This window comes from Opisthocomus hoazin, chromosome 1 (genome assembly GCF_030867145.1).
Source record: "Opisthocomus hoazin isolate bOpiHoa1 chromosome 1, bOpiHoa1.hap1, whole genome shotgun sequence".
Lineage (NCBI taxonomy): Eukaryota > Metazoa > Chordata > Aves > Opisthocomiformes > Opisthocomidae > Opisthocomus > Opisthocomus hoazin.
In genome coordinates, this window is record NC_134414.1 from 46,391,952 (window position 1) to 46,536,130 (window position 144,179).

Sequence of the window (144,179 nt, forward strand, 5' to 3'; positions counted from 1 at the left end):
AGCTGTTCAATGCTATTATTCCACCATGTTACATATCTCCTCATACTTTCTTAGTGTGTTTAACTATACTAATAGCTGGTAGATATCCCTTCAGTTTTTTCTGTTATAAAAACCTGTTGAAACTTATTTTTTATTACTTGCAATGTTCTAAATCATCTTAATTTCTCCTTTTGTTCCCAGTTTGTTCAATGATCTACTAACCTTCTCATATATTTCTTAGTTGTGACAGGGTTAAAAATGTTTTCTTATTTGTTTCATTTTCCCCCTTCCATTTTCGAACATTTCAAATGCTTGAAGATTAATCAGGAGATTTTAACAAGCAAGAGCATCTAAAGAAGTTCAGAATATAAATAGTAACTCAAACCTAGCATTTACAACGTAGGGTAGAGTTTGGCACTGATTATTTCTTCTAATGGCAGAATATAGCTTTCAATCTTCAGGAAATTATCCATAACCCAATCTCAGCATGAATTCACTTTGACCAGTAAATTGGGAAGTAAACAGAATGGAACCAGTTGTTGATGTAAGCCAGCTTACTTCTAAGAGTTAGCTCTTAAAATGTTTTTTATAATGAAAAGTGATCTATCATAATTTATAATGCATTTATATTATCTTGTATGTCATATGTTAAGTAAAGATCTTGGTAAGAATTTGGGCCTTACTGGACAAATAGAGCTTAATTTTAATATAACTGAGACAAATTTTCCTTGCACTTAAACTGGAGTAAATCCATACCAAGATATTCTTCCAATGTTATGCTAGTAACTCGTCAGGTGGACTGAAAGCAGTTTTCCCTGTTAATCCAGTAGCTCATAATAAGCAAAATATACAGCATAATATTGAACAAGATAAAAAGCAAAATTAGGGTTTTTTTTATTATTAAGATGAAAAAATATTACAATTAAACTGCCCTAGAAGATAAACTTGTATTTCTTTAGACTTAAATTGTAGTAATTAATATATATTCTGTAACCATAATACTGTGTCCAGAGGTGAAAGACACACTGGACTAAAACCTTACTTTTTAGAAAACAGTTTTCTTAAGGGTGAAAAAAAAGCAAATAATTTCTTAAAATAGTAGAATACTTAATGTTATCTGAAACAAAGAATTTGGATGTAAAATCATCAGTACTTTCACAGTATTTACTGTTATGCAAAGAGCTTATTTTAATTCAGGACTATCACTTGTTTCGGGGTTCAAAAGGTTTAAACAGTAGTACCTTTAGTCATGAAATTGTTGTATTGTGGTTTTGGTTTTTTTTTCATTAAGTAAAATTTTTTCACTTAAGGGACTTAATTAAAGTTCATTTATTTATTTAAAATTTTAATTGAAAAGTTACCTACATGATAAAGTTGAAATAGCCTGCAGATTGTATTCTAAAATAGTCCAAAAAATTATTGTTTTGTATAATTCAGTAAAAATTGGTGGGATTTTTTCACTCCAGTCAATGTATTCAGACAATTTTTATCATCCTGAATATTTGCTTTAGACTGAATAATTTGTTTCCACTGAGAATGGCACATCCTGGCTATTGTATGTCCTTTCCAGGATTTGATCTTCCTTTCTTAATTATAAGGCATAGATTTTCAAAGTGAAGTTTTCCAGAAAACTGTTTTGTTACCCACTGGTTGGATGTCTTCCAAATTGTTTTATTTGATATCAATTCAAGTATTCAGGATGTTGAAATAATCTCAGCCTTAGAATTTGTTCAAGTAATTACCTGCAGTGTTCCTATATGAATCACAGAAATAGGCTTAAACTTTTAAAGACTGGAGGTTAACTTTATTACATGAAATATTCGTATTTTTTCAAATTATAGTTCTATACCTGCATTTTACTTATAACTTGGAATGCTAGTTTAGTCCTTTTTTCCCCTCCATCTAAACATTTTAGGCAAAAATAACTAACCAAAATAAAACCATTCCAATTTATCATGTTATGATGTTCAAGATTGTGACTGAATGTAGACTGTCTTCTATAAGTGTGATGCTTCTTGCCAGCAGAAGGAGGGGTCGGACAGAAGAGAAACTGGGGAAAGTGAAAAGTGAGGGAGAGGGAAGGAGAACTAGGAGTGAAAGTGGCAGAATGAGCAGATGTTGGACTAGAACCAAATCAGCTGAAGTCAAAAGAAAGACACTGTCCTAGTTTTGGCTGGGATAGAGCTATTTTTCCTCTCAGTAACTGCTGTGTTTTGGATTTTGAATGTTGATAACACTGATGTTTTCAGTGGTAGTTAAGAAAGTCAAGGACTTTTTCCTGTTTCTCATATTCAGCTAACGAGCAGGTGTGCAGGAGCTGGGAGGGAGCAGAGCCAGACAGATAGCCCAAGCTGACCAATGTAAATAATCCATTAATGTCATGCTCAGTTTATGAATGGGTCTGGCCAGTAGGCAGGAGGCTATCAGTTTTTTGTTTTCTGGGAGTTTGAATACTCTTGTCTGGGAGTTTGAATTATTGGGGGAAATACAGGATTTGGGGGTTCTGTGATCGCTGCTGTAGGACTGGTCATGAATCAGCCATTGAGCGTTGAGAAAAATTATATTGTATATAGTTTGTATTACATATTCATTATCATCATTATTATCATTATTATTAGTAGCAGTGTTAGTAGTATTAGTATTTCCTTTGGTGTCTTATTAAACTCTTTATCTCAACCCTCGAATCTCCCTTTTTGTCCATTTCTCCTCTCTATCCCACTCGGGGAAAAGGGGTGAGTGAGTAGCTGTCTATTGTTTAGTTGCCAGCTGCTGAGTTAAACTATGGCAGACACTCATTAATTTCCAAGGAAATTGGATGGGACAAATTGTCTGATGCTCCTTCATTTTTTATGTTTATAAAGTGGGAGTCGCAGATAGATTTTCAAGCGGCTAAATGTGATACTAAAAATTCCACTTTCTCATTTTCTGAAATTCCTTGGGTTTGCCCCAAAGTATAATTCAGCCCCTGTGACTGACTGTGCTCCTAGCATACAGCAAGTTTTGTTTTCATAGGCAGCCTCACTGAAGGCCGATTGAGAGGAAAGCAACTATGTGCTTCCAATAAAATAGTCCTTTTCTGGGTGGCTAAGTCTAGCACCTATAGGTCACTATTGCCTTGAAGGTGTTTGCTTGCTGACTTAGCTGGTACTGAAGGAAGGCCTATAGCTCTCACTTTCGGCTCTTCCATGTCAGGCTTTCCCGGGATTGAAGGTAGCAGGGATCACTTAGAATACAGAAGTGCTGTGTTGGACCACTTCGATTCTGTAGTCTACGGTGTGAAAAATGCGATATCTGGTTCAGTGAAGATGTGGCATAATAATATTAGTAATTCAAACTTTCTGTTTCTACAAAACATTGTCAATTCAGCTTTTTGCCATCATTTGTCAATGTTTACATTTGTTACTTTCATTTCCCCCTTTTTTGCACCTTACCCTGCCTGAAACGCCTCTGTTCAAGCCTCACACTCTCCCACTCTCCCAATATCTGTAGTACTGCCCCTCTCCTTTGAAGCAACAGCAGACTACATTTGATACATTTTGGGTTGGAGAGAGAGCAGCTATTATATTCTTCTGTTCTTTCACTTGCAAAGATTTGCTGAGATTTTTTAACTCAAATTTATGATGATTTTTTTTTCCCTAAAGAAATTTTAAAAAAAGTTTATCAGCATTTATTGATTATATGAAATGTTAATAAGCCTGGTTATGACTTTGTATTATTAGTTCCATTGACTTGAGCAGCACTTCTTATCTGAATAAGGACTATTGAATTTTAAGCCTATATTACGAAGGTTATCTTGCAAACAGAAGGGCAAGAAATACTATAGCTTTGTTTCTGTATAAAATGTAATAGCTCTAAGAAGCTTTTTATGGGATCTCAGATGCTGAGAATGACAATGTAGAATATTAACTATGCAATGGAAAGATGTTTCCACACTGCAGGCTGAGAGAGACCTAGTTGAAATCTGTTGACCTAGATGAAATCTGTTGTGGATAGAGTAATTTTTATAATTATTTACCAAGCTTCATTTGTGCTGAAATATACTCTATGGTACGTGACAGGAGGCACAAAACCATGACTGTTAAAGCTGTATAAAACTCTTCATTTTTTGACACATTTCAAAATAAGACAAATTCTGCACATGTCTGGGTTCAGATGATAAATTGGACATGAAAGCAAAACCATGAACTCAGTGAGCTGTGAAGATGTGTGTCTGTCTTTAAATTTATTATGTATATCCTTAAGCACATGACAGTTTGAGGAAATGAATAATGTACTTCTAAATTAGATAACTGGATTATCTGTGCTCTCAGTTGAAATTTTAGATCTTATCTAAAGAAACATGTTTTTTCACCCAGTCTATGTCCTATTTCATTCAAACAGTTTTACTCTGAGAATAAAGACTCTAGGGTGCATACACAGGAGTGTTTTCGTATGCTGTTTGTATTTGCATTTCTTTTTCACAGCAAGAAAAATGTGGGGTTTTTATGACTAGTAATTTGCTTTCACTCAGACAGACATTTCTGTAAACAGGAGCTGAAATTCTGCCCCAGTCAGGAAGTTTCTCAGTATCTGTTCTCATCTGCTGAATATTTGGAACTGTGACTGATGTGGCATCTCAGCAGCATGCGAGAGCATCTCATAAAATAAGGCTTTAATCAGAGGAAATATGGCAACACATTAGTTTAGTAGTTAAAGCTGTCTCTAGGCCAGTGAAAGGTGCAGACTTTAATTGTCTCAGGAAATGGAGTAACTTTACTGTGGACATGCTTTGACTTCTTGACCTTTTTGAAAGAAGCCACTGTCCTGATACTAGCCGCTACCATCGTACCTTCTGTGGAAATTGGGTGTGCTTGGGTGTGTGAGGACAATGTCTATTCTACAAGCAGACAAACATGTAGGTTTTGGTTCCCAAGGACATCTAGTTACGCTGATTACCACAGCCTGAGACAAAGACAGAACACAGAATCGTAGAAGCACAGGAGATTTTCAGGTAAAAAATAAATATGCCATATGAATCAAAGCAGCTCAAGGGATTGATCTCTAGCATTTGTCGGCAGCGGAATTCTTAGTGATAATATTGGATTGTTTGTCAAGCTTTGATAAATCTGATTTTTATTAAAAAATCTAGATGTGTGCAGAAACACAAATTTATGGATCTTGAAAACTCTGAAGCGGAATAGCAAGTTCTTGTGAAGAAACAGCTCCTGTAGGGTGCAGAGGAGGAGGGATTTTTAGCATTTCAGTTGATATATATGACAGTTTAGAGCTAAATCTCAGTTTAGCAGCTTAGATTCCTTACAGGACCTTAGACGGTTGAGTTTTTCATAGTCTTGATTGACTGATAACCTAGCTAACTAAATAAATCTATTTTACCATAGTTCTCTTCTGATGCTTAGTCAACTGTATGTTTTGAATACCTGTAACCGTAACATGGCTTGTCATGGATACCCTCATTTAGGCAAGATGAGGCTACAGCCTATTTATTTTAACAGTTGTAGAAAATGTACAAATGTAATGAAGTTTAATTTCTTTGATTGAACTTCTTTGGGTGTCAAATTGGTAGAATTGTTACTTTAAATACAAAAGGATAATTTTTCTCTTAATTAGCTGGAAATGATACTGTAACACGCAGCCTGTTTTTAATATCATCTTCTTTTGCAGTAGTCTGCATTTACCAGTATGTTTATACCAATTGTCTATAAATAATTTCAGTTAGAGTTGTTGTTCATCTTGTACAACTTATATGATTTATCAATAATTTCCCTTTTACTTATATTCAGACAAGCACTCTAGTATGCCTTCAGCACATGCCTTCAGCTGATTGCAAGAAATCCTTCCCTAGAAGTGAGACTGTACAATGTGTGTACAATGCTTTCCACAATAACATTTTGTGTTAGGCTTTCCCTCGAAGTCCTGGTGTTAATCCTTATGATAGACAAGATCAAGCTCAGACGCATGTGTACTTTGTATTTCAGTGTATATGAAGAATTGTTTTCCCAGGAGGCCAATATATGAAGTCAAGATTTATCCCATTGGATAATAAATTGTGTTATTCACCTCAACAAAGAGCAATATTTACTCAGTGGATTGATAAGATAAGAATTAGCTGGTCTAACTTTAGCCTATGCTGTATCAAATGTGGATATTCTTACATCTACTAATGTTTCAGAGAAGTTAACTGCAATATTCTTGGATAACTTGACAATTATGATACAAGGAAATAATGATAAAATGTAACCTTTCTATGTAACATTTTGTATATATTACGGTGCAGTGCAAAGTTAGTATAAGTTAGCATAACTTAATTTTAGTGGAGCTGAATTAATAACACTTCAAGTTAAAATTTATATCAACATTCTTAATTAAACTATACATCTCATTTTGCCTATGCACACATGCAAAGAAACATTCATACATGAAATATCTCTAGTTTTTATTAATCGGAAAGACTGAGAGTACTGCAGCGTACTGAAGCTGGGGTGTAAGAAACCTAAGAAAAAGGAAATAAACAGAGTTGCAGAATTTTGTTAGAACTGATCATGAGTTGTATATATTGTCACTCCATTACCTTAGCTAATGATGGATGCTATCATGTACTCAAAAAGAGAAGACTTCTATAAACACATTTAAATAAGAGAAGTTTAGACTTTTGCTAATTCTCAAAGAATAAAAAAATACGGATGCAAATACTGCGGTTATCCAAAGAATCCTTATACAGAAATGAGAAATAATGCAAATTTCCTGTACTCTAGAAATCCATCTTCTATACCGACCCTGTGCACTCTGGAAAATTCTATTTCCAGTATGTCTGTTGCAATCAGAAGGCACCAGAAATCATTCGTGTCATTCATCTGTATGAAAGTAAGAAGAAACAGTATTTACATGTAACCATAGCTTCCCAAATTTCTTGCCTGTAAGCTAACTTATCTAGAACTTTTTTTTTAACTTTTGATTTGTTTTTCGTGTTATTAGACAGGAAAACAACAAAGCAGAATCACCCCACTGTAAAATATCAAATTGCTTTTTAGGAAAAAAAAATTAAAAATGCAGTGTTCTTTGATGGTGTCAGGTGATCTACTGTAAGTCCTCATCCCGTTATGCATCTCTTTTTTAATTAAATAGGTTCCCTGAATGACTTTAAAATTATTAAATGAGTATTTCACTAGTTGTTTGCACCTACAGCCTTTGCAGCCACAGCTTGTTTCAAAAAGAGAAACACTCACTTCCTAAAAAGTACTATAGCTTAACAGTGGAATATGGCTGATATTGCATCACATATTGTGCAGCAATTTCAGTAGTGAAAGAATAGGGCTGGGAACCCAGGTAGCAAATTAGATTGATGTGTTGTCCTCGACGCACTGGCATTTTCATTTCTGAGGCCTACCAAGTCCAAAACAAAACCATTTTTTATACTTGTTCAAAATCTCAAGAGAAATGAGTTCAGGTGGTCTCAGCTCAGTTTTTCATGTACAAGAGGACACATCAAAAAGCTGTCTTGTGCTGATAGCAATTCATCACTCTCGTCTGTGAAAGCCATGGGATTACAAGCACAGGGAAGAAAAAAGTACTGCTACCCACATTTTTTTCCACCAACTGTATCTCTCTGGCCCATTTTGTATGAATATATGAGCAGTCATGTCAAGGGACAGAATGAAGATCGCATCTCTGTGATTATCAAGGATTGTTTTTAAATTCACCTTTCCTATTCCTTGTTTCTGTCTGAATCTTAATGTAATGAAACAAAATCTCAAAGTATGGAAAGTAATACAATTGAAGTTATAACTTAAAGAAGAATAGATAGAGAAAAATGCAACTCACTAAAAAACACTGATGAGGTGTTAAAAATGTAATTGAGCAGCGTGTCACTGTGTACGTTTAATTCTTTCAATCTCCAAATGACCTTGGGAAAATTAGAACACTGAAAATGTTGCATCTTCAATAAGTCTTTTCCCTCAGGTTTAATGAAGGAGACAGAAGACAGATTACTGATATGATTATGTTGAAGTTAAAAGATATCTCTGATGAATATCTATATTAAGAACAATGTTCAGTTTTCAGTGGTGTCAGAGACATACATTTGGACATGCCGCAATGCCATACCACTATGTGCAAAATTGTTTTCAGTGGATGTTTTTAGCCTTTCTGTTCTTCCAGTCCTCCAGAATTCATTCCATATAACTCTAGTGTGGGGAGGGAGTTTGTCCTGGGTTTGGCCAGGACAGGGTTAATTTTCACCGGACTCCAGGAAAGGGCACAGCCGGGGGGTGGGGGCTGACCCCACCTGGCCAAACAGAGCCCAGTATTCCATACCATGTGACGTCACGCTGGGCTCCGGTGGGGGGGGTGGCGCGGCGGGAGCTCACTCGTGGCTCGGCAGCGTGCGGTGCCGGTCCTGTCTGGGAGAGCGGGTCTGTAGGGTCGTGGGGTCTGTTCTGTGTATTCCCCTTATCTGTATCGTTGTTGTTGCTGTTCCCTCTGTTTGCTGTTCTGTTAAACTGCCCTTATCCCGACCCACCAGTTTCTGCCTGTTTCTTTCCATTCTCCTCCGCACCCCGGCAGTGGGAGGGGTGGCTGCGTGGGGCTTTTGTTGCTGGCGGCAGCCGAAACTAAAACATTAAATTGGCGCCCAACGTGGGGCAGGGATAACAGCAGGGCTGAGCAGCCCGTGTTAAAACTGCTTTCTTACATTCTGTTAAATTTTGTTATACGCATTTTTTCTGTGTTAAACAGTCGACGGTAAAAATGTTTCTGTCTTTGATCAGATGGTTGTGGTTTTTGAATCCGTACTTGCTGTACTTGTTCCCTGTGGTGCTGTTCATCGTCACGGGGAAAAGGATCAGGATTATGATTTTACTGTTCTGTACGATATCGACTTATGACAAGATAACATCACTGTGCATGAAATTAGGCTTGTATTTGCATGAGGCACTGTGGTCATTTCCGTACCTCGGATCCTATGTCTTAGAATTTGTTAATAATCAAACCCAATCTGTGAGGAAAACCGAAGGGGATACCTTCCCCCACTCTTTCGCCCCCCCTCTCTCCTTCAGGCCAGTCCTAACTGCTTTTGAGAATTTCAAGTACCCGTGGGCTGCTCAGGCCAGCGGGTTTCTATTGTTATGCCTACTGAATGGGTTTCAGGTTTTGTTTAGAGTTAAGCAAGCACTTAAGAACATGGTGCAGAGACCTGTCCCGGGGCCGGATAGCTGTAAGTAGCTGGGTGTGTGGGACAGCATGGGCAAGTACCTAGGGCAGTGGACACCTCCGATGTTTTTTAAACTCACCCCTGAGCAAGTACAGAATCTGGACAAACTAGTAAAATATCTGCAAAAAGTGTGCTGCCACCCTGGGAACTCCAGAGAGACACAAATCACAGAAACATGGTGGGGTCTGGCCCATGCCTACTGAGCTGCCCTGTTTAACACTGTTCAGTGCCCTAAAGGGGAAGGGGGGGGAAGCAAAGCAGCAGGTGCTGTGGGTGGCGCTGCCCCCCCAGCCGGCCCTGCAGCCCCTCCAGCTCAGCAGGCAGTCACAGCCCCCCCGACCGGCACCGCCGCTGCCACAGCTACAGGGTCTGCCTCGGTTTCCCTGGCAGGCACAGCAGCTGCTTCAGCCCCAGCTCCAGCTGCAGGCATCACAGCTGAGCCCAATGACCAACCTGTGCCGGTAGCAGTCGCCCCCGTAAAACTAAAGAAAATTTTACTTTCTTTAAAGAAAGATGCAAAGAGAGCAGATCGCTCCGGGAGGGATGATGATGATCCAGGGTCATCACGGGAGATAGAGACAGAGATCATCACCCGGTCCCTGTCCCTGGGCGAGCTGCGAGACATGCGCAAAGATTTCAGCCGCCACCCAGGCGAGCACATTGTCACCTGGCTCCTGCGGTGCTGGGATAATGGGGCCAGCAACTTGGAATTAGAGGGCAAGGAAGCCAAGCAGCTGGGATCCCTGGCCAGGGATGGGGGCATTGACAAGGCCACTGGGAAAAAGGAACAAGTCCTCAGACTCCGGAGGAGACTTCTGTCAGGCGTGAGGGAGAGGTATCCCTTCAGTGACGATTTTGTATGCTGTCCTGGCAAGTGGACCAATATGGAAAGGGGTATTCAGTACTTGAGTGAATTAGCTGTGCGGGAGCTGGTTTACTGTGACACAGACGATGAGCAGGTACACACAGACCCAGATGAACTCCAGTGCTCACAATCCATGTGGAGGAAGTTTATGCGGAGCGCACCCTCCTCATATGCCAACTCACTGGCAATAGTAGACTGGAAAGGTAAGGAGGCACCTTAGTAGACTGGAAAGGTAAGGTGGCTGTCAGACTCCGGCAATATGAGGAAAGTCTCTCTTTCTCCCTTGTCTCAGCCGTGGAGAAACTGGTCAAACGACTAGAAAAGAATATGTCCTACTCCCCACCTGTACGGGCCAGAATCTCAGCTATTAGGAGCAAGCGTTTCTTTGCTCAGGAGAGGGAATACAGAGGCTATACACCCCGGGGCACCCTGTGGTTCTACCTGCGTGACCACGGAGAGGACATGAGGAAGTGGGATGGAAAACCCACCTCAAGTCTAGAGGCACGAGTGCGTGAGTTGCGAGGTAAAACAATCACCAAAGGGGATTCTGTTAGGAAAAATGCTGCTCCAGTTTCCAGCAGCCAGCTCTCCAGACCAGGTAGACAGTTTGATCTTGATTCCGATCCTCTGGAGGGGACCTCCAAGTCATTTTTACAGCAGGTGAGCAGCAATTTCTCTGACCAGGATTAGAGGGGCCCTGCCTCCAGCCAGGTGGAGGAAAGGGACAACCGTGTTTATTGGACGGCGTGGATTCGGTGGCCTGGCACATCAGACCCACAAGAGTATAAAGCTGTAGTGGAAACTGGTGCACAGTGTACTTTAATGCCATTAGATTTCAAAGGTCAGAGTTCATTTGTATTTCTGGAGTGACAGGGGGGTCCCAAGAGCTGAGTGTATTGGAGGCTGAAGTGAGCCTCACTGGGCAGGAGTGGCAGAAGCACCCCATTGTAACTGGCCCCGAGGCTCCTTGCATCCTTGGGATAGACTATCTTAGGAGAGGCTATTTCAAGGACCCAAAGGCGTATCGGTGGGCTTTTGGCATAGCTGCTGTGGAGACGGAAGAAATTAAACAGCTGTCCATTTTGCCTGGTCTCTCGGAGGATCCTTCTGTTGTGGGGTTGCTGAGGGTTGAAGAACAACAGGTACCCATCGCAACCACAACGGTGCACCGGCGACAGTATCGTACCAACCGAGACTCCCTTCTCCCCATTCATCAGCTGATCCGCCAGCTGGAGAGTCAAGGAGTGATCAGCAAAACTCGCTCACCCTTTAATAGTCCCATATGGCCAGTGAGAAAATCTACTGGAGAGTGGAGACTGACAATAGACTGCCATGGCCTGAATGAAGTCACACCACTGCTGAGTGCTGTCGTGCCAGACATGCTAGAACTTCAATATCAGCTGGAGTCAAAGGCAGCCAAGTGGTACGCTACAATTGACATTGCTAATGCATTCTTCTCCATCCCTTTGGCAGCAGCGTGCAGGCCACAGTTTGCTTTCACCTGGAGGGGCATCCAGTGTACCTGGAATTGACTGCCCCAGGGGTGGAAACACAGTCCCACCATTTGCCATGGACTAATCCAGACTGCACTGGAAAAGGGTGAAGCTCCAGAACATCTGTAGTACATCGATGACAACATTGTATGGGGTGACACAGCAGAGAAAGTTTTTGAGAAAGGGGAGAAAATAGTTCAGATCCTTCTGAAAGCTGGTTTCGCCATTAAGCGAAGTAAAGTCAAGGGACCTGCGCAAGAGATGCATTTTTTGGGGATAAAATTGCAGGATGGGCGCCGTCAAATCCCAATGGATGTCATCAACAAAATAGCAGCTCTGTCTCCACCAACCAGCAAAAAGGAAGCACAGGCCTTCCTGGGTGTTGTGGGTTTTTGGAGGATGCACATCCCAAATTACAGCCAGATTGTAAGTCCTCTGTACCATGTGACCCGGAAGAAGAATGATTTTGAATGGGGCCCTGAGCAACGACAGGCATTTGAACAAATTAAACGGGAGATAGTTCATGCCGTAGCCCTTGGTCCAGTCCGGTCAGGGCAAGATGTTAAAAACGTGCTCTACACCGCAGCCTGGGAGAATGGCCCAACCTGGAGTCTCTGGCAGAAAGCACCAGGGGAGACTCGAGGTCGACCCCTGGGGTTTTGGAGCCGGGGATACAAAGGATCCGAGGCCCGCTATAATCCCACTGAAAAAGAGATTCTTGCAGCATATGAAGGCGTTCGAGCTGCTTCAGGAGTGGTCGGCACTGAAGCACAGCTCCTCCTAGCACCACAATTGCCGGTCCTGGGCTGGATGTTCAAAGAGAGGGTCCCCTCTACGCATCATGCCACCAATGCTACGTGGAGTAAGTGGGTTGCACTGATCACCCAGCGCGCCCAAATGGGAAACCCCAGTTGCCCAGGGATTCTGGAGGTCATCATGGACTGGCCAGAAGGCAAAGATTTTGGAGCATCACCAGAGGAGAAGGTGACCCGTGCTGAAGAGGCCCCACTGTATAACCAGCTGCCAGAAGATAAGAAACAGTATGCCCTGTTCACGGATGGGTCCTGTCATATTGTGGGGAAGCAGCGGAGGTGGAAGGCTGCTGTATGGAGCCCTACACGACAAGTCGCGGAAACTGCCAAGGGAGAAGGTGAGTCCAGCCAGTTTGCAGAGGTGAAAGCCATCCAGCTGGCTTTAAACATTGCCAGTCGAGAGAAGTGGCCAGTGCTCTATCTTTACACTGACTCCTGGATGATGGCCAATGCCTTGTGGGGGTGGCTGCAGCAATGGAAGAAGAACAACTGGCAGCGCAGAGGCAAAACTATCTGGGCTGCCCCATTATGGTAAGATATTGCTGCCCGTCTGGAGCAGTTGGTTGTAAAAGTCCGTCACATGAACGCCCATGTCCCTAAGAGTCAGGCCACTGAAGATCATCAAAACAACCACCAGGTAGATCAGGCTGCTAAGATTGAAATGGTTCAGGTGGATCTGGACTGGCAACATAAGGGTGAACTGTTTATAGCTCGGTGGGCCCATGACACCTCGGGCCACCAAGGAAGAGACACGACATACAGATGGGCTCATGACCGAGGGGTGGACTTGACCATGGACACCATCACACAGATTATCCATGAATGTGAAACATGTGCTGCAATCAAGCAAGCCAAGCGGGTAAAGCCTCAGTGGTATGGAGGACGATGGCTAAAATACAAATATGGGGAGGCTTGGCAGATTTACTACATCACACTGCCAAAAACCCGCCAAGGCAAGTGCTATGTGCTCACAATGGTGGAGGCCACCACCGGATGGCTGGAAACCTACCCTGTGCCCCATGCCACCGCCCGGAATACCATCCTGGGCCTGGAAAAACAAGTCCTGTGGCGACATGGCACTCCCAAAAGAATTGAGTCGGACAACGGGACTCACTTTCATAACAGCCTCATAGACACCTGGGCCAAAGAACACGGTATTGAGTGGGTGTATCACATCCCCTACCATGCACCAGCCTCGGGAAAGATCGAACGTTACAATGGGCTGCTAAAAACCACTTTGAGGGCAATGGGGGGTGGGACTTTCAAAAATTGGGATACTCATTTAGCAAAGGCCACCTAGTTGGTTAACACCAGAGGGTCCACCAACCGGGCTGGTCCTGCCCAGTCAAAACCTCAGCGCCCCGTAGAAGGGGATAAAGTCCCTCTAGTGCACATGCGGAACATGTTAGGGAAGACGGTTTGGGTTAATCCTGCCTCGGGCAAAGGCAAGCCTGTCTGTGGGATTGCTTTTGCTTGAGGACCTGGGTGTACCTGGTGGGTAATGCAGGAGGATGGGGAAGTCCGATGTGTACCTCATGGGGATTTGATTTTGGGCGAGAATAGTCCATAAATAAATTGTATAAAGTTAATTGTTAAATAACCCTGTCACTGTCTGCTATCACTGTTATAATTGTTATATGTTATACCAGTAGTAGCATAGTAAGAATTCTCCAGATTAAAGAAGGATGGACTTTTTGATGAAAACCTAGCAGAGCACAGCGATGATGGAACTGGACCTGGTTTTCAACAACTGTCACCCAGCAAATTCATCAAGATCAACATCTCCTGCAGACTGTGGGCACGGACCGCACCAGATACATCAGCCGTGAGCTCCGGATGCAGCAAGTGACCGCCCATCACCACACATCACCTCTCCTGCCACGGAAGACCATTACGACAGATGGAGCCTGAAGTCATGGATTAAATGAACTCAATGGACACTTTAGAGTGATGATCCATAGACTAAGGGAATGATATCTGGAGACAGGAGAAGTGGTGGTGATCAACTGGACAACAGGGGACCTGGACATGACGTAGGTGGTATGGAATAAGGGGTGGATAATGTCCTGGGTTTGGCCAGGACAGGGTTAATTTTCACCGGACTCCAGGAAGGGGCACAGCCGGAGGGTGGGGGCTGACCCCACCTGGCCAAACAGAGCCCAGTATTCCATACCATGTGACGTCACGCTGGGCTCCGGTGGGGGGGGCGGCATGGCGGGAACTCACTCGTGGCTCGGCAGTGTGCGGCGCCGGTCCTGTCTGGGAGAGAGGGTCTGTAGGGTCGTGCAGTCTGTTCTGTGTATTCCCCTTATCTGTATCGTTGTTGTTGCTGTTCCCTCTGTTTGCTGTTCTGTTAAACTGCCCTTATCCCGACCCACCAGTTTCTGCCTGTTTCTTTCCATTCTCCTTCGCACCCTGGTGGTGGGAGGGGCAGCCGCGTGGCGCTTTTGTTGCTGGTGGCAGCCGAAACCAAAACAGAGTTTCACCATCATGATGACAGGAAAAAGAAAGACAGGCATTGTTATTTGTTCCCTAAAGCTCTGGTAGAGGAGGACAGAACAAAACCCTGCTTACTAAAATTGTTCATCTAGATGACCACAGCAGTTTATCGAAAAGAAATTTCACGGGGGGGAGGGGTGTCAATGTTTGTCAACAGTATCTTCCTAACACTACTAAAGCTTGAGGAGTGTGAATTTCTGCCACTTTGTATTCTTTCTTTGAGACGTAGAGGAGACTAGCAAAGACACAAGTGAGACAGAGCGGAGGTAAGAGTATGAGGAAGTATAAGGCAACGAAGAAAAGGAGCTGTTTTATTCAAGAACGTGTTCTGTTCCACTGACAATGTCATAATCAGTGTAGATGGTACAATAATTTATCCCCATTAACTAATACTGAAATAGATGGTTTCAATAACAATTCATTATAGTATCTCTTGGAGAAAATGGGCTCAACTGATAGTAATACAACAATTAGAACAAAGAAGAGAACTATATAGCAGTCTCTTGAGATCGTTTATCCTGACAGAGTCTATGATATTTAGAAACAGTGCATTATCATCTTCTGAACTATTTGAATATTTGAGTACATGTAAAATGAAGTAATTAATATCCTATTCACTAAATATTGTTTCCAATAAACATGACACAGACAGACATTCTAAATCATATATTTAAATGGCAAAATTTGAGTTTACTCAAAAGATTATTAGGAGATATGAAATTTTCATATTAGATATGAAAGAAATTCACAAGTTCAGTCTGCAAGTAGCACTGGCATAAAAAGTAGCTGCTGTTCACACAGCTGTAATTTGAAGGGTCTGTACCATGTGACTGTCATTATATTATTTTTATGTATAAGTTGGATGTATATCAAGTAAGAATATAGATGCTCTAGTTCCTCAGTGCACTGGGTATACTGTGGCAGTAAGAACCAGTCAAAGGATCCATTTGTTGCTATAATTCTGTAACTTAATATTATTTTTCATTTCCTACAGAGACCATTAATAGAAATATATGTAAATGTATTATATGTAGACTATTCTAGCAGAGACAATTTCAGTAAATCCAGTGGTATTATACTCTTCTCATTTGGCCTGCTTAGATGCAGTCATGAACCTTACAGACCCAACGGTTATGTTTACAGTTGGCTTTTATTGAATGAATTCTTCAGGCAGTCACAATTTCTGAGCAATTTTGTTGTATTTGATTTTCAGAAGTTATGAGATCAATTTTTAATTTGGGCTAAAACATTAATATTAGAGGTGCATGCAAACCACAAAATCCTGATATTACTGATGTGGCTTTTGAAAACCCATGATAGTCAAGCCTACATCAGTCTATAACTTCAGTTCATGACAGCATAGGGATACCGGGTGGTTAAATTTTAGCTTGCCCTCTTAATTATTGTTAACATTATTATTAAAATTAAGATAATTAAGCATAAGTAGTATTAATCAATATGGTCTGTGCTAAAAATGACCTCCCATCTTCTCTCTCTCCACTTACAGTACTTCTACTAATCTTTTCTGTGGTCTGGTTTACTTTGCAACCACACACAGCACACTATAGCATTGTAACTGAATCAGTAGAGAACTGCACCACTTTGGGTAAGAAATAACAGACAGAAGTAAGAGGGCAAAGAATGGGATCTAGATCAAGTTGGCTTTGTTTCTGAAACTTGGGTGTTTGTATAACTCACCCAAGAATGTCTAAGAAAGCAGGTAGAAACTTGCATACATTAAAAAGGGCATCTGGACTCTTCCTAGGTTCCTTTGTTGTTCTAGTTTCCAATTAGCATGTGCAATTTCTCAAAGAAAAAAATTTGTGGTTATTCTATTCACATAAAGAATATAAAAGCAAAAACTTGCCAGAGAAAAAAAGAATTCTGCATGAAGTTAGTAACACAGCAATCATGGGACTGGACCTGCTGTATAAAAATGTAATGTTCTCGGATAGACAATGTGTTCCCATATGTGGCTCAACGGCCTTGCTGGACTTGTCAATGCAGGATGAAAGACGTGCTTGGACTCAGGCAGCAAAAGCCAAAGAGTTAACAAAGGGTGCAATTAACTTGCGCTTATCTTATCAGACAGAAGTAAGGGGGAATAGCCCTTCACCGCAAATCAAGTGATCTGTGGGGCGTGGCGGAGGCTGCGCAGCCAGAGATTTCTTCGGACAAAGAACAGATGGCCCCTAGAAGCGCATACCAAGATGCCCGCTCTGAAGGAGTGTCAAACTGCTGAGTCCCACTTCTGAAGACACGGCATTCTATGCCAAGAGCCAATCGATACACAATAATTGACTTAGTCTCACCTCTCCAAAATATTTTCAAGCTTATAAAAATTAGCACTTGAAAACTCTCTTTGGGAGGAGAAGCCAAGCAAGAACTTCACCTGATGGACGAGTCGATGGGCCTGAACCTCTCTTCCCCCCCCAAGAAGGGATACCTTTTTGATAAGAGTCATGCCTCTGACTTTGTCAGATGTATCCTCAGGAACTCATGGTTAACTAAACCACTAAACCTTTACCTTGAGGTAAACTTTAGTAGACAGTGCATTTTATCAACGGCAATCCCAAATCTATGATACCTGTCGTTTGAATATATTACCTATTGTTTCAACTTTGCAAAACCGTTTCAGTGAAAGTCCTTGGAGGGGCTCTGACAGGCAAGTTGAATCTGAGAAGTGGCTACACACTTCACCCTTTAGACATAAACCATTGACCAAGTCTGGGACTAGGAGCAGATCCAGCTGCACCTAGACTCTTGTCTGAGAGAGAGTTTAGAACGCAAGGGGGTCTGCTCTGAACCGTGTGACCCAACGAGAGAGTTTTCCTTTTACCACTTGTTAGACTCCTTTATCCCTTTTAACACGACACCATAAAATTGACATCATCTCATCTGTGACAGTAAATAATGGCTAGCACTAGTTAAATTAAGCAATATAGCTTATTTTGTTCATTATCTGTATTTCAGCACCGCTGGGCTGTAAGCAAGGATTTTCAAGAAGAAAAGAAAAAAAAACAGGCCTAGTATTTTCTTTTTTTCTACGTCCATCAAAATACATTTGATCTTACAAGGGTAACATGTCATCCACAACAATAAACATCATATGCTGCTGTTGTATGACTATGCATACTGTCGCAGCAAAAAATTCGGGATATCAAGAAGGTATTTTAAACTGAAAATCTCTATAGAAGCATCAGAGACAAAGGCTAAGAGGCTAGGAAGAGTGGGAGGGGAGAGACCATTTTTTTAAGGAAAGAAACTCATTCTATAATCTGACTTCTAATTAAAACATATGGTCCCCTTCAGCTTCTGTACAACAAGAAGTCTTCATAACAAGGACATCTGTCCTGAAGCTGTAATGCTATTTTAATTTTTTTCAAGCATTTTTAGCTTAGTTTCCAGCAGAAAAAATAAAATGAAATGTTTGAATTTGAATCAAGATATTGTTCAACAGGCTCAGTTCAGTGTAGTGAAGTTTTTTCCAGGACTCATTCAGATTAATTTGTACTCCTGCAACATTCTCCAAGGACAGAACTTAGAGAGGAAGCGACTATTTGCTTGAACAGGAATAGTTAAAAGTATGCATCATAACTATCAAAGAGAATTTATATGAATTGTCCAGCTACAAAATCTGGCCCATAGAGAACAGGTTTATGCATCATTTGAGTAATAACTCTCTTGAGGCCGGTGGCCACAGACAGGACACAATTAATGTCCAAGTGACCTGAATCAAAATATTTCAATGTGTCCTTTGATTTTATTCTTATAGAAGATTAAATCCATGCTGATGTATACTCATTGCACATAGGATGGAAAACCAGAATTTCCATCTTATAAAATATAAACCTGAAAAAAAGAAATGAAAGGAATGATGAAATGATGATTCTACAACATACCACAGTGTTTAAAGTTCTACAATATCACAAAAATAAATAACTTCAAGTGCAGTCCATCCCAACAAGCACGAAATTGGGCAAAAATACCAGGAGCCCTGCACGGATGAACAAGGAGCTTGTAACAAAGGTCAGACATAAAAAGGGAGTATACAGAAGGTGGAAACAGGGAAAGGTAAATAGAGAGGAATCTATCACACAGGGATGAGATTAGGAAAGCCAAAATCCACCTGGAAAAGAACCCTGTGAAAAGTCACGTTGCTGAAAATACCTCTCGAAAGTTAGTCTGACTTGCTATTTGAATTGCATGCCTTTTGAAGAACAGAGCATACAGAAGAACAGGGAGCCTCCCTATAATGCTGATTTTTTTGTGTTCCTGTAAAGTTACTTGTACGTTCAGTATAAGGTATGTATGAAGAAGACTTCTGAACTACTGATGCATACCTTGCAGTAGTATTAGCCTAGGAACCTTTCTGTGCAGAGATCAAGTCACCAGGTGTCGCAGTGGAAAAAAAAAAAGAAGTATGAAATATTGGCATAAAACCCCACCATAATTTTTCAGATCAAAAACATTTTCTAGGAAGTGATACCGAACTTGAAGCCAAATAGATTAAATGATCTAATAAGTCATATTTTTCCTTTTCAAATTCTGTGATCTTATCAATAGGTCAATTAAATCAGAAATAGCTTTTCAGCTTAAAAGAGCAGATCACTTTCAAAAATCACACTGCTGGCAAGATATCTGATTGGCAGTTTTATTAAAGGGACAGCCACAGTTAAAGTAACTGACCATGTTTGTTCATTTGAATCTCTTTTCATCTGGGTGCAATTTTCACACTAGAACAGTAGAAAACAGAAGAAGCAAACAACTGTTTTTAACTATGTGAGACTGTCCTAAATTTCAGTTGATGCTATTTCAAGTGAACACAAATATTGGTGTTAATACTATAACATATTTGAACTCTTTCTAATTCTAGATGTGTAATTGCATTTTGAAGTGTATTTCATCACTACGTGAAAGAAAATCTTGGTTTTCCTTACAGCACATTAATTTTCCTCTCTCATCAAATGCATTTATTAACAAATACTTCTTGCATATTAGAAAAAAATGCTAGCTAGAACAGTTCTTCTATATATAAACATTCTTTGCTGCAAAGCATTTAGTTCTGATGGCCTTTCGTCTCATATATCAGACCTTAAGGTATATACCTTAACGCTTCTTAGTTTACACCTTTCCAAGAGTTTGTGGTAAGTTTACTCCTGTGTCTTTACCTGTTTTTTCTCAGTGTCCAGTGATTAAAATAATGACTTGGCAATAGTTTCATTAATTTTGTACACTGATGAAAAATTCACACTCTAATTTTTTTTTGCATCAATTGTGTGAATTCAATAAAAATATTTTTTTATTCAAAGAGAAACCTTAAAAAAATATATTGCAAGGTTAAAGGCAATTATAAAGAAAAGATCAGTCAGCTAGTAGCTACTTAGCATACAGCTTTTGGTGATCTGCAGCTCCTGAGATATCCACTTCACAGACTTATCCTCTTTAAGATAAGTAATTATCTGAAGATAAGTAATTATCTTAAAGATAAGTAATTAATTGCTGAAAGACTGCAAGATCTCTGAAATTCTTTCCTGTGGTAGCACATATTAAATGGCTTATTTTTATTTACGTGGTTCTCATGTTGGTGCAATTAATATGTATGATTTATATCAGAGATGTCATTTGTGATTACGCTTTCTACACTAATTGGATTCCAGGGGCCTCTATTGGTCAATCACTTCTTCCTTATGTCATCTTCTAAATGGTCTTAAATATGATTCCCCATTTGTTCAGGAAAATCCAAATGTTTTCTCTAAACTGCCAGAGTAGTGAAAAAGAAATTTAAATCTGAAACAGGAGGTTACTTTGTTCTGTCTTACAAAATATTATTGCAGAGCATTTTTTTTTTTATTATTTCTTCTTTATTCTCCCTGAGGATACAGAAAAAAGAAAGAAACAGATTATCCAATTTATGATTTTAGATTCATCTTAGATATAGCCAGCAACGTTAGTCACAAACTCTGTGTGCTGCTTTGGATATACAGTGAACATAACTGGTATTATGTATGGTATTATACAAAGTTTTTTTCTAACTGAAACTAGTAAAATTACTAGCCTTACATTGCTGAGTAACTAAAGTTCCTCAATGATTCAGAAGCTATATAAGATATGTTTTATCATTCTGCAGTTAAATAAAATAACAAAATTAATATTTTGTGTGACTTCGTCTTTTGAAACTCTTAGCAGAAAGTCAATGACTATTAGCATTTGTACAAATTAGGCAACTGCTGCTGCAAAGAATAAGCCATTATGAATTTGGCTTCCGGGGTATTACTGTTCTTGTTTCCATCACTCTGAGATGTCTGCTTTATGCTCACAGCAAGTCAAATTGTGAAATCTTTACTCTGGCATGGAATGTATTGCAGACACCGGGAGATTTTCCAGAATGCCAAGTTCATGATTTATACAACAGTATTGCTAGTTCAAAAGACTTAAATTTCTACTCAGACACAGGTATACAGATCATATCTATCTAGGATGTGGATACAGCTTATCTGACATTAGAATTTGATTCTGATATTCTGTCTGCTTCTGAAATCCAGACAATTTCCTCCTACAAAGTTTACAGATACTTAAATTACAATCTGATTAGATAGCTCTTAGTGAAGCTCACGAAGTTCATGTAAGTAAGCAGACCATTGTCACTAGCTTGGATCTTTTCAATTCAGTAGATAAAAATTTTCTCCATTTAGAAAGTGAACACAGTCTAATACTTTTTCTCTGTTCTGATAAAACAGAGGGCAATAAGTAGGATAAAAGCCTTGGACTTCAGGAGAGCTAACTTTGGCCTCTTCAAGGAGCTACTTGGAGGAATCCTGTGAGTCAGGACTCTAGAAGGAAGGGGAGTCCAAGAGAGCAGACTGCTGTTGAAGTATCACTTCCTCCATGCTCAGGATCCGTGCATCCCGCTGAGAAAGAAATCTAAAAGAGGAGGCAGGAGACCCGCATGGATGAGGAAGGAGCTTCTAGCGGAGCTCAGGTGGAAGAGAAAGGTCCATGGCATCTGGAAAGAAGGACAGGCTACTTGGGAAGAGTACAGGAATATTGTCAGAGCATGCATGGATGCAATGAGGAAGGCTAAGGTCCACCTGAAATTGAATCTGGCAAGGGATGTCAAGGACAACAAGAAGGCCTTCTTCAACTACATCAGTAGCAAATGAAAGACTAGGGACAATGTGGGGCCGCTGCTCATCGAGCTGGGTGTCTTGGTCACGGAGGATGCAGAGAAGGCAGATCTACTGAATGCCTTCTTTGCTTCAGTCTTCAGTGCTAAAGGTGGGCTCACAGGAATCCCAGGCCCCGGAGTTAAGAGAAGAAACCCACAGAGAAGATGACTTTCCCTTGGTCAAGGAGGACTGTGTGAGGGATCACTTAAGCAACCTGGATGCCCACAAATCCATGGGCCCCGATGGAATGCACCCACGAGTGCTGAGGGAGCTGGCGGATGTCATTGCTGAGCCACTCTCCATCATCTTTGAGAGGTCCTGGAGGACAGGAGAGGTGCCCAAGGACTGGAGGAAAGCCAAAGTCACTCCAATCTTCAAAAAGGGCAAGTAGGAGGACCCAGGGAACTACAGGCCAGTCAGTCTCATCTCCATCCTGGGAAAAATGATGGAGCAACTCTTTCTGAACGTCATCTGTAGGCAAGTGGAGGAAAAGAAGGTTATCAGGAGTAGTCAGCATGGATTCACCAAGGGGAAATCATGCTTGACCAAGCTGATAACTTTCTACGAGGGCATGACTGGCTAGGTAGATGAGGCGAGAGCAGTGGATGTTGTCTACCTAGACTTCAGCAAGACTTTCGACACTGTCTGCCAGAATATCCTCCTAGGGAAGCTCAGGAAGTGTGAGCTGGATGAGTGGTCAGTGAGGTGGATTGAGAACTGGCTGAATGGCAGAACTCAGAGGGATGTCATCAGCGGCGCTGAGTCTAGTTGGAGACCTGTAACTAGAAGTGTTCCTCCAGGGGTCAGTACTCGTCCCAGTTTTGTTTATCTTCTTCATCAGTGACCTGGATGAAGAGTTAGAATGTGCGCTGGAAACCCAGAGGGCCAACTGTGTCCTGGGCTGCATTAAGAGAAGCGTGGCCAGCAGGTCGAGAGAGGTGATTCTGCCCCTCTACTCTGCTCTGGTGAGACCTCACCTGGAGTACTGCATTCAGCTCTGGAGCCCTCAGCACAAGAAGGACATGGAACTGTTGGAGCGGGTCCAAAGGAGGGCTACAAAAATGATCCGAGGGCTGGAGCACCTCTCCTATGAGGACAGGCTGAGAGAGTTGGGCTTGTTCAGCCTGGTGAAGAGAAGGCTGTGGGGAGACCTGATTGCAGCCTTTCAGGACTTAAAGGGAGCCTATAGGAAAGATGGGGACAATCTTTTTAGCAGAACCAGCAGTGACAGGACGAGGGGTAATGGTTTTAAACTAAAACAGGGTAGGTTTAGGCTGGATATAAGGAAGAAATTCTTTACAATGAGGGTGGTGAAACACGGGAACGGGTTGCCCAGAGAGGCAGTGGAAGCCCCATCCCTGGAAACATTCAAGACCAGGTTGGACAGGGCTCTGAGCAACCTGATCTAGTTAGCGGTGTCCCTGCTCGCTGTGGGGGGGTTGGACTAGATGACCTCTAGGGGTCCCATCCAACCCAAAACTTTCTATGATTCTATGATTCCATGATTCTATCAGAAATGAAAACAGATAAAAACAGAGTATTTCTTTTTATCGGTTCACCTGCAAAAACATTTTTGCGTACAAACAGAACTCCAGAACTATTTCAGATGAGTGTTGTAGTTGGCAACAGATTGATGTGTAAATTTTATTCATTTTATTCCAGTTCAGAACTTGAAGTCCTATAAAATCGGTGTTGTGGTGAGTTTACTTTAAATAACATTTTTATTAAAGTTGGCGAAGAGTTTCACTTCTTTTGCCATCTTAGGATATATTTTTCTGTATGTTCCAGTAATACGATGAATGATAGCAGAGGAATGCATATTGCTTCTGGGAGCTTTCCAGGACTGAGACCATCATGATTTCCAGAAAAAATCAAAAGAATATGCCATGCTAACATTTTAATCCAGTTAAATATTTTAACAATATTTACTAGTATTTTGCTGGAGGGAAATTAAATAGAAAAATCTATGGAAATCTGGGAGCTGACCAAGTTACATGTAAAAACTGCATGAAGCCAATAATTGGTTTCAAGTTCATCTGAAGGTCTAAATCATAAGAAATTTAGTCTGAATTTCAGTCTAGTAAAAATAGTGTATAATAAGTCATTTTTTTGTGTAGCTTTGGGAATTTTACTGCAGGCATTTGGCATAACTTCAGAGCAGTTGATTGTTAACTGGTTCTTCTGAAAGATATCTCTATCTTTATTCCCCCTACACTCATTGTCTGAAGAAATACTTTGTAAGAAAATACCTTCTCTGAATGTAAGTGCTGAAATAGAATCTAATATTTGGCCCTTTTTAACACATTAGATACTTTTAGGAGTTAACTCCACCTGTAATTTTAGCTACCAGTGTGTGGAGGCAACTGAATTTTGGCAAAAAAAAACACCTGAACTTGTGCATCACCCATCATTGTTTCCATTAGTGTGACTACATTGTGCGTACTGACACGTACCCTTTTGTCTCTAACACAGAATCTCACTATTCATTCTCACCGTTCTTTTTCACTACGTTTAGCAAATGGAGAAAACAAAGAGATGAATTCTAAAGGTGCATGGGCACCTTATTTCATCTGGGGGATATCAATGGATGCTAGGATGAAAATGCACTTAAAAGCAGTTTTATAAGTGACTTTCCAATGATGAAAGAAATCTGTGGCAGAGGCTCAAATTCAGACCTCACAACTTCTAGAACCATTTCCTAACTAGCAGGTTGTTCTTGCTGTATTTTACTCATGCATTTAACTTTGTGGTCTTGGAAGACCAGATATTAAACAAAAGAAGTTTTATAGATTAGGTGAGTACATTAGAATTTTAAGAAATAAGAAAGTTATTCATAAATAGGAATAGCTTTACCATTCAGACCACTTGGGATTTACATTCTGACTGACTCTCCAAGCAAAAACATGCAGCATACTCCTTGGAATGAAAGTGTTCACATGCAAATGAACACTATTCTAGTCAAGCTGTATGTCATAGGTTATCTGCTTTTAATTAACATTTATCCAGGTTCAATTAGGGTTTCGTTGTGATGATATAAGTTAAGTGAGAGGAAATGATAAATAAACCATCTATCTAGCGAACCACATTTTCATATAGTGTTAAATAAATGGGAAATGAAATGACAGAGGAGATATTAGTCTCAATGATCACTCTGTATCCTCATCTTGATGTCACCAGGTAACAGGATGCTCACACGTCAAGAACCAAAGGGTTCTGGCAAAAGAATGGAAAGGATTTCCTGAAAAAAAGAGGTATTTTTACCTTTGAAAATCTGTGATGAAAGCACAGCAAGGAGAAATTCTTAAACCAGGAAAGATGGTTAATGTTGGTAGTAAACTAGCTCTATATTAATAGGTTTATCTTTATCTTATTTACCATAATAGACTAACAAACCTTTTTTTATACAATCTTTAATGATTACCCTAAGTTATTTTCAAAGACAAAAATGGACTTGATTATTTGGGAAGAGGAAAAACAGAGCAAGAACCTTGCTTATTTGAGACATTGGTCAAAGGCATGGGTAAAAACACCACATAATATGAAATACGTTTGTATGAAGTTGATTAAAAATGTTTAGATAAAGGGTGAAAGGAGCAGAATCCTATTTCTCATACAAGTTTATGATACCTTGATATGTAACTTCAAGGAATCTCACAATGACTTTATTTTCTCTGTACACAGAAAATCTCAGAGAACAAGGAACACTTAATGATTTATCTCTGAAATGTGCTCCAAAATTCAAAACACACCCTCTGAGGAAGCATGTTTCTCTGACAAGTCAAAAGATATCTGTAAAGATTACTGTCAACTGCAACTCTTCAGAGGCTGTCCTATGATTTTCTCCCTGTTACTAACTACAGTGTGTTTATTAACCTGCTAGCAATCTAAGTATTAAGGAGAAAAGCAAGTAAACCAATCTTAAAAACAATTAATGCAAGCAGGATCAATGAAGAAAATGAGTAACAGAAAAATGAAGATGACAGTCAAAATACAGAAGCAGTTTAAAGAAAGCAACAAGTAGAAAAAACAAGAACAGTTCAGGGCCAATCAACTATGCAAGGACGAAGCTGAAAATATATTTTTAAAAAATCTCTTCAGAAGCGTATTTGATAGACTAGCTTTAGAGAAACGTAATACTGAATTAGAAAGATTTCCATTCAAATACATCCCTGCTCCACCTGAGCACAAAAGAAAGGAGTACTGTCATCATAGATTGTATACCAATATTCACCTGTTGCAGTCAATATTAGAATTTGAAATTCTTTTTTTAAAGGGACGATCATTATTCCTTCACACATAGATTTTAAAAAACATAGTAGCTTGTGACAGCCATACAAACTGAACTTATTTGCTCTGTCACCACAAGCAGATACATCTGCAGTCAATTTCCCTCTGATATTAACTCAGGTACCTCAACTTTAGCCTGCAGGGACTACATCTAATGATGAGAGGGCAATTGCATCTTCATGTCAGTCTTCATTCTGTTAGCAGGGATTGACAATTTATGCCAGTTATTATGGCAATTTTTGTGTTATAGATGCTTGTCCAGTGGGATTTGACTTCTGCTACTGACTTCTACTTCACCTCTAAATCAGCTGCCAGATGGTGACCTTTTAGTCTCTATTACCCTCTGCTGTGTTCAAGCTGATGACTTAGAAGTGAAAAATGCTCTATGTAGTCTTCTGAACTATTAGAGACCTCCCAGTATACTAATTCTTGCTGAATATCTCATTGAATTTTATGCCTTGCTATAGACTACGAGAATGGAAAAGTAAGAGCAGGGCATAAAAATCAATCAGATGCAGACATTGGTGAAAAATGCTTCTCTTACCCCTCCCTCGCCCCCTTCCTCCCCCCCCACCAGTGATAAATACTTTCTGTGACAATTTTATTGCAAGAAAATATGTAGGTAGATTTACCTATTCACTAAAGGATGGGGTAGTATGCTATTGTCCTGGGTTCGGCCAGGACAGGGTTAATTTTCACCGGAATCCAGGAAGGGACACAGCCGGGCGGGCTCACCCAACCTGGCCAGACAGAGCAGGGTATTCCATACCATGTGCCATCATGCTGGGTTCCTGTGGGGGGGAACAAGGCGGTGGGAACTCACTCGCGGCTCGGGAGCGTGCGGCCGCAGTCCAGTCTGGGAGAGCGGCTCTCTGGGTTCTGTGGTTTGTGTTGTGTTTTCTCCTCATCTGTATCGTTGTTGTTACTGTTCCCTTTGTTTGCTGTTCTGTTAAACTGCCCTTATCCTGACCCACCAGTTTCTGCCTGTTTCTTTCCATTCTCCTTTGCACCCCGGCAGGGGGGAGGGGCGGCCGCATGGCACTTTTGTTGCCGGCCGCAGCCAAACCATTACAGTTATGTTTTGGAATTGGATGAACTTAGCTAATCAGCTTGGAAAAAACCCCAAGTCATGTGAAATGAAAATGGCTGAGCACGAAACGTAAAAGAACTGGAACAGAAAAGAAAATCGCTAACTACAGATGATATGAGAGTGTGATAGCAGGCCAACAGAAATGAGTGTAGAAAGGAAAGAAGAAGTAAAAATGAAAAAAATACCTGAAGAATATCTAATTTGTGTGCATCTGAAATCAGCAATAGATTTATCCAGCTTGCCTCTTTAAATGATTTGGTGGTTTAAGGAATTAAGTTTACGAAGAAGATGATCAAATATATCAGTTAGTAAGACTTTAAACACTGAAAAAATTGTGAGAAAAGATTTTCTTGTATTTCAGTAGTTCTCTGAACAAAAGCAGCAAAAATCCTCATTTTAAAAAGAAAAATTATATCATAAAACTCTATGAGAGGTTTGACCGTTACCTGATGGTTTGGCAAAAATTAGTCTTTCAAAATTATAGATTACTGTATTTGAGCTAGTTACTTTATACTTCCTCTAGCGGAGATTAACAGCTACTTTTAGGGAACGATTCATCTCATTCTAATGCAGATGTTTAAAACAGTTTAGGTTTACTTCACTAAAAAAAATGCTGATTTCTCTGTTTTGGCTATGAAGAAGGTCTGGGATATCTCAAATATTGATGTCAGTTTTGCTGAGGAAAAAGTAAAGCAAATGGACACCGCCATTTTTGCATTTCTGAAATGCCAAGAATTACACAGCAGGCCATGTTCTGTAGGATGTGATAGCATTACTGAAACTGGAGCAAGAGCAACATTAACCTCACTTGCCTTAGTATCGCAAACTGTGTAGGACTCCAGGGGCAGTCAACATTACAGTTTCAAGTTGTACTCACTATCAAGATTGCTTTTTTCCTACAAACAAATTGTAAGAATGTATGAAGATATTTTAAAAAGGACATAATTCTGGTAAATGCCTTACCTGTTGCATGATGATGCATGACATCAGGTACAATTTCTTAAAAGACTAAGGAACACAATATTAAGCCTGAAAGTAATCTCTTTCTTCCAGTAAAATTTTCCATTGATCTTCCACCCGTTTACTAAGTATAGAGATATTTAGTTTTACTGCTACGGAGAAAATGCCCCAGCTGTTAATACTGAATCTAATCTTAAACTTAATATTCGTGTTTGACAAATTTGTACATATTTTAAAATATTAAATATATATCAGTATTCAAACAGCAACAAGTATTGCCAGTAATAAATACTCAACTATCTGTACTTAGAACTACTTAAAAATCATTCGACAGATTTTTTTTTCCTTAAAGACCTTTTAGTCAAAATTGAAATCTTTCATAGGGATATGCTAATTTTGTTACAATTCTGACAGAAAAAAATAGTAAAGAAATTTCACGTTTTCCTTCTAGGATATTTCTTCCTTTGTGTTCTGCTTTCTCACTGCATTCATGTCTTCTGTGGATAACATGTCAAACTAGGGTTCTTCATTCCTATTGTGAGCTTTGAGGCTTCCATATCATTTATTACTGGCAGTGAGAGAAAGAAGTAGTGGAAGTAAGCTGTGATGTATTTCATAAAAGTGTCTGCCTCTGTCCATCATCTCTCAGATGATGATGACTGTTTCTATTGGTTTGGAGAACCCTACAATTAAAATACAAGGCAGAAGGTGGGGGGACCAGGTTACTTTGAACTAGTCTTAGCCTAGTGCTGTGAAATGAATGCCTGTTAGCATCAAGAGTTCACTCCTTCAATGATGTTTTGATTTAGTGTCATGTGAAAGGGAATGATTTGTGCACTGTGAGTATGCCTGATCTGAAATAGAATACTGGTGTGTTTCAGTTTCAATAAAACACACTATACCTCTAACTTCAGACAGTAATTGTTAGGAAGAATGAATGCTTAGTTAATTGTTAATATCTATAACAAAGGTAATGATGCTTTAAATTTCATTAATATATGAACTGTGCATTTATTTGGGTGCAGATGCATAAGAGATGAAGATGGAGAGAAAAAAGCACCAGAAAAAAGAGGTGCAATACAATACACAGTGTTGTAGTCACTCCTCTGTCCTCAGACACCAAAACTGTAAAGTTCATGTTCATAATGTTCATATGCACATTAAACCTATAATTTGCCTTTGAAAACAATATTTCATGTAGTTAACTTTTCAAAATCTGCAGTTTTAATTCTGCTAAGGAAGCATAACTCTGTGTCATACATTGTCAACAATTTATTCCCAATTACTACTAAAATAGAGCTTATCAGGAAAGAGAATGGTAAAATTAATTCATAATGAATCAACATCAGATTTTGACTTCTTTTTTTTAAATCTGCAAGTATGTATTGTTCAGTTTATGTTGGAAAAAGTGAGATTTGCTTTGTCTCTTTTACTCAAAATGATATGCCGTAATGTCACTTCATTTCCCAGATGTAATGTAGCCTTTATAGTGAAATAAGATGAAAGCTATGATAAGAATATGACACAAAGTGATGACTCCTTTGCTACTTCCAAGTTACAATTCTTTAAATGGAATTCTTGCAGCTTTAGCTGTCTGGAAGAGGCGTATATTTATTTCTGAAGACAAGATTGTATCAGGGAGGAAGTAACGTATTCTAAGGATCATCTCAAACCAAAATCTTCTCATAAATCTGATGCTGAAAATCTGTTATTATCAAGTTATTTGCTTTTTGCTGTAAATGTATTATATCTGATCAACAAGTCTGTCAAATTTTTCAAACTTTTTCTCATTTACTACAAAATCAGCAGCACTTATGAACATTTTTAGTGTGACAACATGAATGGTAAAGATATGGAACAAATGACACTGTTAAAATCAATGCCTGAGATAGAAACCACAGAAGCATTAAAGGTCATAAATACTGATGAGTAGATAGTAAACTAGGTTATGGTGATTAGAATTTGTGACTCAAATATTTTTGATTCACAAGGCTGAAAGAAATGAGACATTCTGCAGAAATATTTATCTGTCAGTTTTAATACGTGGAAGGTAGTAAACTGATTAAAAAAAAGAAAGGCATCAGCTTGTCAAAAAAATCATGCTAAATGTTGCAACTGAACATAAATACGTGTACTTATTCACACATGTGTGTGTTTGTGTCTACATAGATATTTGTATAGCAGTTAAGGAATCACAGAGCCTTGTTACAGAAGTATTTAGAAAACTGGTAATGCAAACCAGTTCTAAAATTTGAAACCGAACTTTACTAGACATACTAGACGTTCTGGAAAAAAAGAGATCTTGATACATAAATGACATCAGTAAGCTGTTTTTTTGGGACCTCGGTTTTCAATAAATATTTTCAATGCCTTTGCTGCTCTCCTGTGTTAACACCTTACATAACAGCAAGAGATATGCAGAGTTAAGGTGTGATTCACACAGCAAGGACTCCTAACAAGTTGATAACCAGGCTGAAAATCCAGCTGGGGCTGTGCAGTGTTAGCACATCTATGGCATGCCTGTAGCAAGGGCTACACTGTTTTCACTAGCCGGCTGAATTAATACATGCTGATACAGTTACACTGCATTCGTGTGCTCAAGTCCAAGTTCAAGACTAGCTGACATTGATTACAGAATCACAGAATCACAGAATGGTAGGGGTTGGAAGGGACCTCTGTGGGTCATCTAGTCCAAACCCCCTGCTGAAGCAGGGTCACCTACAGCAGGCTGCACAAGACCTTGTCCAGGTGGGTCTTGAATATCTCCAGAGGAGACTCCACAACCTCCCTGTGCAGCTTGTTCCAGTGCTCCGTCACCTTCAGAGGGAAGTTCTTCCTTATGTTCAGACGGAACTTCTTATGCTTCAGTTTGTGCCCGTTTACATTCTGTTTAGTGTGCTTCCACTTTTATGAGTGCAATAGGTGTCTGCTTTGGTTACATATATCAACCTCATTTTCTTCTTTGTCTCAGGTTAAAAACAGAGCGTCAATAAACTGAGTGGCAGAGGCTCTCTGTTAACCCCCACCCTCCCACTAGAGGAAGGGAAAAGGAGGAAAAGGGAGAGAGACTTACAAATTGAATATAAAAAACTTTACTAATAATACTAATAATATTAATAATAAGAGAAATAATGTAAAATATACAGAACCAATACTGAGTTTCCTGGAGTTGGGTGCCTGGCACTGGCATCCTGCCAGCAGCTGCTGGGCAACACCAGGAAGTCCCGGACGGTACTCTGCAGTAGGCAGGAACTGCACTCAGGAATGCACGGATCAGAATCTTGATCAGGGTGGCAAGCAGAGCAAGGAGCAGGGTCGTCTTCAGAAGCTGGCCATGGATGAAGAAAGGGAGACACTTATGATCCCCCAGTTTTAAACTGAGTGTGACGTGCATGGCATGGAATACCTCGTTGGTCAATATCGTGTCACCTGTCTTGTTCACCCATCCCCGCAAGTATGACCCCTTCCAACTCCTCACTTGCGAGACCTAAGAGATCTGTCGGTGACTTTGGCTGTGATAGTAATAATTATAAACAGGGCGCTTTTTCTGCATTCCTTTCCTACCGTTAGCTCAGTGTAACTGTAAACATCAGGTGTTCTCAGCTTTGGAGTGGACACTGTCTGAAAAATATGCAGCCAACTTCAGAAATATGCAGTTACTTAGAAGAACTTAGCTGTAAGGTAGATTCATTAAAAGAGAATCTGTTCTGTTTTAACCAAAACCAGGACATTTTTTGACCAGGATAACTTGCCTTGGGTTCAAATGAAAAGCTAGGTATGATCTATCTTAACATTTGCAAGGATTCTGCCAAAATACGCATGATCTTATCATAAGAAAAGAAGGAAATATTTTTTAGATAATTACTGCAAATAACAGAAGTACTTGATAAAACATAGAGAAACTATCACATATTCCAGCGAACATGGAAGATGGGATAAGCTCCTGTAGAAGTCATAGGAATTTCTTTTTTTTCTGGTTGCAGGCAACTTAATTTGCAAAATACAAAAAGATAATACAGAAAGCAAATAATGGTGGCAATATATAAGGGCAGCATTATCACACAAAAATATGTCTTATAGAAATGATCTGAAATTCTTAAAATAATAAAAACAAATAGAAAATTTTATACTTGTGAAAGAAAAGTAAAATGAATAGGTTGCAAATTTTTATTAATATGCCAGTCAGTCAGAAATACAGCAGGAAGGTGTTACAATCTTCAGCGGAGTATGTACAAAAAACCCCACCAAACCTCTCAACAGAAGGGAAAATACCCTTCTGAAATGTGTTATCAGAAGAATTGCTTGTAAAATGATAAAGATATTCTGCCCTGAAGACTCATGAACTGTTGCTTGCTTGCTGCCTCTAATTTGGCAATGGTATAGACAAGTCAGAGAAACTCAAATAAGAGCAATAAGAACGATGCAAAAAAACATTTGACAGTCTGGTAGTAACACTTTTTTTCTCAATCTAGGAATACAATAATGGTCTTCAAATTATAGCAGTTACAGGGGGAAAAAAGCAGAGATAGTTTTTCTGTAGGTTAACTGTAAAGAAAAAAAGACAATTTGCAAGAAGATTATTGCACAAGGAAAAGGACTAGTTATAGGAGCTGTTAAATAACTAGAAGTGTAATACAGAGATAACAGGGATCTCTGTTACTGTAGATGTTCAAGAACACAATAAATATTCAGGGGCATAATATATATAAGAAATATATTCAGGGACACTATAGCTATATGCATCATTTACTTGATGTGTTGGAAAGATTATTGTCCCTGATAGTATTCAATTTTCAACACTTCTAAAGTGAATAAGCTTTCATAACAATTTCTCTTACTTCAACAAGAAGTAACCAAGAGGTTTCTAGGCTGTCTCGGTTAGAGAACTGAGTAACCATAAACATCCTTTTGAGATTAAAATATATGCATATTAAATAGAGACAAATATGATGATAACTGTGGGTGTGGGTTTGGGATAATTTGCTATTCAGAACTTCTTTTTGTAATATTGTCTCTGGAACTCATGCTCTGTTCTTATGTTTGCATTTAATAGAGTATTGTTTTCTCCTTTCTTGGATTTGACTAACCAATTCCAGTCTGTGTGTCTAAATCCTGTCTTTCCACTCTTTTGCAAATCTGAGGATCTCAATCTACTGATCAACCCCTTTTCACTGTTACAACTACTAGGTTGAGAAAAACAAGTGTGAAAATAGTCCTGTGAAAACAGCAGAGTGAAATGGAATTTATTCTTTACCTATTCTCTATATATGCATATTGTAGCTGACAATTTTTTGCATCTCTTACATCTGATACTTTGGAGATATTTTTGTGTAGCTTCCACACAGTACGTAGATACTTGTAGAGTGGTACTTGTATGAAATATGTCAAACTCATAAAATGTCTCTGATCAGAACAAAACAAAAAAAGATCCCATTTTCTATCAATCTAGCTGTGTGTATCTTAGCTTTGTCTTCGTAACTTACTCCTTTGCAATGTCTAGCCATACAGAGGCAGAAGTCTCAAAAAATTCAAAGGTCACCTGCAAGTTATGCTGCACTTCAGTTGAATTCATTCGGTGGCTGCCATGAATTTTAAACCCTGTGTGCATTACTTTATAACTGTCAACATTAAATAACATTCTTTTTGTCACTTCATTTACAGAATGAATCAAAACCCCTTTCAGTTTCACTTATTGCTTGGTATCAGTTCATAAGGATTCCTTTCCCCCTTACACAAATTTGTATTACCACATTGAAAATTAAGTTCATTGTTCCTCACTGTTTCTCCAATTCATTATAATTAGTTTAGATATTAAATTAAAAAGAAGCAATACTGAAAAATAACTACCACATAGAAAATACTTCTTAAGGCACTTCTTCAGTTAGACCAAACTCCCATGGCTATTGACCTCTGAAGCTGAAAAAATATTCTTTAATCTAGTTGTATCAAGCTGCTAGCCCTCTTGTCTTTTCACAAGATCACTGGCAGTTTGTAAGGAGGTGACAGAAAATTCCCCATTTTCAACTTCATGTGGTTTTAAGTTAGTGTGAAGTTAATTGCATTGTTTAGGAACCAGTTTGATGTATGTGCACACAATTCATTCCTTTTATCCTCACAAGCAAATGAAGTGATGAATTAAAATTCAACCAACAATCCACATGGCCTAAAAAAGGCATTAAAAATATGGAAAAAATAGGAAGGATACATATATATATATAGCATATAGTAGCCTTATGCTGTATGTTATATTTAGTATTCTTATTAAAGGCTTGAAGAAGAAGCTTGAAAATATCAAAGAAACACTTTTTCATTGCTCATAATAATACACTAGTTTTTTTCACCCAATGATTAGATTTTACAGAGGTATTTTTCTTGTCACGACTGTTACAAATTATTCATGCAGTCATTATTTTTTAGGAACTAATTTATCACTAACTCCAGAATCTTTCATATCACAGAAAAAATTTTATTTTGTCTTAAAATATTTCATCTGTTTTCTCAGAGAAAATGTGTAAATAATGTTAAAATATTATATTTTTCATTTGGAAATATGTTGCTATGTGAGGACAATGGGGGGATAGTTTTAATTTCTTTAATACATTTTTTTGAATGTGGACATGGTTTTGTGTAAGAAAAGGAAAGTATTCTTTTTAATAACCAAGGAAGTGTCTGATGAACATACTGACTTTTTTGCCATTGCCATCAAAACAATGATGTACTTAAGAATCTTCTACACACATAGTTAGAAATTCTGATGGATTCTAGCCTGTTGAAATCTGCTGTATTTTTCCTGGGTTTGGCTGGGATATAATTATTTTTTTCATAGTAGCTTGTACAGTGCAATGTCTTGGATTTGTGACTAAAACTGTGTTGATTACACACCAGTGTTTTCATTATTGCTGAGCAGTGCTTGCACAGCATCAAAGCCTTTTCTGCTTCTCACACTGCCCCATAAGCGAGTAGGTTGGGGGTGGACAAGAAGCTGGGCGGGGACACAGCTGAACAGCTGACCCCAACTGACCAAAAGGATATTCCATGGCAAGTGATGTCTTGCTCAGCAATAAAATCGGGGTGAAGAAGGAGGAAGGAGGTTCACTAAGAGTTGTGGGGTTTGTCTTCCCAAGCAACCATTGCGTGTGATGGAGCCCTGTTTTCCTGGAAGTGGCTGACACCTGCCTGCAAATGAGAAGTGGTGAACGCATTGCTTATTTTGCTTTCCTTGTATGTGTGGCTTTTGCTTTACCTATTAAATTGTCTTTATTTCACCCCATGACTTTCTCACTGTTACCCTTCTAGTTCTCTTGCCCATCCCACTTTGAGAAATGCGTGAGTGGATATATGGGGCTAAGCTGCCAGCTGGGGTTAAATCACGATGCTACTTAACATTTGTATAGGTCAAAGATGAAATCTGATAATAAGTAAAAATCCAAATTCTTTAAAAACACTTAGAATAAAGCAGCATGCCTTGTTATCTGCATTATTACATGCAAGAAATCCATATGTATGTGACTACACATAATTGTATTTTACCATGTTTTAATTCTGGTATCTTTTTCTCAGTGTTTAAATATACATGCCAGTCTCTAGTGTCACAAAGAGATTTAGGGTGTCCTATATTACACCAATCAGGAGGGAAAGTTTTGAATTGTTTGAAGCAATTGCTATTGGGAGTAATAATAATGTAAGCTTTAAATATCCTGTGGACTTAGCATACATAGATACATATCACAGAATCACAGAATGGTAGGGGTTGGAAGGGACCTCTGTGGGTCATCTAGTCCAACTCCCCTGACAAAGCAGGGTCACCTACAGCAGGCTGCACAGGACCACGTCCAGGCGGGTCTTTAATATCTCCACAGAAGGAGACTCCACAACCTCCCTGGGCAGCCTGTTCCAGTGCTCCGTCACCCTCAGAGGGAAGAAGTTCTTCCTCATGTTCAGACGGAACTTCCTGTGCCTCAGTTTGTGCCCATTGCCCCTTGTCCTGTCACTGGGCACCACTGAAAAGAGTTTGGCCCCATCCTCCTGACACCCACCCTTCAGATATTTATAAGCATTTCTAAGGTCCCTTCTCAACCTTCTCTTCTTCAGGCTGAACAAGTCCAGCTCCCTCAGCCTCTCCTCGTAGGAGAGATGTTCCAGTCCCCTCACCATCCTTGTAGCCCTCCGCTGGACTTTCTCCAATAGCTCTTCATCTTTCTTGAACTGGGGAGCCCAGAACTGGACACAGTACTCCAGATGAGACCTCACCAGGGCAGTGTAGAGGGGAAGGAGAACCTCCCTCGACCTGCTGGCCACACTCCTCCTAATGCATCCCAGGATCCCATTAGCTTTCTTGGCAGCCAGGGCACACTGATGGCTCATGGTCAACCTGCACTCCCAGGTCCCTTTCCACAGAGCTGCTCTCCAGCAGGTCCGCCCCAAGCCTGTACTGGTGTATGAGGTTGTTCCTCCCCAGGTGCAGGACCCTGCACTTGCCCTTGTGGAACTTCATCAGGTTCCTCTCTGCCCAACTTTCCAGCCTGTTTAGATCACGCTGAACGGCAGCACAGCCTTCTGGTGTATCTACCACTCCTCCCAGTTTGGTTTCATCAGCAAACTTGCTGAGGGTACATTCTAACTCTTCATCCAGGTCACTGATGAGTAAGTTAAAGAAAACTGGTCCAAGTACTGACCCCTGGGGGACACCACTAGTTACCGGCCTCCAACTAGACTCAGTGCCACTGATGACAACCCTCTGCGTTCTGCCATTCAGCCAGTTCTCAATCCACCTCACTGACCACTCATCCAGCCCACACTTCCTCAGCTTCCCTAGGAGGATATTATGGGAGACTGTGTCGAAAGCCTTGCTGAAGTCGAGGTAGACAACATCCATGGCTCTCCCCTCATCTACCCAGCCAGTCACGTCATTGTAGAAAGCTATCAGATTGGTCAAGCATGATTTCCCCTTGGTGAATCCATGCTGACTACTCCTGATAACCTTCTTTTCCTCCACTTGCTTGTTGATGACCTCCAGGATGAGCTGCTCCATCACCTTTCCTGGGATGGAGGTGAGGCTGACTGGCCTGTAGTTCCCTGGGTCCTCCTACTTGCCCTTTTTGAAGATTGGAGTGACATTGGCCTTTCTCCAGTCCTCGGGCACCTCTCCTGTCCTCCAGGACCTCTCAACGATGATGAGGAGTGGCTCAGCAATGACATCCGCCAGCTCCCTCAGCACTCGTGGGTGCATTCCATCGGGGCCCATGGATTTGTGGACGTCCAGATCGCTTAAGCGATCCCTCACACTGTCCTCCTCGACCAAGGGAAAGTCGTCCTCTCTGTGGGCTTCTTCTCTTATCTTCGGGGCCTGGGATTACTGAGGGCCTGCCTTGGCACTGAAGACTGAAGCAAAGAAGGCATTCAGTAACTCTGCCTTCACTGCATCCTCCGTCACCAGGACACCCACCTCATTCAGCAGCAGCCCCACATTGTCCCTAGCCTTTCTTTTGCTGCTGATGTAGTTGAAGAAGCCCTTCTTGTTGTTTTTGACATCCCTTGCCAGATTCAATTCCAGGTGGGCCTTGGCCTTCCTCGTTGCATCCCTGCATGCTCTCACCACATTCCTGTATTCTTCTCAAGTGGCCTGCCCCTCTTTCCACATTCCATGAACTTTCCTCTTCCACCTGATCTCTGCTAGACACTCCTTGTTCAACCATGCAGGTCTCCTGCCTCCTTTGCTAGATTTCTTTCTCAGGGGGATGCACCACTGCTGAGCATGGAGGAAGTGACATTTAAATAGCGACCAGCACTCTTGGACCCCCCTGCCTTCGAGAGCCCTGGCCGACAATATTCCTCCAAGCAGCTCCTTGAAGAGGCCAAAGCTATCTCTCCTGAAGTCCAAGGTTTTGATTCTGCTTATCGCACTGCTTCCTCCACGCAGGATCCTGAACTCCACCATTTCATGGTCCCTGCAGCCGAGTGTAACTCCGACCTTCAAGTCCTCAACCATTCCCTCCTTGTTTGTTAGTACAAGGTCCAGCAGAGCGCCTTTCCTTGTTGGTTCCTCCACCACTTGCATCAGAAAGTTATCATCGATGCTCTGTAGGAACCTCCTGGATTGCGCCTGCCTAGCTCTATGGTCTTCCCAGCTGATGTCAGTGTGATTGAAGTCCCCCATGAGAACCAGGGCCTGTGACTGTGAGGCTGCTTGCAGCTGCCTGTAGAAGGCCTCATCAACTTCCTCCTCCTGGTTAGGTGGCCTGTAGTACACACCCTGAGTATATATATCGCTATATATAATTCCCAGTAAAATTGTAATGCTTCTGACAATTTCTTGAGTATATTAATCTAACAGAAATATTGCTGCTACTTTGCATGGAAAAGCCCAAAGGAGTCTTTTAACTTCAGTTGTTCTTGGCCAATATATAGTTTGAATGCTAATGGTTTAGGAAATTGTTTTTGTTTTTCAGAGTTGTCTATCATATGCAGACCTTGAAACACCCCTGTCACAATAATATTGTGTTTTTCTTGTAGATGGAAAGATGGAATGCTAGATAAATCAGGTTTCTGATCGTAATGTGTGAGTTTTTTTGATGAGAAATACATGCTGAAGTCATAGATCCTTAAGTCATTATGGGAAGAAACATATTTAACTTGGATATTGCAACACCAAAATATTAAACATCTACCTGAAATACTGTGGCAAAGTTTCTTACAGTTTCCTTACAGTTAATCTCTGAACAGTAGAGCTTTCTCTGAGAAAGAAATTTAGCAAAGGAGGAAGGAGACCTGCATGGTTAAACAAAGAGCTTCTAGCGGAGATCAGGCAGAAGAGAAAGGTGCATGGCATGTGGAAAGAGGGACAGGCCACTTGGGAAGAGTACAGAAACGTAGTGAGAGCATGCAGGGATGCGACGAGGAAGGCCAAGGCTCACCTGGAATTGAAGCTGGCAAGGGATGTCAAAAACAAGAAGAAGGGCTTCTTCAACTACATCAGCAGCAAAAGGAAGGCTAGGGAAAACGTGGGGCCGCTGCTGAATGAGGCGGGTGTCCTGGTGACGGAGGATGCGGAGAAGGCAGAGCTAATGAATGCCTTCTTTGCTTCAGTCTTCAGTGCTAAGACTGGCCCTCAGGAATCCCAGGCCCCGGAGGTAAGAGAGGAAGCCTACAGAGAGGACGACTTTCCCTTGGTCGAGGAGGACTGTGTGAGGGATCGCTTAAGCGATCTGGATGTCCACAAATCCATGGGCCCCGATGGAATGCACCCACGAGTGCTGAGGGAGCTGGCGGATGTCATTGCTGAGCCACTCTCCATCATCTTTGAGAGGTCCTGGAAGACAGGAGAGGTGCCCGAGGACTGGAGAAAGGCCAATGTCACTCCAATCTTCAAAAAGGGCAAGAAGGAGGACCCAGGGAACTACAGGCCGGTCAGCCTCACCTCCATCCTGGGAAAGGTGATGGAGCAGCTTATCCTGGAGGCCATCATGAAGCAAGTGAAAGAAAAGAAGGTTATCAGGAGTAGTCAGCATGGATTCACCAAGGGGAAATCATGCCTGACCAATCTGATAGCTTTCTACGATGACATGACTGGCTGGGTAGACGAAGGGAGAGCTGTGGATGTTATCTACCTTGACTTCAGCAAGGCTTTCGACACAGTCTCCCATGATATCCTCCTGGGGAAGCTGAGGAAGTGTGGGCTGGATGAGTGGTCAGTGAAGTGGATAGAGAACTGGCTGAATGGCAGAACGCAGAGGGTTGTCATCAGCGGCGCTGAGTCTAGTTGGAGGCTGGTGACAAGTGGTGTCCCTCAGGGGTCAGTACTGGGCCCAGTCTTGTTTAACTTCTTCATCAACGACCTGGATGAAGAGTTAGAATGTACCCTCAGCAAGTTTGCTGATGACACCAAACTGGGAGGAGTGGTAGATACACCAGAAGGCTGTGCTGCCATTCAGCGTGACCTGGACAGGCTGGAGAGCTGGGCAGAGAGGAACCTGATGAGGTTCAACAAGGGCAAGTGCAGGGTCCTGCACCTGGGGAGGAACAACCTCATGCACCAGTACAGGCTTGGTGTGGACCTGCTGGAGAGCAGCTCTGCGGAGAGGGACCTGGGTGTCCTGGTGGACGACAGGTTAACTATGAGCCAGCAGTGTGCCCTGGCTGCCAAGATGGCCAATGGGATCCTGGGGTGCATGAAGAAGAGTGTGGCCAGCAGGACAAGGGAGGTTCTCCTTCCCCTCTACACTGCCCTGGTGAGGCCTCATCTGGAGTACTGTGTCCAGTTCTGGGCTCCCCAGTTCAAGAAGGATGAAGAGCTACTGGAGAGAGTCCAGCGGAGGGCTACAAGGATGGTGAGGGGACTGGAGCATCTCCACTACGAGGAGAGGTTGAGGGAACTGGGCTTGTTCAGCCTGAAGAAGAGAAGGCTGCGAGGGGACCTTATAAATGCCTACAAATATCTGAAGGGTGGGTGTCAGGAGGATGGGGCCAAGCTCTTTTCAGTGGTGCCCAGTGACAGGACAAGGGGTAATGGGCACAAACTGAGGCACAGGAAGTTCCGTCTGAACATGAGGAGGAACTTCTTCTCTCTGAGGGTGACGGAGCACTGGAACAGGCTGCCCAGGGAGGTTGTGGAGTCTCCTTCTGTGGAGATATTCAAGACCCGCCTGGACAAGGTCCTGTGCAGCCTGCTGTAGGTGACCCTGCTTCGGCGGGGGGGTTGGACTAGATGACCCACAGAGGTCCCTTCCAACCCCTACTATTCTGTGATTCTGTGATTCTGTGAAGTAATCTAGGAAATCTGCATTGAGAAGACTCTTTAAAGTTAACAAATATATAAGTTAGTAAGGTTAAGAGTGTAATTGAGCTCTTTCCTTTGAAGTTTAGTAATGTTAAAATCTTTCAGGGAAGTGATGTTTGCTGAAAAAAGAGGAGCAGATAGTTTTAGAATCACACTGTAGTGGATGAGCATTTGGTTTGAAAGTGTAAACCTTTCTTCTTACATGACTGAACAATGTCTAAAACCAAACTCTGTTTTGAAATAAATCAGTCAGTTGCCTGTGAAACAAAGTCCATGCACAAAATATGTTTCATCCTTTCCAAGGACGCTCTCAATAAGCTATAAGCATAACACTACATGAAGTCTGGCCCCTTTCTTCATACCCCAGCTTCCAATTTAATTGTAGAATGTCAATCAGTGTTTGCAAGCACCCCAAAATGCCTTTTTGCCATATGTCATAGCAAGTGCTGTAAATCCTCACTTTTAAGCCGTAGAAATTCTGGTGAACTGCAACACAGTCCCCATGTAATTTCAGACATTTTGATTACAGCCCCCCATTTCTGCACTCCAAATATGTACAGTTTAGGGGCATGTGTACGAAAGAAAACCTGTGACCATCCAGTACATATGGCAGACATGTTTAGCCAGCTCCAGAGGCAGCTATCTGGATGTAAGTCATACAGTATCATTTTCCTTGAAGGCCAGGAACTGGTCCTTGGAGCAGAGTATTTAACAGTGTACATGTGAACTGGGATATTTAGGCATTGTTGTGGTTAGATGATCTGGACCACCATTCCTAGATAGATGTAAACAGATTTTAGAGTGTCTGAATATTTAACTTTGAAAAGTCCTACTGGAAATCTCACTATAATTGACTTGCCTATAGTTCATTTTTTATTTCTACAGATAAGAGTTAAAACCATCTGTTACTTCATGGATCAGTGTGAATGGTATTTCATTTTAAGCAATATTTCTGAAAAGGGTGGAACTACTTGTAAGGCAAATTCAGTATGGACAAGGAAAAGAAAAATGGTACAGGTGGAAATGTAATTATTACTCATTCACTGTAAAACAACATAATAAATATCACAAAATCATAGAATCATAGAATAGCTTGGGCTGGAAGGGATCTTTAAAGATCATCTAGTCCAACTCCCCTGCAAAGAACAGGGACATCTACAACTAGATCAGGTTGCTCAGAGCCCCCTCCAACCTGACCTTGAATGGTTCCAGGAAGATGCATCTACCACCTCTCTGGGAAACCTGTTCCAATGCTTTATCACCCTCATTGTAAAAAATGTCTTCCTTGTATCTACCCTCTTTTAGTTTAAAACCATCACCCCTTGTCCTGTCGCAACAGACCCTGCTGAAAAGTTTGTCCCCATCTTTCTTACAAGCCCCCTTCAAGTACTGAAAGGCTGCAAGAAGGTCTCTCTGGAGCCTTCTTTTCTCCAGGCTGAACTACAAGCAAATATTTCATTGTATTAATCCCAAATTCAACAGTAGAAATGAGTTTTCATACACATGAAAATAACCTCAAAGTAAAAGAAAATATAATCTTAACCAAAGTGTCCCCTCAAACCTCTCATTAAACTACTTCTTGTTTTTTTTGTTTTTTTTTTTTATTTTTACCCTGCTTATCCTTCCTACAAAACCTGTATCCTTCTACTCCAGCACTGCAGTCATAGCAGCCATCCCACCACAGGGCATGCTACACAGGCATGTCTGTGATGCGTGCCCTGCAGGTGTGCACACATCTCTGACTCCTCTCGTTTATTCCCCATGCTGCATGCTTTTGCATAGAGGCATTTAAGTTGGGCCCCCAATGAAGCTGACTTACTGGCTGGAGTGGCTGGAGTTCTTTTGTGCTGCCCTCCAAGTGCTCTCCTGCTGACCTGTGATCCTTTTCCAGGCTCTGGACATGTATTGCTGGTACTGGCATCAAACTGATAGCAGTGGGAAGGTTCCCCTCCCCCAGCAACTTGCCAGCACTCGTGGACCCCTAAGAACTCAAAGCAGATTCCCAGTGTACTCCGCTAAATAGCTTCCTGAATAGCTTACAGTTTGTTCTCCTGCAGTCTAGGGTAGCGTCTCTGCTGTTCCTCTTTGTCTTTACACCGAAAATTTTAAACTCGACCATTTCATGATCACTGTGGCTGAGACAGCCATCTACTATCACATATCCCACTAGTTCTTCTCTATTGACCATCAACAAGTCTAGGAGGGCATCTTTCCTATTTGGCTCACTGCTCACTGAGTACCTGTGAGAAGAAGTTGCCTCCTACAAACTTCAAGAATTTCCAAGACTTGCTCATCACAGCTGTATGTATGATATTCCCAGTTGAAATCTCCCATAACGACAAGAAATAAATTTCTCCTATACAAGAACTCAATTTCCCCTATAGAAGAACTCATTCACACTTACATCCTGGCTAAATGATTGGTAGTAGACGTCCACTACAACATCTCTTCTGTTTTCCAGCCCCTCTAATCCTCACCCAGAGGCTCTCAACCACGTTGTCACTGACAGTAAGGGCTATGCAATCAAACCTCTCCCTTATGTATCGTGCAACACCTCCACCTCGCCTGCCCTGCCTATCCCTCCTGAACAGCCTGTATCCTACACAAGCTGTCAATACAGAGTAATATGTATGCAATATACCTCTTAAATTCAGGAGCAGTATGTGTCTGCAAGAACAAAATCTGAAGGTGTGAAACAGGAGGGAAAGTGGATGATGAATAGTAAAAGGCTGTGTAGCTTCATGAACTAGGAAAAAATATGGATAAATTATGAAACGGATATGGATTCTTACTTAAAAAAAAGCCTGAAAAATTTTAGTGTGCTCAAAGCTAATTCTGGGGCACTCAAACATGAGAAATTCCCTCAGTAAGAGCTAACTAAAATACATCAGTTTTGAATTAATTTAGTTCCTGTATATTTTCTGTGGTAGTTTTCATTCTTGAAAGTGAAGTAGAGGTATTTTTATCTAACTGTTAGAAGCCTCACAAATTTCCAGGTCATTAGGGAAAATACTGGTATTGCAGGTGCCACACATCTCGTCAGAACTCAATTTTAAATAAGGAAATAAGTGTGTAATATCAGAATGTGCCTTTGGTTGACCAACAGAAATCAAATACAGTGGCTGAGAAGAATCTCTTTGAGCACCTTTGGGAGCACTGTTAGATGCTTTCAGAATATGTTTTGAACTAAATATATAAAAAAAACATTTTATGTACCCATTGGGCATTACCAGTACATACACAAGTTACATTATTGCATAGATGCTGGACTCTAGCTGTTTGACTTCAGTCAAATTTCACATTCTCACTAGATTTTTAACCAGTAGAATGCTAGTTGGTATATCAAGATATTGGGATATTTATACACATGTACGTAAGTATACACACATGCATACACACAAACACACACACACACCTGTGTCTGTCTGTCTGTCTGTCAGTCTGCACAGCTATATAGTCATATGCAACAGCTTTATTTGGTAATACAAGGTACATTTCAGATCAAGATCAAATGCTTGTGAATAAAAATCTACAGAGCCTCACAAAACTTACAGCACTACATACACCATATTTTTTAATCAGATTGAACACAACTCATTTAATTACTAACAGTATGTTTTATACATGATTACTCTTATGAAAGTCATAGAAAGATTAAGAAAACTTCTTTGAACTGCAGACCCCTTCTTTCTCCTATTGTATTAGTTACACTTGTCATTTGCATTTTGGCCTCGTTTTGAATGTGATTTATTATTCCTTTCTAGATTCGTAAATGTGAGATTATGGTGCTGCTGCAAAGACTGGTGAACAGAGAAACTTGCTGAAAACCAGAGAGATCACTGGAATCATTAGGTTTCATAGATGTTAGCAATGTGAATAAATTAGATACACCTTATAGCCTACCTTTGCTTTAGTATTGCACTATAATTTATTGGATAATATTTTTACTACTGTATGAACAAAAATATAATTATCATGTCTGTAAATAAAATCTGAAAGTAAACAGGTATTATTTCAAAATATATTTAGTGCTTAATTAAGCTTTTTTCTTGTTTGCCTAGAATATTATCTGTATACATTAATGCATCAATATTTCTTAAAATGTAATTACGTTGAGAACTGAACACTGTGCGTCATTTCTAGATAAAATCCATCTACAATGCAAAATTCATTTTTAAATAAAAGTGCATACAAATAAATTTACAAAAATATGCAAATGTTACTATCAACTTTCTCACTTTAACTTTTTATTTAAGCCAGCAGAGAAAACAAAGAACTTTTGCATGACTTTCCTAAGTCAGATGATGAAACTAATCATGTGTTCAAAGCATTGGTAAGCTTAGTTGTAACTCCAAGTGTAATTCGGTCATTAAAATAAGAAATGCAAAAAATATGTAAAAAATGCAAAATTTAGTGTATGCCTTCAAGCCTAGAATTGTCTTGCATAATAGTGACTTCTGGAAAACTTTAATGTTTTAGTATATTCAGTGTGAAGATGCAGATCTCATATCCTTAAATGACTGTAAACCTCCTCACAACATACATTCATGAATCCCCACAATGTCATCACTAAGCACATACTTGAATACTCATTTTACAGATATTTTCACATGAAAAAAATATTTTTTTATCTCTTCATACAAATCATATTAGGTGGGATAAACCTTATTTAATTTTAGATATCTACACAGCCAGTGTGTATATCTCAGCTAGCTGCCTATGACTCCCTCTCCATTTTGTAGAGAAATAGGTGCTTGTTAAGGTGTTGCTCATCTGAATAATTATAGATGTGGGTTGAAATTATTTCCATTAATGAGTTCTGTATTTATCCATCAGCTGTAAAGGAAGACCAAGTTCACAATCAGATATCTATACTTTAATGTCTAAAGTAAGATAATACAAATCCTATGCTATGTGTCAGAAGTGAGACTGGAATCCAAGACAATTGACTCCTCTTCAGATTGTTTTTTGCTTCTGTTGTTTCATTCATTCTTTAGGTTATGAATTGAAGTAGAAAAACATTAATTTCTCTCTAAATAGAACTCTTCTGAAATAATAGTGGGGTTTTTTTTCTTGGGGGTCAGGGAAGTGTGGGTTTTGGTTTTTTTTTTAACCTAAAGTCTGTCCTCAGAATTCCATGTTTTCAGACCAAAAGCACCATTATGGCAAGGTAATCTGTCCAGTTGTATAGTATGTTTCATTGGACTTTATTCTATCAGCAAATTGGTGATTTTTGAGTATCTTTTAGAAAGATGTCATAACTTGATTCAGAGACTTCAAAGAATGCAAAATTTATCATATACCTTGACGATCTAAATGGTGACTAACAACAGTATTTAAAAATATAGTCTGCTACTTACATACTTTTAGCACTGCTTCCATTGTAGTGATCATCATAGTTGCTCATGGTTAGGATTCTGCTAATCAGTGACATTTCCTTCTTCAGAATTTCAGAAATTTGAACCTAAACAGTAACTAACTATATCAGTCATCATCACAAAGCTCTGTTGAATGCTTAATCTACTGATACAAGGTGGACTACAGATTTGAATTAAAATAGACGTGTTCTCTAAAAAACAGAGTCAATACCGGTTCTTCTGTTCTGACATGTAGTGCAGGACATGTAACTGGAGTATCTTATTGACATTCATGGGCTTGGCAGGAAAGATGTCTACGTAGTGATCTGTTCATTCCCAACACAGAGATAGACAGTATTTGCATGTAAACTAAAGTCAATCGATGTATATATTTCCAAAGGGGCACAATATTAAAAACATGTATCGAAACCTGGGGCATGATCAAAGCTAGATATTTCCCAGCAGTGTTCCAGGTGGGCCAATGTAGATGTAGCTTTTATTTATCAACCAGACTTGCTGTTTCAAATATTTCTTAAATTAAAAAGTATCAAGAAAAGTTGACTTGTGATGTAGAAGCTTAAATATTTTTATAAAAAGGTTAATATTTTTATAAAAATATTTACATCTTTCAGGGCATAAAATGTGACAGGATAAGCAAATTATTTCATTCCACTTTTTTCTAGAGATATAACAGAATTTTACTGTTTATTGTTCCTCCTATTGATTTTTAATACAATTATATAAAAACTGGTGCAGAAACTTGCTCTACAATAGCCTAAAAATGTCACTTCATACGAACTATGTGTGAGATTCGATTCACTTAGCTTTATAATTTAAAATTCAAGTCTTTCACCTAAACTAGTTAAATACACTTCCTGTGTAAATGAATGGAGAAAGACTGATACTTCTAGGTAACAACTATCATCAGACACCTACCTTAAAACTGATTCAGTTCTCTTTCTGAGATGCTTCTCTCAGTTGACTGTACAGGCAGAACAGATGACCAGCTTATCCAGGTAGCTAGTGAGATGTACATCAATTTTGTACACACTCAATTAGACTGCATGAATTATACCCTATAGATAATAATAAATTCACAGTAAAACATGAATGAATCACCCCACATGGTCACATTTATGGATTTTTTGCCAGTTCACTGCAGTTTTTGCACAATTCTTTTTAAGACAAATAATGACAAATACTTGGAGAGGTATTCCAAGTGAGAATAAACAAGATATGCAAACATTTGAAGAAGGTTACAGAACAGGATTCAGATGGAAACAATCTCAAAGTTAAAAATATGTACATTTTATGTCAGGAATTTTGTAAAAGAGAAATTATGAAAGAGATACTAGAAATTTTGACATTAGATTAAGCATGAGTTAGCTGTAGGAAATGACTAATGGAAATCTTTAGAGTTTTTTTTGCTTTGACAGAAATGTGCAAAAGCAAAGGAAGCTGCAGGATCACAAGGTTCCATTACAAATGCTGAAGTAGCACAGCAGAAGGTAAAGGATGGAAAGCCACACTTCAAAAGTTTAGTGCTGGGGAACCTTCTAGGGGTGAACATCAGAGGTGAAAACCAAAAGAACATCAGTAACATCAACAAAATATCTAGATGACTAGCAATTTCTGCCTACTGTGAAAATATAAGACCTGGTTATGACAGTGAGAGTAAAGACTAGCAAGTGTTTCATTCCTCCTCATGTTAACGGTAAAAAAACCCCTTCCACTAACTTTAAAGAAAAAGGAATAGATATAAAGTGGAGAATGCTATACCTCTGTATTAATGTTTGAAGGGATAGAATCATGTCAAATATAGGCATATCTCTGTAAGTCAAGTTCGAAATAAAGTTTCTGGAAACTTAGACTGAGCTCCAAAAACAACACTACTTCTTGACAAAGAGATGCATGAACCTGTGTTTTGTGGAAAAGACTGAATTTGTCATAATTTTTCACTTTTAAAATTAAACATTGAAAATAGAGGAAAATCTGTGCTAAAGATCAATATTGCCCTGGGAATGAGACTGATGACTTGATCTAACAGATCTTTTCCATTTGTTACCTCTAGAAAAATATTTATTTAATGGAAAAAAATCTGTATTTTGCAAACAGCATATAATTTTTGCAAATGAGCTTTCCTATCTGAAGCCCAAGAAAACAAACGAACAAAAAGCACTTTTTAGCTGTTAATCTTGGTCAATGTACTGTATCATGTGTACCAGCAGAAAAATCTTAAACACCTTAAGAAGTGTAAGAGTACAGAATGACTTACTTAAAACTGATTGATTAAAATACAAAGAAGTAGGAGGAAAAAATCAAATTAATATTAAAAAATACTTTGAAGGCATGTGAAGAAAAATTTTACTGAACAGTTACAGTCCTTGTTTCATGCAAAGCATATCAAAAAGGAATTATTCCTATGGTTAAGAAATTTGGTGAAAGAGACTTGGCTTTCTGTCCTTGTTCTCACATACAACAAATTACCTCCTAAGGCACCTGCTTTGCCTTTGAAATTTTGACAATAAAGCTCTAATAAACTGTGATTTTATCTCATAAAATATGCATATTCGTTCTGTACAGTTTTTGTTGATTGGCTGTTTGGCTTTAGTTACTATGTGATGCATTTAGGTGTGTAAAAATCCAGTAGGTGTCATATATTTCACACCACTGTAGATTTGTCAACTTTATATTTCAAAACTCTGAGTCTCAGGCACAAACTGGAAGTCCATAACTTTAGAGAGATTCCTTGAATATAAATGAAAATTAGGATTGTCTGTTCAACCTCTTACATTACCATGTCTGTTAGAGAAGCATTATAAGATATTGAAAACACATCTGTACTCAGCAATATAAATCTGTTACATAACAATTTTCTGCAATACAGGCCTCAGTATGTCATTAGTTTTTGAAATATGTCTCAATTTTATTTGGTAATTAATATAGCTGGTTTTAATGAATTATGAATTCATTGCTATAAGGCCCCTAAATTTTGATGGTGTGATGTGAAACTACTGGTTAGAGGGATGCTTGCATCAACAGAATACAATAATTGTATTTGGAGAAGAGCATCATTACAAAGTTTCCCACATAAAAGTTTATGCCAGTCCATTACAAACAGTAGAGAGGCACTCTTTGTGTCTATTAGTTTCTCCTGTATTCTTTAGCTCTGACATGTCGCACAGAAAATTCCATGTAGTGGACAGTGCACCATCAACATCTAACAGAGTGTGTAGTTTTGAAACCACATTTTGAAAACAGTGAAACAGTGCGTTTCATTTCCAAGGCTGAGTCCAATCCTAGAGGGTACACTAACAGTCTATCTCCTGCCTTCCCTCTCATACCACTCTGTATGAAAAATTCCTGGAAATTGCAGAGGACAAGAAGTCAGTTCCATATTCATTACAGATATTGATCAATCCAGAACCTCTACTTGTGGGTAAACATTCTGTTGTAAGCACAATCTCTCTTCAGCAGTCTGAAACAGTCAGATAGTTAACTTAAAAACTCTGCTTGAAATGTAACATGCAATCTCCTTCAACAATCCTGTGACCCAGCTCAGAAGACACTGAACATATTGAAAAAAGTGTATTTAATGTTTGCTGCTTAATCCTAATCCACATTGCTGTGGCTTAACTCTCTTAAATGCAGGAGAGGGTGAGTTCTCTGTGGGTGCAGACTTGGAAGCAAAAGTTGGCCCTCTGAAAGGTGAGAACTTTGGGTTTATGTTATGGGAGAAGTAGTTGTGCTTAAACTCTAAGTCATTCACAATGCGTTTTCAAACAAGGAAAACTCTGTCGGTTAGAGGCAACTAACAAAGAAGCTTGATGTAAACAAACTATGTTAAAAATACTAACAGGCCAAAAACATAAAATCCTGCAAAATTAGTTGAGCGACACTTCAAAAACCTAAGGTTCCTTTTGCCGAAAAAAACAAACTTAGAAAGAATAAAAGATAGTTCTTAAAATTAAGCCAAAATCACCTCTGTTATACTTCCCAAATTTTCTTCTTATAGACACGTGATCTGCATAGTGAAGGAATATATCACAAAGACATTTAATATTGGTATATGATCAGTGTACCAGAATGCAGAGAGTGTATGTCCGGTAGCTGATACAGCTAATACAAATGTTTAATAGTGTGTGGTTTTCAGCTTTCCAGATGTTCAGATCTAGCCACTGCTACTTCAGAATATTTTAAACTCTATTATGAAACACTCCAGGTATGGCTGTGTTTTATTTTTGCCATAGCAAACCCTGTTTTTCTGAAAATTCCTAATGAATAAAAGATAAAAAATGCAAAGAAATTGACTTCAGTCAATCTTCATGTATTATTCAATAGTCTTCTGTGCATATGTAGTATCCAGATACTCTAATTAGCTACCTTGGGCAGAGAAGACCTGGTTTAGAATGTTGAAAATAATAGGTTTCAGAGAGCAATTAAAGGTAAATAGGGGAGTAAGTTTGCTAGTGAAAGGTGACGAGCACATGGCATCACTTCAGTTATAGTCCTATACATTATTTAATTATGAGATGGAAAATAGTAAATAATCCAGACCTGAACTGACTTCTTCAAACCCACTTTTAATTCACTAACTCTTTGGGAAGAAAGTACTCCAGAACATAGAAGCTCCTCTCCACAAATGCCTCACTTCCCCACCAAGAAAGCTTTCATTTTCAGAGTTATTAATGAAATAAAATAAAAAAGGAAAAAGAATCCTCAAATGACATTCAGTTATGTGTGTGTTGAAGATTTTTCCTCCATGACTGACCCATGAGTATTTCACCGTACACAAGAGCAGACAATGAAGATGTCCAGGTTCCAGACTGGAAAAGAAAACTCCAATCTCAAAGCTATCTTCTGCTTTTTAATTCTTTCTCATTTTATTTCTTATACCAAATGTTGCATGTCTAATGTAAAAAACTGTTTTAAAAGTGTTCTTTCATCTTATATGTTGTCTGAATCAAGGAAATTTCTTTAGTAAAAGATGACTTCTTTCCTGCTTGCCCTCCAGGATGATGGGAGGGGGTTAGGCAGAGAGGGGGCCAGGAGGCGAGAGAGAGAGTTGCGACACACGTTGAGTGTAACTGGACAGAACCTAAACTGGTGATAGTAGCTGAATGTCTTCAAACGTTAGTTGCTGCTTCAGACTACCTGAGAATACCTGCAGTTATATTCATGATATGATGTGTGTTATTAATATCTATCTTTTCACTAAATCATACATACTGATGATTTAGATATGCTTCAACTTGAACCTTGCTATTTGCTCCAATGAAATGAGGTTTAAGTAACATCTGTGTCATTCACTGCATTTCAAAGATACATGTCTGAAAAATGACAAGACAATATTAGCAACTTCTATTCAATAGGTATGCACAAGTATATATTTAAAACAGTTCTACATATTGGGGGTGCTAGATTTTGCTTCCATTTACGTCCTGGAAGTTCTTGGGCTTTTTGTTTCTCTTGATTTCCTGCCAGAACTATGATATTTAAAAACAAAACAAAAAAATAGTTCTTTTCTGATGATACAAGAACCTTTATTGTTTGTCATAGAGAAAATCGGTAATATTTCTTTCCCTGTTTGAATAATATTTGTAATACTGATTCAGCAGACACTTTACTACATTTGTGAAATGTCTGACTGTAATTTAACAACTATCTAGAGTATTCCCATGTCATTCTGAACAATGATAATTACAGGGTGAAAATAATACTGTAAGACCAAGGTTAACATACCTTTTAGAAGTCATAACCGTTACGAACTGTTGATATTTTTTTCTATAGTCTTTTCCGGAATGACTGACAGATAGTAAAAATTAAGTTTGTAATTACTATAAAATGAAAGAGTGGAAAAAAATGGAAGAACATCAAACATTCCAGTGCCACAAGGTAAAATAATGGGTATTGTGTTACTTACAATTAAAAATGAGTCTTGCATCAGCATAGTGTGTATATAATTTCAGTGGATATTGCCAAGCTCTCTGAAACTGACCTACTCAATGATAAAATATGTGGATAACAAATTGTTCTCTGACTACTTTAATCACTCATAGTACTGCAAGAGGAAGGCAGTTCCTTAAAATTCACCTAACAGATTAGGTGTTTGTTAATTTAATCAGGTTTCCTGAAAAAAAATCCTTTACACTCATACATGGCATGAAGGCAAATGAAGATCTGAGTAAAAAAATCCAGAACAATATTCTTGAGGATGTAGACCTAAGGAATAAAGGTAAGACATTAAACCCAGGCAAATGTCATGTATGTTATCTGTGAATGAAAATGAGATAACGGCTTAGGCAAATATGTAGTGTCAAATTTTCTACTCCTTGAAAAAAATGAGCACGAGTATAGATACAGTAAAGGTTTTTGATTTTTTTGTATATATGTTGAGAGTTCTTAAATTAGTCTGAATAATTATTACTTTTGTCAGTATGAATTCCTCAATTTCAGATAGCTGGAATAACGGCTGAAAGGTAAGTAAAGGTCTGTGATACAGCCTACTGTGTATGTCCATGTGTATCTCTGAAAATAATTCATAAGATGAAAGAAAAAGAGCATTCCAGAAATTCTGATTATAATACTGCAATTATTTCTTTGTTGTTTTACAGGGATTAAAGTGAGCAAATGGAAATCTGAATCTCTACAACATGGATGCTTATATTTGAATCAGTGATCCTACAATTCTTGGCAGTCAATGTAGAGAAGGAGGCATTTCTAAACAAGGTAAAATAAAAAGTCCTGAAACCAACCTTTTTTTCTCCATTGGCTATAGAAGGACCAAGGATGCCTCGCTTAGACATAGATTGTGGCATATGACGACATGGACTCAGCTTGTGGTTCAAGTGAGACAAAGTTTATTTTGCAAGCAGTGCTTTATATGTCTTTACCCGGACGTTTGTTCCCTGGGAACTTTCTATCCCAATAGGCAGCTATTTGTATGAGGTTCTCTGTTCTACTGCTGTCCGATCCATAGCCATAACACACGTCAGGTCAGCTAATAAGGTTGCTGATCACACGCTGTTCATGCGCTGGCTGACAGTACACAACTGCTTTTTTTTAACTCCTTATCTTGTACTTGGCTCCTTCAGCACATCCAGAAGTCCTGTTTACTTCAGCATTTTTCTCTTGCCTTTCTGCTTTTGTCCCAGTCCTCTACAATAGATACCAATTTTAGGTGAGGTTAAAACCACTTCTATTGTCTCTGGTTTTTTTCAGAAAATGAAGACATTAGAAGACTAAAAGGACTACTGTGATGACCAAATGTGATTTCTTCCACAAGTCTTGGAACCTCCTGAAGTCCACAGGTGCAGTTCCTGAATTCTTTCTTGTTCCAGATTTCGACCTCATAAAGGAACCTGAATTTGAGAATGTATTATTTCACGAAGAATCAAAAGTAACTCAGAATATATAGAAAATGATTGCTTTAAAAATGCAACAAAAAGGCAGACCCAGTGTCTCATCTACTGTTTCCTACTGCACTACTCTAACACCCTAATTTGTTGAAGGACACAGAGAATAAATTAACTGAAAATGTATTTCAGTTTACAAAAACAAGTTTTAAGATAACATTTTATTATAAATTTTGCAGGTAGTCATCTAAGTAAAAAACTCAATAGCTACAGCCCTTTCAGAAAAGATTTTTTGCACTTCAACTATCAAAAGCTGCAAACACAGGAAAAGAAACTGACCATTCAGCTTAATGTATCTGGACTAATGGTATTTGAAAATCCATATTTCCACTGTCGAAAAAAAAAACAAGATCTGTTCCTTTTTGTGGTTTTAGTGACATATTGCTGGCTTTGTTTCAATCAGAAATATTCTATACACTTCTTCATACTTTGGATGTCATCTTTAAACAGTCTTCTCGTTACTATCTGAGTAAATGCTATAATATAATTTTTATAAGTATATATACACACACTGTTACAGAATGCTGGAAAAAAACACTATGTATTTGTAACATACTCTGCATACAGCATGTAGCCTATAGGCATGTATACACAGAATATTTTAAAGTGCACTGTGCATTTACCACTTTTGTTGTTTCAAGTATGCAATAAATTTCCATACTACATTTTGTTCTCAATTTATGTATTTAATTATATATTTTCCTCTGAGCAATTAACACTTCATAGCCTTTAGAAGAAATTCTGGTTTTCACTTTCATCAACAATATTTTTTTTTTTGAATTGTTGAGAAAAATGTACAGTAAGTAGTACATCACCTCTCTCTTTGCCCTCCTCCTCAGAAAAAAACAAAAGAAAAAAAGAAATATCTTCTTTCCTGACAGCAGGGCATAACTGAAGAAATTCTCTACTGCCAGTATGCAGAAAATAGTGAAAAGCCTCCCCATTCCTCTAATTCAAATTCACTATAATAATCCTACAGAAGAACATGTTGTAATTTATTGTGGAATATTAAACAGAGTGGGAGTTTCATGGGATGTAAATAAAACTGTGATACTGGTAATTTGCCTAGAGAAATGAATGCTATTAGCAGTATGTGTCATTTCTTATGTACGTTTTCTTATGTCTTGCCTTGTTGACAAGAATCAACAATCTAATCTACATCATCCCCTTTTGAATATGTATTTACTATCTGAGGTTCTGTAAACCAGTAGTGCAAGATATTGTAATAGTGTACAATGAACTGTGTAAGAGTGTCATTTTAATATGTTGCTGAGGTTTTTTCTTTAAAAATCTGTTTTGAATCAAAAAAGTATAATCTTCTCCTGAAAAGACTTCCTTGCTAATCACAGCACAAACAAAATGAAGCGCTCACAGGGAGCCCCTTTTATTCTTTTTCTCACACTAATTGGAGGAAAGCAGACCACCACAAAGAAAAAGATGGTTTTAAGAAGGCATAGAAATTTAAAGCTGGATCAAGATCACATACAGACTAGGTCACTACTCCTATTTCAAGCACCAAAAACGAGTGAACAAAAATAAGTTCACAAATAACCTAACCAAAAAATAAAAAAAAAAAACAAGAAGAAAGACTAAAAAAACACCTGTTCTGAATGATCTGGATATCTCAGAAGCAATAACATTTTAACTGGGACTGTGAGTGTAGGTCCACAACAGGGTCTAGGGTAATGTACCACAAGTTTAACATATTCTTAGACGAAATTCAGTACAAAACATGAACAAATTCATAGCTACTTCTCAGCTGTCTAGCTGAGATATCATGTGTTGTGTTTTTAATCATCTTTGCACAACTCCATAACCACTGTAAAGCATGCCACGTCTTCAGTACACTCAGTCCCATACCGGCCACTCTTCTGGGGGCCATGCAGTCCTTACTGTCATTACAACTGAACTTGTAGGCACTTAAAGGGTTAAAATACTACTACTACTACTACTACTACTACTACTACTACTACGACTACTACTACTACTACTGCTAATGATGATGAAACCATAGGTTCTGCATGCTGGACCCAGAGCAAGCTTGCAATGTGCAAGGCTATGATTGCAACCTGCCTACCCTAAGAGGCCCCATGCTAGAGCCATGTGAACATAAGCCATTACAAATCATTGACTTAGAATTAGGGATAATTTCCTGGGATCAGTGGTTTCCAGAGGGTAGACGAGCTTTTCATTTCCTTTCTATAAGCTCCCCTTCACATCTTTAAGGATTTCTGGAAATCACACCAGGCATCTTTGCTAGGAAGTTCAATCCTTCTGAAAAATTTGCTCTGAAAAGACCTGCAGCATTCAAAATGCAGAATCTTATAAACTGCTGCTCCAGGTGTCAATTCCTTGTGTCTGTGCAGTATCTTCTGCAGCTAAGGGGTTCCAGTGGACACTAGTTTCTCCCTTACTATTATTGCTAATCCACTCCTGCCCATAAAAAAGAAAACAAAACAGAATTAAAAACAATTCTTCACTACATGTGACTGTTGTAAGAAAGGGAGTTAAAGAAAATGGCAGTATTAGTTTTGGTAGATATGGGTAATAATGTAATCACATTTCTTCCATTTCAAAAATGGAATTCATGTTTATTGGAGGTAATCTGCCTCTTAACACTAAGCATCTCTATCTTCATTTTATGTATGTTTTACTGCAGTTTCAGTAATATATTTCGGTTTTCCAGATGTCCCTTACACCTGAAATGAATTTTTGTTTAGTTTAAAAAGGCTAAAAAGAAAGTTAAGCTTTGCTAAACAGTGTAAGCTACAAAAGAATAAGTCAACTTTTTTTCCTCTTTTGATTTCATTTTTATCTGTGAGGATTTGTTCTGTGACGAACTCAAACACAAACCATTCAATTGCAGTCTCAGTCCAAAGTGCATGTTAGAACATTAACCTGAGAGAAAATGGCAAAGCCATCTGACTCTGTAATTAGTTCAGTCAAACACAAAGGACAACTTAAAAAGATATTGAAATCAAGAGCCAGATTCTCAGCTGGTGAAAACCCGTGACATTCCATTGACTCAAAAGCGTAGTTCAGTATAAAAATCTATACCAAAACTCAGGATCATTTACATTAAGTGGGAAAAATAGTGCAACTGATACTGCGTAGGACCTCACTACAATTTATAAGATGACCTTGGGACAACCTGAATGTTTTCCTTATTGCATCTTGTTTCATAGACATGGGCTTAAAAGAAAATATTGATAAAATGCATTAGAACAAAGTCAAGTTTCTGTTGCAAAGTGGGAAGGAATATTTGATAATTGAGATGTTGTTGAACGAGCAGTCTGGGAAAAAATTTCAAAAAGGGTGAAATATGCTTGGATAGTCCCTTTTATAAGAGAAACCTGGCAACTGCTTTCTGAACCAGCTGGAGTTTGTGCAGCACTCTATTGGGCAAGCAGTCAGTAGGGAATTGCAATAATCTAATCTTGAAATAACAAAAGCCTGAATGACCATTTCAAGATCTGTCTGACTGTGAAAGATGCTACTGTAACATAGCAGTTCTTTAAGTAGCAGGATAACAACGTGCCCTGGAGTTGGTATGTTTTTTAAACGATAAGAGAATGAAGGTATCAGAAAGTTTCCTGTTTCTTTACTACTATAGTAAAAAATTCAGTTTCATTAAAGAAAATAGGAGATTAAAATTAGTCTAAAGATATTTATGCCTAATATCTACTTATTAGGCTGAGAAAATTATAGAAAAGATAAAAGTAAAATTACTTATGTAACTAATGTTTTACCAATATCAATATTTACAATGGCAAGGCATATTCCAAACTCTCTGAGTTGTCCAAAATATCTAGATTTTAATGGTGTTATGCCAGCCAAATAACTGGATGAAATTTATGATGTGTAATTCCATTATACGTAAATTAGAATTTGAAAAAATTTACATTAAAAAGCCAACAGACGTGCTTATCTCCTTTGCTAGTTTAAAAAAAAAATACTTAAAGATGTAAAGGTAAGTATTGTTGCCATTATGAATTTCTGTTAAATAGTACAAATAAATATTTCAAAGTTAGGAGGTACCAGCTAGGTGTTATGTGTCCATTTTGTTATGCAATTCTTACCCATGCTATTTTTTTCAAAGGATGTTTGAGCTATTTTGTAGTAGTTTACATGCTTTAGAGGCTTTCAGTACAGTTATTTCATGTTTATAATCATATTTTTCTCTTACATTTTGTAGTATTGGAATAGTTTATTTTATGGCACTTCAACCTCTTCAGAGTATTTCTGTCAAATGTAAAAACTCTCATTGTATATAAGAATTAACTATAAAAACAATAATGGGGAAAGTAATGTGAAAGGCATAATAGCATGCTCAAAATATTGCATATATGTATGTCCAATGGCCATTTGGACTGATTGGAAGGAAATGACCACACAACTAGTACCTTGTATTTGATTTAAAACAGGCAATGCCTTTTTCCAAATGGTCAGAACTCAGAACTGTCCCAATCTCCAGAAAATAATGGTGTTTGTGAAATAATATGGATTTCACCTTTGGACTCTCACTTGGAGTGAGACCAGTGAGACCCCACCTGGAGTCCTGCGTCCAACTCTGGAGCTGTCAGCACAGGAAAGACATGGCCCTGTTGGAGTGGGTCCAGAGGAGGGGCACAAAAATTACCAGAGGGATGGAGCACCTCTTCTGTGAGGAAAGGCTGAGAGAGCTGGGGTTGTTCATCCTGGAGAAGAGAAGACTCCAGGGAGATTTGCTGCAGCCTTTCAGTACTTAAAGGGGGCTTATGAGAAAGATGAGGACAAACATTTTAACAGGGCCTGTAGCAATATGACTAGGGGTAACGATTTTAAACTGAAAGAGGGTAGATTCAGTCTAGATACAAGGAAGAAATATTTTACAATGAGGGTGGTGAAACACTGGAAGAGGTTTCCCAGAGAGGTGGTACATGCCCCCCTCCCTGGAAACTTTCAGGGTCGAGCTGGATAAGGCTCATAGCAACCTGATCTAGTTGTAGATGTCCCTGCTCATTGCAATGGTCTTGGACTACACAACCTTTAAAGGTGCCTTCCAACCCAAACCATTCTATGATTCTAACTAATGAAGTTCAATTTGATAACGAGAAACTAAAAGGTGAGAAAGAATAATTTTCAAATAAAACAGCAATCAAACATTTTGAACTAATACAGTACACATATACATAACCAAAGATCTAACTTTGAAGTTTACATTGCTATTTACATACAGCAGCCGGATTACACACCTCCCATAACCCACGAGAATGAGTTTATATTTTATTACATTTTCTCAGATTTTTGTTTTGTTGTGGTTTTTTTTTTTTTTTCCTGTTTGGGCAAAAAAGAAGAAAACACAAACATGACAATAAAGGTGTTCATGTTTCAAAGACTCCATCCTGCCTGGCCCCCATTTTCCATTTCAAGAGAGCACGGTTTTCCTGATATATTTGAACCACATCTGCAAGTCCCAGGCCTCTACCTCCAATACTGTAGGGCCTCTCAAATGCTGTAAGATGCTAGTGTGTAAGCGACTAAACAGAAACGTGAATATATTCATGTTTGCAGATGTGAGAATGACATATTTAAGTTGTCCATTCAAGCTATGTATCTTTAGAAGGACCCCAGGAGACAACTGAGCCCAACTGCACTGTGAGATATGAAAAAGCAGGAAATTCTCAATCTGACTGAAGGAGTTTTTTTTCAGTGCATCCTTCTTATGGTTTCCTTTGGTTGAAGACCTTCTAAAGTTTTCAAAGAGAACTCCTTTTTGCATATCGTACAATAAGCTTTCGACATATGATATAGTAAGGTCTCTTTTCCAAGAGAGTGTGGACCATGTATTCGATGTCTCCAGGTCCCTTCCAACTTGAACCATTCTGTGGTTCTGATTTTTCTTCATTTTTTTGTACTGAAAGCAGTCTGAAGAAAAGTTAGTTCAATTTTTCCCTTTCATAGTCTTTTGTCTGAATACTGTATTGTGTGGCTAGATGAACAGTGGACTTTCAGAATACGTCTTTTCTCAAGAGGTTATTTAAATTAAAATTTTAAGTTAAGTTGAAGTATACTCGATAAAAGTATTTCTTACATATTAAAGAACTTATTATAAAGTATACTGAGGTCGATTTGACCTTTTTTTGGGAAGGGTGGTTTGTTTATTTGTTTTCGTGGTTTTTGTTTCTGCTCAAGTTACTGCTTCTTAAGCAAGTGCCTTTCCACATAACGTTCTACTTCTCTTTTCCGCAGTTTTTGTAGAATTCTATGCATCTTCTTCTAAGTGTAGTAAAGTGTGTTTCTACCACTCTCTGTAATTCCCTTCATCTATCCTTATCAGAATGAGAAAATAATAAGGGAATAATTTTGATTCACACTCTCCAAAAGTGGTTTAGATACAAGGACATACCATACCTAACAAGGGTCAGTTTCTATAGTTACAAGGCATAATTACCACCCACGGTGGACTTACAGTAAACCTCATACAGCTAAAGCCCTGAAGCAATTTAAATGAGTATCATGAGATAGCAACAAAATTGTATCTTGATTATTAAACCATCCAGCTTATGAAACATGGAGTAGCCAGGTAAGGCTTTATGAAGCTTTGAAGTGAGGATCACAAAACACTTAATGCTTGATCTTCCTCTCACTAATATCAACAGAAGTCTTCTGTCTTCAGAGAGAAGAGCTGATCCATGTGCTAGTGGATTCTCACTGGTTGAAGTTTAACATCCAAGCAAATTTGCAGTAGGATACATTGAAGGGGGGGAGAAACAAGAAGAGGAAGAAGAAAATAGGAGCTCTTTTTAGACAGATGGATGAATCCCTGAACTCCATCTCTATTTATCCCACCTAGATGAGCCACATATGCACCCAGTGACTTTTAGTTTTAGCTGCATATTCTCTGTGTACTACTGTTACAGATTTTAACTTGAGTCTCTGGATGCAATAGCACAAAAAAAAAAAAGGGAAAAATACAGTCAGATACAGATGAGCAGATGCTAGAAGGGGTCTTGCAAACATATTTTACAGGGAAAACAGAGAACAAAGAATGATTAGCAGTGATCTTCACTTTGCAAAATAAATCTGCAAAGTGATGATACAAGGTTACCTAATTTTTGGACAAATTTGACATGGCTCTAAATATTTAAGATACTCTTCTTAAGTTGTTAAAACTGGATTCGTAATTTCCCTTTCATATGGACTCTTTAGGTTAACTAGGTAGGTTCTTGCCTGACTGTAGAAAACTACAGAGAGATATTAAATCACACATTTGTTTAAGGGAGACTTCTCTTGTCTGAGCTTGGAATTGAAAGAAATAATATGAAAGAAGTAGGTGTAAAATTAAAACTGCTATCCTCCCCCAAAATGGTAACAGAAGATTAAAATTACCCTTGTGATGAATGAAGCTTTCTAAACTGACTCTCACATGGCTCAGTGATACTTGAGAATACAATGCAGGGAGACAGTCTTTTCCTTAAGACTGAAAAACTATCCAGCGATTAAAGAATTCCAAGAAAGAAAATAATTCATGTATCATAGGAAGCTGTAAATGTCATGTGGGAAACCTCTTCCTACAGTACTGAAAAATTAGACTTTCTATTATCTTTTACCATGGAATTGTGGCTTAGAGTTTTGCTTCTCAGAAAGAGACTACAAGGGTGCCTTGATTACTACAGAGATGAAGTCTTTGACGAAGCATGAAGATGACCTGCTGTGTGAAGCTATATTAACTCGAAATTCCAGAGCTGAAGGATTTTTATTTATAGTATTCAAGGATAATAAGACCTTTTGGTTAAGACAAAAAGAAAAAGACAGTTTGAGGTGGACATTGTAAAACTGCTCTATAATTATGGTGTTTGTTAATTCAGATTTTTTCACAGATCCCATTCCACGCTCCATACATATCATACATCTAGTAAAAAAAGAGAATTAAATAAGTTTAAAGAAGTCTATAAATCATCATCTCTTATCCTTTTGTATCTACTGTGATATCTTTCCCACTGAAACAACAGGTCCTAACTTTGATCGTAGGTAGCTTTAATCAGCTTTCCAGACAGTCCTGCCATTCAAATTACTTTTTTTCAAGGGAGAGATTCAATAAACAGATGGGCTTTGCAGCAAGTCTTTAAGGTCACCAAATACTGGCTGTAGTGAAATGAGAAGTAAGATCCCTCATGAAGGACATCTTGTTTGAAGTAGGAAGCAGCTTTCAGTTCAAGTGATCCCGAATGTCATGGTAACGCAAGAAGAAAGCTAGTTCTGCGAAAGAGAAGTATTCTTGTAAATTGGGAGCTGATTTTATAGCTATCACTCATAACTGCACAGATTGTGTTTTGTGGACTCTAGGACTTCACTGGTCTCTGAAAGAGCAATATCAAAGAAAAATTAAATGAAAGATATTAAAATTAAATGAAATATGTTCCTCTATTAGCAAAAGTCACAGTTTCTGAGATATGGCAGTGGGCATTCAGGTAAAATATATCTATCTGAAACATCCAGGCAGTGGCAAGGGACATATAGCCAGCTATTTCCGTTGTTAAGAAGGTTGGCCATTCCAGCTTGTTTTCTAGGGCCAAGTCCAGAGACAGGGCAGCCTGGGACCGATTCTTTGGACTATTACTGCATGATGATTGGTAGCACTTAGCTAAATGTAAACTTTCTTCCTTCTGGTGTTTTTTTTGCATGGTTATTCTAACAGTTTCAGGAAAGCCCATTTTCAAACACTGTGACAACATCTGTCTCTGTATCGATGATATATATTTGCTGCTGTGGAGTGATGATGGGTAAACATTGCACTAAACAGAAAATTTCAGAGATGTGGGGTGAAATGTCCTCTGCAGCAGCAGAGATTGGTCATCCCTGAGCAGAGACCATATCACAATACCAGTAAATAACTTCATGTAATATATGCATATGAACATTTATTTTCAAATAGTTTATTGATTTTTCCCTCCTCTCCTACCCATCTAGAAAAGAAATCATGTTAAATTTCAAGAGTAACAAAAGCTAAAGAAAACATATGTGTATAGGCATGCATCTACATTTGCATCTACATCTACATACACAGCAATCCCAATATTATTTAATTGTTACTGAAATGCTAAGAAAGACTTGAGATTGAAAGATTTTGGTAAAAGATATCCATGAATACTAAGTGGTAGAATGTGGTGGAATGTTAATCAGGGACACTGGAAGAAAAAAGATGATGAAAGACTATCTTTGTGATCTGACCTGAAAATATCTGTCATTTTTTCCTCGAACCATACCATGGAAAATGATTCTGGTGAAAGTAGTACGCTTTAGACAAAGAAAAAGAATAATACCTAAGGGAGATTTATACTGTTAATCTCAGCAGAATTTAGGAAGAATTGATAATAATTTATAAAATTCTATATGCTAAATGTGTGATTTATACATTACAATGTATATTAACTTTAAAGGAGAATTGCAACAGTGGTGAACTAATTTAATGAAACTGTAAAGTTAATAAGGACACCCCATTTTGTCCTTCAAATGGACACTAGAGTTTCTTCTCTCAATCATTATAAATTGTAGTTTATTCTTTCTGTTTCATCTTTCTACCTGTGTGCAAGGTACACACAGAATGAACAGCCATGTCCTATGACATGGAAATTTAAGTAACTGGTTAATACTGCATGTGGAAAACTGGGTTGCATCTAAATCATTTAGCAGCAGCTTTGCAATGCTTATATAAGATCCAAATTAGCATAATATCTAACAATATTCCTTACCTTTAAATACAGGATTATTCTGTTGATTTCAATGGAATATACATGCTTGAAGATAAGCACATACTAAAAAATGCTGCTGAACAAAGATTAAAGCTCCCTTAATCTTTATCATTAAATTTTCCCACCTCATACAGAGCGCAACAAAGTATTTCAATGCATCTACGGTGATCTATCTACTATTCCCGATGAAAAGAGAGGAGAACTTATTTGGCCCTTCAGTGTTGTTTTATATACTGGTGATACAATCAACAGTAGTGAAACATTCAATTAGAGCTGTTCCCAGTGTGATCATGTCACAGATGGAGCGATGCACTCCACTCGTAAGAGAAAAGCAACAAGATATTTTATCAATTAAACCAGTCAGTTAACAAAATTTAATGGTGAATGCGACAGTGGTTTAATAAGATACAATGACAAGGTACACTTGATTATATACTGCATAGATGACAGGGTCATAGATGCCAGGGAGACTCTTCTGTTGAGTAATGAGGTTCAAAGAAGACGTCCTTGCTTTCTAAGCTCTTTCTCAGAGAGGAGTCTAAGGTGAGGGTGGATCCAGACTCAGCCCTAGGCTGAGTCAATGTTTTACATCTAAAAGATTATATACGTGCAATCAATCCTTTCTATCACTTAGCTAAGATTTCAAAGTTTAGCATGCTATTAGTCAGTTGCTGAGAATCTGTTGTGGCAAGGAACCTCAACCTCAAGGAGTAACCCTGAGAGGCTAACACAAGGGTGTGCAGCCCACTGCTGTTCAGGAGAGCTCAAACAGCTCTCAGCGGCTCACTATTTGTGAGGTAAGATGATTAATTCATAGTCATATTTGCATACTGACTGCAGCTTCCAAATTTGGCTTGAGTTGGACATTGACCAGCACTGTGGTTAGGTGGGTGCACTGCCATATTCTAACCCTTGGGTACTGTGCTGTTATCTGTCTCTCCCAAATCCACTTCGACTAAAAGCATCCATCACAACTGCCACTGCTGGCTATTGCTTGAACAGGGTTATGGGAAAAGGCCATGTTGGGGAGGGACAGAAGAGCACACCATCACAGATCAATATTTGCCTTCCTGTTTAAGAAGCTGCAAAATACTGGGAGCAGACACTCAGCTGATGGAAAATGTCATACCTCCGTTACTTCAGTGAAGAAACTACGGTTTATGTCATCTGAGCATCTCCCCTGTGGTGTTTTCTCTGTTCTCATCTTTAGATTTGATCCTGGCTGCAATGCAGAGGTTGCAGCTGTATTATTCTCAGTATCTTTGCATTTGCTGGTGAGAGGAACATGCACACTGAGACTTCTGTTTTGTTTTGTTGACGTTTTCTTACTGACCAGTGCAAGTCATTCTGCATGGAAGCGCAATTTTACTCTCTGTACAATTCTAATACAAATCCTTAGGAAGGAACTTGTTTCTTTACACAAGGTTTCACAGAGACCAAAAGGATAGGGACCTGACCTTTATTAAGTTCCTCATGTACAAATGGGTCTATTAAATAAGAGTATAAGGTGAGGAATATAAAAGAAGACAGTTATTTATTATGAATTTGCATTTAACCATTTTTACAGAAGTACCAAAAAAAGTTCAGGCTTATACAGAGTATGAAGGCCAGTTGTTTCTTTTTAAACAGCTTTCATCAGAACAGATAAACTTTCTGCATTATTGTTTATAAGACGAGGATAGAATAATTTTATGTCATTTCAGCAGATCACATTTACAAAGAATAATGTTTAATTGTTGGACAGGTATAAAAATAATAACAAAAATTCAAGGGGAAGCCAGGTTTAAAGAAGATTTTAAATGAGATTATTTTTTTATTACTCTTGATTCTTTATTATAGACTTACAATGTACAGTCCGTATTCCCTTAATTGAAACTAGAAATGAGGTAGAAACAAGAGGGGTTTGTGAGTACTGGTATGTGATTATGGATGGATTTTATGGGTTTAGAGTGCAATTCATTAAAAAAAAAAATATGTAATGTGTAAATGAATCTTCTTATTTATACAGAGAAAGAACCTTAATTTCAGCTGTTGACCTGGCTGAACCAGTAGAAATCCTTATACAGTATGTTACAAAATTTTTAATTTGTAAAAAATTACCTCCAGCTTGAAATCAAGGCAATATTCATCAAGGTAAATATATTTTTTCTCCTTTTTTTAAATGAAGGTTTGAGTTGATTCAAACACCTCCTGGCTTTAACTATAACTAATTCCATGAAAACATAGAAACTTCAGCTGTTTTACACTGATTTACAATCTGCAGACATACCTGCACTGTTATAGTAAGCAGTGATTTTTTAGAAAGTGCATTTCTGTTTGGATAATGGGTCTGAGGTTTACATGTCTCCATTTCTCCTAAACAGTGTTTAACTCGTATTGTGAGTCCATACATGGCTTCTTATCTTATTTTAGGTTCCTGAGCCCAGATCATATCAATAAATTCAAAAGATCACTACTAATGTTAATAGAATTGCCAAGGTTAATCTTTTTGCCATTTGCTGTACTTGAAAAGAAATACTGGCTGGAAAAAATAAAAACTGAAACCCACAGTTATATTATGATTTTCAGTCCAAACACATGAACTGTAGCATATCCACTGATTTCTCACATGTGTCATTGTGGACCAAATTTATTTTTGCTGTATGCCTTTCTTTTTTGGATCTGAGCTCATGGTTCACTAAAAACCTTGACATATCTGATTTCTTCAGAAGCATGACCTCAGACAGAATTATAGTTTTTCCACCACAGAATGAGACTTGCATCTTTCTCTTCTCCTTGTCTGCTCAACAATCACTTTAACTGTTAAAGTCAGAAATCTTTTTCAGACGTGTGTTTGAAAACAACAACAACCAGGAGGAGGAATCAACTAAGCTACTGTCTCAAAGGTCATATAAAATGCAGGCCTACAGCTGCCTGGTAAAAGTCTAACCAGGCATTTATGCAGGTCCTTACCATTGTAACATTCCCATAATCACCATTGATGAGTAACAAGAAGGTTCAAATTTCTGTTTATGATACAAGTGTAAACTCTTCAGCCAATCCCAAAAACAGAGCCTGCACAGGAAATTATTTCTGAACTAGATGTTTAAGACCCTACGAGAACAAGATAGAAGACATTTTTTTTAGAAATATTTTTAAAAGAAGAATTTTTTAGCTTCTTCCAAAGATGGACGACTTGCTGCTGTTTTGATGCACATTGCCTTTCTCTCCCCTTCTTTTGCCTTCATGCAGGTAAATATAGAATAGACGGGATTTTCAGCTTTTCTGTTATATTCTATAGAATCATTATGACCTTGATCCCTTAAAAGGTAGAATGTCTGGCCTTGATCCAGTAGATGAACTTAGTATAAGTCTTATTAAACACGAGTATATTCAAGAAGCTGCTTCAATTACAGCACATTTACTTCGATGGAACTCCTTTGCAGTGTATGCATACGGAGGTGACTGCTGGACAGGGATTTTAAGAGGAGGGTGGCCAGTAGGTTGAGGGAGGTTCTCCTTCCTTTCTAGTCTGCCCTAGTGGGGCCCCATCTGGAGTACTCTGTCCAGTTCTGGGCTCCCCAGTTCAAGAAAGATGAGGAGCTACTGGAGAGTCCAGCGGAGGGCTACGAGGATGATGAGGGGACTGGAACATCTCTCCTAGGAGGGAGCTGGGCTTGTACATCCTGAAGAAGAGAAGGCTGAGAGGGGACCTTATAAATGCTTATAAATATCTTCAGGGTGGGTGTCAGGAGGATGGGGCCAAACTCTTTTCAGTGGTGCCTAGTGACAGGACAAAGGACAGCAGGCACAAATTGAAGCATAGGAAGTTCCATCTGAACATGAGGAAGAACTTCTTCCCTCTGAGGGTGATGGAGCCCTGGAACCGGCTGCCCAGGGAGGTTGTGGAGTCTCCTTCGCTGAAGATATTCAAGACTGGACGCAGTCCTGTGCAGCCTGCTGTAGATGACCTTGCTTCTTCAAGGGGCTTGGAGTAGATGACCCACAGAGGTCCCTTCCAACCCCTACCATTCTGTGATTCTGTGATTCTGTGATTCTGTGATTCTGTGATTCTGTGATTCTGTGATTCTGTGATTTTCCATTTCTATGCCAGTACAGATGGTTTAGAGCCACCTAAAATGGAGACTTAATAATGCAAGGTCTGATGCTTAGGATCATGAGTAAAGATGCTTCAGCTCTTTAAATGTTGCAAAGTTCCCTTCCAGTGTGATGGGAATAATTATCATTGTACAGTAGTCAGGAAAAAAAACACTTGGAAATAAAAAATGCAAATTAATGGAATTTGTTTGTTGATATATGATTAAAAAAACAGTATATGAAAGCTGGCATTTTGGGACTGAAAGCTGGGAATAATTAATCCTATTTGTGAATACATGGTAGCATAAGCAAACGTGTTTTGGTTGCTGATCTATTTTTTTCCAAAAAAACACTGAAAAAAGGCAGCTACTCTGGCATAGTGCTATGCTCTGTGTATTGACAGTTGGTAAGAGAGAGGCTTGATCCTCACAATACAACAGATCTAGCAAAATTTGTTGAATATTTTTCTACACAACTTATATTAAATTAATTTGGAAAAACAGTGGAATAAGCTGAAGTGGTGACTTCAGTGGCAAGGTAGGTCTAGAGTAATCCCATCTAACTTTATATGCTTATCTACATCACGTAAGTTTAGGAGTATTATCATGTTAGGTTTCTTAGCGGTCAATGGAGAAGGTTTAATACCTTCAGAATTTAATTCAGATTCTACACTGGCAAAGATTCTGAAGGTTACTACTTCTCATCAATGATTGCACTAGAAGACTGGAGTGACTGGTTTTGAATTTTTTTTGAGGCAGGTTCTGTAATTAGGCACTTTAAACTTAGGCTGGCAATTTAGATGTTAATGAACAACAGGTAAGACAGGTAGAATATTATCAGGTTTCTGAACTCTAGTAAAATCTTACCCAAAAGGGATTAAATTGTCTTTAGACTTCAAACATAAGTGGAATGATCACAGCCAAATTTATTTTGATTTCTTTAGTTGTTGTGGGGTTTTTGTTTTGTCTTTATTATTGTTGTTTTTCACAAGGAAATATGTTATATAGAAAGCATTCAATTATTTATCAGTAGAAAAATGTGTTGGAAAACTTATAAATATTCAATGCTCTCAGCTTTTTTTGGCATTAAATAACACCACAACATTTTAGATCTTTCTTGCTCTGTTTGCTTTTGTTATACTGATTATTATTTAAAAGCACATTTAATGCAAATCAGTTTTATATTGGAAGTAATTTAAATACATACTATATTATTATAGACATTAATAGTGTGTTTTGTTTTCCAAACAAACAGCAGTATTGATGTACCTTCATACTGAAGTAGGCAATATCTTTTATTTGTATTTTTTAGCTATTTTAATAAATGTTACTAGAGCCTTCTTACAGTTGTAGAATCTAAATGCAATTGGTGCACTATAATGTAAATGCGAGAAACAGATTTTATCTTGAAAACAATAACGGCAATGTTATGTGGGTAACATCAGGAGCAAGGTCTGTTCTTTTTGCAAGTTATTTTCAAAATGTTCAATTACGCTGCATATATTTATCATATCTTAATATTATTCGGGGTTCCATTTTATGGAAAACTAATGCTTTCAGGCAGTCACTGGGTATCATGTTTGCTCCAAAATAATAAAAATACAAGTAAATACCACTCGTTATTAAAATCGCAACTTGTGAGGAAATATGGGAAACCCTTAAAACTGAGCTTTCTCCCACTTTATGAAGGCAATCTTCTCATCAGAAGAGGAACAATAACATGTGCATAATTTCCAAACCATATTTAAACCTTTTACTTTTCTAAGTGATATATATTTATGTAGGACTTTTGAATCCTCACCTTAAAATATTTCCAAATACTTTAACAGCATACAATGATAAAGTCTCTTCATATTCTGGAATAAGACAATTCTGAACTCAAAATCAGAGAAAACACCAAAAATCTGGAGTAAATAAATGAGGACCCAAAACTTCCATAAAGATAGAAATTTTCATGTAGACTCCCAAAGCATCTGAAATAGATTAAATAATTAGTTAAAGCATGATATGACTACCACACATGTTTATGAAAATCATTGTCTTGGATTTGTAAATATCATCACTCAGCTGTCTCACGAGTTGCTCAATCACACAGCAATATAGACAGAATTAGAACCAGTGAACTTTTAAAAATTCTGATTTTCAAATTCCAGCCCTAATGCTAACTTAGTGCAATGTCCACGGAATGGGCATTCTCCCTATCTGTTTCCCTTTGATATCACTTCATTAGCGAGATTTAATAATTTTTTGGCTCTTTTTCAACAGTACAAATGAAAGAGATACTCACGGGTACTATTATGAGGATAATTATAATGGGGGATAAGACAAGATAAATACTGGAAAGAAAGGTAAAAATATGGAATTGGTCTCATAATTGAGCAGAAAGAAAGGTTCAAAAACCATATTACTTGTAAGTAAAGTGAATGAAACAGTCTCTATAACAGGGTATCAAAACAATAGTTACACAGAACTATTGGTTGACAAACATCTGCCGTCCACAAATTTTATCAACTAAGGATAGTACCAGAATAGGGCTAAATGAGAATTTGGATCAACTCACTTTAGCCTCTAAAATACGGATGTCTCTAGCAGAGATGTCATTGCATATGGCACTATTTTGGCATTTAAGGACATGAATTTACGTGGGAACAGGCACAGAAATAAACAACATAATGAGTGAAATAAGTCTGTCTTAGAAAACAAAATCAGTGACTTTGACTTGTAAAGTTTTGTAGTCCAGGGACTATTTATGTGCAAACAAAATGGGAGGAGGGAGAAGGAAAATCCACAAAATTGACAACCTGTGTATGTTAATAAATGTTACTCTTCACTCCTTTCTATCTTTTGATTGATTACCAGATCCCTGTTCATTGATCAATACCAATTTTATTTTACTTAGTTGAAAGTATTTGCTCCACATAATGTAATCTAATCATATTACGTAGAATCTAACTTGAATATGAAAAGGAAGAAAGACAGTTTAGGCACAGAAAATTGCCCGTGGGAGTCTATGTGCTGATATCACACCTGAAAAGTGTTTAACAAGATGACTTCACAGAATCACAGAATGGTAGGGGTTGGAAGGGACCTCTGTGGGTTACTTAGTCCAACCCTCCTGTCAAAGCAGGGTCACCTACAGTAGGCTGTACAGGACTTTGTCCAGGCGAGTCTTGAATATCTCCAAAGAAGGAGACTCCACAACCTCCCTGGGCAGCCGGTTCCAGTGCTCTGTCACCCTCAGAGGGAAGAAGTTCTTCCTCATATTCAGATGGAACTTCCTGTACTTCAGTTTGTGCCCATTGCCCCTTGTCCTGTCACTGGGCACTACTGACAAGAGTTTGGCCCCATCCTCCTGACACTCACCCTTCAGATATTTATAAGCATTTGTAAGGTCCCCTCTCAGCCTTCTCTTCTTCAGGCTGAACAAGTCCAGCTCCCTCAGCCTCTCCTCGTAGGAGAGATGTTCCAGTCCCCTCATCATCCTTGTAGCCCTCCGCTGGACTCTCTCCAGTAGCTCTTCATCTTTCTTGAACTGGGGAGCCCAGAACTGGACACAGTACTCCAGACGGGGCCTCACTAGGGCAGTGTAGAGGGGAAGGAGAACCTCCCTCGACCACACTCCTCCTAATGCACCCCAGAATGCCGTTAGCCTTCTTGGCAGCCAGGGCACACTGCTGGCTCATGGTTAACCTGTCATCCACCAGGACACCCAGGTCCCTCTCCACAGAGCTGCTCTCCAGCAGGTCCACCCCAAGCCTGTACTGATGCATTAGGTTTTAGTATCAGCTCTTTGCTTTACCATACGCACAATTGTCTCTTCCTGCCTAGTTAACACCAATTAGTATATGTATACATGTACTACACAGGTATACACCCATATTTAGACACACCAGTTAGGGAATTACAACTCACTGTGATGGAAGAGTTTAACAGACTACCAAGCCAAGACAATTTTAAACTTTAAATTAAGATTAGATTGACTTTTGACAACAGCACAGCTAATGGTCCTTTCTTACACATTAAGGCTAATTATTGCTACACATAAAAAACTGTCCTTAACCCTCATACCCTGCATTAGCTATGAGTATGCAATGCCTTGGAACAGGTGACATGCAGTTGGCCTTCATGTCTAAAGTCTGTAGTTACTTGGGGCAAGGTGATAAGGCCAGGGAGATTTTTCATGAGAGAAATCAGAACTGAAGTAAGCTTGTTTTCTTTCTCCACCACAGCTGCTCACTCATCTGAGATATTTTATGTTACTTGTCTCCCTCCTGAAAGGGAGATGTAATTTGGTCCCAAGATATATACCTTTTTTTTTAATTTTCTTTCTTTTTTCCCGTCATCCTTCTGTTTTAGACAGGCTGTCCTTCCTAATTGCGGTCCATCACATTTATCTTGGGTTTTCTTCTTTATTTTTTATATTACATATTCTGTTATTTGAGTTGCTTTTCACATATTTTCCAATGGCTCTTAATTGCAACAACATAATTCTTTGTTTGCTACTTTGATGGTTGCACTGCTAACACAACCATGTGAAATGCCTATACCTTGTGTCTAGCTATGCTGTCACAGTGTTAAAAAGTGCTTATATGTTGTTGTTGGTTATAATGTTTCAGTGTGCTTATATTCAGCTTCAAGACAAACTAATAATAACTACATCCTCATAAGTGCAATTACAATTTCTAGGTATTACAGGCCTTCACCTTGGCTGAGGTCTTGCCTTTCTTGTAAAAATATTCTAAGGAAATGAGTTTGATAAGCTCTCTAGCTATAATGCTTCAACTTTTTCTCAGAAAATGATTTTTTTGGTCTTCTTTGTACATGTATACATATGATTTGCAAGTCAACAGTTTACAGAATCACAGAATGACTTAGATGGAAATGTGTTTCAGCATAACCTATACTGGCAATATAATTTATATTTTAGACTTAAAGCTATTTTTTTCTTGTCAAAGATTAAGAAAAAAAATATCAAAACTACATTCCCTCTCCTATAAATTGTAACACACATGACATAGTAAGTGCATGTCTCTTGCCATGCAGCCAAGTCTTGACTCACCTGGAGTATGGTTACACACAGAGGCATCTTTGCTTAGATTAAAGGGATAGGTTAAGTATGTGGTACTCACACTAATAAAGGGATTTCCAATCTGGTTTGCCAAATGTACATTTTTTGAAGTCAGCACCCTGTCTTTGTATTTGCCTTCAAAATATCAAGATTTTTCCATTAAATTTTCTGCATAGAGACACACATATTGACTAAATATATGTAAATATGCACACACATGCACATATATATATGGCTTTTACATAAATATGCATTATATTATAAACCTTCTCTTACAATAACAAGCAATTTGTCATCTTAGAGAGGCACGTGGTCTACACATACCTTTTTCTCCATCTTGAATAAGACATCACACAAAACGTTCATGATGCTCAGCAGCTATTGCTGTGGGGGATAAATCAGCTTCATAGAATAAACCCAGGAAGTGATTAATAGACTCAATTAAAATGTGTTTTCACACTAGTATTGAACTAAAATGAGAGCTATGTTTTGCTTTGATGTTACCATTTGTACTGTAACATTTATTTAGTTATCTTGATGTATGCAATAACAGATACTTCAATAATAAACTTGCTTATATTCAAAATGTCTTTAATCCTTGTATGGTTATTTTGGTGTCTGCTTTGAGACTGAAGTGCCTTCTTGGCATATCACTACTTGAATGTCTTCTTTGCAAGCCTTTCCTTGCTTATGTATTGCCATGAATAGCAATGTTTTCTTATCTGCTACCTATCCAGCACTGAGAAACAAATACAGAATTCCTGTCTTCCTCTACTCATACTCTTTTGGGTTTTAGTCATACATATATAATTTATATTCATATATGATAATAATCTTTATTAAGCAGAAGGAACGACATGAGAAAATACAAAAGTGATATTGCAGTAGGAGAAAAATGAAGTGAACAGAAAGAACTACTGCAGTATTTTATAAATGGGAAGGGGATAAAATACTTACAAATACGCAAACGAAGTAGCATGTGTGTTAGTCCATTATCACTTGCAGAGGAAATAATATCTTCTGTTCTGGTTTAATCCTTAAAGAATATGCAAATAAAGGATATTGGTAGTGATTCTTTCCTGCATTTATTTTGTTTGCTAGATTTTATGTCTTAAACTACTTTCCTACAAACAATAAACTTGTTTTGTGCATTTTCTTTCCACTCTAGTGAGAACGCGTGGTGGGTTGACCCTGGCTGGCTGCCAGATGCCCATCTAGCCACTCTCTCACTCCCTCTCCTCAACAGGGAGGGTTTTGGTTTGGCCTGGGTAAATGCCAGGTGCCCACCATAATCACTTTATCACTCTTCCTCTTCTTCTGGCCAAGGGAGAGGAAATATGATGAAAGGCTCAAGGTTCGAGATAAGGACAGGGAGACATCACCCACCAATTGCTGCCATGAACAAAACAGACTGAACTTGGGGAGAAAAGGAAGTTTAATTTATCACCAATCAAACCAGAGTAGGATAGTGAGAAATATATCCAGGTCATAAAACACATTTCCCCCACCCCTCCCTTCTTCCCGGGCTCAACTTCACTCCCGTTTCTCTCTCTTCCTCCCCCTGAGCAGCGCAGGAGGACAGGGAATGGGGGTTACGATCATTTCGTTACATGCTGTCTCTGCCGCTCCTTCCTCCTCAGGGTGAGGACTCTTCCCTTGGTCCACCACGGGGTCCCTCCCACGGGAGACAGTTCTCCACAAATTTCTCAAACATGAGTCCTCCTCATGGGCTGCACCTCTTCACGAACTGCCCCAGCGTGGGTCCCTTATATGGGGTGCAGTCCTTCAGGAACAGGCTGCTCCTGCATGGGTCCCACATGGGGTCACAAGCCCTGCCAGAAAACCTGCTCCGATGTGGACTCCTCTCTCCATGGGTCCGCAGATCCTGCCAGGAGACTGCTCCAGCGCGGGCTCTCCACAGGGTCACAGCCTCCTTCAGGCATCTACCTGCTCTGGTGTGGGGTCCCTTCCATGCACTGCAGGTGGATATCTGCTCCACCATGGACCTCCATGGACTGCAAGGGGACAACCTGCCTCATCATGGTCTTCATCACAAGCTGCAAGGGAAGATCCTCTACTCCGGCCTCTCAAGCACCTCCTCCCCCCTCATTCTTCACTGACTTAGGTGTCTGCAAAGTTGTTTCTTTCACATCATCTCACTCCTCTCTCCTTACTGCCAGTTCACCGTAGTTTTTTTTTCTTCCCCTTCTTAAATATGTTATCACAGAGGTGCTGCCACTGTTGCTGATTGTCTTGGCCTTGGCTGGCCGTGGATCCGTCTCAGAGTCAGCTAGCACTGGCTGTATCAGATATGGGGCAAGCTTCTCACAGCTTCTCACAGAAGCCACCCCTATAGCCCCTCCCTTTACCAAAACCTTGCCATGCAAACCCATAATATCACGGTGAGAAAATAAGATGAAAATCTCATGGTTGAGATAAGAACAGGAATATCACTTACCAGTTTTCATCATGGGCAAATCAGACTTGACTTGGGGAATATTAATTTAACTTGTTGCCTACTGATAACATTGGCTAGTAAGAAATAAAAACAAAAAGAAAATTACTTTCCCCTTCACCCTCCTTTCTTTCCAGGTTCAGCTTCACTCCTGACACATCTTCCTCCTCCTTCCCCAAGCACTTTCTGTCTTTCTTAAGTAAGTTTCTTAAGTATGTTTCTTAAGTACGTTTTCCCTGAGACACCTCCATCTTGGCTGAGGGCCTCATCTGTGCCCAGCATTGGGTCCATTGGAGCCTACTGGAACTGGTTGTGTCCAGCATGGGGCAGTGTTTTCCTCACAGAGGCTACCCCTGCAGCCCCCTGCTACCAACACCTAGATATAAATGGGTCATCTAGGCTGTTACATATATATGTATCTTAAGTATGTTAGCTGTACTAAAAACATAACCAATTTCTTTCAGAATATTCTAAGCTGTGTTCACTGCAGTGTCAATAGAGGAACTGTGTAGTCTTTTTGGTTCATTAATGAGATAATGTTAGTAATACTCACTGATAGTTAGAATGTCCTGTATGAACTCTTCATGAACTTATTTCTCCTAAATGACAAGCATTATTAGTCACCCACTGGTAGTTATAGCTTTACAGAAATCTACCAGCCTTCCTCAAGTAATTTACTTACTGGACGCATCTGAAAGTCTTTTGGCACAATGTCTCTCATGCTTTTGCATAGATAGAATTTCTTCTTGCTTTCTTCAACTGACTTTTATAAAAGATTTGTGATTTGTGTTTTCCCCATGACATATTGTCACAGTGAATGTAGGAAGTGTTACAAGTGAAGACTCTGTTACGATGGACAGTGTACTTGAGACATGTTTCCTGCAACAGTCTAATAACATTTGTTCAGATGAAAGAGGAGAATGCTTTGCAGGATAATGGAGAACATAACTCTGACACAGATTCAAGGTGACTAATGGATGTGCATTCAGATGCTTAAGTGCTGCTGAAGAAGCCAATCTGAACTGGTAACAAGAAAACTCTATTAGCGACATACTGTTTTTCCAAGACTTTAGTGGGATCAAGAGGAGAAGACATGAAAAGAAAGACTTGTTTCTTAGTTATGCATATGTGAGTGTGAATGACACTTCACTAAACATGAGGAACACAGGAAAAAAGATGGAGCTTTCTAGAAGTAGTGAGGGACATGCATACCTACTTGGTCCCTTGAATTATTACGTATGTACCCTGCTTTAGGCTTAGAATCAGGGAACGATATTGCCATCAAGTATCTCTTTAAAAACAGAGGAACATATGACTAAGTTCACATGTGTTTCTGAATTCAACAGTAGAATGAGATGAACTGCAGATGCGCTCTGATATTGTACTCAGAAATACATCACATGAAATCTCACCCTGAAAATCGTTATTATTTCCCAACATACACTTAGTCTAGGGAATCTAGGGTGATTACATCAGGGACTAGACAGACAGTATAGCAAAAGGGGTCAAAGTGAAAATTCCAGTCTGCCCCATGTGTCAGAACTATTAAAAGAAATAAAAATAAAAAAGGCAGAAAGTTAGAAAAAACAGCAGTTAACTTCAAAAGCCTACTTATTGCTACAGTACATTTCCACAAAACTTTGATACTTCTTTTCTACAACTTTTCAGCAGAAATGAGCAAGATCATTGCCATGTGTATGCACATATATAGAGTTAATCCATCAACACCAAACAAACAGATTTTCTGCTTGGACTACTTCACTACTGATCTGGCTCTTCCTTTTCCCTGAAGGACATGCTTACCGTAATTGATGTATATCACCTAATACACATGCCTCACAAACTGACATTCCTCCCACTCCAAGCCGTGTTCGCATAAATTCCTGAGTGGCTGTCAACTCCCTCTCATAAAAAAATGAGTGGTTACAGATACTAGGCTTAAGTAATGAAAATATAAAAATATAAGGATTTTTACCTTCCCAATCTGAGAAATACTATAGATAATGTAATAGATTGGAGTTATTGCAATTTAATGCACGCTTCACCAAGGTGAGCATGAACAAGAACACATGGTAAGAAAGTCATCTTTCTTCAGCATGCTAAGCAGCAGTGATTTGTCAGTGGCACTTCTGGAAAGAAATGACAACAAGCAAAACAGGTCAGAAAGGCAAGACTGACTGTGGCAAGTCAGAACATGTGTCTGTGCCTCTGAAAGAAGAGCTAACTCACAAATATCAAATATTATTTATGCAAAGGCTTTTATAAAGATTATTTTCATGGCAACTGGATGTGTATAAAGCGTATTTGTTTAGAAAAACATTTTCAAATGGGAGCTTTAAAAATAACAAGGAAGGAACCAAAATGTTAATAAGTCAATGCAAATTCTGAAAAGGTAGGAATGATGATTTGTTTTTTGTAGAAATTATTTAAATCTTTCTGTCCTGTGTCTACATTTTTTTCTAAATCACAATAAATAGTCTTCCACATGCTCACTATTTACATGACACTGCCTACACTATGTCCTTAGTAACTTTGTGTTGCCTTTATTAATAATATACTTCATATTACTTCCATCTCTTACACAAAGATAAAGATAATTCTATTATTTCATTTCACAGATTTTAGAAATACATTTACCTTGTTCAGTTTGTTGCATACACAGAATTAGTCCCAAGCTTTCTTTGATCTCTGTCTTCTTTGATGCTTGGTTAACACAAGGTTGAATGTTTTGTTTAATCCTATTTGTTCAGCCATGTAGGAGCTTAAAACAAAAAGAAAAAAAATGCAATAGTTTTGACTTCAGGTTTTTTATTTGTTTTATTCAAAACTAAGTTTTGATCCAAATCCCACCAAAATCGATTAAAGACTTCCAATGTTTTGAACTAATTTTGAGTCAGAATCAAAAGGAAGGTATTTCAATGTGTCAAGCATTTAACAGTCTTTTTACATATTTTCCTCCTTTTGCACAGAAAGTGTTTCTTTCTAGTTTAATGTATAAAAAGCAAGGAAAGTGAACATTCATTAATCTTCAGTACTGGGTTTTTTTTTTCCCTTTTGTGCTTATATAATGATGCAACCACAGTAAGACAATTCAGTATGCTTGACACATCTGCTACAAAACTACATATCTGACATTAAAACAACTTGGCCTTCAAAAGTCTATTTTTCAGTGTCTTCATGACAAAAGCAGGCATTAACTTACTGAGAAAGACTGAAGTGCTGTTTGATTTCTATAGTCTCGATTGTTAGGCATGTTATGAAAAAGGAAAAACAACAGCTCTATCTCCAGTTTACCTCCAAGTGGTTTTTAAATATAAGTGATTAGCCAGTATTTAGTAATCGTAGTGATATTTTAAAGTATTTTGCTGAGGAAGATACACTTCTGTAGAGTGAAATGCCCCAAAGTTCTTTAAAGAACGTACAAATTCTGTCTCTGAATATGGGGGCACAAAAGGCTAGAATCTGTGAGAAAAGAAAATGTCACTGCTGTTTCCATTTTTCTTTCTCACAATTTTTAACGCTTTTCCACATAGTTCTGACAATTATCTACAAAAGCTCTATGTTGAAATCACACTGAAAAAAGTATTTTTTTTGTATATGTATCTCTGTACATTGTTTCCCTCTCTGTTTTTTTATTGCAACTTGCTGTTTCTTTCTCACACATAGGGCTTTAGTCCAGCCACGCCTGCATGTCTAAGTTTATCACCAGATAACAGTAAGTCTCTCTTTTTAGCAAGGTATAGGAAAACACAGAAAAATTACTTCATCCCTGTGTGTATCTTTTTAAAGCAACAAGACATTACTGTTTCAGTTGTCTATTCTGAAAAGGGAGTAGACAGGGTGGGTGGGATTTTTTACAGCTTAGCTGAATGAGAGGCATTACATCTCTCAACTTCACCAAGGTTAACCTAACTCAGAACAAAGTGTTGAAATGGAAGATGTAGCTGGGAATACAAGCTACAGAACAGGAACCTAGGACAACTGCACTATAGACTTAGACAAGTCAATTACATTTCTAAACCTGGGTGGTATGAATTTAGAGGTAGGTTCTCTGAACAACGTCAGGTGCCCTTTAAAAATTAAAAAAAAAAAAATCAAACACATAAACAAAAAGTTCTAATCAATTTCCTCTGAGAAACAGTGCTTTGTAGCACTTTTTAAACTACTTAGCTACAGCTTTGTGCTGTATTTGTCAAACTGCTAAGCAACCCCTATTAAGCTCTAGACTTATTTCCACTGTTATTCCACAAGCTATTGATTGCTTGATTTTATATCCAAGTCCATAAACATTTGTGACACTGAGATCAAGAGGGAAAAGTTGTTAGGGGTACAGCTTAACTTGTGTTCTGACCAATTCTCTATTCCTGCCCCGCCCCCTCCAAGTCTTGCTTGACAAACATGACTCTATGGATAAAAATAATTTCTAGATTTCTAGTCACATCAGTATTTATGAGCATTTCCAGGACAGTCTTGGATATCTCCCCAAAGTGAAGCTGAAGTGCTCTGCACACTTCTTACTCATGTAGAAAAATTACACTCCTCATACACTGGAGTAGTTTTTTTTTTTTTTTTGGACTAAGTACAAATAGCTTCCCTACTCCTACTGGCCACACTATTCCTGGAACAAGCCAGGATGCTGTTGGGCTTCTTGGCCACCTGGGCACACTGCTGGCTCCTGTTCAGCTGGCTGTCAACCAACACCCCCAGGTCCTTTCTATCAAGCAGCTTTCCAGTCACTCCTTCCCAAGCCTGTAGTGTTGCATGGGGTTGTTGTGACCCAAGTGCAGGACCTGGCACTTAACCTTGTTGAAACTCATACAATTGACCTTGGCCCATCGATCCAGGCTGTCCAGATCCCTCTGCAGAGCCTTCCTACCCTCAATCAGATCAACACTTCCACCCAATTTGGTGTCATCTGGAAATTTACTGAAGGTGCATTTAATCCCCTCATCCAGAACTTTGATTAAAGACCATAAACAGAACTGTCCCCAGTACTGAGCCCTGGTGAACACCACTTGTGTCCAGCTGCCACCTGGATTTAACTCCATTCTCCACCACTCTTTGAGCCTCTCTGTACAGCCAGTTTTTTACCCACTTGTCCAAGCCATAAGCAGCAAATTTCTCCAGGAGAATGAAGTGGTAAAAGGTGTCAAAGGTTTTACAAAAACAAATAAGCAATGTAATGCTATGAATTTTTCTTTCATTCTAATAATTCTTAGAATTCTGTACCTCATGACAGATTACCCAGCCATTATTAGTAGTAAAACCAGTATTATTAGTAAAGGTCTAATGTGACATAGGTTTTCTGAGCTTGTAACCAATGCCTCTAGTACAATGCATCACTGTCTGAAGCCTCCTTGAATTCAGAGCAACTATAAAAATTTATGACTGGGTGAGAACTTGGCCACAAATTTTGCAACAATGCATTTCAAATGCTCAGTGTAAACCATGAAAAACTCCCCTGCAGCAAGGAAAATTGTTGTAAATATCTAGAAGTGATGCATTGTCTATGCAGTTTTCCACTTAAGGCTACGACAGTTAGTTCACACCCACTATTAATAAGGTTAGGACTAGGCTTCCATATTGTTACATAAGCACTTTTTTCTGTATTTAAAACAAAAATACCATGCTGAGACTAGTAGAGAAACAGAAAGAATCTAGAAAATCAGCCGTAAGGGAGAGGGTAGAACTTTATGTCTCTATTCATGTAGCAGAAGAATATGCTTCAGTACATCTTGATGCTGCATACTGATGCAAAAGTAACCAAGGCTAAGATAATATGAAGTCAATTTTCAGTATGAATGTCTAGATTTCAACTGATGGGCCATAAAAACCTTGTTATGACAAAGAGATCTGTGCATAAAACAATTAGACCACCACAGGTACAAACACCCTAGATTTAAATATAGCGAATATAGTAAAGGAAAACAGAACTGACTTTTAAATTGCAAATACATTTCTGGCATATGCAGCTCCATAAACTTAACCGCATCTGTAAATACCACATACAGAAAAAACACAATTATTTATGTAAAAGGTGTGCAATACAGTTCATATAAGGGTAGAAAAACATGAGCTTTTTCAGCAGTTTTGAAACTCCTTATTTCTACAGCCACACTCAATTTTCAAATCCTGAAGACTATAAATATTTGAGAAGATGGGGTGATATCCAGGTTGGCTTTGAATTTGCTTGGGCTCTTAAAATTCCACATTTATTCTCACATTCAACAACTGTACTGTATTTTATAATAATCCAGTGCTCCATAAATACAGCAGTGGAGCTGATCTGGGTGAGTCAGCAATATGGTACTGTGCCCTGTAGAAGTCTTTGGAAAGTCTTAGCTAGAACAAACATATTAGTTATTGCTGGTATGCAATGGACATGCCAAAGGCACATTCCAAAAGGCTGAAGACTTTGCAGGAATTCAGCCTCTTGGAAGAGGAACGCAAGTAGGAATTCAGCCCATACTCTATTGGCTGAATACTGAAGATTTTTGATCTGGAGGAACTGAATACCAAAAAAGATGTGCATGTTCTTCTTCAGTACCCAACACAGGTAATCCAGTTTCCAAAAAGCAAAAAGAAACAATGAGTTGCTGTAAAAAACATGATCACAATTTCTTCTAGCATTTATTCAGCTGTACAGCTTATCTTCCTGTTTTCTGCAAAATGGCCTATGATAAAGATTACACTACAGCCTGGTCTCTGACAGGACTGCATAACGCATGCACTATCTTGTCAGTTTATCTGTAATTCACCTTGGATATTTGATATCTTTTATAGTTCAAACCATAAACAAAATAATATAAAATAAGAAAAAAATGCAACTGTGATAAAACCCCGTCTTTATATTAAATTGTGTACAGTATATCAACATATATTTTCATAGCTGATTATTAATAGAGAGCAATGGCTAGAAGTTGTAATCATAAGTGGGTTTTGAATATTGGTTTTCCAAATAGTGATTATTATAGAAATGACTGATTACATTGTATTTCAAAACTGATCACTATATTGATGTTGAGAATTGCTGCATGAAATAGGCAGTGACATTACTTCATGGTAGGAGGCTGGAAAATGCTGGTGACTGTGGAGGACTTTTCTACATTTTATTCTATCATTAGCTTCACATGGTTTCTGTTATTCCAAATGGAACTTCAGACACAGACTTTGGGATAAGATTTGCAGGTATGTTTACTGCAAGTGTACAGTCATCAGGTTTTTATCTTTGACAGATGCTAGTTCTGCCCTTGTCTCTGTTCAGTGTAACTGCTGGTTACTGAATGCAGAGCCTGTGCAACCTATCGCTTGTTGGATTGAGAACTTTAGCTCACTGTTCTTTTTTTTCTCCTTACTAAGACAACCATGAAAGGAAGTAAATGATATTAAAGGCAGAAAGAGACATAAACAGCAGCCAAGTTTAGAAAATGTTTTAATAAATGTTCAGGGGTTTTGGCTAATAATAGACATTTCAGTGGGAAATGTGAAAAATTTGCCTTTAGGCCTCACCATACAAACCACTTGGCATAGCTTGTTATTTTAGAGTTCGATTTTTCATCAAATCTCTCAAAATATTGAAGGCATTATATATGTATTAAAATGCAACAGTGTGAAATGATGAACACTCTTAATGTATTATCTCTTATTTTCCATGGGAAAAATATTCTGAAGTAACAACAGCAAAAAGTTACTTTTCAGAACTGTGGATTATTTGCATAAAAGCATATGTACAACTATTATTACATGAATTCTGGATTACAAAATAAGTGTTCTAAGTTTTTTTTCAGAGCAAGAGCCGACAGATTTCTAAAGTGAAATTCTGGTTCAATTCTAAGAACTTCATATCTGATATGTTTTGTTTTCTTTTTACAACAGGTGATTTTCTAGATATTTCACAGTCTGTCGTTTTTGTCCTCCTTCTGCTTTGGAAAATTGCCTATGAGGAGACTGTTGTAAACTAAATTCACAAGATAGAGATACAGATATGAAATCTCTGTTACAGGAAGATTTTCTGTTCCTGGAAAGTGTTTCTGCTAAAACTGCGGAGGAGAAAGAAGAGGAATTACAAATAATGATAAGAACCAGATGGTCAATGCTTGTGCTTTGATGTGCAATGAAAAACTTTGAGAAGTGGTGATTTGATCTCAGTCCAGACCAGGAATTTGGGGTAGATTGGAAGACGATTTGCTCTCCAGCTTCATATTCACCAGACCCTTGTACCATGGGAAGCAGCAGTTCCAAGAAAAATAGATATATCTGTATTTTATGGTCTCTTTCTCTTTGTGTTATTGAAGCTTTTCACTTAATTCAGTGAATCAAAAAATCAAGATGATCTGTGTGCAGACCATAAAGAAAAGAATTGCTTATGAAGGAGTGATAAAGGTGACTGCAAACTGGACATGATTCACTAGGCTGAATCTGCTCAGGAGAATCACAGTCATTTAACATGCACACACACACACTATTTCATTTTGATGAATTTAAAATTCTCTGTTATTTTCAGCAGTGATCAACCGCATTTCTGTACTTCGAGGAAGAGAAGCAATCTCCAAAGCAATGAGGCTATGACCCCCTCTAAGGTGCTTGGGTCATTTGCTGAATATAGCAAGGCACAGCACAGGTTTGGTCTTTGCTGCTGAGGGACAGAACGATAGTGTACTGCCACTGAGGTTGCTGACTGCACAGTAGTAGTTATTCCCATTTATTGGTATCACGCTGCTCTTCTAGATCCCCAGATAACCAATTGCTAAATTGTGCATAAACTTCCTAAGTTATTTTAAAACTCAATGTAAAAACACCTATGCAGATAACTAGTATGCACTACTGATTAGACCTTGACAGAAACACATTATAGACACAGAGTCATTGTCACAACCCCTAAAATTGCATTCTTTCCCCACCAATACTGCCTTCCTTCCTCCCAACTCCATTTACAGCTTCATAATCATATAAAAATGCTGCTTATATTTAGAACTAGTTTCGTATTCCTCCCTTGTGAGCTTTTAGAAATGTTTTAACCTCCTTGTACGATGACTGGCAGGAAAGTACTACCTAGCAGTTTCTGGGTTGATTTGAAGCAAAGGTGTCAGCCTTATATATTCACAGTATTTCAGTGTGGCTGTGCTGTAGGAGGTTACTTTTATCCTACTACACACCACAGCAAGAACTACTAGCACAGGTGCAACCAGAAGAATATAATATTCTGTGGTCATTTGTAAGGGCGGGAAGGAAACACTAAGTATTTTATATCTTGCCATAAAAAAAATAAACCTGATGCTTCAAATAAAATTAAAATTATGAACAAAGTAAAAACAATCCTTTACAACAAAAATAGATTTCTCAAGATAAAAAAAAGTAATTTTACTCAAATTTCTATAGGTGTTAATATCCCAACATGAGCTGCTGACTTTGTAGCTGTTTAGTCACCCTCACATCCTCCAGGAAGACGGGAGCAGTCAGAAGATTCTGTCTTCTTTTCTGTTTGTATTAAAAAATTGACTCTACTAAGAATTTAAAAAAAACCAACAAATTAGAGCAAATTGCTTTTTTTCCAACACTTCCATTTACTAGTGGAAATTCTGATCCAGTACACATTTATACAGACTCTTACTTGAAAATACTGACATGCTCAAGCCTGATAGGTTAAAACAATTATTTTCAAAAAAGTTTGAGATTTATTTTAACTCAGTAGTACTGTTTCAGCTTTATTTCTGCTTCAACTTATTTCAACTCCAAATAAAAATAAAAACAATAGTTCTGAAAGGAAGTTGCTCTATTTAACAGAAACAACAAAAAAAAATGTAACTCACTGGTATTCCATTTTGAAGTTTCCTGTCCATCAATACTAAAAATTTTACACATAAAAGTTATAACTTTTGACCAGCTCTATTACACATAGCTGTAAAAACACTCAACACAGCCCAAAACAAGGCAGGGTGCTAATAGGCAGCCCTTGTCCGTAGGAAGGTTTGATCTGATCACTCTCTGGTATGAGAATCTTTACAGTGTCAGTTACTTCGCTTAAAGCAACATTCCAGAATCAGGACTTTAATGAGCTGCAAGAAAAACTCATGTCAAAGGGGCAGTGGGCACAACATTATAATGTTTCTAAATTATGCAATATATACAAGTATATCTAACTCTATTTGTTGGAGTTCCAAAACAAGGAAAAAATAAAGAGTCAACTAAACTTTAAGGGACATTTCTTTATTTTTATATTTTGTTTTTTGCTTTTTTTGAAAATTGCAAATTACTACATTTAGATATTCTCAGGATAGCTGGTCCCACACTTTCCCCTCATATGTGTCTTCCACATAGTAAGAAGGTGAGAACAAACCTTCGAAAGTACAAATTTCTGAGTTTATAATATGAGAAACTGTATTCTCAAGAATAGTTTCAAATTTTAAATCAAAAATTTTAAGCCAGATAAGTTTTTTAAAATTTATCAATATGAAAGGAGTTTTAGTTATCCTAAGTGCCCTAACCTTAGCGCCCGCCATTTCGGCGAAGCTACTGAAGGTGAAGGGTTCTGGAGCAGAGGCTCGCGCCGAGGGACCCTTTCTCCGGTGGCAAAACCGCAGCGGCGAAGCGGCAAAAAGCGCCGAGAGAGAAAGAGAGGAGACCCCAGCACCCCCCCCACCCCGAGCGGGAAAGCGGGAGGTGCCAACGAGCGGCAGCTCTGACTCAGCGGGGGCGGAGTCGAGTGTGACAGCGGCCAAACCCCCTCACGGATAAGAGCAGCCCCCAGGGAGCACGAGCGACCAGGAGCGCCGGCAAACAGAGCCGGCAAACAGAGCCGGCGCAGCAGCCCGGAAGCGGCGCAGCAGTTTGCGCGGCAGTTCGCGCAGGCAGGGCGAGCGGGGAAGGCGACTGGCAGGGTACAACCGCCCCTTCTGGCAACTCAAGTAGTGGGCATCGCTCTTCCAGGAGATATTCTAGCCATGGTTACCACCCGTGGTAAAGCTGTTGCTCGAAGGAGTGTGGGGACCCAGACGGAGGCCCCACGCAAGAACGCGGGTGTCCAGGTCTCTGGCTGCAGGGAGTGCCTGAGCCTGGCGCTCGTACCGGAGGACAGCAGAGACAGCAGCTGTGTTCGGTGCAAGCAGGTGAATGACCTGCTCAGCCTGGTGGCAGAACTGAAGGAGGAAGTGGAGAGGCTGAGGAGCATCCGGGAGTGTGACAGAGAGATCGACTGGTGGAGCCGCTCCCTGCCCTCCCTGAGGCCCAGGCAGCAGGAGGCGGCTCCACAGAAAGCAGAGAACCCCCTACCCTCTTGCCACCGAGCAGAAAGAGGAGGCCTAAGAGATGGGGGGGAAAGGAAATGGGTCCCTGCTCGGGGTGGCAAGCGAATCTCCCCCCGGCCTCCCTCACCTGCCCAGTTGCCCTTAAGCAACAGATATGGGGCTCTGGAATGTGAGGGACTGGCCACAGAGGATGTGGGTGAAGGTGAGGCTCCATCCAGGGGGTTGCCCAGGACAAGTCTGACAGCCCCACGTATTACGACTGCCTCAACTAAGAAAAAAAGGAGGGTCATTGTCATAGGTGACTCCCTTCTGAGGGGAACAGAGGGCCCGATCTGCCGACCGGACCCATCCCACAGGGAAGTCTGCTGCCTCCCTGGGGCCCGGGTTAGGGATGTTGCGAAGAAACTCCCTGGTCTGGTGCGGCCTTCTGATTACTATCCCCTCTTGGTAATGCCGGTTGGCGGGGACGAGATAGCAGAAAGAAGTCCCAAGGCCATCAAAAGGGACTTCAGGGCACTGGGGCGACTGGTTGAGGGATGAGGGGCGCAGGTGGTGTTTTCCTCCATCCCATCAATGGCAGGGAACAGCACTGAAAGGGGCAGGAAAACTCACCTGGTTAACAGGTGCCTCAGGGACTGGTGCCATCAGTCAAATTTTGGCTTCTTTGATCATGGGGTGGTGTACACAGCACCGGGCCTGCTGGTGACAAGTGGAACTCAGCTATCACAAAGGGGGAAAAGAATTCTTGGCCACGAGCTGGCGGGGCTCATTGAGAGGGCTTTAAACTAGGTTCGAAGGGGGAAGGGGATATTGCCCAGCTCACTAGGGATGAGCCTAGGCTTGGCGTGCCAAGGCCAGGGGTGAGATTGACAGCCCAGCTCAAGTGTGTTTACACCAATGCACGTAGCATGGGCAATAAACAGGAGGAGCTGGAAGCCATTATACAGCAGGACGGCTACGACTTGGTCGCCATCACAGAAACGTGGTGGGACAACTCGCATGACTGGCATGCTGTCATAGATGGCTACAGACTCTTTAGGAAAGACAGACCAACAAGGAGAGGTGGGGGAGTTGCTCTATATGTGAGGGAGCAAGTAGAATGCATTGAGCTTGGCCTGGAGGCAAATGAGGAACGAGTTGAAAGCTTGTGGGTTAGAATTAAGGGACAGGCTCATAAGGGTGACATTACGGTGGGTGTGTACTACAGGCCACCTAACCAGGAGGAGGAGGTTGATGAGGCCTTCTACAGGCAGCTGCAAGCAGCCTCACAGTCACAGGCCCTGGTTCTCATGGGGGACTTCACCCTGACGTCAGCTGGGAAGACCATACAGCTAGGCAGGCGCAATCCAGGAGGTTCCTACAGAGCATCGATGATAACTTTCTGATGCAAGTGGTGGAGGAACCAACAAGGAAAGGCGCGCTGCTGGACCTTGTGTTAACAAACAAGGAGGGACTGGTAGAGGATGTGAAGGCTGGAGGTAGACTCGGCTGCAGTGACCATGAAATGGTCGAGTTCAGGATCCTGCGTGGAGGAAGCAGGGCGATAAGCAGAATCAAAACCCTGGACCTCAGGAGGGCTGACTTTGCCCTCTTCAAGAAGCTACTGGGAGGAATCCCGTGGGCCAGGGCTCTCGAAGGCAGGGGAGTCCATGAGTGCTGGTCGCTCTTTAAACAACACTTCTTCCATGCACAGGAGCAATGCATCCCCCTGAGAAAGAAATCTGGCAAAGGAGGCAGGAGACCTGCATGGTTAAACAAGGAGCTTCTAGCGGAGATCAGGCAGAAGAGAAAGGTCCATGGAATGTGGAAAGAGGGACAGGCCACTTGAGAAGAGTACAGAAACGCGGTGAGAGCATGCAGGGATGCGACGAGGAAGGCCAAGGCCCACCTGGAATTGAAGCTGGCAAGGGATGTCAAAAACAAGAAGAAGGGCTTCTTCAACTACATCAGCAGCAAAAGGAAGGCTAGGGACAATGTGGGGCCGCTGCTGAATGAGGCGGGTGTCCTGGTGACGGAGCATGCGGAGAAGGCAGAGCTACTGAATGCCTTCTTTGCTTCAGTCTTCAGTGCTAAGACTGGCCGTCAGGAATCCCAGGCCCCGGAGGTAAGAGAAGAAGCCTACAAAGAGGACGACTTTCCCTTGGTCGAGGAGGACTGTGTGAGGGATCGCTTAAGCGATCTGGATGTCCACAAATCCATGGGCCCTGATGGAATGCACCCACGAGTGCTGAGGGAGCTGGCGGCTGCCATTGCTGAGCCACTCTCCATCATCTTTGAGAGGTCCTGGAGGACAGGAGAGGTGCCCGAGGACTGGAGAAAGGCCAATGTCACTCCAATCTTCAAAAAGGGCAAGAAGGAGGACCCAGGAAACCACAGGCCGGTCAGCCTCACCTCCATCCCGGGAAAGGTGATGGAGCAGCTTATCCTGGAGGTCATCAACAAGCAAGTGGAAGAAAAGAAGGTTATCAGGAGTAGTCAGCATGGATTCACCAAGGGGAAATCATGCCTGACCAATCTGGTAGCTTTCTACAATGACATGACTGGCGTAGACGAAGGGAGAGCCGTGGATGTTGTCTACCTTAACTTCAGCAAGGCTTTCGACACAGTCTCCCATAATATCCTCCTAGGGAAGCTCAGGAAGTGTGTGCTGGATGAGTGGTCGGTGAAGTGGATAGAGAACTGGCTGTATGGCAGAACTCAGAGGGTTGTCATCAGCGGCGCTGAGTCTAGTTGGAGGCCGGTAACTAGTGGTGTCCCCCAGGGGTCAGTACTGGGCCCAGCCTTGTTTAACTTCTTCATCAACGACCTGGATGAAGAGTTAGAATGTACCCTCAGCAAGTTTGCTGATGACACCAAACTGGGAGGTGTGGTAGATACACCAGAAGGCTGTGCTGCCATTCAGCGTGACCTGGATAGGCTGGAAAGCTGGGCAGAGAGGAACCTGATGAGGTTCAACAAAGGCAAATGCAGGGTCCTGCACCTGGGGAGGAACAACCTCATGCACCAGTACAGGCTTGGGGTGGACCTGCTGGAGAGCAGCTCTGCGGAGAGGGACCTGGGCATCCTCGTGGACGACAGGTTAACCATGAACCAGCAGTGTGCCCTGGCTGTCAAGAAAGCCAATGGGATCCTGGGGTGCATCAAGAAGAGTGTGGCCAGCAGGACGAGGGAGGTTCTCCTTCCCCTCTACACTGCCCTGGTGAGGCCCCATCTGGAGTACTGTGTTCAGTTCTGGGCTCCCCAGTTCAAGAAAGATGAAGAGCTACTGGAGACAGTCCAGCGGAGGGCCACGAGGATGATGAGGGGACTGGAACATCTGCCCTACGAGGAGAGGTTGAGGGAACTGGGCTTGTTCATCCTGAAGAAAAGGCTGTGAGGGGACCTAATAAATGCTTACAAATATCTGAAGGGTGGGTGTCAGGAGGATGGGGCCAAGCTCTTTTCAGTGGTGCCCAGTGACAGGACAAGGGGCAATGGGCACAAACTGTAGCACAGGAAGTTCCGTCTCAACATGAAGAAGAACTTCTTCCCTCTGAGGGTGACGGAGCCCTGGAACAGGCTGCCCAGGGAGGTTGTGGAGTCTCCTTCTCTGTAGATATTAAAGACCCGCCTGGACAAGGTCCTGTGCAGCTTGCTGTAGGTGACCCTGCTTCGGCAGGGGGGTTGTACTAGATGACCCACAGAGGTCCCTTCCAACCCCTACTATTCTGTGATTCTGTGATACTGAACACCACCACTCTCAGTCACTTGAGATGTTACATGGTATTTCAATGATGTGATTAATTTATATGTTGAGTAATGAATTAATCCTTTGTTTATTGAAACTGTTGAAAGTCTGATGAAGAAATTCCTTTGGCTTTAATTACATTAGAGCAAACTGCAAATGAAACAAAGCCAATCAAAAAGACACTGAGTCATCTAATGTTTAGAAAAAAAAAGATAAGGACTATAAAATAGAAAAGTTTATGGAAGATAAGAATACTGTTTCTACCAGAAGAAGGGAGAGTTATTAGGAAAATAATAATTCAAGAGTAAGGAAAAAGCGGCAAAATTTGTCAGTGGTAAACGGATAAGATATTGAAATTCAAGACACAAAACATATGAAGACTTTGACTAACCTTGCTGGTTTCAGAAGGTAAAACATACAACCCCTCCTCCTGTTGGAGTCATTGGTAGAAAGTTAAAGATTTACTCTTTGGACAAATGCAGAGCTCCTGTTACACAGAGGCTTTTATTCTTATAAGACACTTCAGAGGCATGCCAGACTTGGCAAAACCCGGCCACTTTGGGATGTACCATAAGGAGGCTGAACATGTCACATTTAGAAGCTGTCCCTAGTAAATTAAAGCTCCCTGTTGCAACCGAGACACAGGCAGAATGCACTGCAGTAACCAGTCCTAGAACACACTATTATAGTGCTGGCAGCACAGAGCAGCAGCAACAAAAAAGAAGACAGGGAAATACACAGTATCAAGCTGAATGGACTCATTATCAGAATGGGGAAATAAATTGAAAAAAACCTGGAAGCTTTTAGGCATTTCTTAAAGATCAATGTGCTTGTGATGAGATTTGAGTGTGTGACTCAGTCAGGGCTACTCCATGACTGACAGACAGAAACAGTTACAGGTGTCTACCAGAAGTCTCCATGATGATTAAGTATCTCACATATTTCCTACAAGAGGAACAAATGTAAAAAGGAAAGTGGAAATGAATTGAGAAGAAATTTGCAGGAAGGAAAATTCAGAATCTGAACAAATGCATTGTATTATTAATCTTCCTTACTGCTTTCTACTCTGAGGATGATTAATTATCCAGTGAAGAAAAGAATTTTGTTGGAAAGTTTGCCACCTCTGTCTTCAGGTGTTAGAATATATTTGCTTGTTTTCCTGGCATTCTGATGTTGATGTAAGTGTGAGGCTAGTGTTTCAGAAATTTCTGGGATTGCCAAAAATAACTCATTAAAGGTATTAGGTTCAGGAGTCTGTCTGGCTGTCATGTATCTGACCTGTATATTGACTGCCATGTATAATGCTGTCCTGGGTTTGGCCAGGACAGGGTTAATTTTCACCAGAATCCAGGAAGGGGCACAGCCGGGTGGGCTGACCCAACCCCAACCTGGCCAAACAGAGCCGGGTATTCCATACCATGTGCCGTCATGCTGGGTTCCGGGGAGGGGGGGGGGGGTCGGCGCTGGGGGGAATTCACTCGCTGCTCGGGAGCGTGCGGCGCGGGTCCTGTCCGGGAGAACGCCTCTGTGGGGTCATGCGGTTTGTTCTGTGTATTCCCCTTATCTGTATCGTTGTTGTTGCTGTTCCCTTTGTTTGCTGTTCTGTTAAACTGCCCTCATCCCGACCCACCAGTTTCTGCCTGTTTCTTTCCATTCTCCTCCGCACTGCGGCCAGGGGAGGGGTTGCCGCGTGGCACTTTTGTAAAAATCTTAAAAGCAACAGAGTTTAAGCTAATACGGAATCAGAAAGTGTGTTAAGGCCTGACCCAAAATCCTTCTAAATCAATATTACTCTTTTAGGAGTTTTTTGAATCAGTCTTCTGGGATGATACAGAGAGTAATATTGAGATTCTTGAGATGTACTACACAACAGGTTGGAAAAATTGAGAACTTTAAATTTGAAAAAGCTCTGCTGTTCATCTAGAATCTGTACACTGTTTTTTGCACTTCGTAATATTTATTGGATTTCAATTTAGGCAAGATTCCTGAAAACAGTATTTTGAGGGGTTTTATGCTTGGCCAGCAACTGTAGGACAATCTCAGAGTGGAATCTTATTTTTAAACAAGTAGAAGAGCAGAAGTGAAGTCATTGAAAAGGAAGTAATGTAAAGGGCAAATTCTGCTTCTGTGTTTGTGTATGTAGATTAATCTAATGAAGTCTGTATCCGAAGGGCAAACTTGGCCTCAAGCACTGTAAAGTTTAATATCTCTGAGCCTATTTCTTTTGAGAAGAACTAATAATTGCTTTTTTTTCCACAGACAGGAATATGTAGTTATATGAATCTTCTTAGAAGTTCCCATATCCATGCTGACGTATCTATTTCCACAAAATAGGTCACCATTTGCGGAGAAAGTCGCTAAGTAGACTTCACTCTTAGAAAAAAGTTTACTAACTGAGTGCAGTAAAGTCTTTAAAAATAAATCAGACACAGAAACATATGCAATCTTTTGCCACTGTAGCTACCTTTATGTCCCTAGAAGCCCTTTGCAAAAATTTCTATCGAATATAGTGACACTTCAGATTAATTGCTGGATTCTCCCCTTCTGAACCCAGCCAACAAGCCACTCACGACTCAAGCAGATGTTTCTGCACTTGAAGCTAACTTCAGCATGTTTGTATTCCCCTTGCTTTCCCACCTCCATCAGCTGTGACAAAGGCTTTTACCGGAGACATTACAGGAATTTTACTCAAGAGAAACAAGGTGCTCGCCACCAAGCAGTGTTTCAGAGTAGCCTAAGTTTCCATTATCCAGGACACAGGGGAAACTAAGGAATGTACTATTATAACAAACATGGGTTAGCTTCGTCAGTATAACTATAGTGACATTTAATGTATTTACAGGGCAAAGAGGGGATAGCATGTTCCTTGAAAAGTTCCCTAGAAAAATGTATTTGAGCGCATTTCACTAAAGATTGTCATAAAGCTAGAGAGGGTAGAAGGTGACTATCTGAGGCAAATTGGTTTTCTAAATTCTGAACAGAACTAAGGAGAGGCAGGGTGGACAGTGCGTGGTATTAGTACAGCAGTAAGACAAAATGTTCTAAGGGCCAAAGCAGTGCAGCAAGTCTCCCCCCGAATCTTTCCGTGGTCCTCAGGTACACTGAGGAAGCCTCCTGTGGAGGGAAGATCAGACAACTTTCCTGCAGATGCTGCAGCATAGAATATCATACACCCAGCTGGAGACTCCGCGCTGCCAGGGATAGCGGCTGGTGCCTGCAGCTGAGTCTGTATGCACAACCTCTGGTGTCCTTCTCATCTTCCCCTCTGGGCATTAGTACTCTCTTAACTCCCACACACATACTTCTGCTGTGTCCTTTTATCCTCCACTTCTTGCTTTTCTTAGAGAGACAGAGAAAATATGACTGATAGTCTGCTTTTGCTGTATCTCAGTTGCTATTTTGAAATACTTAATCATCCGAATAAAATTGGATTAAGAAGAACTGTGGAGTTCTGCGCAATTATGCACAGGCTGATCAGAAATGCATGGGAACGGTACATTTGTTCCTGAATGTGTGACTTTTTCAGTAACATTCTGTTTCTATTTCCACATAATTTTTCTTCCTTCCCCCTCCCCCCCCCCCCCCGCTAAAAATCTACCGTTTTTTGCAGGATGTCTTGGAATGGTCTTTTATTTGGGAAATATTTTGTCCACCTGCAGGATTTGTGGGGGTTTTGTGTAGTTTTAATTAATTTCCTTTCTTGTGAAATATGTGATTCTGATACATACTTCTGAATTCCTTCTTTTGCTAATATTGGGACTATTTTTAAGTCCCACTCCAGCTTTCATCTGATTAATTCTCCACTTACAGACCCCATTTTAGAAACCATAAAGCTTTCTAAATTACTTGTCTCATTCCCTCTACTCCGCTCTGGTGAGACCTCACCTGGAGTACTGTGTGCAGCTCCGGAGCCCTCAGTACAAGAAGGACATGGAGCTGTTAGAGCAGGTGCAGAGGAGGGACACAAGAATGGTCAGAGGGATGAGCACCTCCCCTGTGAGGACAGGCTGAGAGAGTTGGGGCTGTTATGCCTGGAGAAGGCATTGGGGAGACCTTGTTGCAGCCTTTCAGTACTTAAAGGGGTCATGTAAGAAAGATGAGGACAAATGCTTTAGAAGGGCTCGTTGCAATAGGACAAGGGGTAATGGTTTTAAAATAGGGTAGATATAGATTAGGTATAAGGAAGAAATTTTTTACAATGAGCGTGGTGAAACAGTGGAACAGGTTGCCCAGAGAGGTGGTAATGGTAAATGCCTGGAAATATTTCAAGGTCAGTTTGGATGGGGCTCTGAGCAACCTGATGTAGTTGATGTCTCTGCTAATTGCTGGGGGGTTGGACTAGACAAGTTTTTAAGGTCCCTTCCAACCCAAACTATTCTATGATTCTATGGTTCCTTCTTTCTGTGAGACACGAAACTCAAGACTTTGGCTTTTCAGCTGGGTGTCTTCAGCATCCATGCCACTTATGGATCAATAACTTATGACCATTTTTATCATTGGAGTAACAGGCACTTAATTCTTGTCCGTCTTCTCTGGAACAGCATAGACATGATATGAGGATGCAGAGACTGGCACCACGTCCACTTTATTGCCTGGAGGACAGATGACCAAGTGCTTTGGGGCAAGGTGTAGATGAACTGCATCTTTAAAGCCTGAAAGTATTCATAATCTCTGGGAAGGGCATCTATTTGTTGCTGCTATAACTATGATCAGGAAAGGCTTTGGGGTCTTGAGAAATACTGGATTCTTTTGAAACATCAACTTTCAAAATTCAGCAAGTCTCATTAAAATCTGTAATATCTTTCAAAGTTGCAGTTTAAAAAATAATAATAATAAAAAAAGCAGAAACATTATTTGTCAAACTAGCAGTTCCAGAGTGTAGAGAAACTGATTTATCAAAAAAAATGTCATGGTGACCTAAAATTTATTCATATTTAAATAACCTATTTTGTTGAACCTTGGAGAAATAGCTGGGCTATTAAGGATGAAATCTTCCCAGAAATTGAAAACAAGTAAAATCAGACTAAGACAGGAATCTGAAACAGGCAATAATAATATGAATGCTAAACTATGTCAGTTATAGTCTACTGAAAATAGGATCTTGTGATGGGAGCATCATGTAACTTTAATCAAAGGCAAATATTTGAACCTTTCCTTTTAAAGGAAATCAGCTTTATTATTTATGTATTTATTATTTATGTATTAGTTATTTCTACAGGAAGTAGAGGTAGAAGTTTTGGATGCAATAATATATTTTAGGAGAAAAAATATTTACTGTTTTTTCGATCTAGATTATTCCATTGAAAAATTCTTTCATACATTCTCTGGGAGCTCTGCTGTGGCCATTGATACTGATACCACACTTATAACCAGGATACTCTAATTAACCTGTTCTCTTTCTTATGCCTTTTTTAAGTTAAACCTTTCATTTGCTTCAAGATCCTAAGAGATGTGTGTATTACAGAAAAAAATCCATATTTTCTGATTAATTATTGCTTCTATATAAATAATTCTAAGTAGAATACAGCTTAATATGTGTCTTCTTTTTGTTGTCATTTAAAAAAATTAAATTTGAAAACTTCATATTTTAAAGTAATTTCCTATATCTAGGAAAAATAGCTGTTGTACTTCTCTTGGGGAATGGAGGCAATCTGTCTAGTATTTCACCTTTGTAACCTCTGAATATATAAGACTAAAGATATGTTATATTTCCACAACTTTATACCCAAGGGTAATTGATAATTAATTCTTCAAAATTACAGGGAAAATATCACGATTACAGTGCCTTTATAGACAATTAATCTTCTTTATAAAGCATTATCTAAGGAATTTTAAGAAGTACCATTTTGTTCTTGTTGTTAAGGTTAAATTTTTCCAACATGTCAGCAGCAGCATGCCTGTTTACACACCACAGCTCTCACTAGGGGCTTTTAGTCACAGACAATGCCTTCCTTCTTGCTTTCTTATTACTCTCCATGGTATTGCCCTGGCTGAATCACTGTCACCCATTAGCTATAGCCAAAATGTTAGCAACTGTGATGAAAAGAAGGAAAAAGAAATAATTTGCCATAAGAAGACTTATGATGTGATTTTATAAAGACAATGCTGTCAGTCAATGCCCATCCACATTGCTAGTGCAAAGCACACAGCTTACTATTGATTTGATTCACCGGAGTTGAGACAAAGTTGAGTTACACAGTGCAGTATTTTGCAGGATGTTCACAGGATTTCACAGGATATGTTGCAAGCAAGGGACAATACAGAACTGAATGGATGGGACACAGTTCTGGGGTCAGCGACTGAGAGACCAACAGACAAGATCGCATATATATTAAACATCTGGGCAAAATGTGTTATTTTATTGATATCTGGGATGCAATAGATGTAAAACAAGTACAGCGGAGTAAGTTCTACTTTCTCTGTTACCAGGTACCAACAAAAATCAATAAAGTAATCAGATCAGCATTTGCTGTTTGTTTCTCAGATAAATAATACTTTTTAATATAACTGTTTTTAAAAGAATATGATGCTCATTTTAAAAACGTCACAATACACTATCACCAGTGAAACAAAGACCCCTCTATTAGGCTATTTAGGTGACTTGCTATATAAATCTGATTTTATCATTTGTCCCTTTGCAAGTTTTTATTACATTTGATCAACTCTAGGAAAATCAATGCCCGTGATAAGAATAAAAATACGTTCATTTTTAACTACAAGCAATTAATGAGTCCTCTTTTCCACCTTCATCATGTACCAGTGTTTTTATTTTTATATATGTGTATCTATATATGTGTTTATGTGTCTGCACAGTATACACATTACTAAAATAATGAGTGTTGCACCAAATTAACTTCTTCTAACTAGTATTTTGTCTCAAAAATCCCTATTGGTTTGCAGATTTATTGAGATGAGTGGCTCTTAATTCTTGAAATATGTGACTCTTGTGGATTAATATAGTAATCAGAAATATTTATGTGAGCTTAATTCTCTCATTTTATACCAACGTTAAAAAGTCTTGGTTAATTAGTCTTAGATATCAGTGTTTCAAAGTTCTGCTGGACAGGGAAAAAGCTGCTGACTTTTCCTGCTAGGACGTTGTTTACAGAGTATTCCTTGCATCAGACCTTTCTTTGCCCGCCTTATTGTTGGGAGCACCTCAGATCCAACAGTAATGCAAACTTGCTGTCGTCTCCATACCCGGTACAACTACTTCCAACTTCAGCGAATGGTGTTAGTCAGTCTGTTTTCCATGTATAATGGCAAGGGGTTCAGTGGATCATACAAAGGCAAAAAGGAAGTTTTATATAGATATAGATATAGATATAGATATAGATATAGATATAGATATAGATATAGATATAGACATAGACATAGACATAGACATAGACATGCATATAGCTATAGCTATAGATTGTATACATACGTGCATACACATATATATTTATATGTCTAAATATATTCATATGTATATTCTTATATATATATGTAGCATGAAAGTCTAGATCTATTGAATAAAAACAATACAATATACTAGAAAAAATAAGAATTAGTTAAGAAACTTATTTTGAAAATAGGTCTACTGGAGTAAAACATTTTGGAAGTATAAAAGTACTGTTGTCTTTCAAAATTACAATATTTCTTTTTCCCTCAAAAATTTAGGAGCCATTTATCTAAAAGTAGTAAGATGAAGAACATTTTCAGGTTTTATTCTGTACTCTTCACAAAGAATAGTGTGTGTTTTGTTTTTCAGGAGTCAGCTGAGTATGTAATTACTCAGATGTTAATAGAGTTAGAAATGATGGATTATCCACAAACTGTGTTAAATTGTTAGACACTTCACGAAAATGTCCCAATCCAGATGGCTCTGGTATCTGGAAAACATACATATGAACAATATATGAAACAAAGTCTTCTGGTAGGGACAAGAGAAAGATAGTATGAAGAGAAAGAACAAAAAGATAGGAACAGGTAGTTTGTTTGTGGGGAATGTAACAGAGAAACCCCTTCTGATGGTAAAAGACAGTTTTGTACAGAAATGTAGTTTCTTTCCCATGCAGTTTGCCAATTTCTTTTGCATTCCATGTAGTGAAAAGCTCTTAAATATTACAGAAAAATGAAGACAAGAAATTTTCCTAGATAAAACAATCAAGTAAAACTCCTTAGCACAGAGTGAAGGCTGAACACAGGCAACAACTTTCAGAAGAAGATCTTAAAAAGTCAGAGGAGGAAAAGAGATCTTTGTACCTGGGTGAAGCAGCAAAATTAAGATGGCCTTTAAAAACAATAAGAGTTAAACACTGCATGGGTTAGCAATGATCATTCAAATGACCTTGCTTTGCTTATGACTCGGACATACAGAGGTGGTCCAGGTGCATCCTTCAGCTCAGCATGCCTGTAAGCTGGTGGTTACTGAAAGCTGCAAGTGTAGAAGGGACACAGGCTCTTTTTCATATATTCATTCCTCAAGCATCTGCAGCTGCTCACTGCTGGAGACAGGATACTGCATTAAAACAACATATATTCTTCCTTGTAATGATATTCTTATCTTATGACACTACCCATATTTCCTTTTTTCAGATCTACATTTTAAAGTACAATCTCTTCGAATGAAAGACTTTTCTTGAATAAATGGCTTAGATAAAGACTGTTCTGTACTGTTTGGGAAGCCTTGCTCATTAACATAAATATTTCAGAAAACAATGCTAAACAAGATTTTACGTCCATCTTTCACATGTGAAGTATAGCAACAGCAGGCTAAAAACTTTTTTTCACGCATCTCCAGTAATTTTCTTAGAGCTTAATTTTATATTTTGCCTCTAAACTGTTCTGTGCTCTTACCTCTGTACTTCACAGTTAATAATATATTTGGCTTTAGAACAAAATACCTGTATAAATTTTTCGTGATTCACTGTGTGTTTGAGACGACTTAGGCAGAGTGACCAATGTAAAAGCAGTTTGAATTGCCTTAGTTAGCAGTATTCCTTAGCTTTTTACAGGTACTGGCTCTATTTCTTGTTGCTGTTATTTTCAATGGCAGCAAAGAGATATTAGTAAGTATCCAATTTATTGGTCTAACTTGCACTTATTATAAACTTTCTGCACTTTTAGCAGAGCATTACTTAGAGCATAACAGATATTCATAATTGATTTATTATAAATTTCTTAACAAATTTATTTTTGTTTCTGGTCCAGTTTTCATCTTCTTTGTTCCATAACCATAACAACATAAGACCTGTCAAATGAACCACTCACCTTTGTGGAATGTCAGGATTCTTCACATATTCAATAAAAATACAGTAACATGAAATAAATAAAAAAAAACCTCTCTCGCTTCTTTCATTTTTACAGATTTCTGACAATGCGTTTTTGACTATGCTTTTTATAGCACATTTTGATGTGACACCGACATGTACCTTTTCTCATTCTTCAAGATTTTGTTTGCCTCCCCATGTCATACATTTATAAATAAAAGAATCTTGTGCTTTATCAATATATGTTCAAAATAGGAGAGAAAGAAAGATTAGTAAAAGAAGTATTAAAACTATAAAATGGTACAAACCAAACCAATGTGTGTTCTGATGTAATTCCCACACTGCAGAAGAACTGGAGTGAGGTTGTTGGACAACAAAGGGCTGGGGAATAAAGTGTGCATTACGTATTACTGCATCCAGACACAGAAAGACAGAGATAAAATCAGTTGAAAATAAAAAGAGAATGGAAGAGTGCATAAGTAGGAAATGGTCAAAGCATAAAAAAATAGAATGTACTCGGGAAAAGTGTAAATATATAAAAGGATATAAAGAAGTTGTAAATACACACAAGGGTGCAAAGACATCAAATGCTTGATGCAAAATATAGTAAACAAAATGGAGAGAACAGTGGTATGCACGTAAGCAGAGCTAAATGAAGCAGAAAAGCATCAAACAGAAAACATCCAGTTGTGAACAGAAAAAAAAGAAACTATACAGTAGTTAAAAGCATAAAAAAATAAAACAAAGGAAAAAAGACAGCATCACATGAACAGTGTAGAAAATATGGAGATTACAAAGATTAGGGTAGCAAAAGTATATTTTACACTGACTTCTATTTATCATAAGATGCCTGTTACACTCTTATTAGGTTGTGTGAACTTCTTCTGTTGTTTCACTGTCTTCTTTTAATTTTTGTTGTCCTGTTTGCTCTTTTAGCATCTTCTTAAGATACAGTATTCTATGATTGCCTTCATTATTACTCATGGTAGGTCAAATTTCATCTTATAATATTTCTGTATTAATCCCAAGCAAGCAAAATGAAACTATAGAAATATTTTACATATGCTTATTGTCTGGCTTTTCCGTCCAAGTAAAATGTACACTCCTAGAAAAAAATATTTGCTTCATATATCCGTGACACTTCTACCAATAGTCATCAAATAATTTATAATAGTCTCTGAACTGCTATTTAATAATTTCTGAGTTGCAGTGTATTAATCAGATTATACCTCTAATGGACTAAGACTTAGCCTAGAAGCAGTGTAGATGTTGCAATTTAGTGTCTTTAACAACGCCATTATATAATAGTATGTATCACATATTACATATTAAGTCATAATGTAATGTGATGTAATTATACTGTATAATGGTATCTTTCGTATGTTGTGCAGTTCTGATCCCTCCGTCTCAACAAGAACATAGTAGAATGGGAAAAGATTCAGAGAAGGATGTGAAGATGACCAGATGTGTGGAATGGCTTCCTTAAACTGAACTTCAAGGTTACTTCTCTTCATTCTGGAGAACAGGTAACTGAAGAGACTATGATGGACATCTACAAAAACTTTAGTGGCATGGAAAGGTGGAGGGGAATCAGCTGTCTCCTGTTTATTGCTGCCGTAGAATCAGGGACTATCAGTTGAAATCAGCATTTGACAGCTACAAGTTTATATTTTCTTAAAGAAGACACATTTCTTCTAATAGTGTAAAGGGAAATGGGAGAGGCTAAGGAAAGGTCTGGATGTAAAAGCTGAAATGGATAGAAGTGAAGGCTGGACAAATTCATAAAAGACAAATCCTCTGAAGGTTGCTGATTGTACAGAAGTCACCTCTTTCTCATGGAATCCATCAGTGGAAATTGTAGAAAATTAAGGGAATAGTGAATGGAACTGTCAGATATTTGACTTAGTCTTCTCGTTTTCTGTAGTCATCTACTTTGGGCTGTTTTTGGGGAAAAAAAAAAAAAAAAGATGTTGGTTTGGTTGAACTGTTTAAAATTCTCAGTGTAATGCATTTCATGTTCTTGCTGTTGCTAGGCTTTGTGTACATTGGTGATTTGCATCCACTAAATCCCACCCCCAGACTTATCACTCCAGCAATAACTCTATGTTCCCCCATCCCTATAGAGTTTAAACCACAAGCAGATCACTCCAGCTCCCCGAAGCTAATCTCTACTGTATTCCATATTTTCTTTCCCTCTGCTATTTTTTTGACTCTTAGCTGTATATGCTGTAGCAGCATCAAAGTTGTATATTGTATATGCCTGTGTAGTACGGTATCTCGGCTTGACAAAGGACTCTTTTTTGTCATAGAAAGTGCTTCAGACAAACGTCTGTCACTAACCAAATACATGAGTAAGGTCTGCTTTAATTGTTACACATATTTTACCCTTTGAATTGGGCTATTTAAGGACCAACTCTAATATATCCTAAGAATTTTTATTTTGATCTTTTAATTGAAACTTACGTCTTTCCATATACAAGCTCAATGTGGACAAAAAGCATTTTCTGAAAGAAAAAGCCTTTTTGAAAATACATCAATTTGCTCAGTTCTTTTGGTAGTCAGATGTAGTGCAGGGCTGGCAGCACCCTGGCAGCAGAGAAGCTGTGCATGGTACGAGACAGGATGGAAGCCCCTCAGACTGACAGCCTAAGCTTCAGCTTATGGTAAACTGTGTTTGAAAACAGGAGCAGGAGAAAACTAAACACACTTTTAAAGATTCCAGCATACCTGGCTTTGTGTTATTGACGGAGTGTTTCACAAGACCAAAAAATATATGTATGTATGAGCTCATCTCATATACTTTTAAGTCATTCTTAGTGTTTTTTTCACAATCCACAGGACTAGTTTTGTTTTAAGGTGTTTCTGTCTTCTATACAGTGTATCCCACCTTATTAATAGAAGTCTAAACATACACTTATGTATGCTCATACTTCTGGCTTCAGTCATTCATGTGTTGTTAAGAAACAGTGCACACATACACTCATACCTATACACAAATGTAGAAAGCATTTTACAGTGAGATCACATTAATTTCCTACTGCCATGACTCTGAAATGATTAAAGTTATTTTGCTCAAATTTTAATTCAGAAAAATACAACCTTATTTTAGAAAAGAACTAGAATACATAAATTATAAAGATGCATTTAGGAAGCTGTGGGTATGGATTGGAAAGCAGATACACAATATTAATTCAATTTTAAGTGTAGTCATCACTGCTAGCAGATGAACATTCTATGCGTACATGTGTGTATATTATACATATACTACAATTCTTACCAGAACTCCTCCTGAAGTCCATGAAGTCTTTCTGCTTATTTTCATAGAAGATACATCAAACGAAATAAAAATATTTTCTAAGGTAAAGATTAAATAAGGGACACACAGATTTTTTTTTTTTAGAGCAGTTCGAAAATACGTATTCAGGGTATAAATTACTAAAAGAAAGCCCAGCTTTCAGGCATTCTCACAACTTCCACATAGCTGTATAGGGTGGGATTCTTTTCACCTAACTTTGCTCGTCTACAGTGCAAACCTTTACATCTGAATTAGTCACATTAGACACCACGTTTAAGATAGAGAAATACATATTTCTGGAGTAAAATTCTGAGCATTCTGAAATAGTCTAAAACAATGCAGCTGAAGTGCATGCTTAGAGGTATTCTTCTGTCTCCACTGTACTTGGAGGAGTCTGTTCTGATTAGCTCAGATGTAGGTATCTACGTGAAGTTAGGTCGTATTAATCCAACTCTTATGAAATGGGACTGGAGATAGAAGACACTTGTGTGCTCGCTAGCTTAAAGTGAGATAAGAAGGATCAGTCAATTCTGGTTTCTTTTAGATACCTGACCCTCACTTACATGCTGGAGGAGAAGTTGTAGGACTCTGAGCAGTTTTGGAAATTCAATATTTCCAGCAAATAAATGAGATTTTTCAGCAGTCCTGTTTTCATGCTTTATCTAATCTGATGTAAATAATTTATGGTAATATATATGAGAACAGAAGGTGTGAGTGGGTTGGTGTGAGATTCTGGTATAAAATGAGGGCTGTCTTTTGTAATGAGGGGCAGTTGAGAGCTACCGTATGCTCCTAACTTTCAAATTTGTGGAGCCATCTGTTAAACAAGTTGTTATTTTCATATATTTTTCATTTTATTTCTTTCCTTTTATAATTAAATCTATTTATTAAACAATAATCCTACTTCTAAGTTCTTTACCTGGAGTTTTCAAAGCTTTTAAAATGGGATTCATCAGATTTTGACAAAGATACAGATCTTGAAAAGTGTAAAGATCACAAACTTATCTCTCTAAGAGTTTGGTTCATTAGCTATTATCTATGGTCTTTCACATCACAGAAACTGTGAAAACCTGCACATTTCAGCTTAACTAGAAGCCATGCTATTCATATATTTATATTTGAAGCCTATTAAAAGCCCCAAACACATTTGTTTTCATGGAAAAAAGTGTCAGGTGTCAGAGAGGGGTAAAGAGTATTCATGGAGGAAATCTGTATTTCCAAAACTCACAGCTCTGTCCATCTTCAAATTTCACTCTTTCTACACAAAATAAGTCTGTGTTAATATATTTACAAAACAAAACAAACAAAACAAAACAAAACAAAACAAAACAAAACAAAACAAAACAAAACCACTACAAACTAAACAAAATTACAGTAAATAATACTAAATCTATAAGTTGAATTGAGTTGTTCAGAATTTGATGCATTTTACTTTTGGTAACAGTTTAGTATTCTGGTTTATTTTAGGAGTGTGTAACTGTTTAGAAACTTTAACTTCTGTCCATCAGTGGATTTATGGCTTGCCTTGGCCATGTTAACAACTTCATCTTTAAACAGATGCACATATTTTTTACATGCAAGTTGGTTATAGAAAACCTGGTTGTGACTATCTCATGCAGCTTTGCTTACCCTCCTTTCTTTCTTTATTTTTTTCTAGTGCTAAAGACCTATAAACCTTTTTTTTTTTTTTTCATTATTATCTTTCTCCACTCTTTCAATGGACCTTAGGCTACTGTGACACGTTGTGCCTGAACTCTTGCAATTCTCCTCCTCACCTTGGTCATACTCTGCCCTTCCCCTTGTCTGGTTCTGCCCCAGCTGGGCTGCCTTTCTGTCATATAAGGTAGAGTTGCTCACACCCTCTGCTGAATGTATTCAGCTCAGTAATCTAGCAGAAAAATATTTCCTTTTTCCATTTTTTTTTCTCCCCATTGACTGCATAGTTTATCCAATGTTTTAATGAGTTGATTCAGTTAAGTGAGAGTACAAATGAAAACCAGAGCTGGCTTGAGGCAGATACTGACTGTATAGCCAGGCACAGGAAAAGAAAAGACAAAGTGGAAAAGAATCTCTTTACCTTCAGAGGTAGGCTCAAAAGGCAACTTGCTGTTTCATCCTGTGTCCCCAGCACAGAAACTTTTCTCCACCTCATATTTAGTTTAAATGGAAAATCTTCTGCTGTATTTGCATAAGAGAAACCAATAATCAATTAGTAGCACTTACAGATTAAGAATGTAAAAGATTGTCTATATGTCTCTTACTGCTAATTGTGAGGTAAACATTGTGAGCTGCAGATTTACAGATCCTATACAAATTTGCAGTTGCTGAAGTTTTCTCTATGCCATCTCTAGTTGGTGTATGTGGCTACAGTAAACTAGATTCCTAGCTCAGACGCACCTCAGTGTCTGGTAAGACAGGTCCCTCTGGAGGATATGTCAAGGCATATGGATGACTGGGAGGTACAGACAGTCAACATAGCTTCCCTATGGGCAAATCGTGCCTGACTACTCTGGTGACCTTCTATGATGGACTGGCTGCATCAGTGGACAAGGGAAGAGCTACGGATGACATCTATCTTGACTTCTGCAAGGCCTTTAACAAGGTCCCACATAACATCCTTCTCTCTAAATTGGAGAGACGTGAGTTTGACAGATGAATAAGGAATTCGTTGGACAGCTGTATCCAGACAGTTGCAGTCAATAGCTCTATGTCCAGATAGAGATCACTGATGATTGCTGTCCCTCAGGGTTCCATATTGGGACAGATACTGTTAAATATATTATTAATGACACAGACACTGTGGATGACACCAAACTGAGAGATACAGTTGATTTGCTTGAGGGACGGGATGTCATCCAGAGGGACATCGATACGTTTGAGGAGTAGGCATATGTGAAACTCATGAAGTTAAACAAGGCCATGTGAAAGGTCTTTGCACCTGGGTTGGGGCGATCTCCAATTACCCAGTACTGACTGGAGGATGAAAAAATTGAGAACAGCCCTGCTCAGAAGGACTTGGGGATACTGATGGATGAAAAATTAGATATGAGCAGTCAACGTGCGCTCACAGCCCAGAAAGTCAACCGTATCCTGGGCTGCATCAAAAGAAGCCTGGCCAGCAGGTTGAGGGAAGTGATTCTCCTCCTCTTCTCTCCTCTCTTAAGACTGCCCCCCTGGAGTCCTGCATCCAGTTCTTGGTCCCCAGCATAAGAAAGACTTGGGCCTGCTCAAGCAGGTCCAGAGGAAGGCCATAAAAATGACCAGAAGGGTGGAACACCACTCCTATGAAGAAAGGCTGAAATGCTTGGAGTTGTTCAGCCCAAAGAAGAGAAGGCCTCGGCGACACGTTTTTGTAGCTTTTCAATACTTAAAGGGGGCTTATAAGAAGGATGGAGAGAGAGTGCTTACCAGGGCCTGTAGTGATGCAATAAGGGTTAACAGGTTTAAACTGAGAGTAAATTTACATTGGACATAAGGAAGAAATTATTTACTACAGAAATGGTTAGACACTGGACCAGGTTGCCCACAGAAATTGTGGATGCCCCATCCTTAGAAGTGTCCAAGGGCAGGTTGTACGGGGCTTTGGACAACCTTATCTAATAAAAGATGTCCCTGCCCATGAGAAGGGGGTTGGAACTAGATGAATTTTAAAGGTTCGTTCCTACTCAAACCTTTCTATGATTCTATCATTCTGTGATTTGCCAGTAAGGAATCTTACACACACTAATACTTAGACAAGTGGTTTGGGACATCAAAGACTTTAGATATATTCTTTACTCTGCCAGTATTAAACATATAAAAATTCATTTTTGTCTATGAATCTGTTTTACTCTCCATCTGGATATCAGAATTTTTTCTTTCAGTTTCCTTCTTTATAACATTTAAGGAAAGAAGGAGGCTTTTTTTTATCCCTCCCCTTCCATAAAGGAAAAGTTGCTCTTACATTTTAAGAAACTTCTCAAAAATCTTCAGCCTACATTCTTTAATATAGCATTTAGAGGTTCAAGAATATTTACCTGAAAAGTAATAGATATAGTGAAAACCTAAGAATTTTCTGGCACTACTCTACTGTTATTTAAATTGAAGATTATGATTCTTTTTTTATTTCCTCAAATGAGGAAGAAAAAAATAAGTTAGTTTCTAGGTTGAAGATTCCGATTCCAAGAGATTTACAGACTTTTATCTGGCTAGTTACCACGGAGGATAATTATGGTTGAGATAAGCCCTAAGGATTATGAAATTTCAAAGCACAGTAAAAGTGCTATTCTATATTATATAAGGAACATGTTCCCAAACTACTCTGATGTCTTTGTTAGGAACAGCAATAAGATGGGACAGATGAAGTTGTTTTTTTTTTTGTTTTTTTTTTTTTCCTAGCGATATCTGGGGGGAAATGCCCCTATTACATTTGTAATCTTTATCCCCTTCCCTTGGGGAATGGGAGGAGTTAGTGTGATGCCTCTTGCCTCTTCTCTTGGTTATGAAATCTTCCTTTTGTTGCTTTAACTAAACTCTCTCTTTGATTTGTAGCTATATTTAACTCCAGCATTTTCTGAGCTATCAGCAAAAACATTCCAAGTATCAACAAGAAGAAATGTAATATGAACATTGAAGATGTTTTGATTGTTTTCTGCACTAGGTCACATAAATTAAAAAGAGATGTTAAAAATGAGGTTATTGTGTTAAAATACAAGTATTGGAAACATAAAAAGTATGCTCTTTGATCTGTATTAGGAAAAAGGGGGTAAAGTCTGACAAGCTTCAATGGATTTTGACTGTGGAGAATTTAACATAACTGTAGATTTTGGTCCAGTTAAATAGCATGACTTCAAATGCCCAGAATCTGTCATGCAGGATGTTTTGCACTTAAACTTAAGAAGCAAAAAGGCAGAAAAGGTTTAAAGTTCCTCAGTCTCTCCCCAAGGAAGATGCTGTGTTATCTTTCTGATTCCTGTAGAAGAAACTATTTTTTTGGCTGTTTTCCATAGAGCAATGGTATCCTTAAGCTCTGAGAGTTTTTAGTTACTATAAAATGGGAAGAAAGTAATACAAAACCGGATGCATTGGAAACTTAATTAAGATAAAGCACACAATGAAGAAATATTATGAACCATATTCTACTGACAGATCTGCAAGAAATCTGGTACTATATTCTCAGCAAATAGTTTCCTGCTTGTCAAAAAAATTTGAAATTGGATCATTTATTTTCTAAAGAAAGCAAGGATTAGGAGAACTTTTGCCTTCTTTGGTGCTTTTTAAACAGTTTATACAAAAAGTACCTTTTCATAAAATTTTATTAAGAAAAAACCCAATCAAAACCAAAACCAACTTTAAGTGACTCTTTGGCTTTCTTGACATCATTGCCCATTCTGCAGAACTACTAATAACTAGAGGAATCATATTCCTTTGACTTTTCTATCATTTTACTAGCCAGCCACTTAAACTCTCAGGTAATCTCTTTTAAGAAGACTAATATCATCTAACTTAGGAGTGAGATTCAGTTTGTCTCTTCTGCTTTTTAGATATTTAGATATTTAGATTGTGAGACGGTATTGACTGCCGTGTTGAAAAAGTTAGACAACACTCACAGCAGTTTAGTGCTATGTGAATTATGGCATATTGGTTAACCTCCAACTTTCACTGCAAAACTGCATGGGTAGTCCATAAGTCTTGTGCAAGATGAATCTGTCCCGTGAGTATTTCTTTGATTGCTAAGGCCTCTCAAATGGCAGTATATACCATGTGGATAAATGAATTAAGATATCTGTGGACAGTAATGAACATCTAACATTAGACATCTACCTCAGTGCAGATACCTGCATTTAGACACTTTAAGTGGTTTGCCTCACTCATAAATTTGGATACCTTAATTTCACACTAAATCCCACACAGGTCTTGATTCATTTGCTGAAACGTGGACATCTGGAACTGTCTGAGGAACTCAAGCATGTCTGAGGCATCCCCTTAAGGCTGATAGAAATTACACAAAGGACTTACAGGACACTTTTTAAGCAGGAGCTTTGAACAGAAGAGATACACTGAAGCAGTTTAAACATCACCAATAATAGATTCTTTTCTGGCATAAATGGAAACCTTTGGTTTGGTTTGTGTAATGAAGCCAGAAACTTAGGCTGGCAGATATGCCACATTTCATTGTAGAAGACTTGCACCGTCCAGAAGCAGCAGATAGAAACTTCAGGTCCCAGGAAGAAGAGGGAAGCCCGTATGTAGGCAATTGGATTGAGTCCAGGGTTTTCACAATCGTTATGTTTAACTCTAAGCTCATCATCCTAAATTCCATTTCTAGCTAATGGAAAAAGAGTGGCATTCTTAGGGCACAACTGATCCAACCTAATTTAGAGGTGTTCATTAACGGTCATACTCAAGGGACTTGTCTGAGTCAATAATGGGCTGAAAATTGCTTTAGAATAACAGTGAAAGCATTTTAAAGGAATTATTGCAATTGTCTGTACACTGGCTCCTCACATTGGAAGTGATGAGCATATTAGTTAGCTTATGTTGAGTAAAATTAGTAGACAGACATGAGTTATGATTGGTTCTAGAAGAAGCAGCTGCTGAGTTTGTGTGCACAGCAAGAACTGACTGCTATTCTTTATGAAAAAAATGGAATAGGTGGCCCTGTAAGACTCCTGTTGTCTGAGGTTAGGTGGAGTAGACTAATTAAGAAGAGAGCTGGCAGTGATCCCTTTTTTTGCTGTCTGTGACATGAAATCTTTGCCACAAATGATATGACAGAAAGAATATTGAAGTTGAAAGATTCAGGGCAGCACAGATTAGAGTAAGAAAGATTTCCATTAAGAAGGAAGTAGTTACAACAGTGAGGTTAAATATGACTGATGTAAGAGAAGCTAGAGACTTTGGAAAAGAGTAACAGTTGCAAGAGGGGAGGATTAGAGACCGAGAAAGCCAGATATGTTTGGCAACAGATACTGAAAATCTATTCAAGCAACACCTCATTTGGCCGATTTTAATATGTATCATGTCTAATTCTGATTGTCCAAGGTGACTATTTGTTAATATGAACTAGAAAAAATTAACAGCTAGGCATGGTAAGGGAAGTCAGGTATAGGTCATAAACCAACTCCAGATCAAGCTCTGAATCTGAAGGCAGTGAGGACACAGTAAGGGCTACTAGTTTTAAAAGGCTCTTACCTAACTTCTGCACTACTATTGCATGCAAAGCAAGTGTGTCTTGGTAGAAGACTTTTAAACCACTGCTTCTCTCTAGTGAAAGAGCTTTTGAGAAAACTGGCGAATTAAACCAAGTGGCACGTGGGGACTGGAGTCTAGCTGTTGAAACAGGGCAAAAGCTCTAGAAATGTTTATATATATATATATATATGTATAGATATAAAAAGAAGAAGACAGCCATGAATAATAAAAACAAGCTCTGTTGAAAAAGAGCTTGAGGCGTACAAAAAGAAACTTCTTAAGGTTCAAAGAGGGTGTATGAATTATGCTGCAGTTTGAATAGAACATTACGTTAGGAAACTATCTGGTTGGATATTTAATGTTTTCAGAAGTTTCTGAGTTGCTTAGTCCTGAGCAACTTTATAAACTCTGTGACTATAGCTTAAATTCTTCATTTTAGAGTGAGACCCAAGGGATACAAAATTAACTGCTGCTTTTTAAAGACCTGGTCTGGGGCAAAAACAAAGATGAAGTCAGAGTGACCTTCCATGAGACCTAGCTAGGGAGACCTTGTGATGTTTTCCATAGAGACAGCACAGGCAAACTATTGAAACAATAGTTTCCAGTTAACTCCTAGTGAAATTTGGAAGAAGTGCTACTTGTGTGAGGTTACTCTGTGATGGCATATACAGATTACAGCCTGAACGAAGAAAATTAAAAGAGAAGGTAAAACCTACAAGTAAGGAAAGAAGAATATAAGTGCTGTCTCCTACAAAACTCCATGGCTGTATCTCTTTGAACTGCAAAAAGGTGTAATGGGAAGCAAGACAATAGACTCTTATGCACCCTTTACCTATCTTGTATGATGCGTCTCTAGAGACCTTTACCAGCACTTAGAAGCAGCGGACTTTATTACATTAGGTGCTACAAGCAAACTAAAAAAAATATTAAAAAACCAAATCAAACCAAAACAGAACTCCTGACTTTATTAACAAACAGAAAACATGCAGAGATTGCTGCAGCAAGACTGTAATACTGCTAAAAGATTTTGGCAGACCTCTTGTGAAATGCTTTGGATGTTAAAGCTTTTAGCTAAGTTTAGCCAAAAAATAAATGTCAATGGAAGAAGAATTTATGGAAATGGGCAAAAGATAGTAAAGGAACAAACTTTTCAGTTTGCACAAATGTAACTGGCCTCTGAACAGGAGCAAACTGGTTTAATTAACCTTGGACTACTAATTAGATAAAAAATTACATCAAATCTGCTGAAAAACATGAGTTTGCATCTATTTATCATGGTGATTTTTTGGGTCTGTATGTTTATTATTTTATAATGTAGCTTTATACTAATTATGATAAAAGCTGGGCTTTGAGGAGGAGCAGTATCTCTCTGGCAGTTGCAACAGGGCAGAGCCTCACTTTCTTGTAGTTTACTGTCTGAAATCAGCAAAATTCAGCCCCAAAAGGTTGCTACATGCTAGTGTATCATTGTCTTAAAATTTATAATTTTGCTATCAAGACTGGTTTGTTTTACAAAATAAGTTTATTGTAATTTTAGTGGCGCTGCCAGCAAGCCAAGCCAGGTGACTCTTCCTCTCTCCTCAGCACTGTGAGATGCATCTGGAGTGCTGGCCTCGCCAGTACAAGAGAGCAGGTACTAGAACAAGTCCAACAAAGAGTCACAAAGATGGTTAAGAGCCTGGAGCATCTTTCATTTGAGAGGCTGAGAGAGTTGGAACCGTTCAGCCTGGAGAAGAGAAAGCTCAGGGGGATCTTACCAATGTGTATAAAAACCTGACGGTGGAATGAAAGCAAGGGAGTCAGACTTTAATCAGTGGTGGCCAGTGACAGGAGAGAAGACAAGGGCACACATTAAAAAAACATGGAAATCCACGAGAACAAAATAAAACACATTTTTACTGTGAGGGTTGTCCAATACTGGAGCAGGTTGCCCAGAGATGTTGTGGAGTCTCCATCCTTGCAGATAGTCAAAAGACACCTGGACACGTTCTTGAACAATTCGACCTTGTTTGATCAGGTGAGTTGCACTAGATGATTCCTTTCAATGTCAACAATTCTGCAGTTCTCTGATTTCTGTCAAATTTTACAAATTGTATTCATAATGATTTTTTATTTCAGTATTTAAAATAACTTTTTTTTAATCTTTTAGTAAAATCTTTAAATGACATTTACACTAACAGTTTTTGAGAAGCAGTTATTTGGAATAAAGTCAGGCAGCCAGCTAGCCTGCCTGTCTGCCTTCCTTCTGTGTTTTAAGGGAAGAGAGGGGACATATCATGATATGGATAATCTCTGTCTAAATAAATGCTTAAATTTCAGAGGTTATCCCAAAACTGTTTCATTGCAATTTACCGTATTACTTGTCTTTCTCCATAGGTGTAGGTGAACTGTAGGTGAACTGACTGGATCACCTCCTTAGCATGTCAAAGACAATGGATAGCTGTGAAAGTGAAAGAAGTGGGGACCAGAGATTAGATGGGTCATAGACGGATCACTTCTATCTGTATCTTTTGTATCTTTTATAGTGGAAATACATATTTGTGAACAAAATCACAGAAAATGGGTCAGTCTCTGCAAAATTTATTGCAATATCCAATATATGTAACACAGAGAAGAAATTACTCATACACTAGGTTGTTCAGTATCTCCACATCAGACTATAAAACTATGATTATGACTTGTGATTAATATATTGCAGCATTGAACATTCATAAACACATTTTTTTGTTAAAGCACTGGTTTGGGGTTTTTTTGTGTCCTTTTTTTTTTTTTTTTTGACTGGAGAGGGTAGTAGTGTGGAGAAAGGGAGGTACAAGGTCCTGAAAAGAAATGGCACAAGAGATGATAAGATATGCAAATCATGTAATCAGTGCTGTTTGAGGATACTTACTGGGCAGATTTGCACTTGATCATTGCAGACTTAACCCAGGACTGTAACCAAGCCTGTTGTGCTGAACATACCACAGAAGTCAAACATCTTGCCACAATAATGAAAAAGGAATGCTTTTCCTGGCTAACAGGAGAACACACAGACAAACAAACTGAGTATTCTAATATCACTGTGTCAGTAGCTGCTCTAAGCTTGAGAGCATCAGCATTTATCCACTATTGCGTACATGGGTTTAGTACTTTATTAAAATGTTGTATTAGTTGCAAGGACTCAGAATTAGCAAGTGTCAGAGTTAATGGAATTTTTCTACGTGCTTGTTGTAGTAGGGAGGGTTTGGATTTGTAATTACCAGGAAAGCGTGATCCATGACCAGTCACTGTAGAAATCTGGAAAGATTCCTCTTGTATCCTTTTAAAAACTTCATATAAAAATGTAGATTCTCTAAGAGTTTTGGGGACAGAAAATAACCTTTTCTTGCAGATGTTTTGAGCAATTAGGTACTATTGCATGCTAAATAGTATATGAGTTATGAGTTAGAAAATTTCTTCCATATGCCCTCTTAGGACACATCTCTAGTCAGTCCTCGCAAACCAGGAGAAAAAATAATACCGATACCTGCAACACTATAATTCTATTAATTTCTGAGAGAACTGAATTTTCTTTCTTTTAAAGTAAGACAAATCAGGTCAGCCAGTTCTATGCACTTTAAAGTTTTAAGTGGTTCACTTTCAAGTTATTAACATTCAAATAAAAAGAAGCGTTGCACATCCTCTCCCTTTCTCTTCCCTCTCCACCCACTTCAATGAGCAGTGAAAGCAGATCATCCTCAGCATTATAAGAATGTATAAAGATCTCTCTGAGCAGAGCTCTAAGTGTTTCAAAATTCTAATTTCAGTCAATATTGAATAAGAAAAATTTCCAACCCTCTCTCATTATGATTGACTTGACTTCTCCTCAAAATATTCCTGAGAAGGATAGTTCAGTGAACAAGACTACTTTACTGGTGCTAATGGGCCAGCTTTACCATAGGGTAATTTTTTATCCTGTAGGTATTTTTTCAGTAAGCAGTTTTTTATTATGAATCTTGATAAACAAAGGAAAATAAAAATAAAACAAAAATCTTAGAACCAACCAAATATAATTAATAGATAAAGAAGTAAAAGTAGTAAATTGTCCTCTCTTTCTTTTGCTCTCAATATATACCAAAATTTTTGGATTCTGCAGTGCTAACAGTCAACTTAAGTCAGAGGACCCAGAACTATTATTTTTTTAAACATTATTGCAAGAATATTTCACATTCAAATGGAGATAACTATGAAAATCATAAAGAAGTTTTGAATACAGACATCTTACTGCCCTTGCTCTTATAGTGTAGATAGAGTTAATTTCATATATAAAATAGGTTACTGTATTTGAACAAATGCCCCAACGTCCTCTCACAAGGCAAGGAAGAGAATTATTCACTTATAGGGAAAGATAGCCGTCATGTATTTTCTATGTCTCCTTTAGAATGAATCATACCTTAGAAGTGCTTATTTCTCTCCATTAGCTATGTAGAAAGACTGAATGACAGATCTGATAAAGACTTTTACATTTAGTCGGATAAATCTCACTCTGTGTGAATTCTGCTGATGCTTGTCTAAACAAGCATTCCTTCATTCCCCATTGCTCCTACTGTAGTCTGGAGTCAGTTGCGGTTTTGGTTAGCAATTGAAAGTCTATCTGCTCCTACACATACTTCTACATACATGGCATGTGTTTGTGCATATGTGTATAAGATTGATTGCCAAGGATACTATATCTTTATCTCATTCTGTAGGAAAAAAGAGAAAAAAATGAAAATTAGTCAATCAGCTAGTCCGAATTTGTCTGAGAGCTAGAAGAGTTTAGGGCCTTAATCTGAGACTTGCGAGACTAGACTGAAATCTCCATTCTTCACGACGCAGGGAACTTCCTATCCCAGAAACATGTAATATGAACATCTCTGTCCGGCTAAGTGAAACAAGGTCAAAGAGCAAGCACGCTAACACACTGTTGAATTGTTAGCGTGCTTTCCTCCTTTTGCAACTACTCCAGTTAGTTCATTCTGAGACAAATCTACTACAAAGAAAGTTAACAGCCAGCTAATCACAGCCTAGTCGGTGCCATTTCACCTTGGGGCCAGCAATCAGTTTCTGGTTCCTTGTTATTATTAAAATAACAGTAGATGTGTATTAATGCGTGCTTGTGTGTGCATATTTGGTTTCATTTATGGATTTTTTTTCTTAGTAAATTTATATACCTTCAGAAAAAGCAAGTTTTGGTCAACAAATATCTGTTATAGTCAGGAATCCCAACTTAACAGTGATCCTGTACAGTACATGCTAGAATTTAAGCCACTCTGAAGGCAGATCTCATTTCTGAGGAGACAAGTAGGCAGTGCCCAAGAAGTTAAGCCTTTCCCCTGTATTATTTTTAGTCTGCATGCTTGCTTCTTCAATCTAGTGCTATTAGGGAAAACAGACTTCATATAGGAAGCAGTAAAAGTCTAGAGAGCTGCATAAGAGACGGAGTAATAGAGACAAATGATAAATCACTAGAAAAAAATGGAGGGGAAAAAGATTTACAAGTCATAAATGTAAAGAACATGTCAAAAATAAATGGGCAGAACAAAGAAGAAATAAATAAAATAAAGAACTTGGTTCTGAGTAAGTTCAAAGAGAACACTTCATCCAGAAAGTTTACAAACAAGGCTCACAGGAATGCAACAGCTCCTCTAATTTTTTATTGGAGTTGTGTCCTGTTTAGTTACTTGAGAAAATTAAGAAAGACTAGCAAGGTTGAAAATGTGTACAAACTGGATTACGACAAACACACTGCAGGATAATAAAACCTTTGCCACACAAAAGGTGAATAAATTGATAAAACTGGAATATTAGCTATCATATTGTTACAATAGCAACATATACCTTTTAGTGTGATCTTTTCAGCATGTTTGTTACTTACAATCCAATAGCTTTCACTGTGTGCTTTTTTGAAAATGGACCAGCAGTAATGCATAAATAAAATTATAATTCAGAAGTCAGGTATATTATCTCCTATAACTGCATTGTGAGCTGTCTGCTGTATTGTATGAACACCTTTATATTAGTGTTAAGCATTTGATTTCTGAGCTGAAACATTTTCTGCTCTCAGCCATTTCACAAGAGCAATAAAACTATTGCATCAATTCAGTCTTCAGGAAAAATTAGTCCTCTGTGGGAGAACATTTCTCATGACACCAATCAAAGCATCTACTATAGTAAGACGTATCTGCTTACTTGTGCTTCACAGTGCAATTTTATGCTTGAGATTTATGGGAAAAATAAAAATGAAATACAGCATGTTTGTGGGCAGTATGCAGATCTGCACGTGTTATCTAAATTAGTAGATCTAAAATATTCCTGCTCATTTTGTATGCCCTTCCTGTTATTTACAGGACCTAGCTTGGGAAGATAAGCTAGTCTAGAATCTTCATCTTAGATAATGTTAATGTATTTCAGCAATGTTAAGGAATCATATGTATTCAGCACCTGAGAATTTATTTCCTTTTCTTAATATTAGAAAGACTGAAAATAAGTTAAATACATGGCATAAAATAGAAGTAAATGAAGACAGAATGGTGCTCTCACCACAGAATATACTCTGTAGTTCACCAAAACACTAGGCTGCAAGCAAGAACTTTCTTATTGCTTTCTTCACTTCAAGCACATTTTGTATTTGCCAGCTTCAAGGTTCTACACTGTAAACAAAAGACAGCGAGGCTTTTGAAGTCAATTAGGCTTTCGGCTTTGCTGATACACTGTATAAATGCTAGTCCAAAATCGTGTGTTTATGCTCTTTGCATAACTGAAGAAGTGGGGGGACAACATAACCCTAGTCACTAGTCCATTTTCCTGAGTGACTTTTGTTTGAAGGGGCTGTGAGTGACAAAATCTGTACTCAGTCATTTAGACACCATCCATCTAACAAGAACATAACATCCAACATTCTGTAGCACATGTAAAATGTGTTAAACTAAAAAAAGACATCAGCTTCTGAGGGGTTTTGAAAAAACATTACTTTATAAAGCTGATATGGGGTTACTGCTCATATCCTCCTAATTTGTATTCGGGAATATTAATTGTTTCTAGTAAAAAACAAATAACAGATCATACAGCTACTGACTTAGTAATCTTTGGGATCCCTTCATCACTCCTTTTCACGCATCATCAAAAGAACTTTTTAGAATGCTGAAATCTCTTATAAAAGTAATTCAAAAATTACAGGAAATTACAAATTTTGCTTTGATGTAATTTAATTAATACATAACCTGAATGAAAACACAGGGCTTTCAGGTACAATTTTGCCTCTTTTAGTTTCTCTGATATGTACTTGGGTATTTTCCATCTTGGAAAATCTTAGTTTTGGACAAGTTTGGTTGTGGTTAGAAAAAAATTTGCCTTCCCAGAATAACACAAGTATTCTTTAAAAAGTTTACATGATACAGAAGTCATTATATGGTGATAAAAAATAAGCTTCATGAATGTTGTGCAGTTTCAATAATTTTGATAGCTACTTTGATGGTATTAATTCACATTTTTACACCCTCAAACCAATTAATGTTTTCCTGAATTTCTAAAAGATGTCAAAAACATTTGTGTTTTCTCTGATTCCATTCAATGGTAAAGGCTTTCTTCAGTTTCGTTCATTCTTAATCTTGCTGATCGTAAAAAAGGGTATATTTGCAGCTTAATGGGCAAGCAAGCAATTATTTAAAATAGTCGTCTTTCACACATGTGAAGGGTGTGTGCCAACGTAGTATGTTTAGTTCACCAAGGGTCACTACTTGGCCCAGTCTTATTCAACTTATTCATCAGTAACTTGGATGAAGATTTAGAGTGTACCCTCAGCAAGTTTGCTGATGACACCATACTGGGAGGAGTGGTGGATACACCAGAAGGCTGTACTGTCATTCAGCGAGACCTGGATAGGCTGGAAAGTTGGGCAGAGAGGAACCTGATGAGGTTCAACAAAGGCAAATGCAGGGTCCTGCACCTGGGGAGGAACAACCCCATGCACCAGTACAGGTTCGGGGCTGTCCTGCTGGAGAGCAGCTCTGTGGAGAGGGACCTGGGTGTCCTGGTGGATGACAGGTTGACCATGAGCCAGCAGTGTGCCCTGGCTGCCAAGAAGGGCAAAGGTATCCCCGGGGTGCATTAAGAAGAGTATGGCCAGCAGGTCGAGGGAGGATCTTCTCCCCTTCTACTCTGCCCTAGTGAGGCCCCATCTGGAGTACTGTGTCCAGTTCTGGGCTCCCCAGTTCAAGAAAGATGAGGAACCACAGGAAAGAGTCCAGCAGAGGGCTACGAGGATGATGAGGGGACTGGAACATCTCTCCTATGAGAAAAGGCTGAGGGAACTGGGCTTGTTTAGCCCAAAGAAGAGAAGGCTGAGAGGGGACCTAATAAATGCTTATAAATATCTGAAGGGTGGGTGTCAGGAGGATGGGGCCAGACTCTTTTCAGTGGTGCCCAGTGACAGGACAAGGGGCAACAGGCACAAATTGAAGCATAGGAAGTTCCGTCTGAACCTGAGGAAGAACTTCTCCATTCTGAGGGTAACGCAGCACTGGAACATGTTGCCCAGGGAGGTTGTGGAGTCTCTTTCTGTGGAGATATTCAAGACCCGCCTGAACGTGGTCCTGTGCAGCCTGGTGTAGGAGACCCTGCTTCGGCAAGGGGGTTGGACTAGATGACCCACAGAGGTCCCTTCCAACCCCTAACATTCTGTGATCCTGTGATTCTGTGATTCAGTGTTTAGTGAATCAAACCTGAATTTAAAAGGTGCTATTTGCTAACAAGCAAAATTTGACAGCTCAGAGCTGCTAATGAAATTTTGCTGAATTTCCAGCCCTAATTCATATGACAAAGAAAAATCAAATGTATGTATTGTGATGTTATGGTTATCTTTAATTTTTACACGACAAGGTGTTCTGTGATATACATTGAACCAGAAACATGATAAAAGGTATTGGTAAATAAACATTATTTCTAAGTGTTGTATTTGCAGTCATTTTTTGTTTTTTCTTCTAGTACATTTTCTATAAAAAATGAAAAAAAGCTGGGAATAAATTATTATTGTTTCTACAACTGATACGCTAAAAATTACTTTATGAAGAGTAGACTATTTCACCCCAGAAATCTCTAAAATCTCTAAATGATGTGGTGAACTATTACTTGAAGGGAAAATAGAAAAGAGGTTTTGGAGATAATTTAAGATTCTAAAGCAGCAAAGAGGTCTCAGTGACTCACGTAGTAAACTATAGGCAATTTAAAAGAACGATAAAGGAGCTTTATCAAAAAAAAAAGAGGTGACACTTGTCATGGTCTTGTTACATGACAGCCATTTTCTATGACTGGAACTTATTGATGGTGGAAGCATGATATTTTTCACAGAACTTTCAGTCAGTATGTTTTCTCAGTTAGACCATGGAATTTCTGGACAAATGGAGAGCAGGTAAAGGATCCCAGGACTACAAATATCTTTGTGATCAACAGTGTTAGGGAGAGAATACCACGCCTGATCCCTGTCCTTGGGCTGTCTGAGACAAATGAGAGATTTCAATCTCAATCTCTTATATTCCGGATGAATAACCTCATCAAATGCTGTTTAATGAGCCCTTAGTAGATGGTTCTAAATTTACCATGTGGGAAAGTATGATAGAGCAGGAATATTGACCCTGGGTTTTCCAGATTCCAGCATTTCATGTTTTTGTTTTTGTTGTTGTTTTTTTGTTTTATTTTTTTTTTTTTTTCTGAGATATATCTGCATTTCTGATTCTGGAAGTTTTAAGTGATTTGTTTATTTGCAGGGGTTTTTGTTTCTTTGGTTGTTTGTTTTTCCCTCTCCTGTGATGCTCTTTCAGATACATTTTTTTCTGTTGTATTTCAGCAAGGAAGAGGAGGAAGTATGGGAGGTTTTGAGACAGGCTTTATTTTCAGCTATACTTCCCTGTCCTCTTTTTCATAATAAATTGGTGCATCTCACGATCTGCGCTTTAGGTAATATAAGTCCAAAAAAAAATGCAGTTAGATATTTAGATATGTGGGGATACAAATTCTATTAGTATCACTCCAATCTTTCTTTTGAAAGACCAGTTCATGAATCTAGGGAATAATGACTGCAAAACAGGAAAATGCTTACAGCCTGAAGGACAAAATTAACATTTTTCAATCTGTTGTTAGGTACATCATTAAAGTAGAAGCAGTCTGATTTTGCAAAAATCAGATCCCATTAAATGCTGATTAGAAGTGCTCAACAATTGTGGAAAACCCTAAATTTGAGCTTGATAATTTATTTGGAAGTAACAATATTTGAATTAAAGCACTGAAGGACTGACTGGGAATTATGTGAAACTACCTTCTCCATTCTCACCTCAAGAAAGTTCTGGCTTTTGCAATAAAAAGTACACAATCAGCATAATGTCTTTGTGTTTTCTATTAAATTTCTAATTATATTATTCAAAAATTAGCTAGAAGCAGGCCAAATCCACATAACTGACCTTATCACTCTTCTCAGTCCTTTTCTCTTTCCCTATTTTTTAGTACCCTTTCTGTCCTATTAGATTTTGCTATGTTTCTCCTTCTTCAGGTGTCCCTAGTGCACTACATTTCTCCTTCACATAGTGTGTTTTAATCTTCTTCTTTCTTATCTTTAGTATTGCTTTCTCCTTTCATGTGACTGACATGGCTTTCTGTCCTCACTTCCATTCCCAGGTGTCCTATCAGCATTTTTTCTGAACCAGCCTTTCCAATTTAGTTTTTATTTCCTCCTTGAGATAAATCCAGTAGTACTAAAGATTCCTCCTCTAACACCATGTAAGTACTGCATTAAAACTCTATTACCGGTAATTGAGCTAATGTAAAAGTGCAGATTACCTATAATTTATGGCAAAATAACTCTGTGTCTTAGGCATTGTAATAAATCACTATTTTAATTGAAATGTATTGGATGCTTACCAAATGTCCCAAAGTGACTTTGGGAATGCTTGAAAGAATATTCTAAGACATCTGACAACAGAAATCTAAGCAGTCCAAATATGGACTCTTTCAGGATTGCAGAGTTGTCCTGGAAGCTGATATTCAAGCTGTCTTCTTGACCAAAAGGAGGGTCAAGCGTGTCATCCCTGTATAATATTTGTCTCATCTCTTGAAGTAACTTCCATATCTTCTGTTTTTGCAGCAGTCAAATTAAATTTCAGTCCATAATCACATATTTCAAAAGAGATCTGACAACAGTTATTTCACATACATTGATACTTTGTTATTATATTCACTTTTGTACAATTTAATCTTTAGTGTGAATCTGATTGTTTCAGCCAGATATAGCAGAAGTATAGTTGGCCCATACTTTAAATGTAAGACTTTCAGCCAGATATAGCAGAAGTAGAGTTGGCCCATACTTTAAATGTAAGACATTTTCACACTTTAATCATGTCAATTATACTGTGCAATCCTCAGTGTCTAAATTATGCTGAGTTTAGCAGCTTCATGAAACTGACAAAAAACAGGCTCTTAATCACTTGAAATTGGAAGAAGGGGAAATTTGGAAGCGATTAGCAAAAGTGTCTTCCCTGCCTTTCCAGTGTGAGTGTTCTGTTTGCAAGAAGTGCACTGCCAGAGTTGTCAGCCACAAATCAGTATTTAACTTGTGCTGAGGCTAGCTTGCTGCTTTTTATCCCAAGCAAGACAGTGGATATTTTATGTCAGTGCTGGCTCAATAATTCTGCTCATCTGCATTTGAAAATAGTCAAATGTGTTCTAAGATGTGCAACTAATAAATCTAAGCATATGGACTGTGTAACCACATGGAAGTAAAATCAGTCCACCAATGCAGTTCTCCCTTCATGCCCTTTTTCTTCTGAATTCATTTCTAATACCTTGTTAAATGAAACCTAGCTATAAATTATTAATATTAGAATTAATAGAGATCTGTTGCTAAGGGAATAAAAGAAGATATATATGTATATATTTATTGTGTTGATCTGCACTTAGAAGTTTCTCCCCCTCCTCTTCCTATTTTTAGTTTTTATCTTTGCACATGTCACCCACTCAGGGTTTTTGGGAGGGGGATGATGGGAAAGGTGTCAGAAAGAATTTTTTTCTGAAGAAGACGGCAACTTGAAAATGTATATTTCAAAAAGATTTATGTTTTCATAACTATTACACTCAAAAAGTATGCGTTACATGCTATTAGCCTTAGAAAGGTATTTTAATCTAACTGTTCTGCACCATGTTCACATTAATATGCAAACAGAATGAGAACAGAAAATTAAATAGAAATGAAAGTTGGAAGTTAATTGACATTTTTGTCACAAAAGCTCCAAGAAACAGTACTTATGATTTAATGGCAAAAAGCTAATGTGTCATCTTAGGGAGGGCTCCATCAATCTGGAACTAAGACAATTTTACTGAGGAAAAGTGAAAAGTCCTGTTTGTGTATGCAGGTTGCCAGCTCCCCCTGTGCAGGTGGTCCCATCAGCATAAACCTTGACTAAATTGCAGCCATCCATTAAACACAGTGGCTTCCTGGATAGCTGCCTAGCACAGACTTACATAGGCCATCTATTCCTGTCAGAAATATGATATATCACTGACAAAGCTTAATTACTCCATTAATTAATAGGACAATTTTCAAAATGCCTTGCAATGCAGCTTGACACTCATTAGTGCCATTTATGAATAATTTCTCCCAGGGTATAATACTCTATAAAGTCCAATTTGAAAGGGAATAATACATGTTTAAAGCCTGTGTATCTGTGAAACCAAAATACATTCTTTGCTGAATTAGTCAGCTTTGTAAAAAAGTTCAGACCTATCCACTAAGTGCTTGGAAGGATATTTCTCCATATTAAAACACTGCTGTCACAGAACAGCAAGCTTATTCTGGATCAGACTCATTTGGAAGTCCAGGCAGCCCTTCTTTTGCTGTAAGAAGTCTTGATCCCCCTCTAGTTCAACTCTTACTACCCTCGGTCTAGTATGAAGGCCGGGGCACTTGAAATGCTTGGACTGGCACTGTACCAGTACATCCGTTCGTGTCTGTGTGTCTATATCCCTTTATGTGACTGGAAATAGTTGAGGGCAAAAGAGCTGGCAAAGATTATTTCATCATATGCCTTCTACAACATAGTATCAGACCTGAATTTGCAGGGGAGTAGAAGTACAAGTGAAAAATGAGCCAAACTAAGAGAAACAGGTGGAGAAAGCATGGGCACAGCTTCATTGCTCTATATGCTAGTTAGTTAGGTTGGGAAAGGAGAAGAGCTTTTAAAGAGAATTGCCTTCCTTTTTTCGCAGCCAAGAAGCTTTGGCATTTTGTTGTGATAAGATAGAGTATATTCTAGTGCCTAGTCTGGGACAGGGCACCTCCTTCTTATTAAGCTTACAATTCCTTTTAAATTTACTTTTTTACATTCTTAGAGCTCATTCAACATACATACAGGATCACAAATATTGTCACTGGACATCTAGCCTTGCAAGTGAAAGTCTACAGAAGTCTAAAATTTGAACAATATGGGCCATGGAGAGGCAGGCACTTCAATTCACTCTGCTTTTTGCACTGACGCAAGAAATGAAGAATTTCACTTCATTCTGCCTATGCTGCTCACGAAACAGCTTTTCCTGACAGAAAACTTTATATTGCTTTAATAAATAGACTGAAATAAAAATAAAAATATTAGTACAAAACAATATGATGAAGGTTACCACAAAAACACATGCAATATTTTAACAAAGACCTACTTCCAAGGCTCAACAACACTTAAGGTGTTTAAGAAAAATAAGCTACTAAGGACACTTAAGGTGTTTAAGAAAAATAAGCTACTAAGGAAGGTCTTGAAAAACATTCACTTTGTGTAGATGGTGGTACGGTAAGGCAAACTGCCTTATACGGGCATTAGTGTAAACTTTACAGTCTAACACAAGGATATCAGAAAGGGATCTTTCACGTTCTTAATCTGGAATTGTGTGATATGTGATTTTTGTTTGGCATCCACAGATTTCACTGTCCAAATAGGATTCCCTAAAGGAGCTCAGAGTTTGCTTGGTGTTCTTCCTCAGAAAATTCATCTCCTTAGGGCCTTCTTCCATGCATTGGGAAGTGGTGCAGGCTGGGAAGGTGAAAAAGATTACCCCTCCCTGTGCCTGCCCTGTTCTCCTGCACAAATTACTTGTTAGTCAGCTGAAGAGGCTGAGCTGACAGTGTGCTGCTGCCATGGTTCAGGATACGATTCTAAAACAGCAGGGATGGGGGACACAGTAACCTTTTCAGCCATCCCAATCTTAGCCTTCTTGTCAATCAAAGGCCTAAGAATACACTGAAAAAACAGATTTCCTGAGGGTGGGCACTCAGCAGTTTCTAAAAATCCAACACTTTGTAAAAGTCTCATTTAGACACTCACAAGTTAGAGCCCTAAAATTTGGTGCACAGCCCTTAATCGGCAAAATCTTTATACATTTCTACAGCTTGGGCAGCTAAAGCTATTTGACATTTTAAAATGCTGATTACCCAGCAAGTCCCATTAATCTTAGCAGGAGTATCGTTAGAGTTCGTGGCTCAAACTTAGAAATCTATGCTCAGCCATAGGTATGTGAATAGTGAATTGATGACAGTATTAGCAACGCCCACCCCCCTCCTACAAAAAGAACAGAAAAACGCAACTCAACCCTTAGATTTTTGTTTGACTTTCCAGTAAGAATCCTGTGTTATAATTTGTTTAATTAAATTAATTAAATTTAATTTAATAATTTGCTCTGGAACTGATTTAGGTAAGACTGTATAAACCATTCCTTGGTGTAGTCAGGTATGTTTTGTGTGAAAGATATAGAAAAGAGGTATGTTAAATGGTGCTCTGGTGTCTCTTCTGCACACTCCTCTTCAAAGAATAGAGAGTATTAATGAACCCTCTTTTAAAAAGCAGAAGAAGAAGGAAACAAAGATAGCTGAGTGGATCACTGATGTTAATGAGGGACTTCTATATTCCTTCTCTCACCATTCTCTTTGTTTCTTACCGTTTCCCTTCAACTTCAAATAGCCACAGAAAGAGTGGGAGTTATGGTTCTGTTTGTCTTTAGCTATTGCAGGTGATACGAACAGGCTACAAAGCCAGTGCCTCAGGCATTTTGGGTTTTTTCCACACTGAACCTGATACTACTCTTACAAGATTCTTTTACAATAATGAAGTTAATTCTTCATGACGGTAAGTACTACTGCCCCAAAATATTACAGAAGTAGTTAGTTACCCTTTCCCATCTGCAATACAAATACTCTCTCCCCTCCCTATAATCTGTGACTGGTGGACTCTTTTTATTTAAAATGTCCTCATATTTCATTTTAGAGATATTATCCTCCCAGTGCACGCACCTGTCATGGTTTAGCCCCAGCTGGCAACAAAGAACTATGCTGTCGCTCTCTCATTCCTCCCTCCTGGGTGAGATGGGAAGGATAATCACAAGCAAAAGGCAAAACTCAAGGGTTGGGATAAAAACAATTTAACAGAATGGCAAATGGAGAAGAAAACAACAACAATAATGCTCATAAAAAGAATACACAGAGTTCAATGTTCTCACTGCCTGATGTTCAGCTTTCTCCTGAGTAGCAAATCACCATTCTTCAGCCAGCTCCCACACTTAAATACTGAGCATGAGGTCACATGGTATAGAATATCCCATCTAAATGGCTGGTTTGGGTCAGCCCTACCACCTTCTTGTGAAAATTAACCCTATCCCAGCTGAACTCAGGACAACACCTCAGCATATGGTGCATATTCCAGAAAAGTGCAAGCACCTCTGAAGGCTTCCCATCCACCTAAAAGCTGGTATGAACAAGATGGCTATTTCTCTTCAGTGGTGTCATGCTCCTCCCTGCATTGGAAGAAATAAAAATTCTCGATGGTCACATTGACATAGTATCTGGTATGGCTGTCCATCTCCAAAGAACACTTGTCTAATGGAGGAAAGTGAGCTTCCTTTCCAGAAAGAGAACAATAATCCTTACTTACAGCACCTCATCTTAATGATCAGAACAAGATATTTTCTTCCACAAAACTTGGACAAAATCACCATCACTTCCGTGATGATACTAAAAGGGTGAAGCAGAGCCTGCTGATGAACTGTCTCCTTCATAAAACAGAACCTCTTTCTTAAATACTTCACTCTCAAGTAAAACTGTTGAAATAAACTTTTCTGGATCTTTTTTCTGTAAGATTATCTGTTGTCTAGAGTAATGTAATGGTTTCTGGGAGAGAGTTAGAAGTAGATGTTTTCTAAACGGAAAGATGAAATGGTATTTTTTTGAGACTTTGCAATGAATTATGATACCCATTCTCAGCTGAAGCTTTTTAAATCCAGCCTTGCTACAGCATTGCTCACATTCATAATCATTATTGTCACTCACATGCTTACTATTCCAAAACCAAAATATTTTACTGTTTCATTTGTTTTGTTGGATTCTGTTTTGTTATGGCTTGATATTCTAAGCCAACTTTGCAGTAGTCTACATTTGTTGTCATAGCAATCATTCAGATTTTGCTTCCATATTTGCCACTACAGGCTGTTTATCATCTGACTTGGTATTAATCAATTGCTGCTGTTTTATAAACATTAAGCTGTTGATAACTTACTAAGTGAAAATTGTAAATGTTTGTCCTTTCCACACAAACAGCACTTAATCGTGTTCAGGTAGCAAAATATAAGTTCAACAAAGAAGTAGTTGCATTTATTTTGTTCTGCTACTTAATTCCATTAACATGGAAGGCTTAAAAGACTTTCATTTTTGAAATCTGCAAAACTGTTCTAAATTGGCTTTTCAATCCTGCATATGCTAGATAACCCCAGTCTTTTGGTTAACAGCTATAGTGCGTGTTTTCTTTTCAAGATAGGCTGCAGGAATTTTGAAAAGATGGTAATAAGGTTCTGGTAATGCTTTTTGAGGAATGTGTTCTTCCATATATGCTGTTCACTGAACTGGCGTTCAATAAGGTTTTACAATATTCTGAAAGTATCTTTACCACTTAGCGGTTGGTGTCCAATGGGAGATGCCTGTGTCACTGAAATCCCTATCAATACTCTGGAAATGTGCTTGCATAGACCCCACACACTTCATTTCACATTTATTTCTCACAGAGAAACAAAACCTTATTTTATTTACTTGTCTTAAGATAGATTTGATCTGTTGTCAAACTGAGTCGATGCTAGTGCCTTACAAAACAGGTTGTGGAATCACAGCTTCTCATTATAGGCATATTGATTCTTCTGTTCTTATTTGTGTTATCTCTTTCTACAATGAATATTTTTAAAAGACCATATTGTTACAATTTTTCCAGCTTAGTTTTGACAACAACTATTCTTCTAAGACACACGTTTTTTTTCATGCCATCCTTTTTATATGGTTCACATTTTGTAGTCTAACCACTTAACAGGTTCATTTGTCACAGTTTAAGGTTATGCTATAGATAGAATATGCTTTTAAACCTTATTAATTGTTGCTTAAACGGTTGCTGGTTTGTGTTTCCATGTTCATGTCACTAGCTGTATCAACCTTATTCACCATATGTATCACCCATTAGGAGTAAAAATCTTCCAGGCTTCATGCTCTGGCTGAGCCAAACAGCTGTTAAATAGTTGCAACATGAAAAAAGAAAAAATATATGCGAAACTACTATTGGAACTTAAGCTGTTATCTCACTGGAGCTAGTTCAGGGGTCTTTTAACCCACTCCTGCACTAGATTACATGGGTATGCTCTGTCTCTCTGGTGCTTTTAGTGCTTCAGCTGTTATCGATGATAGCAGAGAAAAGCAAGAACTGCACCTAATTGGAAAGAAGAGTCTGGGGAAGGAAGAGTACAGAACAGGGACATAGGCACAGGCAGAGACAGACGGACGGAAAAGACCGCAGGACCAAAAAAAGGCAGGACAGGGGAGAGGCAACCGGGATTGTGCAGTCATGGTAAAGGAGAAAGACTGAACGTAGATCTGGTCAGAAAAGGAGACTGAGAGCTAGTTGAGCAGGGAAATGTTTGAAAGTGTGAAGGAAATTTAAGAATCTCAGATAATTTCCACTACAAAGTTAATTGAATCATTAGATATTTTTCTCTTATTTAATCACTGTTGACCCTCAAGGCACGGGGACATGAAGGAGAAATTGTAAAGAGGTTGAGCTTTTTGACTGCTTTGAAATTAGTTAGCATTTCATATCTATCACTATAAAGAATGATAGCAGTTGACAGGGCAGCTTCAAATAGCTTTTGCTGCAGTCATGAGTTCTTGCTACTTCTTTAAATCTGTTTTTATTTTTCTTACTGTAGATATCTAGAAAGTAAAAGTCAATGTGTTCATAATCTACATGTGTAGGAGCTGGTTAAAGTGATATGGATAAGACACTGTGAAAGGATGGAGGCTAGAATTTTAAGTGTACCATGCACAGCATTAACCATAAAACTGTGCTTCCTCCTCAGAAGGTCTTCTCTTTTTATCGCTTTGTATGTTAAAGCTTCTTCAAGAAGTCAAACATGCAGCTTTGCAAACAAATCAGTTTCCAATAACAAAGTCTGATTTCTTCCCTCAGAATTTTCCCTTGCCTGTCCAGGGCAGCTTCCAGTGGGTATAAAAATTGGATGATGAATTTAAAGTAAATTAAATTCAACTAATTTTTTTTTCATTGTTGTTAATAGTATTCAAATGAGGGCTCTCTATAGCCTATCTGTTAGGTCATTTTCCTCAGCATGCCTTAGGAGTGTTGGTCTCAGCTCCAGTTACTGTGGTTATCGTGTAGGATATGTGTAGTGGGATCCAACACAAAGCTGAACAGTGGTGATGGCATCACCAGTCTGTCAACTTCCAGCTGACTGCTATGGCAAGAAGTTATACACTTACACCTGCATTTGCTGTCTTTCAGTCTTTCTTTGGGCCAGAAAATACTGTCTTTCCACTGAGTACTCAATTGGTGGGTGGCACCAAATCTCATCTCTGGATACCCAGCTGCCTAGTCATTAGAGTTGGAGATCTGTGTTCATATCTACCCAGACAGAAAACGAATTTGGAATTAGCTGTCCAATATCAAGAGTGAAGTGCTCTATTACTGAATTATCAGAGAAAAGGAGCGGTATCAGTATCTCATCCCATTTTTCTGGGCTTATTTTGAAATACATTATGTCTCTGATCATATTCTAGCCCCTCATCTCTGCAGAGACGCACAGATAGGAATCTCGTATGGATTTAAATGTTCTCTGGAGCTGGGAGTTAGGTGACTATATCCTTAGTTCCCATTTTTCCCTATAGTTTTTCTTACTGTCTAATTTGCTATCCTTTTTTTTTGTGTTGACTTTTGTATATTTCATTCTTTAACACTGAGTGTTAAAGATTTTATCCTCACATGAGTGGGTTACACTAAGTATTGCTTTATTCACGACTCAGAGCTGGGCCATCTCCTCAGTGAGTGGCAAAGCTTAACTCGTTAGACCAGTTTATATACATTTGTTAAACCAATTACATCAAGTCTAGAATTTTCATAAGTTTCTAAGCAACCATTCCGTTCCTTTAAGTACATCATTTATTAAGTTCTTTCTATTCTTCTGTCTTCGTAGAATTCTCCCTCGCTGGTTTCAGGCCTTGCTTGGTTTCAGGGTTGTCTTGGAGTTGTCGTCTGTCCTTCATCTTCTTTTGTGAATTCAATTTGATACAATCCATACAATTGATTTCTATCCCAATTACAACATAGTGATTGTATGGTTTCTTAACACAGCTGTGTTTACACAACTGAATCTATGTTCTAGTTCTATGATTTTATTCTATTCCACAATCAATCTTTATATTCAATCTCTAACACTGAGTTCTACTCAAATGAAGCACAAAGTACTGAGCTGTATGCCCTGCATAGTATGAATTTCACTAAGTAGCTGTGACATACTTTTCTCTTGCGAATATATAGCCTAACAACCTGTTCCCAGGCAGCAGTCAGGACCCCACTGAGCTTAGCAAGGTGCAGTCACCGATCCAGAGCATTCACAACATCAGCTCATGACAAGATAGAACAGATGGAGACAAAGGTAAATAGCGGTGTGATGGGAAACAGAGTAACAATGTAGTTAGGTCCATCTGTTGTTCCAGTAGGCACAAAGAATTTCTTTGTCCTCTGTTGTGTCCCATTGCACCATTTCCATCTCTTTGGGTACAGCAGGCGGCTTGGCAGATAAATGGACAGCACTATGATTTGACTGAGGGGGATGTATTTGTATGTCATCCCTGCCTCCCACACAGGCTTTATTTCCTGCATCGCTCTCTTCCTCTCGGCCCTGAACACCATTCCAGTTCTGTTGGCAGGGTGGATGGGCACAGTGCCCTCTGTGTCTTTGTGGAGGTGCAGTTAGGTGCTGAGCAAGGAAATCCATGCGTAAAAGGCTCAAAGCTTTTCTTTGAGGCAAAATCTCTCTTAAAAAACAAAATGGTCCAGATACTGTTCTCTGATTCTGAGACCAAGCGGTATGACATAGCTGATGTCCAAATGCCTACCTTCTCTTATGCTCCAAAGTAAGCTGGCCATATCAGAGCTGTGGGTGGTCTTTGGTGTAAACTGTCCTCCAGCTGTTTCAACACATTGTGTGGGAACATACTTACTGACACAGGCTAAAACAGAGCCATAGATAGAACAATTAAGCTTTAGCAGTGGTCTTAGCTCAGTGCTTGAGCCCTGCACTTCTTTAGTTCACTGAGATAGGAACAGTCTGAGTAAACAGACCTACCTGACACTTTATGCAGGATATAAAACTAAGGGATAAAATACAGGCACATGGGACTTCCATAATTGGAGGGGTTTTGAAGGCTTATGACAAATTATCCCTTCAGGACTGGTTTGTTTAGGTTTGGTTTGGTTTAGGTTTTGATTTTAGGATGGAGTGTCAGTTTTATTCAGGAAGAGGTGACCTTTCCATTCAGAAATCCTGAATGCTGGCTCATTGTGAACAAAGCAGCAGCCTTCTTCATAAGGCACTGAGTGAAACGCTGTGAAAATCATACACGTTAGAGGCAGTTGTCGTTAAATTCCTTTGCTTTTATTACACTGCAGTACTGCAAAGGGACCATGATTATTTTAGTATTCTGCTGCATCTCACACAGTCATCAGACTGTGTGTCATTTAGTCACAGTGTCATAAACTAGAAGCTTGATTCTCTGAAGTGCTTAGTGTAAGGTGCCAATCACCTTCAACCCCCCAATCTACTAGACAGTTTGCAATAACTCTTTCAAAGACACCAGGTCCTTCTCATTTTCTATACCTATAAAATAGTGAGAAAAAATAAAAACAAAAAGAATCAAGCCACCAGACACTTCAGTATTTTGTCTGCAGAAAGGAAGGAGATTTGTGTATAAAGTACATTTGCATTTGTTAGATCGAGGATGACTTTCTAGCACTGTGGAGATGGGCAGCATGACTTCAGATAATACACCTAATCCCACTTTCACTGGGTTGGGGCTGGACTGCCATTCAAGTATTTCTTTTTTTTGTTTTGTTAAATTAATTTAACATAAGGCTGCTAGCTACAATCACTGATGAAAATGATTTTTTAGAACTAACGCATTTGTAGCAGAAGTATTACTTCGTTATTATAGAGACTTCTGTTAACTCTTATTTTTAGATGTTAATTTTAACTGTCAAAGTGGAAGACTGACTTGGCTATATTTACATTTTTTGTCCTACTTAAAATAATAAGGATGACATTTTATTACTGTGGTTATTAGAATAACTGAGAAAATAAAGATTGGAATAAATATCTTGCTATGCTCTAAGAAATAGAGTATATTAATAGGAAAGACCAACTAGGAGCAAATATTAAAGTGTCATTAGAAAAAAAGTCAATATGTTATCTGATTTTATCTGAGCATATTTTTTATCAGAATACTACGTGAATTCACTCAAAATTCAATCTTCTTTTAATACTAAGCGAACAGTTTGACGTTCCAGTGGTTAAGTAAAATATAAGGGTTCAGAGTTAAATACCAAATCCACATGACTGCTCAGTATTGTAAATAACAAAATGCTCTTTGTGTTTACAAATTACAAATTTCATACTAGGTTGAATTTAGTTATTGTCATTCACAGCCCATATATGCAAGTAGTCTTCAGATTTTCTTTTTTTTTTTTAAACCAGTGTTTAAACATAAACATTACATTTAAGGTGTTAATGAATGTATCACATTTTCCACTGAACCAGTCTATTAAAAGCTAACATTTTTTTCAGCTCTAAAGTAAAACTGTGTAAGCGAGCTGTCTAAACACATAACTCATAAGCAGAGGAAACTCCAGTTAATTTGAATTTTTGTGTAAAATTGCACAACATGGATGTAAAATTGCACAACATGGATGTAAAATCACATTATGTTGTCCATTTCTGGATCAATGTTTAGTGATAAAAATTCTTACAATATTTTAAGTATAATTTGTGTTGAAAAGAGCTTGAACTGAAGTCACCAATGGACCCTTGCTCCCCCCTAAAAAATTCTAAAGTTAATTGTCTAAAAAAGAGAACTATTAAATTAAATCAATACCTCTAGCATAAAAATAATTGTTAAGAAAATAAACATTCTACTTATCAGTCACAGGTGCACTTACCTTGGCAGATGCTATTAGAATTTGGAGATGAAATCTAGCCTGACACTCATCCGAGTGCCTTAAGACAAGGTCTTTCTAGTGTTATGCATATTCATAGATAATAATGATAATAATAATGATGATGCTGATAATAATAATAATGTGGAAAAGAATTCCTGAGAGCCCTGGGAAACATGAAATTCTGTCGCTGTTAACTACTGTTATTTTGGTGATGAAATCTATGAAGTAAGCCCTTCATCCCTTCATTTTCTAAAGTAACTGGCATTTGCTGATGTACATAAGTAGGCCAGCTGTTCCTTTGGGCAAAATATAATATACAGTTAAATGTACTCAAATTTCTATAAAAGTCCCAAAAGAAAATTTGGAAGTCCTTTATCGGGGAACCTGAACTATAAATTCTTAAGTAATTAGAAAGAAAATAATTTTCAGTATAAAGTAATGCATTCAAATATTTAAGAATGCTGTTTTAGGTTCCAAAATGACAATAATTTAGGAAGTGAGAAATAAAGACATAAAGACAATCATTTTGCTATTTGATAGGGAATGTGATGGGTAATGAAGCACGATTACAATTAAGTTCTAGCATGCTGTGTCCTACAGGAAAAATCAGCTCTAATGTTTCTAACCTTTATCAACTGCCAACACTACAGTTCTGATCTCATAAGAAGTTATCTATTCTGTCTGTATGTCATTGACCAGGATTAATGCTACAAAACACTAATGGAATGAATAATCTAGAGTATTTTAAATGTGTAATAGTGCATGGTGATCACAGAATTGCATAGATAGTCTGTGGACTGCAACTTCACATGGTCAGAAATATTTGCAGGCAGCGTTTGCCAAATTGCATAAAATTAGGAACCTGAAGCCATATTCTGTCATCTCACTGTGCAGTATGAGTTTTTCACGTGTATTGAGCACTTCTGACCCTATTAATATTAATGAGAACTAAAAGTCCAGAAAACCTCTGAAAATCTGGCAACATTCTTTTATATGGCTAACTTCAATTATCAAAATTAAAAATTATGACTCAGAGTTTTTTCAGGTTTTCATCACATAGGGAACAGAGCAGAGAGCACAGGCTACTGCCGATTACTTGGCGCTAGATGTTTAGTAAAGTAGTTGACAGCTAATGTCAACAAGCTATTGCAATAAATTTTTGAACAATAACCTTTTAGGGAGACACTATAGGTGGACGTCCAGCAACAAGAGGAAGTTATAGCCCAAAAAAGAATTGCTTGCTCAGCCATGGACATGACACAGCAACCGAGAGGAGCAAGTGTCCTGCTCTCCCGGGTCCAACTTATGTTGGTCTTCAGTGGTGCTGAAGCTCTGATTTGTGTGGACATTTATTTTTTGGAGCAAAGGAATTGTTATTGACCCACTTAGCTCACCCTGTTAAGCAAATTAGATTATATGCCAGTGAGCAGTGTGGTTCTGTTCCAGTGACCACCCCTCCCAGTCTTCCCTTGACAGTTCCCAGACACCTTTCCTCATATTTGTTTTGTTGCACCTTGCATAAAGAAGCAATTTGAAGAGAAAGCTATGTAGATTCATCCTTACAAAATGGTAGAACTGCTTAAACCTCCTGAAAGCTAAGTCATCCCAAATTCATGGAGTGACTGTGTCTCAGTAACACAATGGGAAGTGTGGAAATAGAGCAGATATTTAACCTCCTCATTAATTCCCAACACTTTTCTGAATGGCACTTTTTTTACACAGTATGTTAATGTAAATACATTTTGTTTCATTGGAGACATGGCTGCGTAAAACAATCAGAAATGCATAGCATCTAGAGACTGGGAACTACACAAAGAAACATTCTGTGAGTTTTTGGTACCTGAATAATGAAATTGAAGACTCCTTAAAAAAATTGAAAAAATAAAAATAAAAATCCTGCCTGTTATCCAAAAGTTAAGTGACTTTCTTCGAATGTTTTAATGTATTCTTTGTCATATCAATTTCAATTCAATAATGATATTTAATTAAATATGAAATGGCATGTGAATCCAAACATTTCTAAGCATTTGTTTCATGATTTCATTCTAAATTATGCTGTATCATTATGTCTTTGTAAAACTATTGAAGGTCACTTTGTTGTACAGTTTCCTTTCAATGAGCTTTAAGCAGGTGTCAGCATTTTTCCAGTATTTTTATTTCCAGCCAGTGGTTAACCAATGTTTTGTACCATATAATCCTTGTATCACTTGAGAAGAAAAATAGTGAGGTCATCCAATCCATGTTGGTACTAACGATGAATTGCCCTTTATCATGCACTTTATGCTGTTTTCCTCATTTATTCCCAGTTGTCACGGGTAAGGAGATATCAATCGCTTTTATTCCAAGCTAATTCCAGAGCGTAATATACCTGATTGCTATTTTTTTTGTCTCTATAATCAAGCCTAATTATTTCCCTTTTAGTTCTATATTCTTGTTTCAGCTGGACCCAGTCATACAGTGAAACTCTAAATAATTTTCCCAGTGTTTGTTGTCTGTCCCTCCCAGACTTCTACTGGTATAAATGCTTCGTTTTTGAGCCCAGTTCATCATCATGTGAGAGCTATGCATATGCTTCATTTTTGAAGAATTTGGAATATACTCCACTTGAATTTTAGCTCTGAGAGAGTACTCATAGCTGACTACTAGGGCACAGTAGATCTCCACAATTTTATCCAGGTATTAGAAGTACTAAACACAGTACAACTGGATGAAATGTTTACATATCAGTCTTTTTTCTGAAACTGGCTGAAATCTTACACCTCTGCATCAGAAATCACTTTTGGATAGTATGAATGGCATTTATCTCCCATCTATAAATATACATTTCCTGTTGGATAATTTCCTGAAAGGTGAAATGTGACTGAATATCTTTTCTGTCAGATTTTCAAGTTAGTGAGTGCTTTGAGGAGGGTCTACTTGCAACTTTGAAATGATGAGCTTAAAAAATATGAAAAGACTTTAGTAAATTTAGAACTATACTTTCCAAAAACATGGATTGCATAGATTAGGTAAGAACTAGTAAGTGGTAGGACAAATAATTTTTTAAAAGTAGAATGAGACAGAACAGAAATACAGGAGGATTTCAGACGAATTTGTACTCTGCCTGCAGTGACCTTGCAGTTCAAGACCTTTCATTCACATATGCTCTCAGTATAGGTATGATATGTATTTTTTTTTGAGCCTCCAAATATTCATCCAGTGCTTTCTGACTCTCGAGGGAAATAATTGTCTGCCTTTACATCTGAGACTTCTTGTTTCTTCTTAACCTCTCCCTGCCCAGAGTATTTTAATTTAATGGAAAATATTCTTTCTCATTCCCAAGATTCTAATGTATTAGTCCTGATAACATCAGGAGACAGTCATTAAAAAAAAAACAATGAAAATGTGAACTGCATATAAAGACAAACAACAGCTGTGAGAGCATCACATCTGTCCATACCTTGTCTTTCCATTGTTTTTCTGAGTTCAGGAAATATTACTGGTGAGAGATATAAAACAAAAAGAAATGTTTGCCTTACCCTGACAAAATACATAACCTCACAAACTTTAAGAAAGACACAAAATACCCAGTAGCATAAGTAACGGTTGTACAATCAATGTTTGAAGACACATCTGCATGACAATATACAGTCCCCTGCAGAGAGAATACATAGATGGTTCCAAACAAGCTGGGCTTAGAACTGTAAGAAATACTGTTTTCTCAATGTAGCAGTCCGGTTGAGGAGCGGGATATGTATTAGTTTAAGCAGATCAGTGTGCTAGCAGCATGTTTGTACTAGCCTAGCATGGCCATACTACTTTTTGATCTCCACTTCCACATCTGCATGATACCACTGAGACAAACCTGTTCAACAGGCAGTAACTGAATACATTAATAAGACATTGCACTGTTCCACACAGGTATATTGAAAATGCACGTACTCCAGTTCTTCATGCATTGATAATTTATAAAGAATTCTAAAGCCTTAAACAACAGCTTCTATTCACTGAAATTTGTATAGATACAAACATAGATGTTTCAGGTTTACTTAATAGTAGCAGTAGCCTTAACCTCAAATAATCCAACCTTTTAAATGATTTTCATTTTATTCTTGCATTCTATCTGCATTTTGTATTATGAACTACAATGCATTTGTGTTGTTCTATTCATTATTTGGGGAAGTACTTGGACCATTTCATGCAATTTTGTGATTTACGTGCATTTGAAGTGTTATAAACTGCTAAAAGCTGAAGAAACTGTCTTACTATAGCATAAAACTATGGCATAGTCTAAGAATTATAGGAAAGCTATTTTGTTAACAGAATCTCTCCAACATTCTATGTAAATGAGTGACAAATAGCACGTATCTTATTAATACTTCACTACTAATCCATCAACTTTAACTAAGTCTCAGATGACCTAAAACTCTCAAGATTTCAGCCAGTGCCCTGCCTTAGCTTGTATGCTTCAACTATTTTATTACATTAGCTTTCTTTCTACATACATAATGCACAGATAAACTGATCCACTGGGGCACTGCCTTGTCTTCAATATTCAGTAGATTAAATGAACTCCCAGTCTGAGGAAAATGAAAAAAGAAGGAGCAATTGTAAACACATATACAACATGAAGAAAATAGTATTGTACATCACAAGGGAGAATCAAATGCAGTTTCAGTATTTGATAATTCCCTCAAAGTTAAATCATATCTAAGAATCTTATATGAAAGGCATATGTTTTTATCAATATGAAAGCAAATTAAATTTACTTTCTAAATAAATTACTGCAGGGAAAAAAGAGTGAAAAAATGTGATTTTTTTAGGAATACAAATTAAAGTCAATGCCATCAACTGAACAGAAGTGAACAGTATTCACTGTATAGTTAGTTACAGTGAAATCTCATCTCAGATCTCACTATGTGTGGCTGATCAACAAATCCCTACAAGAAGACTCAGAGGAGATGGGTATAAGCAATGTGTTCATGAAGCTCAGAAGCAAATATAAAGAATAACCACAACTGATACAAAGAAAGCTTAAATTATCTCAACAAAAAGGACACATGGAGTGGCTTTAATTTTATATACAGAGCTAAATCAATTGAGTGGATCAACTGTTTTTGTTTTTTTTTTAAATGGCCTTCTCTGAGTTAATCAAGAAGTGGAAATATCTTCCCAAGCTAGCCAGAGCAACACGGGAGAAGTGCATAAGTGGCTTAGCCCAACTTCGAGTATAAAATCAGAGCCACCAACACAATAAATTTTGAAGACAGCAACGGACTTGAGCTCACTTCGGCAGTATATTCCTTATCAGTGACTGGGGACATCCAGTGTCATGATGGTGAGCATATTGAGACTTCACCCTGAAGATATGCCTACCTCCTTTGATTACTTATAGGGGAATTTTTAAAACAACACCTTAAAGTAAGGGCCCAACTTCAGACATCTGAAGTATTCAGTTGAATAAACATAGGTAACTAGTGCTATCTGAGATGTCCTTCAGCTAACAGGCTAAGAAGATGTAAATGCTCCCCCATTACTGCATAATATAGAAGAGCACAGCATAGCATAGCATAGCATAACATAGCATAGCATAGAATATTTCAGTTGGAATGGGCCTACGATGATCATCTGGTCCAACTGCGTGACCAATTCAGGGACTACCAAAAGTTAAAGAAAATTGTTATGGGCACTGTACAAATGTGTCTTAAACACTGCCAGGCTTGGGGCATTGACCACCTCGCTAGGAAGCCTGTTCTAGTGTTCGACCACCATGTCAGTAAAGAAATGCTTCCTAATGTCCAGTCTAAACTTCCCCTGGTGCAGTTTTGAACCATTCCCTTGCATCCTGTCACTGGATATCAGGGAGAAGAGATCAGCACCTCCCTCTCCACTTCCTCCTCCTCAGGAAGCTGTAGAAAACAATGAGGTGACCCCTTGGCCTCCTTTACTCCAAACCAGCCAAGCCCAACGTCCTTAGCCACTCCTCATAGGACATGCCTTCCAGTTCTTTCACCAGCTTTGTTGTCCACCTCTGGATGCATTCAAGGACCTTCACATCCTTCTTAAGTTGTGGGGTCCAGAACTGCAAACAGTACTCAAGGTGAGGCCGCACCAACGCTGAATGCAGTGGGATAATCACCTCTTTTGACTGTCTGGTTATACTGTGTTTAATGAAACCCAGGATGCTGTCTGCCCACTTGGCTGCCAGGGCACACTGCTAATTCATATTGAGCCTGCTATCAACTCGCACCCCATTTCTACTAGCTCTGTGTACATGACTCTAATATTCTACATTTTTCAAAAGGGACAAGGCGTTTAAGCAAATGAATTACCCTCAGGTGGGATTCAGATCTTCTTGTATTCAGGTACACTTCTTACTTTGAGTATCTAAATATAGGTATCTACATGAACCATGTGGCTAAGCATTCATTATATCCAGTGGACACCTCGTTGATAGAGTCAATGGAGTCTATAGAGCTATTCTGTTCACCCAGAAGTACATACCTACATTTGGTCATCTGAATGATGAAACAATTGGTTTAAATAAACCCAAACATATCCAGAGCACTCTTCCCTGCAGATAAATCTTCATACCACCAAAATTTTTACTCTTTTTCCTTAGACATGTTCTTGTTGTAATTCTGTAACAATTCTGTTATATTTTATTCATATTCTAAACCAATATAGATCTCTTACAAATTATTTTCACGTACATTTACAGTATTTGGAAGATATAAGTGTGGGTTAGTGTGTATGTAATATTGCAAGAAAATTTTGAATCACAATGATTACATGATTACATGGAAAAGAAATCCAGTGCATAATCAAGATATTTTCTTACACATTGTAACTTCACTTTGCCACCTAACACTAAATTAAGTAGCTTTGGTCACTTAGATTCACATTCATTTTGCATTTTTTATAGTGAAAAATGCTAATTTTGTAGCTCTAAGGGAACATTTTTTGATGTTTACAACACTAAATACCTAAACAGGAGCTGAAAACCTTGAATAAGAAAGTAATCTATTAGTTTCATTATTATAATTTAGAACTGACATGTCAAGATCTTGCAGTCAAAACATTTCACAAGATGGATGAAAACTTAAAAAAATCCCATTTTCAATTCTTTCCTGTGAAAAAAATTGAATAAAAATTTAAATATGTATTTGATCACTAACTATAGTTATAATTAAAAATTATATAATAAGAAATGATGAAAGAGAAGGTTACATTTCAGTTTACCTGTAGCTGCTCCCTATCTTTAACTTTTAAGATAGAAAATGAGAGATACAACTGCAGGAAGATGTTGCACCTCCAGTAGCAGGACTATGAAATCAATTTTTCTTTTATTCATGCATAAGTATTTAGACAGAAATTTCTTTACACTTTCTCTATAGTATAATTCTATGGTTTGCATGTGTGGAGGAGTCTGAGAACATTATCGTATATAAGATCTCAAACAATAGACTACATAACAGGAACGTGGTCAGAGCGTGCAGGGATGCGACGAGGAAGGCCAAGGCCCACCTGGAATTGAAACTGGCAAGGGATGTCAAAAACAAGAAGAAGGGCTTCTTCAACTACATCAGCAGCAAAAGGAAGGCTAGGGACAATGGGGGGCCACTGCTAAATGAGTTCGGTGTCCTGGCGACGGAGGATGCAGAGAAGGCAGAGCTACTGAATGCCTTCTTTGCTTCAGTCTTCAGTGCTAAGACTGGCCCTCAGGAATCCCAGGCCCCGGAGGTAAGAGAAGAAGCCTACAAAGAGGACGACTTTCCCTTGGTCGAGGAGGACTGTGTGAGGGATCGCTTAAGCGATCTGGACGTCCACAAATCCATGGGCCCTGATGGAATGCACCCACGAGTGCAGAGGGAGCTGGCAGATGTCATTGCTGAGCCACTCTCCATCATCTTTGAGAGGTCCTGGAGGACAGGAGAGGTGCCCGAGGACTGGAGAAAGGCCATTGTCACTCCAATCTTCAAAAAGGGCAAGAAGGAGGACACAGGGAACTACAGGCCGGTCAGCCTCACCTCCATCCTGGGAAAGGTGATGGAGCAGCTCATACTGGAGGCCATCATCAAGCAAATGGAGGAAAAGAAGGTTATCAGGAGTAGTCAGCATGGATTCACCAACGGAAAATCATGCCTGACCAATCTGATAGCTTTCTACGATGACATGACTGGCTGGGTAGACAAAGGGAGAGCTATGGATGTTGTCTACCTTGACTTCAGCAAGGCTTTCGACACCTAACATTCTCTGATTCTGTGATTCTGTGATAAGGAGTACCTGCGTAAGATAATACAGTAGCTAGTATAGCTCAGAATTGAGGACAACCCATAATTGTTAACCTCTTTTCTTCTCTGGGACATAATTAATCGTGGCCCATATGTTTTTACAGTGACAGGTTTCCTACAGGAAATTATTTCCTTTTTTTCTTAGTTTGTAGAGTTTGAAATATCCTGCAGTTCAATAGGAATAAAGAAAACTGTGTTTCACCACAAGATCAAAAGGTAATACTCTTTCTCAATAGATTGATTTTCTTGATATTTTGAGTCCTCTTCACAGAAGCACAGAATCACAGAATAGTAGGGGTTGGAAGGGACCTCTGTGGGTCATCTAGTCCAACCCCCCTGCCGAAGCAGGGTCACCTACAGCAAGCTGCACAGGACCACGTCCAGGTGGGTCTTGAATATCTCCAGAGAAGGAGACTCCACAGCCTCCCTGGGCAGCCTGTTCCAGGGCTCCGTCACCCTCAGAGGGAAGAAGTTCTTCCTCATGTTGAGACGGAACTTCCTATGGTTCAATTTGTGCCCATTGCCCCTTGTCCTGTCACTGGGCACCACTGAAAAGAGCTTGGCCCCATCCTCCTGACACCCACCCTTCAGATATTTGTAAGCATTTATTAGGTCCCCTCGCAGCCTTCTCTTCAGGCTGAACAAGCCCAGTTCCCTCAACCTCTCCTCGTAGGGGAGATGTTCCAGTCCCCTCATCATCCTCGTGGCCCTCCGCTGGACTGTCTCCAGTAGCTCTTCGTCTTTCTTTAACTGGGGAGCCCAGAACTGAACACAGTACTCCAGATGGGGCCTCACCAGGGCAGTGTAGAGGGGAAGGAGAACCTCCCTCGTCCTGCTGGCCACACTCTTCTTCATGCACCCCAGGATCCCATTGGCTTTCTTGGCAGCCAGGGCACACTGCTGGCTCATGGTTAACCTGTCGTCCACCAGGACACCCAGGTCCCTCTCCGCAGAGCTGCTCTCCAGCAGATCCACCCCAAGCCTGTACTGGTGCATGAGGTTGTTCCTCCCCAGGTGCAGGACCCTGCACTTGCCCTTGTGGAACCTCATCAGGTTCCTCTCTGCCCAGCTTTCCAGCCTATCCAGGTCACGCTGAATGGCAGCACAGCCTTCTGGTGTATCTACCACACCTCCTAGTTTGGTGTCGTCAGCAAACTTGCTGAGGGTACATTCTAACTCTTCATCCAGGTCGTTGATGAAGAAGTTAAACAAGACTGGGCCCAGTACTGACCCCTGAGGGACACCACTTGTCACCAGCCTCCAAGTAGACTCAGCGCCGCTGATGACAACCCTCTGAGTTCTGCCATTCAGCCAGTTCTCTATCCACTTCACCGACCACTCATCCAGCCCACACTTCCTGAGCTTCCCTAGGAGGATATCATGGGAGACTGTGTCGAAAGCCTTGCTGAAGTCAAGGTAGATAACATCCATGGCTCTCCCTTCGTCTACCCAGCCAGTCATATCATCGTAGAAAGCTATCAGATTGGTCAGGCATGATTTCCCCTTGGTGAATCCATGCTGACTACTCCTGATAACCTTCTTTTCTTCCACTTGCTTCATGATGGCCTCCAGGATAAGCTGCTCCATCACCTTTCCCAGGATGGAGGTGAGGCTGACCGGCCTGTAGTTCCCTGGGTCCTCCTTCTTGCCCTTTTTGAAGATTGGAGTGACAATGGCCTTTCTCCAGTCCTCGGGCACCTCTCCTGTCCTCCAGGACCTCTCAAAGATGATGGAGAGTGGCTCAGCAATGACATCCGCCAGCTCCCTCAGCACTCGTGGGTGCATTCCATCGGGGCCCATGGATTTGTGGACGTCCAGATCGCTTAAGTGATCCCTCACACAGTCCTCCTCGACCAAGGGAAAGTCGTCCTCTTTGTAGGCTTCCTCTCTTACCTCCGGGGCCTGGGATTCCTGACGGCCAGTCTTAGCACTGAAGACTGAAGCAAAGAAGGCATTCATTAGCTCTGCCTTCTCCGCATCCTCCGTCACCAGGACACCCGCCTCATTCAGCAGCGGCCCCACGTTGTCCCTAGCCTTCCTTTTGCTGCTGATGTAGTTGAAGAAGCCCTTCTTCTTGTTTTTGACATCCCTTGCCAGCTTCAATTCCAGGTGAGCCTTGGCCTTCCTCGTCGCATCCCTGCATGCTCTCACTACGTTTCTGTACTCTTCCCAAGTGGCCTGTCCCTCTTTCCACATGCCATGCACCTTTCTCTTCTGCCTGATCTCTGCTAGAAGATCCTTGTTTAACCATGCAGGTCTCCTGCCTCCTTTGCCAGATTTCTTTCTCAGGGGGATGCATTGCTCCTGTGCATGGAAGAAGTGTTGTTTAAAGAGCGACCAGCACTCATGGACCCCCCTGCCTTCGAGAGCCCTGGCCCACGGGATTCCTCCCAGTAGCTCCTTGAAGAGGGCAAAGTCAGCCCTCCTGAGGTCCAGGGTTTTGATCATGTTTATCGCCCTGCTTCCTCCACACAGAATCCTGAACTCGACCATTTCATGGTCACTGCAGCCGAGTCTACCTCCAACCTTCACGTCCTCTACCAGTCCCTCCTTGTTTGTTAACACGAGGTCCAGCAGCGCGCCTTTCCTTGTTGGTTCCTCCACCACTTGCATCAGAAAGTTATCATCGATGCTCTGTAAGAACCTCCTGGATTGCGCCTGCCTAGCTGTATGGTCTTCCCAGCTGATGTCAGGGTGGTTGAAGTCCCCCATGAGAACCAGGGCCTGTGACTGTGAGGCTGCTTGCAGCTGCCTGTAGAAGGCCTCATCAACCTCCTCCTCCTGGTCAGGTGGCCTGTAGTATACACCCACCGTAATGTCACCCTTATGAGCCTGTCCCTTAATTCTAACCCACAAGCTTTCAACTCCTTCTTCACTTGCCCCCAGGCGAAGCTCAATGCATTCTACTTGCTCCCTCACATATAGAGCAACTCCCCCACCTCTCCTTGTTGGTCTGTCTTTCCTAAAGAGTCTGTAGCCATCTATGACAGCATGCCAGTCATGCGAGTTGTCCCACCACGTTTCTGTGATGGCGACCAAGTCGTAGCCGTCCTGCTGTATAATGGCTTTCAGCTCCTCCTGTTTATTGCCCATACTACGTGCATTGGTGTAAACACACTTGAGCTGGGCTGTCAATCTCACCCCTGGCCTTGGCACTCCAAGCCTAGGCTCATCCCTAGTGAGCTGGGCAATATCCCCTTCCCCCTTCGAACCTAGTTTAAAGCCCTCTCAATGAGCCCCGCCAGCTCGTGGCCAAGAATTCTTTTCCCCCTTTGTGATAGCTGAGCTCCACTTGTTGCCAGCAGGCCCGGTGCTGTGTATACCTCCCCATGATCAAAAAAGCCAAAATTTGACCAATGGCACCAGTCCCTGAGCCACCTGTTAACCAGGTGAGTTTTCCTGCCCCTTTCAGTGCTGTTCCC